This window comes from Mesocricetus auratus, unplaced genomic scaffold, assembly GCF_017639785.1.
Source record: "Mesocricetus auratus isolate SY011 unplaced genomic scaffold, BCM_Maur_2.0 Super-Scaffold_100021, whole genome shotgun sequence".
Taxonomy (NCBI): Eukaryota; Metazoa; Chordata; class Mammalia; order Rodentia; family Cricetidae; genus Mesocricetus; species Mesocricetus auratus.
In genome coordinates, this window is record NW_024429202.1 from 26,168,182 (window position 1) to 26,312,360 (window position 144,179).

Genomic DNA, 144,179 nt, shown 5'->3' on the forward strand with positions numbered 1-144,179 from the left:
TAGTCTCTTTTTCTGTTGCTGTGATTTAAAAACATACATGGATAAAAGCAACTTTAGGGAGATAAGGTTCATTTTTGGCTCACAGTTAAAGGCTATACAGTCCATTGTGTGGCAGCACCAAAGGCAGAAAGAAGCCTGAAGTAGCTGGCACGTTGAATCAACCGTCTGGGGCGGAGAGCAGAAACGCTTTGCTGTTGCTCCATTCTCTTTCTCTAGCTTTATAGTCAGAATTCCAGTCAGGGACTAGTGCCACCCACAGTGGGGGGTGTTTCCCAACTCATTAATGTCATCAAGATAATCCCTCACAGATGTGCCCAGAGGCCCATCTCTCAGGCAACTTAGGTTCCGTCAAGCTGACATTTGACATGTCACACTGTCCTTTCCTTAAGTCTTTCTCTCCCTTGATGCTCATCTATATTAAAACCTTTTCTTAGTAAACTCCAATTTTACTTCATAAAAATGGGAGGCTGGAGAGATGGCTCAGTGGTTACAAGAGTCACTGGCTGATCTTCTAGAGGACCAGGGTTTGATTCCCAGAACCCACAGGTGGCTCACAGCTGTCTACGACTTCATTTCCAGGGGACCTCACACCTTCACATCCATGCACAGAAATAAAGTTAAATATATTATTTTTTAAAAAGGTTTAAAACTCCCAACCAAGCCTGAGAGCCAAACTTAACAGTAGCTTGACATTTATGTCTCAAAAATTATTTTTATCATGGATAAGTATTCTCTAATTTGCAAATCTGAAAATTTTCATTTAAAAATTACTATCTATAAAGTATAATTCTCATACAGAAAATATATGGATGAGAGTAGAGCTTGAGCTGCTATTATCGCATAAAGGTGGAATGCTTAGCTAGCATGAAGGAGGCCCTGTGTTTCTAGAAAGTACAGTTTGAACATTCGCAAATACATGAAAGCACACACATTACTAGCAGCAAGGCTAACGGAGGTTACCTCCCCAGCACCTTGTGTCAGTCACAATTCCTTGCCCATCACATGACTACTACCCTAACTTCCACCATCTCAATCTTTCTGTTTTGGTTCTTTATAGTGAAAAAGTGCAAGATGCTCTAGATTTAATTACAAGGGCCAGGGGATGGGGAGGGTTCAGGTCTGGGCAAGTGGCAGTGAGGGAAGCTAGCTACCTGCTATGGGTTCAAGTCAGGGCTCTTCTGCTTTCCTGAATGAAAGCTGAAACCGTGATTCAAAACCCTAGGGCCCATCTGTTTAGGACGGGCTTGAAGCAAAAAAAAATGGATCGAACAAACTGTCTTAGCCATGGCCAGTGCAGGTTTTCCTTATCAAAATTTCACTTAAAATACTCTTTACTTGCTGGGCGTTGGTGGTGCAGGCCTTTAATCCCAGCACTCGGGAGGCAGAGGCAGGCGGATCTCTGTGAGTTAGAGGCCAGCCTGGTCTATAGAGCAAGTTCCAGGACAGCCTCCAAAACAATACAGAGAAAGTCTGTCTCGAAAAACAAACAAACAAAAAATACTCTTGACTCATAGCTTCCCGACTTTCATCTGGCTCTGCTGTGAGGCTCATCCCAGGACCAGGTTAGTTTTTACATCTGTAATGCACAAACTGCACAAACGCTTCTAGTTCACAGACTTTTTAGTGTCAAGAGTTGTGAGTTAACAGCAGAAGTGAACTGGACACTGGGCATGATGACACAGTCTTGTAATTCCAGCACTTAAGAGGTTGGTGAGTTGAAATTCAGCTGCATTGCATATACCTGGCCAGCCTCAGATATATATAGCCAGACAGTCTCAGAAACAAACACCAAAACAAACAAACAAAAAAACCTACGAACAAAACAAAAAAGGAGAAAAATGGATTTAACATGCAACATGTGCCTTTGTGTCTAACATTTTATGTTCAACTGTAAGTTTCTGTCGTTTTCAAGAGGGTCCTCTGCATGGCTGTGTAGTGTTCCCATTACACAATGAAAACATATCTTAATCTATTGGTGGTCTTTCGGATTATTCCCATTTGAAGACTGTTAAGACTGAAGCAGCCATGGGTGTCCTGACACCTATCTGCCTATACAACGTAAGTATGGCTCCTATCAGTTGTGTGACCAAGGGACTGCTACACAACTGTGGCACATTGTTCTTGTTTTCCAAAGGAGTTGCTCCAGCCTCACAGTCAAATTCGGTTATTTCACACTCTTGAGAACACTTGGTATTTTATATCGCCATTTTCTGTTTTATTTTTAGGTATCTAGAAGCAATGGAAACAAGTTTATTTTGAGACGGGGAGGGGGTCTCTTATAGTTCGAGCTGGCCTTGAATTCCCCATCTTCTCGCTGCCATCTTCCTAGAGTCCTAGGATCACAGATAAGCACTGTCACTCCGCGTTTGAAGCAGGTTCGGATTGCTTTTTGCAGGACGTTTCCATTTTCCGGTTGGTCCCAGACTGTTAAGGATCTCAGGCTTCTATCTTGTCCAGTCATCCCATGCAAGCTGCATGAGGTCGTCTCCACTCAGCATTGAAAACACTACCACTTCGATGCTCTCAGGTGCGTCGCGGTGAGTGGCAGAATTTCTGCGGCCCCCGGAAGGGAAACGGGGAGTTCCTTCTGCAGGTTTGCACATCCTGCTCACCTGGGTCTCCTTGGGTACCAAAGGCCTGAGGCTCTGCGAACCCAGCCCGCTCCTTCAGGGCTAGCGCCGGGCGGGGCGGCACGGAGCATGCGCAGTCGAGGTGGCGCATGCTCCTCAGCGCGGCGGGCGGGAGCCTGGCGCGCCCTTCATCCCAGCCGGAGTCGGCGACGAGTGTCTCCGTGGATCCGGATACTAATAAAGTTCGCTAGAAAAATCACAAATCATTCTTAAAGAGCCGAGCGGGTGCGAGGCGGCCGCGGGGAGGAGCCGGGCTCGGTGCTGTGGGCTGTGGGTTCCGGGCTCGGTGCTGCGGGTTCCAGGTTCCGGGCTGCGCGCTCGGTGCCGAGGGTTCCGGGCTGCAGGCAGGAGGTGAGTGCGGCCTGCGCGGCCTCGGCTCGGGGCTGCGGGCTCCCGGGTGGCGGTGCCGGGAAGTCACTGTGGGCGGGGACCGCGCCTGCGGCGGGCTGCGCTCTCCTCCTCGTGGGGACTGCCCGCGCGTGGACCGGCTGGACCGCTCTGGTCCACCGATCGATGCCGGCCGCTACCCGCAGATTGGTCGCAGTGGTCTCCCTGGAGCAGGAACCCCAGTGTGTGAGAACTTCACTCCGGCGGGCGAGGCAAGGTCCCCACGGGGCTGCGCGACAAGAACAATCCCTGTGCTCTTTCAAGCGTACAAGCTGTTGCACAACGTAAAAACCAAACCCAGCAACCCTTTGCTTAGTAAGTTGATCCATCCTTCGCTAACGCGAAGGACTGTATTGGTTGCCAAGGGATTTCAAATTAAGTTGAGAGGGAAGGATATTTATAATTACTGTCAGTTTTTAATTATACTCAGAAGTGTGCCTTTCTAATGATGTGTGTGTGTGTGAGAGAGAGAGAGAGGAGAGGAGAGGAGAGGAGAGGAGAGGAGAGAGAGAGAGAGAGAGAGAGAGAGAGAGAGAGAGAGAGAGAGAGAGAGAGAGAGAGAGAGAGAGAGAGATTTGATTTGGGACAGGGACTCACTATGTTGCCTTGGCTGACCTAGAACTTGCTTGTAGACAGGCTGGCCTCAACCCCAGAGATCCACTTGCCTTTTTCTCCTGCATGCTGGGATGCAGTGTTTAACCCTAATTTCTGAGAACTTCAACAGTTTCCCGGAGCTACGGTCTGTTTTCACGTCTTCATTATTTTTTAACTTCCATATGGTAAAAATAACCTTTTGGAGAGTTTTAGTGTCGTGTAGCCACCAGTACAATCAGGATATAAAAATCAGTTCTACTAACTGTTAAAACCCCGTGTTGTCTTTATATCATACTTCTTATTCCTGATCCCTTGGAATTACTGGTGTTTTTAGAATGCCATTTAAGTGTAACAGTTTGGGCTGTTGATAACTCTTTTTCGAGGACTATATATAATGCCTTTGAGATTCAAGATGCATTCATGTTGGTTATGTTGGCGTGCATCTATCTATCTAATCTAATCTGTCTATTCTGTTCTCCTCTTGCTCTAGTAGCCAAGGATAACTATGAGACTGTGGTTTTTCTGCCTCCACCTCCCAAGTGCCAGTTTTACAGATATGCACCACTGTGCCAGCTGTGTGTGGTGTTAGGCATGGAATCCTGGGCTTTGTGGAGCTAGGTAAACACTATGGCAATTGAGGGAGTTATCTGTCCCACATTGTTTCCTGGATGGATAATTTCCTCCTTTTTTTTATTGGTATGTAGTGTTTAATTAGGTGGATGTGCCAAATATATCCAGTTATATTTTCCACCCATTGAAGGACATTTGGGTAGTTTTCAGTTTTAGGTGATTACGTATAGCGTTGTGATGGGGCTGGAGAGCTGACCCATTGGTTCAGAGCACTGGCTGCTCTTGCAGAGGACCTGGGTCAGATTCCCACATCCACATGGTGGCTCACAACTGTCTATAACCGCAGTTTTAAGGAATCTGATAATGCCTTCACACAAACATGCAGGCGAAACACTAGTACATTGATACACATAAAATAAAAGCAAATAAATCTCTCATCCAAGTGCTAACCAGATCTAACCTGCCTAGCTTCTGAGATGAGATGTGTTCAGGGTGACATGGCCGTAGATTGTTTGATTGATGATTGATTGACTGATTGATTGATTTTGTGTGTGTGTGTGTATGTGTGTGTGTGTGTGTGTGTGTGTGTGTGTGAGAGAGAGAGAGAGAGAGAGAGAGAGAGAGAGAGAGAGAGAGAGAGAGAGAGAGAGAAAGTGTGTGTTCCACAGCTTTCTGTGTGAACTTAAGTTTTTATTTCTGTATGGTATTGCGTTATGTGAGATTTGGGGATTATATAGGAAATCAGTTCTTCAGTTGTATCTTTAGCTATGAAAACCATTCCAGAGTGGCTGGGTAGTTCAGTTGTTCCTCTTTGCTCTTTATCCACACACACACTGGTGTCATTGGGTAGGTATCATGTGCCTTTAACTAATAGCCACGGTTATTGAATGTCTGTGTACTCATGTGCCACGAACACTTTTGTGTGTGCACTATCAACGTCTTTTGCTGGTTTTTAACTTGGTTGCATTTTCTAACACTCTAGATACCAATTATGTCAGATCTGTATTTTGAAAATGTTTTCTCCTAATCAGTGTCTTGTCTATTCATTACTTTCCTTATTCATTATCTTTTGAATCAACAAATGTTTACATTGAGAAAAGGTCCTCAAAATACACGTATATGGAGTAGTCTTGAATGTCACCCTCTTGTCTCTGCCTCACAAATGCAGGAATCTCAGGCATGCGCCACCCTTCTGGGCTGTTCTTTGTTGCTATTTACTTGGCTTTGTTTTGTTAGTTTGAGACATTCTCATTGGCCCCTACTGGCCTGGAACTCACTCTGGCCAAGGATGAACTTAAGTTCTGATCCTGCTGCCTCACCTTCCAAATACTGGGATCACAGGTGTGTGCTGCCACGCCTGGTTAATGTTTTTACGTTTTGAAATTACATTATTGTGATTGTGCATGTGGATGAAGTGTGCGTGAGGGCAGGTGTGCACGTGGCTGTGCACTCATGGAGGTCGGAAGTCAGCATTCAGGGGTCGGGTTCTCTCCGGCCACCGTGGAATCTGGGTATCAGTCTTGTGCATCAGGCTGAGCCATCATCTTGTACAGAGGTTCTCAATCTTCCTAATGCTGCGACCCTTTAATACAGTTCCTGGTTGTGGTGACCCTCAGCCATAAAACTATCATGTTGCTTCTTCAGAACTGTAATTTTACTACCGTTGTGAATCGTAACGTAAATACTTTTGGAGACAGAGGTTTGCCAGAGGGGTTGAGAGCTACAGGTTGGGATCCACTTTGAATCCTAGCTTGTCAGTTTTCCCCTCATGTTGTGCCCTCTGGTTTCCTGTCTAAGAACTCTTTGACCTGGTCAGGAATATCCTCTCCTATGGACTTGCTCTGCTGCTGTACGTTTGCATTTGTGATACATTTGAAGTTTATTGTGTAAGGCGAAGCTTTCCATTGTGTGGATCTGCTGTGAGGCTTCTCTCCTGCCACGTGCACGGGGGTGTGGATCTCCTCTCGCCAGTGTCCTGGTACCTTGATCTCAGATTAAACTGCTATAAAAGCGGACAATGCAATTTTCTTCAACTTGATTTTATTTTATGACGATTCTAGGGGTTAAACCTAGGGCCTTGGGCATGCCGGGCAAGTGCCCTGCCCCCGATCTACAAACCCAGGTTTCTTTTTACTTTTCATTGTGAGATAGTGTCTTGACAAGCTACTGGGGTGGTCTCAGGCAGGGTGGAGCTTGCTCTCCTGCCCTGGCCTCCTGAGAGTTAGCTCTGCGGCTGCCCCACGGGGCTAAGAGCTTCGGCTATTGAGATGTCCACTCTTACCTATTGGATCATTTTTTCTACCCTGCCGTAGCTACATCCACAAATAACCACATTGTACTTTTCTATTATTACACTTGTATACTTGTAATAGATTATATTAGATATTACTTCTCTATCTGGAGACAGGGTCTAGCCATATAGCCTAGGCTGACCTCGTACGCAGGGTCCTCCTGCCTCAGCTCCAACAAGTGCAGGGATCATAGGCCACATCCAGTTACTTACTTCTCTCTAGGCTTCTGTGATCCTTGGATCCCTCAGAAATGTATTTTTCATTTCAAAATATCAAGGTTTTCTTATCTATTCTGTCACTGGTTTCTGGTGTGAGCCCATTATGTTCAGAGAATACACTGTAAGACTTTCAGTATTTTAGATTTGTTTACCCTTTTTTAAATGATATATTTTTATTTTTGAGATTATAATCACATCATTTGCCATTTGCCCCTTCCCTTTCCTCCCTCCAGACCTTCCTGTGGATCCTGTCTCGCTTTCTTTTAAATCTATGACTTCTTTTTATATAATTATTGTTAACGTGTGTCTAAATACAACCTACTGAGGCCATATAATTGTCACTTGTCTTTGTTTACAGTGCTGACCTTTTGATATTGAACAGCCAGTTGGTGAGCTCTTCTCTTGGTAAAACTGTTTCTCCGGCTTGTCTTAGTTGCCAGTAGTTCTTTGTGTAGGGTTGAGGTCTTGTGAGCTTTCCTCAGTGTATGTTAGCATGTCTATTGACGTTGACCTTGCGTGTTGACCTTGCGTGTTGACCTTGCCTGGCTCATCCATACGCAGCCATGTTGGTGAGATTCTATAAATGTATCATCTGACCTTCTGAGGAGACACAATCTCACAGCAGTTGTCTGTGACGGCTCAGAATATGATCTATCTTGGTAAAACATATACTTAGTGCATTCTAATCATTTTTCTAAAAAAAAAAGTTGATGATTGCCTGCATGTATATTTATACACTGTATGTGCACACCTGGTAACCATGGAGGCCAGAAGAGGGCATCAGATCCTCTGGGACTGGAATTACAGATAGTTATGAGCTGTTGTATGAGTGCTGGAAATTGAACTCTGGAAGATCAGTCATTGCTCTTAACTGCTTAGCCATCTCCCCCCCCCCCCCCCCTTAGTGTATTCTTGGCAGGAAGTGTATTCTTTTCTATCTGCTCTTTAGTATCTATAGATGTAGGAGCTTTTGAATGTTTGCTCTGGGTATTACTTTATATGTGTGTGAGTGTGTGTGTATATACACATATATGTATATGTCAAAGCCTATTGGAGTTAGCATTTTGTCAGTTCCTGTATAAGATCCTCTTTCTACATTCCTTTCTCTTATCATAAATGTCTTAATTATTTTCTTCACATACAGTGTAAAGAAAGAAACAAGACATCTTTTGCATTTCACAGTATTTTTATATCTACCATGTTCATCCTTTTGATATTCCAAGATTCTGTCTCGGGAATTTCTTTTTGTTCTTCCTCGCAGACTGCAGATGGTCTCGGTTTTTCCTGATTAGAAACTATCCTGACTCCTCTTTCACTCCTGAAGGGTTTCATTGGGTTGCGGTTCTGTGTTGACAGATCATGTCTTTCAGTGCCCACAACATGATGTGCTCTCCCTTTTGGCCTTTAGGGCTGATGTTGTCATTTGATCTATCGGTAGTCGGGTTTGGTGGTACACGCCTGTAGCTCAAGCTCATGACACACTTCTTCCTGGAAGGCCACAGTTCCTAATCCCCTGTCAGAGGCAGGAGGGTCCGATGCTGGGGGTTGAACCCAGGGTCTGTGCATAAAAACATGTCCCCTACCACTGAGCTTAAAGCCCCCGCCCTCCCTTGCTAAAGAGAAGAGTCTTAAGACTGCAATGCCCGTTTGACACCTGAGAAAGGACGATTTCCAGGAAGGAGAGCCCAGTGCAAAGAGGACCACAGTGAGCACACCTGACCTCACTCTAGTTGCCTTGCAAGCCAGTGTTCCTCTTCGAGAAGTATGGCCTTGAAAGACATGGGCAGTGGTGGATCCCAAAGGAGGCAGCGCAAGCATCTCCCTGAGGGAGGGCTACGTGTGCTCTTTTGTGCTTCTTGGTTTTCCTTATGTGTGTGGTTTTTTTTCCCCTGTGTTTTTGAGACTGATTTCACTGTAGACCAGGCCGACTTTAAACTTGTGGTTGATCTTCTTTCCTCTGCCTCCTGAGCGCTGGGATTGAGGATGTGCACCACCATGCCCAGCTCATGCTTCTCTTCAAAAGTAGGTGCAAAGGCTACTGCTCTGAGGTTTCTGATTATGTATGACTAGATCTTTACAAGTACTTCTAGAAGATTCCTAGGACCATGCAAATTTATGGGGCAGGTTTGAAGACTTAGGAATATTCAGTTTGTGTAATGAGGGTTATCAGCTACAGGAGTCCAAATATAATAACCAAGTAGGCATGTCATTTTAAGAACTATAGAAAATTGGCTTCCTATTCTTTCTTAGCGTAAATATACATATTCTATTACTTTGTCTTATAAACTATAGCTGATCTCAAACCAAAGAATCCGTAGCATTAGATAACATGTATGGCACTCATTATAACGTGAGCACTGAAACAGTTAATCAAGAGCCCAGTGTGACACATGACTATTCATCATTACACAAAATGTCTCTGGGGTACTTTTTTAAAAAGTTACCTCTATGGTTGAAAAGCGTCGTTCTCAGGTTTTGTTTCTAATAATGCATTTGTTGTTACACTGTGTGGGGTTGTATTACATAAAATGAGTATTTGCATGTGTAACTCACATATTGCTAAAGTTTTCATACGTATCGTTGGTCAACAACTCTGTTAGATGGATATTGTTGCCAGGAAACTGAGTCACGGAGAGGCTAAGCAATAAATTCTGTACTTCAAATTCAGTGCTAAGTCTTTGTCTCTGTGAAAGAGACAATTGAGCAGATAAGAGATCAGTGTTTACCTTTCTAAGGTTAACAAGGAAAATGGTGGATCGGGAGCCTCAGCCTTTGGACAGATTGCTATAATGTAATGTGATTGTTTCTTGATAAAAATAATTTTATTTTAAGTTATAGGTTTGCTGAGACGATCTGATCACCTGGAAATAGAGCCGGTCCAGAAACGGTTTCTCCCTCAAAATGATGGAGGAAGATATGGAAGTAGCCATCAAGATGGTGGTCGTAGGGAATGGCGCAGTTGGAAAATCAAGTATGATTCAGCGATATTGCAAAGGCATTTTTACAAAAGACTACAAGAAAACTATTGGTGTTGACTTTTTGGAGCGACAGATTCAGTATGTACTTGGCGTTTTAGCCTTTGGTTCTGATTTGTAAAGTGTCTAAGACTCTACTGGAATGAGAAACTGCCTTGTTGTCCAAGCCAGGGAGCTTGTGTCGGTGGCTCCCGTAGCAGCTAGTGCGGCTGGGTTTTGCTGTTGGCTGTTTGTTTTGCTCAGTCTTTTAAACAAGGCCTTATGTTGTCCACATTGGCCTTGCACTTGCCATGTAGCCAAGGATGAGCCTAAACTCCCAGTCTCTTCCTTCTACCTCCAGGCACGTGTTTTACACAGCCTTCAGCTACTACACCTGCACGTGTTTGTATTTTTGAGACAGCTACTACACCTGCACGTGTTTGTATTTTTGAGACAGGTTCTCACTGTTGTAGCTCACACTGGCCTCAAATTGCTCTCCTCCTTCGTAGTCTCTGAGTGCTAAAATTATAGGTATGTGCCATCATGCCAGACCTGGGGGAGTTCTCAGGTAGGGTTTTTGTTTTGCTCTTTTGTTTTGCTCTGTTTTGTCATATACTTTAATCTTTGACTGTTTTTTTTTCCTGCAATTTTTCCCCTTTCCTCTAATATTTTTCATTTTCCTCCTTACTCCTTCCCTTCTCGCTTCTGTATGTTTTATATTTATTAATGACACCTTGGGGACTTGACAAACACAAACTGACCCTTGACTGACTTCTGCCTGATCTGTTATTTAGAAGGAATATCTCAGCTGTCGTATAATTTTCATTCCTTTTGTTTACATTGTCTCTGTCTTTTAATTTTATTTCTTTGAGTATGGGTAGGTGAGTGTGGCCTTGAACTTGCTGTATAGCAGAGTCTGGCCTTGAATCCTGATGTTCCGCCTCTACCTTCTAAATGTCCAGAATTACATTTGCTCACCACCAAACCTAGTGGTTCCTTAAAAAAAACAAAAAAAAACTGAAAAACACTGCATAGAAGTTAGAGAGATAATAACACGCCTTTGTCCTCAAAAAAGAAAAGAAGACAGGTTTAGAAGTATTAAATTTGCCCACAGAAAGGAACTCCTATTTCAGTAAATCCAGATTAACTCTAAAATACTTGGGAGAGATGCTTTTTGTCAGTACTGTTGAATGCCTTCAAGCTTCCTATGGATTGTACCTGACTCACTGCCCAGACACTAACTTGCAGCAGAGATAATGGTCGTCGTGGATTCCGGTCTGATATGCCTTTGTGGTACATCCACGTTTGCCTCCTTAAAACATACTTCAAGAAGGCTCATTTTGTCTTGACGATATTTATATTTTATACATGTACCTGAAACTAATTAATATTTTGGATATTAGTTGATTTTTTTCATTATTCATAGGCTTTTTAAAAAGATTTATTTCATGAGCCGGGCGGTGGTGGCGCACGCCTTTAATCCCAGCACTCAGGAGGCAGAGGCAGGCGGATCTCTGTGAGTTCGAGGCCAGGCTGGACCGACAACCTCCAAAACAATACAGAGAAACCCTGTCTCGTAAAACCAAAAAAAAAAAAAAAAAAAAAAAGATTTATTTCATTTTTAAGTGTGTGGTGGGGGTGGGCATGTATACATGAGTGCAGAGGCCAGAGACACCAGATCCCCTAGAACATGAGTTACAGGCAGTTGTGAGTCGCCTGCTATCAGTCTGGGGACTACACATGTAGGTGCCCTGTAAGAGCAGCATGTGTCTGCTTCTAACCACTGAGCCATCTTTCCTGCTGTACTCTTAGGCTCTTTGTTTGCAAATTCACCAACTTGCTAAAAATTACTTGAAACCACAGTCAGTGCTTTTGTGGTCACTTACTGGATAGACAGAGGGCTACAGAAACATTCGAAGTGTCCAACATGTACTTTCCCAGCTGTGGTCAAATAAGAAGTTACTTCTTGTTTTAGCCCTTATACGATAAACCTGTCCTGTTTTGTGTAGTGCACATTTTTCACGCTCTCCTTTTGTGCGGGTGATTCGGCTGTCTACATGGCCCCCAGCTGTAGCTCTGTCTGGTGCTTCTGAGTACGAGAAGGCTGTGTGTGCCTTGTGGAGAAGAGTACTGCGTTAGATCAGGGTTGTTCATACAGCAGTTACAGTGCTCACTCTCTGCTGCTGGACATGAGCTCAGTGAATTACTGTGTAATAAGGTGTCTTTAGGTAGAAACACATAAAGCATGATTAGGTCAATTAATGATACAAACTGGTAGTTCGTTTTCTTTCATTTTGAGACAGTGTCTTATAACACAAAATCAAGATTGTCCTGCCTCAGAATCCAATGCTGGATTACAGGTGTGCATCATCATGCTGAGGAACCTGACCTTGTTGTATTGTCCCCAAGAATAGGGTGGTTCTGCTTTTGCTAATTTAATATTCACAGAAACATTTGAAAGCAGAGGGTATAAGTCGGTGGTAAAGCGCGTTACTAGCATTGACTAGCATGCAAAGGGTCCTGGGTTTGCTCTGCAGCATGACAAAGTGATGCAGACCATAGCTACTGAGGTAAGATTCAACTACATGACAAAGTAGAGGTCCACCAAGCGGGCTGCTTCCTCCCCATCCTTACCCATCGATAGGGCACCAAACCCCATTTAGAATGGGGTAGTAAGAGGAGAAAATGATCTGACCCACAGGATTCCCCTTTCCCAGGTCTGCTTGTCTTAGAGCCACTAAGACTGTCATTGCAGCAAACACTGGCAGACAGAGTGTAGGGTCTTAGCTGTACCTTTACTATTGGGAACAGCCCTGTCATTTAAAATTAGTTTGCTCTGACTTTCAGAGTAAAGTCAACAATAGAGCTTTCAGACTTTCGGTTTGAAAAATAAAAATGTACATTGATATTTTTCACTTTGTATGGAATAAATTCATCTCTTGTTTCAGAGTTAACGATGAAGATGTCAGGCTAATGTTATGGGACACCGCAGGTCAAGAGGAATTTGATGCAATAACGAAAGCATACTATCGAGGTAAAATATGAAACTTTTGGCTAGGTGAAGAACATTGCTTTTTTGGTGTCTTACTTAGGGTTTATGTTGCTGTGATAAAACACCATGACCAAAGTAACTTTGGGAGGAAAGGGTTTATTTCATCTTACAATACTTAGGTCCCATTCCATCACAGAGGGAAGTCAGGGCAGGAACTCAGGGCAGGAACTGAGGCAGAAACCATGGAGGAATGCTGATTACTGACCAGCTTCCTTCTGCCATCCGGGACCACCTGCCCACAGTGGGCTGGGCCCTCCCACATCAGCCATTAATATAGAAGTGCCCACAGACCTGCTTGCAGACCAGTCTTTTTTTTCTTTTCTTTCTTTCTTTCTTTTTTTTTTTTTCAAGACAGGATTCCTCTGTATTATTTTGGAGGCTGTCCTGGAACTCGCTCTGTTGACCATGCTGGCCTCGAACTCACAGAGATCCGCCACCAACGCCCAGTGAGACCAGTCTTATGGAGGCATTTCCTCTTCCCAGGCATGTCTAGGTTTGTGTCAAGTTGACAATATCAACCAGCACACTTTGTTTGCTGTTTAAGAGCTTCTCTTTAAGAATAAAATATGGGGGGCTGGAGAGATGGCTCAGCGGTTAGAGCACTAACTGATCTTCCAGAGGTCCTGAGTTCAATTCCTGGCAACTACATGGTGGCTCACAACCACCATGAATGAGATCTGGTGCCTTCTGCTGGCATGCAGGCAGAAGATAGTATACATAATAAATAAATAATTAATTTTTTGTTTTTTTTCGAGCCCTGTTACAGTGCTTACCCCACATACACTGAGTCCCAAGTTCAATCCCCAGAACCAGAAAATAACAACAAATAACAGAGTGTTCACTGGATGTGGTGGCACACAGCTGTCATCTCAGCACTAGGGAGGTAGAACCTGGGGCAGAGCATGACAAGTTTGAGTCCAGCCTGGTCTGTGTTCTAGGCCATCCAAGGATATATTAGGGAGATCTGTCTCCAAAAAAATAAAAATAAAAATAAAGTTAATTTTAGATGATTTTCTAAAGCTCTGGTTCAGTATCCTTCTAAAGATCTTGTGGCCAGGCAGTGATAGTACATGCCTTTAGTTCCAGCACTCAGGAGGCAGAGGCAGGCGGATCTCTGTGAGTTCAAGACTAGCCTGGTCTACAAGAGCTAGTTCCAGGATAGTCTCCAAAGCCACAGAGAAACCCTGTCTCGGGAAGCCCAAATAAATAAATAAATAAATACATACATACATACATAAATAAATAGATAAATAAAAGATCTTGTGAAAAAGCTTTGTGCTGTAGACAGGCTGTCCCACCTTAAAGCCATGTGACACCTATGGGCCGTAGAGACAGAATCAGCCAGAAACTGGCCCATCATTTTCTTTCATGACTCCGTCCAGATAACGTTGGTGTCTGGCTTATTTTCTTCTCCATAATTGTGTAAGACTTGGGTTTTCAGTTTTATTTTTATGTTTTGGTGCTTCTGAGCTTTTTCGAAACTTGGGCTAGGCACATACTCTTAAGATTCTCCTGCCTCACCTCCTGTGTACTAAGATTACAGCACTATACCACCTAGCCTGTTTTCTTTAGTAATTTTTTGGTAACCACGAATACCATTTCTCTTTATTATGTTTATAAAATATGTTCTTTGCCAGAACTAAAAATAGACCATCGTGTTGCTGCTTGCATTCTAAACATGATGTTTAAATTACTTTCTATTGTCTCCCTTGGATAAAAAGGCTTTAAATAGCTTTGGTTTCTGTGAATTTATCATTTTAACTTAAAATGGCCTTAAGTTTATAAATAGAGTCCTGTTAAAAGCTCATCATAATAATGTAAGTCTTTATCCAATTGTGTTGAAATGGCAGAGAGGGTGGGAAATGGATGGTTCTTCTGTTGTTTTAGCTTCCTTTTGTAAATTACAGAAGGCAGCATTTGTCCCAGTACAGACTGAATTCAGAAAAAACAGTAGCAACTATACTTACATCTGAGGGGGACTTCATTCAGCATCCTTCTGTGCTTTCTTCAGGGTTCCATAAGATCACTGAAAAGAGAAAATCAATTTCAAATTGGCTTAAGCCACAGACAAGGTGTGTTAATTTGATTAAGTCTGGAAGTAGCATAGTCTTTAGCTGTTAGGTTTTAAAATTGGAGCTGGGTATGCTTTATGCCTTTAATCCAGCATAACACCCAGGAGACAGAGGCAGAATGATATCGATGAGTTTGAGGCCAGCTTTATCTACATAGTGATTTCCAGGCCAGCCAGGACAACATGGAGACTACAGAGACTTTAAGTGCTGGTAGCGAACTTAAGTCCTCTGGAAAAGCCCCTAGCACTCTTAACTGCTGAGCCCCTGCTCCACCCTCCACGTGCGGCCTGTAAATAGGTTACAACAGCGTGAGTCACAGTGGGAAGCCACTTGGGATTCCATCAAAACTCTTGAGAAAGTCTACTCTAGGTAGTAGCAGACAATGCTTTTGGCCCACACAGAAGGGGGCATGCAATGAAGTAGATTTTAATCACCCCTCCTTGTTTTCCTCCTTCTGTGACTTATAAGGGAGGAAAATGTACATCTCTGCCCTGAAAGGTTCTTGGTTTTACACAGCATACCAATGCATGCTTTATGTGACATGGGAACTTTCATGAGGAAATGAAAACCCAAAGAAACAGTTAAACATTAGATTTCCTGAAGAAAGACCCCGAGAAAAGATGATAGGGAAGCAGGCAAGGCAATTCATTTGCATTTGTCTCTGCGCCCTGCCACCTTTTCAGACAGTGGTCCCTTCCCACTTGAGCGCCTCGTGTCCCACATTTAGGAAGAAGACAGGAGACCCTGGGTTTCATGACCCTCTCCAGGAGAAATTCTCCACGGTGCAGTGCTATACTTTGGTGTAGTATGTTCTGAGCTCCACCATTACTATCTCTCCTAAATCTAAAATGCTTGTGCAGGCTTGGTTGTGCCTCCGAGGGGAGCACAGCTCCTTCCCAGATGCAGTCCTTCTGTAGGTAGCTCTTGGCCATTACCCCGCCCACTGCCCCCCTACGTGGGTCTTGTTCTTTATCCCACCCACTTCCCTATTCCATGTAGGTCTGTCCATTTTGCTCTCAGCCTCTGTCTTCCCTCGCTTGAATTCAAGTACCAGCCGTCCAGAGGGTTGTCCCCTTCTAGCTGAGAAAACAGCAAGCTTTCTTGTTACAACTTGTGGACATCCATACTGGGTCAGCAATGAAGATGGAGTCAGTACAGAAACAGCCCTCACCTTGGAGTAAGCAGGTGGTTTATTCTGCAGCCAAAACCAGTGACTGTGGCCCAGGAACACAGGTTTGGGCTGCTCCTGTTGGGTTCTAATGTGGCATCAGTTTCATGAAGTAACAAGAGTAAGGAAAAGTACAAGTCACACGTTCCCGCTACATGGATGAGGAGATCCTCAGGCGGGTTCAGCAGTGGGGGAGATCTCTGAGACAGGCTTCAGATACTGCCGGCAGCATTCTTAGCTTTGCGGCTAATAGGAGCTAGGAATCTGTCCAAGCATTCCCAAGGATTTACCTCATAGCCACAAGGGTGTTAGGTCATATACAGCGATGGGCAATTAGTGGCATAAAAGGGCTGACGCTAGCCAAGATTACGTGGCTCTGACCTGCGGCATTCCGCCCTCTCCTCATCATTGAAGTCGTAGTCAGTCTGCCTCCGTGGTCACAGCTTCTTTTCTGGAACCTTGTCCACGGCCCCCGCTTTGTACACATGGCAAGTGTCAGATATCAAGTGTTTAATGTCTCCCACCACTAGGATGCTCATTCCTAGCTTCTGATCTAGATGAGGCTGAGTAGGCAAAAAGAAAAAGAAAAAAAAATCTTAAAAAGGAATGGCTAGGCATGGTGGCATAGCCTTTAGTCACATCACTCTGAAGGCAGAAGCAGGGATCCCTGTGAGTTCAAGTCAGGGTGGTCTACATAGTGAGTTCCAGGACAGCCAGGGCTATGTAGAGAGAACCTGTCTCAAAAAAAAAAGGAAAAAGAAAGGAAGGTATGTCAGATGAAGTCATTAAGGAAGAAATTCCTGGATCATATCAAATCTATTAGCCTTATTATCTGAGCTGCATTTTTGTCCTCTGTAACTGACATAATAATACATGTGGTATGTAATAGAAATGCTATATACTATATTATATGATTATATAATAGGAATTCTATATACTATATCACATGTGATATGTAATAGGAATCATCAGTTGAGCTTCATGAACTGAAGGTAGCAGCCTTAATTAGACTAATTTTATGTTCTTCTGTCTACACTCATTGATACTTCAAGGAACATTTTATTTGATGTTTGGAACACTTGAAATCGCTCATTATCTTTTAATTCCAGTCAGTCTTGTATCCAGTTTGACTCTGTAGCTAACCCCATGTGGAGTGGCTAGCTGTAATTTTAGAAGGGATTGGTGTTCAATATCTACGACATGGTAACTCTATTTGTGGATAATAACCTTCTGGTGCCAGGGTTTCTTCTCGCAGTGAGTGGTGCCATCTGCTGAGTCTAAAGGAGGAGTTCAGAGTAGGGTGGTCATTGTGAACCGGATGGGCTCTTTCCCTTTCCTGTGTGGTTGTGTATAGTGAAGCCCTTTTTGCAGCTCTACCAGCCTGAGCATTACTTCTTTGTTGTCTTAGAATGTCCTGAGATTTTAATAATGGGTAATTATTTGGGCAGATGGTTGGGATCTAGGAAGTGAGATTTGTTGACTATTTTCAATAGGCTGGTCAGAGGAAGTCAGAAATAGTTTATAGGATGTCATGCACCACTCCAAATCCATTGCTACAATCTGTATAAACATTAGCTGTTTTGTTTTCTGGTAAATGGCATGCTCCAGTTAAGATAATGAGTTTATTGGTTAGAGCAGTTTCAGTCTTAGGCAATGATACTCTTAGTTTGTATCAAGAATGGAAGTTACTAAGTACCCTGACAGAAATTGTTCCTTTTCGTCTTCTAAATAAAGTAGCTCTGCACTTCCAGCAGACGTTTTCAGCGGCATCTTAGGAGAATGATGTGTACCAGCCCTGCCTCTCCTTCCAGCTCATCTGACATGAGGAGCAGGCAGAGGATGCAGTGCCACAGGGGACATCTGCAGACAGAGCACAGTGCGCCCTAAGAACCTAAACAACTCAGGGCCAGAGAGGTGGCCCAGCAGTTAGCATCCACATCACACTCAAAACCATTAGTAACTCCAGCCACAGGCAACCTGACACCCACTTCTGCCTCCAAGAACACCGGCATCTGTGTAGTGCACATGCATACATGCGTACATTCATACACACGTGCAAAGTGTGCATACATATACATAAAAACAAGTCTTTAAAATTTTAGGCAACTCCTGGATGTAATGTGACTTTAGCAGAAGTTCCATGTGATGGGGCACATGCGTATTGTGAGCTCGGGAAAGGGACCTACCTCCTCGACTGTTTTTAAAGCGCAGCTGTGGCAGAGGATGGCCCTCAGGCAGGGCAGTGTGTTGCAGCAACCAGGTCCAATTGCTGACTAACATACCTGGGGGCTGTGACTTCTCCCATTATTTGAGTCAGCTTGCCCACTGCATCCCCTTGTTTCTCATGAATGAAAGGGGGAAAGAGAGTTGATAGTTTGGGTGCCCTAATGCAGGACTTGGTAGGCCTCAGTTGCTGCATTTTTCTTCAGGTCTAGCTGTGTGGGATCTGGTTGTTCCTGTTTAAATTTACACAGGGTTAAACAATAAGTAGTTAGTTCTAGGAATCCTCTTAATTGAGTTTTGTTTTGTTTTGCTTTTGTTTTAGAGGAAAGAAAACTCTTACAATAGCAGAAGTACAGTTCAAGAATCATGAGAAATCCTGAAGTCACTATGTAACCCAGGTGCTCATCTTCTTGTTGGCAAAAGTGCATTTTGTATCTTGATACTTTATGGCCCTTCCTAGCTAGTCCCTGCAATAAGATCATATCTTTGAAAATTACCATGTGAAGGAGAGTTCGATCAGGTCATTCACTTACTGTGTCGGAGTAGACTCATGAGAACATTATAAATCATATCTAAGAATCTGAGAAAACTACGTGTATCCCTGTGGTATCACAATGCACTTATATGGCTGATTCTCCCACATGATGGCAAACAAATACTGACTGTTTGACTCATCAGGGATTCTACAGAAGGCACTGCAAAGATCTGGCATTGACAAGCAGGCTGCTTTAGAGGAGGGTTAGATAGCAAGATGTGTGGATCAGGTACCACCGACTGGTGAGGGATGGTCTGACTCATTTATGGCTGGGAGCTCCAGCACAAACCTCCATTCTCTTCCCTTTGGCTGCCTTGTTGGTACTGGGGTGTTGCAAGGGGTTAAAAGCCCTTTTCTCAGAATTGCTCTGTGGGGGTTGATTCCTGTTGGGGCTTCTTTCCCGAGGGCATCATTTATGTTAGGGTTGCCTTTACTGTCACCCAGTCAGGGCCACTGAGCTTCTTTGTCCTGTGTCTGTTGAGGATTTTGCCTGTGATTCCCAGGGCACCTGTGAAGGAAGGCTGTCCGTTTCCTCGTGTAGGGATCTTCTGACTCCTTCATAGGTGATGTGGCGGACAAGAGGATTCCTGTGTCCCCAAGTTAAAAATCGTCTTTCCCTTTTGAGAGGAGGAGCTATGAATATTTTGTGGTTTTAAAAAGTCCTGTCCTAACAATGGAGAGGGACACAGATCACCAGTAGAAGAGTTGATACCCTGCAGTTTCCCAGCTGGAAATATACAGGGTTTGTCTTAGAGGCAGCTGTGGGGAGCTCAGAAACCTCCACCATCTTAGTCTGACTTTTACTGAGGGAGAAAGTTTTTAAACATGTGGGATTTAAAGCAGACAGTAGCTCTGGTACCAGCAGGGCCTTTGCTTCCTCTAGGTTAATAATTATTGTTGTTTCTCCCACAGTATTACTAACAGAAAAAGGAAAAATTCCAGATTCCCGCAGAGCAACTGTATTCTAGCTTAGTGCTTTCTTTCAAGGTCTCTCAGGTCTGTTGTCCGTTTTGGGAGAGCAGAAAATTCAAGTTCTTACAGTTTAGAAATGTTCGGGTCTTTTACAGTAGTTACGAGTAGCCTGTCTCAAGGTAGGAGGAGTTAATAGGTCTCTTTATCAGGAAGCTCAACAGTTTTAATTGAAAGCTTAGAATTTGAGCAGTGAGTTGACCTTCTAAGGCGACAAGGGCGGCCCAGGCTATATTATTCCCCTTGACCAAAATGGTCAAATCTTCCTGCCTTTCCATAAGTGCAGAATTTAACAAGGCATCACTTTGTTCTGTCAGTCCTCAGGGGAATATTATTAATGAAAATCTCACTGCTAGACACAAGGTACCTATCTCCCTAAGGTCAGGGATGCCCCAGAGGTACTAAAAACAACACAGGCTGTTGTCATTTCTCATGGTCTCCCACCACCTCCAAATGGTAAGACTGTTGCTGAGGACTCCACTCCCTTTGGATAAAGGACATAAAGGAATCAACCTCTACTGACCAGGAAACTCTCCTAGATAGCTAGCTTTTGTAGGGCTGGAAGTCACTATGCAGGCCCTTGGGGGAGAAAAGACGTCAGAGGTCTCCTTTAGCATTGAACCTTGTATGCTGCAATATAACAGACATCCCTGGCAACATGTGCCCACGGTACAATAGTGGCCTGCCAGTTATGGGGGTGACCAGCTCCTTTCTGCTTGAGTATGGTACTGCTTCACAGGAGCGGTTGCATGCCTGGTACTATAAACCTAGTCAAAAGTCCACGACTGAGGAGATTTGGTAAGTGGTATGCCTTATAATTATTTGTGCCTATTTCTGCAGGTTTATGTCGCTGTCAGTCACAGACTGAATCTGCTTATGGTTTCGGTGGGTACTGGTTAATATAGACATTCACAAATGGACAAGTGCTGAGGTAACTGAGTGCTCAGCTGTGGATTAATCATCTGCTTCACCCTCCCCCCAGCCAAAGTGCAGGAGACAGCGCGGGAAAGGGTGGGAGTGTGTGGCAGCCGACACAAGGGGAGAGGGCTGTGTAACCTGGCTTCTGGGCATGGCACGGCTGTTGTACTCAGCACACAGCAGCCTTGCTTAGCTGCTCAAGACCTGTCGTCCATCAAGTCAGTTAGAATTCCAGCATTTTGAGTGAAGGACTCTGAGGGTGGGAGTCAGTCACTACCCTTCAGGGGAGGTCTCCAGGGGAGGTCTCCATGTCCCTATGAGATTAAGCTAGATTCGTGTCTGGTCTGAGACTCACTGTCAGGTGAAGCCCTGTGCTTGGAGATCTGCTTGTGCTCGTTCCAGAGACTGACGTTGGTTTTAGGACTTACTTCTGTGGTCTCGGCGTTAGAGTTGGTGGTCCCGCTTTTATTGGTGTTTGTGGCAGTTTTGTGTTGTGCCTCCTTTCCTTTTTCACACGGGATGACTCCAGCTTTCTTCCATGGCTCCAGAGACAGTTTTTTATTATGTTGTCTTTGAAAAGTTCAACAGTTTCTCCTTGAGCCCCACCTCCACCCGGTGACTAATTTGGGGTGTGATCCTAGAACGAAGTAAAATACTTGAGGGGGAGGGTTAGGAAAGGGGGAGTCTTGGAAACCTGAGGCTGCTGTACTGAACATAGAGGCTAGTTATCACTGTAGAAGACTTGGGGCCAGTCCCTTTAAAGAACCTTGTAGAGCTGCCTCAGGAAGCTGGATATTTACCAGGTCCTCCTCGGGATGCCCTAAGAAAGCCAAGGCACCACGAAAGAAGAAACCACAAGTAAAAGCATAAACCCCTTGAGGTACAAGAAGAGGAACCTGCTTGAGGCGGTGGGAAACCTGTGACTGGCACAGAGCAGGCCTCTGCAGCTGCCCCATGGGGAGGGGACACAGTAGGGGGTTGTGCCAGGGTCCTTGTCTATGTGGGCCAGTGTCCACCAGTGACTTAATTACTCCCAGGCCACTGCAATTGCACCAACATTACATCTTCCTGTCTTCTGATGCCCACCTATCACCTCCCTGATAGCTGGAGGGAGGCTGTGCTTTCTCTGACCCTTCATTTCTCAAATAACATTAAGCTCTTTCCCACTCTTCCTGGTTTATCTGGCACAGTTAGGGGAAGTAGGAGTGGAGGTACTGCTCCACCCTGTCCCTGGCAGCAGCCTGTGACATTGTCTTCATCTTTTGGGGACCTCAGGCAAAAAACGAGATCCCCAATCACATGGTAGAGTACTTCAGGATGAGGCCGTATGAAGTAGAGTTCGAGTCAGTTGTCTCTGGGGAAGAAGAGACAGCAGCATGGATGCTGGCACCTTGAAGAGTCTTGCTTCATTACCATTACAAAAGTGGAATCCCTTCCTTCTTGGGAGGCTTAGCTGTTATCTTCAAAGGGTTTTAGAGGAACCTGAGATCACAGGATAGCTCCTGTGGGTCACAGAGATGCAAGAAATGGGGTTAGTCTTTTCTGAGACTCCAGAAGATTCTCTTGAGCCTGTTCTGTCACTTTTGTAAGCAAGGGCACAGTAAAACTACCGAAGTGGACCACTGTAGGTAGAAAGAAAAGTTTACTGGGGAAACAAACTACTGATCTACCTTCAAGAATAGAAGACATTGGGGCTGGAGAGATGGCTCAGAGGTTAAGAGCACTGACTGCTCTTCCAGAGGCCCTGAGTTCAATTCCCAGCAACCACATGGTGGCTCACAGCCATCTGTAATGAAATCTGGTGTTCTCTTCTGGCATGCAGACAGACATGGAGGCAGGATGTTGTATTGATAATAAATAAATAAATCTTTATATTAAAAAAAAAGAATAGAAGACAGCAATTGGACGGGAAGCACAGAGATTTTACACAGTCAGCAGGGTGGGGGTTCTGAGCAGTTACAGGTTAGGATTAACTGGGAACTAGATGCCCTGCCCGAGGTGGTTGACTGATGGGATGGATAAGGAAAGATTCCGAGGAATGCTGAATTTAGGCCAATAGCAGTCCTTTGTTGACCCTGTCAAGAGTCCTTCTTTTTAGGACATTGTCACCAGCAGGAGGCAGGGGGCACTTTGGACCTAACATCACCAGGGTGTGAGAATTAACATGGAGTCACTGCTTTTTCCAGGGGGTTGCAGTTTATTTACTTATTTTTTGTTTTTAGATAGGGTCTCATTATGTAGACTGGGCTGACCTAGAACTGGCTATGTTCCTGCTTCTGCCTCCTAGTGCTGGGCCTAAAGGTGTGTGCTACAATGCCTGGCTCTGTTTTCAGTCTTAGGTATCATTAGCTTAATGTGACAGCTGATAGCTAAAATTTTGTCAGAAGAACAGCCAGGCCATTATGGTGTGAGTGTGTGGGTTCAGGACACTGGTTATTGTATTCTTTAGATTACTGTGCTGACTAGTTTTATGCCAACTTGACACAGCTAAAGTCGTTGGAGAGGGGAGAATTGAAATCCATGAGATCTGGCTGTAGGCAGCTTGCAGGACATTTTCTTAATTAGTGATTGATGCTGGAGGAGCCATCCACTGTGGATGGTGCCATCTCTGGGCTGGTGGTCCTGGATTCTGTAAGAAAGCTCCAGTATGCAGCACCCTCCATGACCTCTGCATCAGCCCTGCCTGAGTTCCCGCCCTCACTGCTTTTAATGATGAACAGTTGTATGGAACTGTGAGGGAAATGGACCCTTCCTCCCTCAAGTTTATTTTGGTCATGGTGTTTCATCACGGCAGTAGTAACCCTAAGACAATCACTGATATTCTGACTAAAATAATACTATTTAAAAGTAAGTAAGCAGATTGAGTAAATTGTTTGCTTTCTTGGAGTTTCCTGAGACCTGTGCTGTAAGGAGATGACAAATCTTACCATAAAGCTTTTAGCAAAAGCTTGTCATTCCCGCTTGCCTCTCTGCCCTTCCCACCTCTCGGTTGGACCAGGCTGTGCTTCGTGATGTTTAACATGTTCAGTTGAGGTTACTTTGACACTTTGGCCATTCATTCTTCATAACAGCCTGTGCTTCCTAATCAGAAAGTCCACTGAAGTGACTGTTCGAGCGTGTGCAGAGGGGGTCTCCCAGAAGTTGGTCTGAGTAGGTGGAAAATGTCCGTGTCCTGCACACAGTTGCTTTGCCACTCTGGTAACGGTTTCCTTCTGTGCTCCTACAGGGGCCCAGGCTTGTGTGCTTGTGTTTTCTACCACAGACAGGGAATCTTTTGAGGCAATTTCCAGCTGGAGAGAAAAAGTAGTCGCGGAAGTTGGAGATATACCAACTGTGCTTGTACAAAACAAGATTGACCTGCTGGACGACACGTGTATCAAAAAGTAAGATGGCCTACACGTATCTGTTCTTCATTGTTAATATTTTGCTAACCTTAAACACTTGCCTTATTTTAAGTTTTCTTTCTGAGAGTGTGTGTCTCACTCTGTGGCCTAGGCTGGCATAAGCTCCTTTCCCATCCAGGTGGACCTCAGGCTCATCCAGCCTTGGCCTTGTGCATGCTGGGGCTGTGCTCATGTCCAGGTCCACTGGAAGGGGGCTCACTCACTGGGGGCGGCGCTCTTCATGCTCTTCCAGCACGACAGCCATTTCCCCGGAGAGGAACTCTAATGACTTTGATGACCTCTCAGAAATGTCTTATTGGACACAGGGAAGCCTTGGTTACAGGGTGGGGAGAGCCACACGGGGAATGTACAACAGGAGGCTGGGGGCCACAGGGAGCCATTTTGGATCAGGGCAACCACAATCCCAGTAAATCGACAAACAAAAGAGTCCCCATGAAACTAAAACTAAAATGTACTCTTACTGTCATAGCTTTTAATGTGCTCACTTTAATGTTTGGTAATTAGAGTAAAATAAGCAGCTTGCAGTGTAACCAATTCAAGTGGTGTTAAAGAGAAATAATCTTTATAGTGGTATCATATAGACTGTCCTGTAGTCCTTGTAACTGAGGGTGACTTTGAACTTTTGACCCTTCTTCTGTCTCCCTCTGAAGTGCTGGAATTCACAGGCCTATGACATTATGCAAGCACTCTACCAACTAAGCCAAGCCCCCAGCCCCAAACTGAGATAGATACTCTAAAGAAAAGGGCCGTATAATTGTTTTGTGACTTTATAGTACTGGCAGATGTGTAAAGAGAATCTTTTTCTTTTGCTAGCCGCTTTGGTTTATCCCCCGCCAGTCGCCTGGGCTCTGCCGCGCCAGCCTGGTTCTAGATCCGCATGAGTCCCAAATAAACACAGAGGAGGCTATATTAATTATGAAGCTGTTGGCCTTGTTTGTCTCTTACTGGCTAGCTCTGCCTTAAGTAATTACCCCATAATTGTTAATCTAAGTATGTTTCTTACCGGAGAATAGTTCCCGGCATCCTACCCCCATGGCATCACATGTTGACTCTCTTGTGTTTCCCCTTCCCAGAATCCTCCTCGACTCCTAGTCCCTCCTATCTAGGTTTTCTATTGGCCAGACAATACTTTATTGACAAATGCACAGGCAAATAACAGGACTTCCCCAACACAGATGATTGGTGTTTGTCCCACAAGAACAGTGAAGGTGAAAACCCTGTGGTTTGTTAAAGGGGAGACCTGTCAGGCTTCTTCAGAAAGGGCCCTGCACCCCTCCTCCACCCTCCCCCTCCTCCCGCCCTCCCCCTCCTCCCTGTCATGCTCCAGTGTTACTCATCAGGTACGAATCAAAAGTATGTTTGTTTGTTTGTTTGTTTTTTGTTCAGTGAGGAAGCTGAGGCTCTGGCCAAGAGGCTGAAGTTAAGATTCTACAGGACGTCTGTGAAGGAAGATCTGAATGTGAATGAAGGTGACCGCCTCTTTAAAGAAACTTGTGGGGTTTTTAAGTGCTATTGCTGTCATGCTTAGAAATTGGATTTCAAAACAGGTTGAGAACAAGTTTCTTCTTGTCACATTATAGTAATTTTGAAAGTATTCTGCTCCAAGGGCCCTTAATTATTCACTAATATTGATGATTACTTGTTGCTTACTCTTCCGGAAACTCCTAAGATTTTCAGTGGGTTACTTCTTTGCCTGTTTTTGGGTTTTTTTTTTTTTTAGCTCTTAAACTCTAAGCCATAGGGCCAGCAAGATGGTGATCAGGGGAAGGTGCTCACTGGCAACTCTGACAGTGAGTTCAACCCCTGGAGCCCACAGAGTGGGAGGAGAGGAGGAGCCGTTCTGCAAGTTGTCCTCAGTCTCCACATTCTTGTGCCACACACAGAGAGAAAAACAACTGACAGAAACATTCTAACAAAACTAAGTGTGAATGAATACATCTATGTAGTTCTCGTGCATAAATTTTAGAAGTTACTGAACCGCTTTATTATTCCACCATTGTAGAGACTCCATCAGACAGCAAAATTTCTTCAGTACTTTCAAGTTTAATAAAATAAGGTTAGCTGGGCATTGGTGGCACACACCTTTAATCCCAGCACTCAGGAGGCAGAGGCAGGCAGATCTCTGAGTTCGAGGTCAGCCTGGTCTACAAAGTGAGTTCTAGGATAGCCTAGTATACAGAGAAATCCTGTCTCAAAAAACCAAACAAAAGAAAATAAGCTAGAAGAAATGTTTTTAGATTTTCTCTCATTCTAGAATTTTCATTTTTAGATTGCAACTGGATTGTCACTTGGGTCTTTATTCCGTATAGTTTTCTTCAGAAAAGAAAGTGAAAGGGAAGTTGTTTAAGCAGGGCATGGTGGGTGGATGTAATTTTAAGTTTATGTAGTTAAGTCCAAATATTGCAATACGAAAGTTGATTTACTTGCATAGTCATACTGTGTATGTGTTTATTCTAGTTTTTAAATATTTGGCTGAGAAACATCTACAAAAACTCAAACAACAAATAACCGAAGATCCAGAGCAGACGCATTCAAGTAGTAACAAAATCGGTAAGTGCTTGGGAAATTTCAGCCCATGTGTTTACCTGGCACTTACTCCATTTATTGTGTTGTGTTTACCTTTTTTATGTGTAATATGCTCATTTCTTTAAGAAATCTGGGTTAAAACTGTCAGAATGAGATTGCTGAGCTCGGTGAGTATCCGCTCTCTTGTTAAGAGTTGTTCCTGCTGAGTTTCGGGGTCATCCGGCAGACAGGGGAGTGCTTCTGAGAAGACCCGTGTGTGTGTGTGTGTGTGTGTGTGTGTGCGAGCAGGCTCCCCGCCATCATCTCTCCCGAGTGTTCTCCTTTCCTGCCCTTCCCTCTCATCTCACTACTTCCTACTGATCTTTCTCTTGTGTGGGAGACACCGGTGAAGCGTAGCAGTCCCTGAAGACTATGTTACCTTCTCTTACAGTAGCTGACCGTGGATTTGGGCTTGCACAAAGATGAGAGCCGTGCTTGGTACATTGTCATATAGTATGCTTGCATATTGTATATCACCTATTAGACTGCACCTTCTTGTGGGTGGGAACTGGTCTTGGATTCTGTTTCCTTGATGGCTTCTATGCCCAGAGTTTCATGTATCTAGATGCTCGGCAGTTCATAGGTTAGAGGTTCCATTCTGTGCATAGCTTCCTCTATCATTCCCTTGTCACTTTACCTGTTGGCCAATTTGATTATGGTAGTTTAGCCTCAGGATGCAAAGAGGAAGTGGAGATGGGTAGTGGCAGTGCAGCAGAGTTTAATGAAGCCGAACTGTTCCAGTATAATAAAAAATAAAAACAACCGAGGTACTCAATTATATGTCTGATTTCACTAGTAAATAAGGTGTATATGACAGGTGACTTGGAGGTGTATAAGTCATTCTGTTTTTCCCCAATTATACAGGTGTCTTTAACACATCCGTTGGAAGTCACTTGGGTCAGAATTCAAGTACCCTTAACGGTGGAGACGTCATCAATCTTAGACCTAACAAACAAAGGACCAAGAAAACCAGAAATCCTTTTAGCAGCTGTAGTATACCCTAAGTTGTTTCAGGGAGGGGAGCAGGATTGCATTTGCAGTTCCCTGAGGAGCACCCAGCATCACTGTGTGTTCGAGTCTTAGCGGACCTTGCACCTCGCCCTGAAAGCTGACATTGTAATGTTGCCCTGCAGCGCTTCTCAGATGTAGATGGAGACCTCTGCTGGAAAATTACTGCCTTGGGCATTCATTCTACTTCTTCACATTAGACGAAGCTTCTCCTGTTTTTGAAGGGACACCACGGGACATGTCAAAAACGGGTTTTGCTGAATTTTAAATGCTGAAAACAAAAATGAAATGACTAAATATATTGGGTCCAGTTTTACTCTTAGAGACTAAGGAGAGATAGCAAGTGTTCTTTTTCTGGAACTGATCCTCTAGCTTTTCTGGAATGTTCATTCTGAATACTGAAGGAAAAATTCAGACTTTGTCAGCCTGCACTACTGTGTGTTGTCAGTGGTCCTCGTGCAATATCTGTAAAGTGTAGATTGTGGGCTTGTGCATGCAGACACCTGGCCCCAGAAAACAAAGGTCTGTGCGCTAGTCAAGGGTTTGTAGATTCTAAGTAGGTCACCCATACAACCATTACACATTGTCTGTCTTTATGGTCTCACATGAGAATGTCGAGACATATTTTACAAAATGAACTTGGACTTAAATGTACTGTGTGCCAAAACAGCCCCCTAATTTTTACAGTGCTTTGGTAGTAGGATTTGTATTCGTGGCATCTTTTAAAGGCAGTGTCCTCTCCAACAGTGTAGGTGAAGGTAATGTAAACATCCGAATGCCAGACTTCTCCCTAGTGAGAGTCCTGCATTCTTCTCCGTGGCCACTGTAAGATGGCAAGCTCTTGCTGTCACAAGCTTAGCCACATCCCCCGGTCCACAGGAGCCAACAGTCACTCAGAAGATCCTGGGAAGTGTGTGCACACTTGCTTCCGGGCTGATGACTGAGACCCCAACTCTGAACTTTGAAGATGAAGGGAGCCATTTTTTCAGAATGTACAAAAGATAGTCTCTGGTCCTGACCCAGATTATGAATTTTCTGGAGCCTTGCAACTCTGAAGTATCCTTCTGTTTACACACCTTGTATAGCATTTTAAGACTATTGCTTGAACTTTTGTGGCCTTTGGTTTACACAGACCCTTATCAGGAGCTGTCAGCCCCGAGATGTCTGTAAAGAAATGACCCAGTGTGTAAATGATGCTTGTAAACTTGTAGTTTGGGACACTAGCCTGCCAAAGAGAGATAATTTCATGAGGTCTTTTAAAAAAACTGAATATTCGTCATTGCTGGTTTTATTTTTAAAGCTTGAATCACTCCTTTCCACATTCCTGGTTTTCACAGGATTTCAAATATATAAAAATGATTTTTCTTGAAAAATGTGCTATGACGTCATTTTCTATTATTTTTATCAAAATATGTTCAATATATACATAAATGATTGATGTATTTCTCTTGTTCTTTTTTGTTTTTAAGTTCACCCCCATTGTACTGCCCTCACCCTGCCCAGATTGATGTTGAGAGCATAGCAGAAGTCACGGAGTGCCCTTGTTACGTAGTCCACACTGAATGCTCGCCCTTCACAGCAATGAAAGGGTCTGGCCTCATCCATCCCCAAGTAGTAAAGATGCTTGTTCTGTGTTATCTGCTGTTAGCACTCCCATTGCTGGCGGTGGGCTAAGAGGTGGGGGCCTTGGTTCCTAACCAGGGTCCCTGGGTGCCTGTGTGCCTCATGGTTTCTCTCATACAGTCGCCTTAGCTTCTGCACAAAGTGTGTTTGGTGGCAAGTGGTCTTGTTATTTTTAATTGGCAGGGTTAAATTGGAAGAATTCATTATAGACCATTGTAGCTTAATCATAGTCACTAAATGTGTGGGGAAAAGGTGTGTGGTACTTCTCTGTAAAATAATGACCCAGTCTAATTATGGCTGCTGATTCCTTAATGTTTGTAACAGAATTTTATGTATTTTGTTTTATCTTTTTTAATGGAAGTCTTTGTTACACATTTGAAGTTTTACTTTGCATTGCTATATTTTATACTTTGAGAAGTCTAACATCAGCCACAAGTAATTGATTTATCAATGTATTTAATTCTGAAACCTTTAGAGGTCACCTTGCTTTCTTTTGTGACTGTAACTTTGGTGAAGCCCCTTGGTGATGATAAAGAGAACTCTGTCCATTTGTGCTCTAGTTTTCTGGCATCATCTCCCGTGGTTAGGGTCAAGCACACAGCTGTGGAATAATTGCCATATCAAAGAGTTCCTCAGGTTTCCTCTTCCAGTCTCTGCCTATGTACATAAAACGGCCCTGTGAGGCAGTACAAATAAACACAGGTTTAACTGTTCCTTTCTATCCACTCAAAGTGACAGCACACATCTTTTTCAAATTAGAGCTAACACTACCACAGAGAAGCTGTATGACCGACGCTTCCCTGCAGAGTGAAGTTAAGCAGTTGCTTCTGACCTGGGAAAGCAGCGCTGAGAAGAACTTGGGAGTGTGGGCCCGCCCTGTGCTTGCCACCAGGAACTGGGGTCTAGTCAGAACATTAGGATGAGGAGTTGGCCTTAGAATCCATCATCCTTTGGAGAGATTCTGGTACCTGCTGTGAGGTACTCTGGGAACACCTCATTGGAGCATCACTCACAGACCGACCGCAGGGGGCTCACAGGGTGAGCGCATCCTCCGCTGCAACCATTCAGTGACTAGGTGGCTTTAATCACCATAACTTGTTACTCTGAAGGGTTTCATAGATGCAACTTAAAAAGCTATCATACAAAGGAAATTATCTGCATACAGGTACATAAACCACAGTGGGGTCTGAAATACCCAGGCACCAAGCTCCCAGATAATGGAATGATTTGGCCACCAGAGTCTTTGTTACTACTCCTGATGTCTCTTGAAATATCTATAGTAGGATGTTGATAAATGGTATTTTAAAAACAAAATCTTTGGATCAAAGGAAAAACTTTACCCCTCCTATATTTTTGTTACTAATAAATAATGCTTTTGTAAATCTGAATGGGAAACTACTTGTATGTATTCATACTGAGTGGTACTTATGCCTTTGGGGTTAATTTAAAAATGTACTACTACTTGATTACAATTTCAACAAAGATGAATTCCAATAACCAAAATAATAAAGCATTTTAAAGCTAGAATTTTGTGTGGTGTGTATGTGTGATGGCGACCGCCAGTGTGGGGCGGAATGTACAAAGGGCCCAGGTGTGATGATATCGCTAGGCCGTCTTTGGCTGTCCGGCGAGGTATGAGACCGCTTATAATAAACAAGTGAATGAACAAACAGGCAGGCGTGGCTTCTTTAACTATCAAAATAACGTAAAAATAGTTCACACTTTGTCACTAGTGCTCATAGTCTGGGTTCCATTTTTTGTTTGTTTTGTTTTCTTTTCTTTTTACGAGACAGGGTTTCTCTGTATTGTTTTGGAGGCTGTCGGTCCAGCCCGGCCTCGAACTCACAGAGATCTGCCTGCCTCTGCCTCCCGAGTGCCGGGATTAGAGGCTTGTGCCACCACTGCCCGGCTTGGGTACCAATTTTTAATGTAACTTAATAGCATCGTGCTCTAAATGTTTTTTCTCTAGAAGTTTACTTTCTTCTGTAATCTAATTACAGCTAGTCGTGTGTGTGTTTGTGTCTGTGTGTGTGTGGTGTGAGAGAGGAGGAAGGGTTTGAGATGGGGTTTCTCTGTGTAGCCATGACTGTCCTGGAACTCGCTCTGTAGACCAGGCTGACCTCAAACTCAGAGATCCACCTGTCTGTCTCCCCAGTGCTGGGATTAAAAACTGTGTGCCACCACCTTCTGGCTACTACTAGGTTTTTTTTGTTTGTTTGTGTGTGTGTAGTTGTTGTTTTGTTTTGTTTTGAGACAGGTTTACTCTGGATAGCTTTGGAGCCATCCTCGAACTCACTCTGTAAACCAGGCTGGCCTCAAACTCACAGAGATCCACCTGCTTTTGCCTCCCAGTGCTGGGATTAAAGGCGCGCACCACCACTGCCCAGATACTACTAGTCTTTTAAAGAAAGTTACTTTCGTTTTTTGAGGCGTTTGGCCCCAAACACCATTACTTCGGGTGTAAAATAACTGTAGTTTAGCTCATTGTGTGGGACAACCCCCTCAGCCACTCTCTTTTACACTTCCTCACCCATCACCTTTACCCTGATTTTTATAGACAGGAGTGCAGAATCTGAACCATAAATGATGCAGCCGCCCCGCCCTCTGCTGGTCAAAAGGTGGGATTGCCAGCTCACCGTTCTTTTGTAGAACTGTCCCGGGTGTGTCCATTTCACCTAATTTCCTTGTATGGGTAAACATACACAAATAGAGAACGGCTAAGTTTAAACTCATCCATGTCCCTGTTGCTGCCTCCTCCAAATTTGCAGCCGTTTTTACTTTCTTTTGTGTCCTTGGATAACTTGTATTGTCCAGCTTTCAAGACAGCATCATCAAGTAGATGAACTTCAGATACAGTAGCTTGTCGGGACTGGCCATTTGAAAATGGCAAATATTTGGTATTCAGATTTTTCTGAGCTTTTTAGTTACTCTGTTGCTTCCAGTGACTGGCAAATTCTTTCCTATTTTCCAATTTCAAAGTGGACCTCGGGCTGGAGAGATAGGTGGTTCATTGCAGAGGACCCAGGTTCGATCCCCCCCACTCACATAGCGGCACACAACTGTCTTCAAAGTCAGTTCTAGGGGGATCCAGTGCTCTCCAAAGACACAGGCCTACATTGAGGTAAAGCACCCAGACACATAATGAGAATAATAAGTAAAATGGAGTGGGATCACTTTTGTCTTTCTTTTTTAAAGACAGGACTCACTATGTGTAGCCTTGGCTGACCTGGAACTCACCCTATAGACCAGACTAGGCTGACCTTGAACTTGGAAGACATCTGCCTGTCTGCATCTCAAGGGCTGAGATGAAAAGTCTTCACCACCATACCCATGACTCGATCACCTCTTTAGGGCGATGTCTGAGCACTCTGGTGAGGTACTGGACTGAGCTCCATCCTATACTTCATGTCCCTGTACACAATACTGCGTGTGCGTCGGGAGGGGTGTTTATATTTTATTAGCTACTCTAGTGTAGACCCTGGAGCCGCCCTATCCTCTCCCCTCCCTCTACCACGGGGTAGGCCTTCCCGGGGCCCCTGCCTTTGCTGCCTGAGCCTGCTGATCTCCTGGCTGCAGCTGAGCCAAGGTTTCCCTCTGTCACTCCGCCACTCAAGGTCCTGAAGCTGGCATCTGTAGCACTTAGTTTCCGCTGTGATACAGTCTAGCCTTCTCTCCCACTGTGGCCTGAGCCTCCCCCAGCTCCTGTTTGACAAGCACGGGGCACAGAAGCTTAAAGACCATGCTGGATCCACCGAGCAAGGCCGGTTCCCTTATGTTCTGATGGCTGTGCCTCAGACCTCAGCCTCCCTGCCCCGGGTTTGCTCAAGTGCCCCCTCCACAGTGCAGTTTCTCCACTTCTCCCTGCAGCTGCTTTTGGATCAGCTCTGCCACGACAGCTGACAGCCTCCTGGGGCTGGGTGGCTGGGGTTCAAGCTCTGGAAGGCACCGAGCTCCCCATTTTGACCCTGCAGGAAGGACAGCACTTCTATACAGCGCTTTGAGCACCACAGCCTCTCCTTGTCCAGAAGAGCCACTCCCTAGGAAGACCCCAGATCCTCCAACCCAAACCCCCTCACTTATCATCGTTAAAAACTAGTGTCCCCGGAGCATGCAGCTGGGGAGCCATGTTTCACACTTGTCATCAAGACTATTCATCTTCCCATGCTCTCAGAGCCTCAGGAACACTTTTCAAGGAAGGGTCCATAAATCACTCACATGTCAGTGGTGCACTTAGTAACTTTTTTTTTTCCGAGACAGGGTTTCTTTGTGACTTTGGAGCCTGTCCTAGAACTCACTCTGTAGACCAGGCTGGCCTCAAAGTCACATAGATCCCCTGTCTCTGCCTCCCGAGTACTAGGATTAAAGGTGTGCGCCACCACCCTGCTGTACTCAGTAATTTTTAACTGGACAGAATTTTCACTCTGCCCTTAGTTGAGGAATGTGAGTAGGTTGCTGCAAGCTCCTCTGTAGGTCCTGCTAGCTGCCACACTACAGCCTGCCCTTAGAGGGAAGGAAAGGCAGACAACGGCTTTAAAGGGCTAGTGGAGAGATGAGTCCTGGGAAGCAGAACTACCAGATAGCAGAGAGGCTGTCCTAAAATGTGTGTCACATGCACTTGAGACAGAGCAAAGAGTGTATTTAGCAGGCCCACTCCCCGGAGCTTCCAAGAGCCGGAGACACAGATTAGCAACCCCAAGAGGCAGGGAGGGGTGGAGCACAGTCAATTCTATGAGAAGCAACCAGTGACCATCCCAAAAATTCCACTGGGAACAATCAGAGCAAGGGCTATGGTTAAGAACACTTGCTGCTCTTGGAGAGGCCAGAGTTCAGTACTTTGCAATTATCTCCGGCAACTCAACTTCCTGTAACTCCAGGACATATCAACCCTCTTCTGTCTCTGTGGACACGAGTGCATGCACAGATACACGCAAAACCTATAGAGAATGAGAAGGAAATAACGCAAAGAGTCCAAAGGTCAAGGAGATAGCCAGAGTTAGTGACAGAAGTTCTGGATGAGTGTAGAGTGAGTGACCTGGGGGAGGTGGGCGTGTTTTCCCAGGGGAGAAAGGAAAAGGGCTGACATTTGAGAGCCTAAGGGAAATTTGTGTACTTCTTAAGTTTAAGAAGCTGAGCCGGGCGTTGGTGGCGCACGCCTTTAGTCCTAGCACTTGGGAGGCAGAGGCAGGCAGATCTCTGTGAGTTTGAGGCCAGCCTGGTCTACAGAGAGTTCCAGGACAGCCAGGGCTACCCACAGAAACCGTGTCTCAAACAAACAAAAAAGAAGCTGGTAAAGAACCAGGTGACAGAAACTATCGTGACAGCGAGCCTGGTGGCAGACATAAGTCTGCAGGCAGATGCTTTGCCTCGGCTGGGGCCTCTTTCCACAGAGACTGGCTTAGCATTTCAGCATAGAAGGCATAGAAGGTTCAGCTCAGTAATGTCTGTGCAGAGAGATTACAATCCATATAGATCTTTGTTTTGCATTTGGAACATGTCTCCGTCCTAATAAAAACTGTTGGAGGTGATTTACTTCTGAGTAGCTATGCTGAGGGGTCTGTGCGTCACCAGCACTGTTTACTTTAGTTAGAACGTGCTCCATTGCTGCTTTCTTAGTCACAGAAAGATGACCGGCTGGTCAGCCTCTTGGGCAAACAAGGTGCTGATTAAGAAAGGGGCTTTGTATCTAATGGGAGAGAAGCAAAGCCCGGCGCTAGAGTTCAGTGAAATGGATTCTTTTAATTACTGAAGGCAGTACAAACTGATAAAACTTATAAAAATTTAGAAGTATGTTTTTAGGCCATGAAAATGTACATATATCTTGGCCCAATGAACCCATTAATGGAATTGTATACAAAGAAGACCAAGTACAGAAAAAAAGCTTTAAGGACATAACTATGCTGTAGTTATAGCAACAAGTTGAAACCACCCACATGTCCACAGAGAAGTGACTACTGGGTCATTATCCCAGGCTCCCACTGCATACACGGTGACTTCAGGGCAGCCCATGCACACCCATGCTGAAGAGAGGCTGCTGCGGCCCGGTGGATACAGACTTCACCATGGGAAAATGAAGGTGGTTTCCTCACGTTTCATGTCATGCTTCCACACACATAAAAACACATGTCATGAGATGCATAAAACAGATGGCCCAAAAACTGAGAACATGCAGGGTGAGGTTCTGATGTGTTTCCTTTTATCCTTCTAGGCCCACCGTTCTGGGTACCCCGTGTGGTATGAGTACCCTGTTCCAGGTGCTGGGTGCTCCATTCACACTGGTGTGAACACACTGCTCCAGAGACTGGGTGCTCTGTTCACTGTGGTAGAGTTCACTGTCCCAGGGGCTGGGTGCTGCTCACACTGGGGTGACTGCACTGATCCAGGGGCTGGGTGCTGTTGACACTGGGGTGACTGCACTGCTCCAGGGGCTGGGTGCTGCTCACAGTGGGGTGACTACACTGCTGCGGGGGCTGGGTGCTGCTCACACTGGGGTGACTACACTGCTGCGGGGGCTGGGTGCTGCTCACACTGGGGTGACTACACTGCTTCAGGGGCTGGGTGCTGCTCACACTGGGGTGACTACATGACACTGGGGTGACTGCACTGCTGTGGGGGCTGGGTGCTGTTGACACTGGGGTGACTGCACTGCTGCGGGGGCTGGGTGCTGCTCACACTGGGGTGACTACACTGCTCCAGGGCTGGGTGCTGTTGACACTGGGGTGACTGCACTGCTGCGGGGGCTGGGTGCTGCTCACACTGGGGTGACTGCACTGCTCCAGGGGCTGGGTGCTGCTCACACTGGGGTGACTGCACTGCTCCAGGGGCTGGGTGCTGCTCACACTGGGGTGACTACACTGCTTCAGGGCTGGGTGCTGTTGACACTGGGGTGACTGCACTGCTCCAGGGGCTGGGTGCTGCTCACACTGGGGTGACTACACTGATCCAGGGGCTGGGTGCACCTACTGAAGTCAAGGAAAGAGCAGTGCTGCATTTGCCCTCTATTTATTTTCCCACACACGACGTGTGCATCTTCAGAGGTTAAACATACAGTACTGGAGTCAGGTTCAAGACAGAATGCTGTCCAAAACTTCTAAGGAGGCGACTGAAATACTTCTAGTTTTAAGTGCTGTGTATCTGTTGACACTGGGACACATCCTCACCTGAAACAGTTATCAGTATGAGGTATAAGTGGTTATTCCCAACATAAAGAAATTGTTATTTAAAATAGTGGTTTTTCTTTTCTTTTTTTGTTTTAAACAGTGTTTGTAAGGGCCCGTGGGTTTGAAGACTAATTAAATTTGCCGTCTGTGTTCTGCAGAGCTTTGGGACCGGTTCCTTTAGAGTGCTCTAGTAGTTTGATGGCCTTGTCAGAGTTGTCAATGTTCCTCAGCAGTGTCTCCAGCCGTCTCTTGATTTTCTTCTGATCTTCAAGAGCACAACCGATCACTATCGATTGAAATTTCTGGTCCACTGGCCCAGGCGGCACCTCAGACGAACACGCACTGTAGAGAGACATTAGGTGGTTCTTGGCAGTTCCCACGTCATCCAGGAACTTACTGACCACCTCGTCTATAATCTTTGTGGCGTGCTTCAAGGATTCCTCCTGCTGGGGATTTCGGATCGTTTCCACTGAGACCTCAACGGTAAGGGTTCGGCCCATCAGGCGGTTTGCAGTCAGGTTTAATTCTTCTCTTTCTCCTAAACACGAAACATCAGTCAGTAGGAGACAAAAACTTACCACATCAGCAAAGTGTAAACTCTGCTGTGAATTTTTAAAGGTAAAAGCCAAAACTACTGCAGCATGTGGGATTAACTGAAGACATGTTGGATGACAGAGCTAGGTCACAGAATGCCTTTCCCTGGAAGTCTACACAGTAAAGACCAGCTATCATTCCCAAGTCCACACGTTTGGCAGAGGCACCATAGCTGTGGTGGAAATAAAATAAATCCAAAGCAAGCAGATTTAGCCAGGAGGATGGCTAGGGCTCGAGGTGGGGCAGAGTGGGGACTCAGTGGTGCATATAGGATGCACACGTCTGTCGGAACACACGGCACACTTTCGGCCAAGATGTGGCAGTGACAATCAGTGGGCTCCCAAGCCAGCCCTGGCCTTCTCCCTTACAGACATAGCTCAAGCTGGCCCTGGTGCAAGTCTTGGCTAGTGACAGGAAACTGTGGTGGCCACGGGCTCTGGTAACATTTCAAGGTTTACCCAAAGCCGTCAACAACTCCTTCCTTTTCCAGTTCCCGAATTCCCCAATCCACTGATCCTTTGTCACAATGGCGGAGGACTAGGCAAGACCCATGGTGGATGGGCAGCACTTTGGGTCTGGAGTTCAAGGGCTGATTCCTCAGCTCTCCAGCCCACTCAGTGACCCATTCCTCCCTAGGCTGCCATGCTCCTCAGATGAGCACAGCAGTGCATTTTATACCAGCTCCTCCACCCATCACACCCCAGACCATCTCTCCAAGTCTCCAACTCCACTTTGTTCCCCTGCTTTTACTCTGTAGACCAGGCTGGCCTCGAACTCGCAGAGATCCGCCTGCCTCCGCCTCCCGAGTGCTGGGATTAAAGGCGTGTGCCACCAACGCCCGGCTACCTCTGCTTTTACTTCCCTGCAGCCCAGGACCTTGTGAAGTGCTGTGGCCCTGAGGCAGCTGCATGCCATACTTCTTGCCCGCCCATAGGCTAGTGTGGGGGTGGGGAGCTCCCAGAAACAATGGCCACCACCAGCACACTGAGGGCTGCAGCTGTTCTCCAGCTGCTGCTAATGCTGAACCCGCCCAAAGGCAGGCAAGCGCTGACTCACAACCATCATGGACTCCCTGCGGGGAACAGCTCTCACCGTCACTAATCTGCCTCATGTCCTGGCTGTTCTGGATGCTGTGGATCATCTCCAGGAGGATTTCTTTCTCTTGTTCAACAGCAGTCGCTGCGTCTCTCAAAGCTTCGACCCTGTGTGAATTGGCAAAACAAAGCAGTTGTTACGGCGACAGTGTCTTTCCCAGTAATGTCCCTCAGCTGCCATCTAAGTCAGCTCAAGTTTACAGGACAGTAAGAAAGCTTGGCAAAAACGCATTACTGCAAAAATGCATCCCTGGGCATAGTGGTGCATGCCTTTAATCCCAGCACCCGGGAGGCAGAAGCAGGTGGATCTCTGAGTTTGGGGCCAGCCACGTCCACAGAGGAAGTTCCAGAACAGCCAGAGCTACACAAAGAAACTCTGTCTCAGGGAAAAGGGCAGGAGGGGAGAGCATTACTTAATTTTTTTTTCTAAAGGGTGTTTTTGTCTTGTTTTCTGAGACAGGGTTCCAAAGGTGGGCCTAAACTTGCAGCAATCCTACTGACTCCGGTGGGGCAGCAAGAACGAGCACTCCCTCTGGCTCCTCTGCTTGCTTGAGTTTCTGTTTCCTTGCCCAGGGCAACCTCAGAGGCCACGTTCTTTGAAAGTCTGTGTTTGTATATTTGCATTTTAAACTTGTATCTGCTTCTTTTTCACCTTCCTCTCCAGAACCTTCTGGTTCCTGCATATCCATAGTGCTGCTCTGTGTGCCTGTGTTCTCTTCACTCTGACCGTGAATGGTCACCCATGTTCACTTCGGTGACTTGGATGGGATCTACATGCTCAAGACATTAACTCCTTATTGACCGCCGACATGGAAACCGTTTTCCTGTGAGCTTTGTTCAGGGTGGCCCTCACAGAACAGATGATACCTCCCCATCCTTCAAGATAAATGTATGCTAACTCTGGTACCCAGGGTGCTCTGTGCTGTTTCAGACTCAAGCAGTGGGATCCCCTGCATGTTTGTTGTCGGTCTATGTGCCTGAGTATTTTAGCTGCACGCATGTAAGTGTATTATATATGTGCCTGGTACCAGCAGAGGACAGGAGAGCTTCGAGGCCCCTGGAACTGCTGGAGTTACAAATGGTTATGGTGGGTGCTGGGAACCAACCCTGAGCCCTCTACCCAGGGCTCTTAGCCACTGAGCCATCTCTCCAGCCACTCATTTTATTATATTTTTTTTTTGAGACAGGATTTTACAATGTAATCCAACTGGCTTTCCTGTTCCTGACTGATGGGTAATGGTCTTCTGTATATATGGTTTTGTTTTGTTTTGTTTTTTTTTTTTGGTTTTTCGAGGCAGGGTTTCTCTGTATTGTTTTGGAGGCTTTCCTGGAACTCGCTTTGTAGACCAGGATGGCCTCGAACTCACAGAGATCTGCCTGCCTCTGCTTTCCGAGTGCTGGGATTAAAGGCCTGCACCACCACCACCCGGCTTCTGTATGTATGTTTGTCTTATTGATTGATGTTGGCAAATAGGGAAGCAAGATAGGTGGGACTAGGAGAGGTGGAGAATTCTGGGAAACGGAGGCACAGTCAGTCACTGTGTAGGATGCCAGAGGAGTAAGAGGCCTGGGCCCTTTCTCTGGTAAGAGAAGACCACGTGGAAATACTCAGACTGGCAGTTATGGCTTAATAATTAAGTCAGTGCGAGCCAACAAGAAACCATAGCAAACAGCCAACAGCTTCATAATTAATATAGCATCCCGCGTGTTCATCTGGGACTGATGCAGCTCTGGGACCAGGCTGGCGGAAAGAATGCTCGTTACATCTGACTCCTGAGTGATAGGAGATCATTTTGATATGATTAATTTCTTGTGGCTTTGCCTTGTGGTTTATCCTCTTGAAGTTTTAAGTGCGTCTCTCACATCCTGGTCATATTTTCCCACATTCTATGTATACTTTTACGTCCCTGGTATTTGTTTCTTTAGTTCACTAGAATACACTCTGGTGTTAGGCAATAACCCAACGGCCATTTTCCTTCTTTCCTTACACTAAGTCCCATGTTACCTGCAGGAAATGTACCTTTGAGACCTCTCCCCGTTGGTATGCTGGCTGCCCTCACCCACACTCTTTACAGCATCAGGGGCTTCATACCGTGCAATAACGGGTACAACAGCCTCCTCCAAAATATTCTATAAAGGTAATGGTAATGTAGATATTTGTATACCTTTATTCCTCTGTATACGTTTGAGTTCTTTAAAAAATGGGGGGATTTGGCATCCTTTTGACAGTGTGGCTTAATTTACATCTCTTTGTTTACTTCAATTTTATGTATTCTTTTTTAAATTATTTAATTTTATGTACATTGGTCTGAGGGTGTCAGATTCCCTGGAAATTGAGTTACAGACAATTGTCAGCAGCCATGTGGGTGCTGGGAATTGAACCTGGGTCCTCTGGAAGAGCAACCAGTGCTCTTAATTGCTGAGACATTTCTCTAGCCCCTTATATATTCTTTATTAGCTTTGAAATATTCTTCATAGTAGGATTATGGATTTCTGAGTATCCTAGAAACCTTGTGGACATTGCTGCAGATCATTTTAATTATATTTCTAGTTAATTATATTCTTCATAGTAGGCTTACGGATTTCTGAGTGTCCAGAAACCTTGTGGATATTGCTGCAGATCATTTTAATTATATTTCTAGTCAATTATTACTGGCTTGTGACATGCTGTCTTTCTAAGCTCAGCTTACAAATGGAAACTTTGATTGTATTAAATTTTAATGGTCAGCTGGGAGGTGGTGGCACACACCTTTAATCCCAGCACTCGGGAGACAGAGGCAAGCAGATTTCTGTGAGTTTGAAGCCTGTCTGGTCTACACAGTGAGTTCCAGAGCTACACAGAGAAACCCTGTCTCAAAAAAAAAATAAATAATGGTCAACCTGTCACTTTTATCATTTCTTCTGAGTTAATGATCATACTGTCTGGGGGAAAAAGAATTTCTGTCTCTTTTACATCCAGTTGTTTTTTCTTTATAGGTCTGATTAATGTCTTTTGGTACTGTATTAGACAGTGGAGTGATGGGGTTTTTGCTTTTTCCCAAATTTAAAGGGAAGGCCTCTGTAAAATTTTGGTGTAAAACCCTGATCATACATACCACAGAACTCTTCAACCACCAACCACACACACACACACACACACACACACACACACACACACACACACACCACACACTCACACACACACACACACACCACACACACACTCACACACACACCACACACACACCACACACTCACACACACACACACACCACACACACACACTCACACACACACCACACACACACACACCACACACACACACCACACTCACACACACACACACCACACACACACACCTCACACACACACACACCACACACACACACCACACACACACCACACACACACACCACACACACACACCACACACACACACCACACACACACTCACACCACACACACACACTCACACACACACACCACACACACACATACACACACCACACACACACACACCACACACACTCACACACACACACCACACACACACACACACCACACACTCACACACACACACCACACACACACCACATACACACACACACTCACACACCACACACACTCACACTCACGCATGCACGTACGCGCATACACGCACACTTAATGAAGAAGCAAACCCTGCTATTCAAAACTAGGTTGATGAATCATGAAAAGCAAGAGAAAAACATCTCACATATCTACGTTTTCTAGGTCTCTTTCTCACAGGTTACAGGGACGACAGTTTCAGCTTTTGTAGAGAAACAGTGATGGATGACCCCAGATCATGAGGCCACAGGCAGGCGTCCCAACCCAGATCACTAGTGGAAGTGGTCAGAGAGGGAACAATCTCACCAGCCTTTTATTAGCACACATCAACCCGTGACCTCCCATTCTCATCCCCTCCACATGTCACCCACCTGTCAAACCCCAAAATAGCACTTCGAGGTGTTTTGCTTATAGCACGTCTCTAAAGAGCCAGCAAGAGCAGCCAAGAATTATATGCCCAAATCCGGCTGAAAACAAGCAAGACGAAGCATTGGTAGGAAAACAGGCTTTTCTAGTACCACTGTATTAGAGTAGAGCCCTCCGCTAGAGAAATGAGAGCCCAGTGGGTGTGAAAGAGGCCCAGCTGGCAAGATGCGGAATGTTTATAATTAGAAACTCTAAATATGACTTCAGTGTTTAGAGAAATGAGGCGCAGACTCAGAACGACGGGGTTACATTTTAGCACTTGCGCTTGTATTAAACATGACTGAGCGATGGGTGCTGTTCTAAAAGGGGTTCTTTTACAGTTATCAGGTACAGCCCTTGGTTTGTGGGGTTAATGAAACAGGGTAAAAAGGAAACATCCTAGGGGAAGAACACCTCTGGGTATAAAGAAGCTATTGGAGCCAGGGGTGTAGCTTTGAGGCCCAGGATGTGCTGAGATTTATTTGTAAAGCCTTGAGAGAGAGAGAGAGAGAGAGAGAGAGAGAGAGAGAGAGAGAGAGAGAGAGAGAGAGAGAGAGAGAGAGAGAGAGAGAGAGAGAGAGACTAAATGATATTGACTGATGGGGGAGGAAGACGGACAGACAGATGGACTCTTTCTTCCCCTGAAGGTTCTTTATGCATAGTAGAAATTGCCAGAGCGATACACATGTCTACATATATTTATTCATTTATCGTGGGCCTTTCATTTTCTGTTCTTTCTTCCTACAACACTCTTCCTGATATTTAGGGTCTTTTTAATAATTTTCCTTCCCTTGGGCAGGGACTGTTCACAGCTTCCCTCTTCCTTTCCCTTAAGGAGATGGATACTTCCCTTGGCACTTGTCTTAGGGTGTCTATTGCTGTGTTAGATCAGCATGAGCAAGAGCACTTGGGGAGGAAAGGGTTTATTTTTCTGACTCTTGCACATCACAGTGCATCACTGAATGCAGTCCCTGTGCTCGAACAGGGCGGAACCTGGAGGCAGAAGCTGATACAGAGGCTACAAAAAAAAAAAATGTTGCCTACTGGCTGGCTCCCTCAGGGCTTGCTCAGTCACTCTTACAGAACTCAGAATCCCCAGCCCAGACTGGCACCACCCACAATGGGATGGCTTCTTCTACACCAATCACTAATTTAAAAAAGGAAACAAGCAGGGCGGTGGTGTTGCATGTATTTAATCCCAGCACTCAGGAGGCAGACGCAGGAGGATCTCTGTGAGTTTGAGGCCAGCCTGGTCTACAAGAGCTAGTTCCAAGACAGCCTCCAAAGCCACAGAGAAATCCTGTCTCAAAAAAACCAAAAGAAAAAGAAAAAGAAATCCCAAACCAGTGGTTCTCAACCCTTTTTGGGGGAAGTGTCAAACAACCCTGTCACAGGAGTTGCCCAGGACCATCGGAAAACACATATTACCTTATGATTCAGAACAGTGGCAAAGTTACACTTATGAAGTAGCAACGATAATAAGTTTCTGGTTGGGGGTCACCACAACACGAGGAACTGTATTAAAGGGTCACACAGCATTAGGAACGTTAAGAACCATTGCCCCAAAAAGGCTTTCTTGACTATGGCTTGATCTTATTTTCTCAGCTGAGAGTTCTCTGCCCGGATGACTCTAGCTTTGTGTCAAGTTGACGTTAAAGGGAGGCAGGACAGCACTGGTCATGTGTCTAGCCCCCACCCTCTTCCTTCTGAGACAGGACCTCATGTAGCACTGGCTGGCTCGGGAGTCCATTTGACCTTGTGACCTTCCGGCTTCTACCTCCTGAGTGCTGGTGCTACAGACAGACGACGCCTGGTTTAACTGTACCGGGGACGGAACCCAGGGTTTCCTGTGCACTAGGCCAGAATTCCTCAGTACTCAGCTTGCTGAAATTATGTCTGCGCTGTTTTACTGCTGTACTTAAATTCAATTCACAGAAGTCTGTCTATGCAGCTTTCCCATTAGTCTGAGATTAGTGATTGAACCTTAAATACTGCCTACCTCCCTTCCTATTGGTTTCCTAAGTGGCTAAGACAGACAGACAGATATAAACAGCCAGCCTTGATAAACTCATGCGATGATTCTTCTCTTGTCATCAAGGGGCATTTCTGTGGGGACTGGGATCCAGGGAGCAGCTACATGTCCAAATTGGGAAGGGAAGTGTCTCACATCCCCGCTGACTGGGCGCCACCTCTGGAAAGCTGCGTTCTGAGCGGGCTCTGGCAAAGACATTGTGGGGAGAATTTCCAAGCACACAAAACCGCAGCATCCTCACTTGGGCCCCCAGGCATCTCACGAGCCCGCAGTAAGGGTAAACTGGTAGAAGGAAGGCAGGTGCAGACAGGTGTCACCAGACAGCAGCTCACAAAAGTGACAACTCCGGGAGCCACCACCCATGCTGTGTCCTCACTCAGGACCCAGTGACAAGGAGACATGGCTGTGACCGAACAAAGCAAACCAGACTGACAGCACCGGCTGAAAACTTTAGCATGAATCAAACGCTATGTATGACGTCAGCCGCAGGAGAGTCACAGTGGTTATTCTAGACCTACTGTCACGTCCACAAGCTCATTGGCTAACAAAAAAAAGTGTGCCTCTATGAACAGGGAAATGGCAAATGTTCGCATCAGTGGATTTATGTGAAAGGAACTTTTTTCCAAAACAAATTCTTAAACTCACAGACGAGGCTCCAAGTGAGACCATGGCGTATGCTGCAGTCCCTGATACTGTCAGGAAAGCAAGGTTCTCTCCGTCACCAAAACGTAACACTTCATTCACTGTTGTCAGTACGATGGCCTAAGACAAGACACCTAGTCCTTCAGTTTCTTCTTTTTTTCTTTTCCCTCACTCCAGACAGGTCTCGTGTATCCCACGATGGCCCAGAACTCACTGTGTAGCCCAGGATGACCTTGAACTTCTGATCCTCTTGTCTCTAGGACAGGGTCTATGGGCACACACCACCAAGCTGGCTCTCTGAAGCCAGGTATTAAGCGTAGGGCTCTGAACATGCTAGACAAGCATCCTTAGTTGTAAGCTCCCTCGAGGCCCACTGCTCTCACAGCTGAAAGAGATAATAACAGCCTCCTCCTCCAGGGTTATAGAAGTTTCAAATTACAAGGTATATGAAAAGTGTTCTTTTAAATTACAGACTATTGCTCCAATTAAATATGGTGTCGACTTGCTTTGTGAGTCCTGGGACACTGGGACATCCTAACAGGAACCTTAAGCAGTAAGAAACCAAAGCAGGGGACAGTGCATTTCCCTGGCTCTGGCGGCAACCGTCATTTCCTGCCTGGGTGGATTGGAAAGTACTCACTATGGGATCAGTTTTGGGAAGTGTACGGACAGCAGATCTCCCAGTCCTACCTATCATTCATTCATTCCTCCTCTGCCAACCCCCGAGACCCAGCTGCTTTATCGCCCACAGCTTCTAGAAGCTACTCAATTATTGGCATGTGCTGGGTGCTCAATATGTAATCAATTAAATGCTAAATTGATCTTCTTCTCTTTTAGTAAAAGCGAATTCTTATGCCAACTGGACAGTTTGAAAAATGGTACATTCAACACTAGAACACATGGTGTTTGATCTGAGCAGACTGTCTTCTTCCCCTGTTCAAATGTGAAGTCCACAGCTCTTGACTGCAACTGGAGGCATTGCTTGTATCTGAGCTTCAATTTCTCATCTGTAGAATACAGATAATGGTAACTCCCACAGAGGCACGAGGCCTAGCATGCAGATAGATGCTAACATGTATTATTTATAAACTAGGATAAACATTAAAAAGTAATAAGTAAACTATCTAGCCACAACAGAATCACATAGAACTGGCCTCGAATATCCAGAAAGGACGGGGTTACCTCTTTAGAGGAGCTGTAGTAGAAAATATTTTTTTAAATGTCAGATAGTGTAGTTAATATTATGAACTAATAGAAACAAATGGCAATCCGCTAACAGCTCATAAAACAGGGCTGAACATTTTAAAGCGTGTTAGACATCCCAGAGGTCAGTTCATCCTCCAGGACTTAAAGCCTTTGATGTGGTTTCAGTTTCATGAGGAAAAGGTGCCTTCCACTGTCAATACAATCCACACAACTGAATGGAAAATGCATACTAGCTACAAGCCAGCGTTTTACAGTACCAAATCCACTGCTTCACTAACATCTGCACACTAAGGAAGCTAGTGGAGGGAATCACACAAGCCTATCTTTTCTCTATCATCCATACTTAAAAGTCTAATTTTTGCTTTGTTTTGCTTTTCGAGACAGGGTTTCTCAGTAGCTGTGGAGCCAGTCCTGGAACTCTCTGTAAACCAGGCTGGCCTGGAACTCACAGAGATCCACCTGCTTCTACCTCTCCAGTGCTGGGATTAAAGGCGTGGGCCACCGCCACCCAGCTAAAGGTCTAATTTTGAATAGTGCAGTGCCCAGTGGCACTGTCAAGGTGGCTTCTAAAAAGGAACCCCACGCCTTAAACACACATGAATCAAACTCTGCCCCTCAGCACAATAGTTAAAGTAGTAATCTAATCGCATATGTGCAATAAGCAGAATTCCTTTTACATGAACCAAACATTAGACTGCAACACCACTCAAACCCAAGGCTTTCAGGAACCCCATCCCCCTCCCCACCCAGCACTTGGGAGGCATGAATTCAGGTTTCAGGACAGTGACTCAGCGTAAAGAGGAGTAACAATTTCCTGAACCTTTTCAAGGAGACAAAAATCTGAGCAGATGTCCAAGTTCAGTATCTGCTTTGGAGAGAGAATGCTTCCCTCTCCTCAGAAGGGTTTGAAAGCTGAGGCCCCTTTGTCTTACTCCGGGTTCAGGACTGTCTGGTTCAGGCTTCTCTTGTGGCTACTCGGGAAATCGTGAAAAAATTCTCACTTTCTACTTGTTCTTTTCTCCTAAGAGTAAGAATAACAAATGCCTCAGTTGTAACAAAGCTGCTTGCGGTAGTTTTCTGTGCAAACACCCGTCCGCGTGTTTGTTTGGTGGACGAATGGAAGGAGATAAAGGCACACAAGACTCCTAAGATTGTGGCTCATATTCTCTTGCTTATGCAGAACCTGGGGAAAACTAGGGAACAAAATGTTCGCAGTTCCAGAAGACCCAGGGTGCCTTGATAAGATTTTCATGGAACAAAACCCTCACACAATCAAGATTTGCACAACTTTGGAGACGACTTTACCACCAGATAGGTAAGGTCTCAAATTGCTATAGGCAACAAAGTATTTACAGCATTTGCTAGTAATCAACATTTAGAAATTTTACTACAACGCTGATCCCATGATAGACTCTTAGGTGGAGTGTGACTCTTGCCTTTTCAGGCCTGTGGCTGGCACCTTCAAGGTGTCACCAGTATCTTCTAAATGCACAACAGATACAGACCGACTGCGGAGGACACTGCACGTGGTCAAGAAGAGGAAGGAACGCATCCAACTTTGGCACCCACAACGGCCACTCCTGGGTCTAATTCTCGCCGGTCGCGGGAGGGACAGTCTGGAATTTTCCTTAACGTTTGTGTTACTATGAAGTGGTTTGGGGCAAAGAAACTTACTACAATGAGAAGGTGGCAGGGAGAGTCCCACACTAAGCTGCTGCCTCCCTCCAAAGAGCATTACTGGAAACGTGAAAGTTAAAGACGGCGGGGACCACACGGGAGGTTCTGGAAGTTGGGCAGGCCGTGCTAGCTCTCCCGGGGAGCGGAGCCCACCCGAGGCGCCCCCGCCTGCACGCTCGCCCGCACGCCCGCCCGCCCTCACCTGAGCTCCAGCTGGTCCAGGCTCTCCAGCAGGCGGCTGGAGCGGTCTGCCATAGACGAGGAGCGACAGAAGCGACCCTCGTGGGCCTTGGCGCTGATCTTCGCCTGGGCCATGAGCTCCGGGGGTCCGGGGCGTCTGCGGGCAGCAGTGGCGCGGGCCGCACGTCGCCGTCACCGCGGGCGCCGCTGACGCGGACGGCACCGCCCCCGAGGCCGAGCGGCCAAACAAGGGCAGGCGCGGGCGCAGCCGCCAGCACGCGGGTGGGGGGACCCTGTCCCGGTGCTCGTCGCCAGCCTCCCACCCGGCTGCCGGCTCGCTGATGGCTTCTGCCGTTTGTCCCAGCACCCACAATTCACAGCAAAGACAAAACCGTGCAGCCTGTGACGTGGGAGAGAAGATCCCCTTGTGTAGCAAAAGACAATTGAGTGCGCCTTAGGGCAGTCTCTACTTGCCCGACCTGCCCGGTTACAAGGCAGGCTCCTAAGAGGACAGGGAGAGCCTGGGCAACACTGTGCTCCAAATAAGGAGAAGCCAAGCGTATTTATACTGTCTCCCTTTCTAAAGAAAGGTTATTACTTTCACACCCAACTTACTGAGATCCTCGGTGAATAATATTCAATAGGCTCCCGTGTCAGAAGCCGCAAAGGTCACTACTAAGAGACAGCATAGGGCTGAAATGCAAAGCCTAGTCTGGTTAAAGTTGTGTTTTGCCCTCTCAGTGCACAGAAAATGGAAAACCTGAAGTTGATTTGCAACCTTTAATCAGAACTCAAAGCCATTTGATTACTGAACAGGGTTAAGACCCTTAGGTACGGCTGGCTTCCGGGTCCTCCATGCCCCCTCCCCAATTCATTTTAAATACTAAGGAACAGCAGGTTATCTGGCTTCATTAAACATTGTCATTTCATGACACAAATGTGAAATCTGTACGTTTTGTGAATGTCTTGAAAAATCTAAGCTTGAGCATGTCTCAAGTCTAATGCTAGCTCATCTGGACAAAGGATTGTGTCTCTAGGGCCTGAGTGAGCTCAAAAAGGCCAGGCTGGGTAGCTTTGGCAAGAGCCCAAAGTCTCAAAAAAACATAAAAGGGGTTGCAGACATGGCTTAATGGTGCAGCAGCATCTGCCTTTGTTCTAGGCTAGCAACTAAACAAGGCAGATGTGATGGATTTCGTCTCTCATGCTCTCTGGCATCTAGTCCTCAGTTGGTGGCTGTTTGGGGACGATTGATTGTGTGTGGTCTTGCTGGAGGAAGTATGTCACTGTGGGTAGGTTGCAGAAAACTAGCCATCCCCAGTGTCTCTCTGCCTCCTGCTTGGGTTCGAGATGAGTGCTCAGAACCTGTCTTTGCTGCCATCATGGACTCTCTCTAACTAAGCCCAATTAAATAATGTTTTGTTTTGTTTTTCGAGGCAGGGTTTCTCTGTAGCTTTGAAGCCTGTCCTGGAACTTGCTCTGTAGACCAGGAACTCACAGAGATCCACCTGCCTCTGCTTCCTGAGTACTGGGATCAAAGGCATGTGCCACCACCGCCCGGCTTAAAGGATTTCTTTTATAAATTGCCTTAGTCGTGTTTTATCACAGCAAATGGAATATAGCAGACATCTTCAAAGTTACCATTTTACTTTGTCGGGCACACAAAGAGGCATTTTTAGACTACGTGCTCCTGTCTGAAGATGTGTGAACTCTGTAGAGAGCAAGCTTCTGAATGGCCAGGCTTCCCATATGACTATGTGTAGACTCTCAGAATGAAATTCCCAGTGTTTGTGGAGAGCTCTGCTTTGGTAATGGCTCCCATGTTCTTCCTTCCTGCCCAGTACAGATTGCAAACCTTTGTCGTTTACATCCTGGCTGTGTTTATTTTGGTTTCCAACCAGCAGGGTGTTTTGTTACAGGTTTGGTAATTTTCAGGTTTCTAGACTAGAATGACTCTGGACTTTCACGCTCATATCCTAGACCCATTAGTAAGTCCCAATTGTACCTTCAGAATATATCTTGACTCTTCCAATCCGACCATCACCTGGCCAGTCTTTCCTGGGTGACTGTGGAACCCCATCCTCTCCCTCAGCATCTATCTTGCCTCTCTTGGGAATTCGTAATACAGTATTTAAGCACAGTAGACTGTACCAAACTCCCAGGAACCTCCTGTGGCTCACCAGAGTAAACAAGAGAAGCATTTCTCAAGTGTGTGTCATTTTTACAAAATCCTCAATCAAACTACAAGTCAGGAGCCACCTTGTATGTTTTTTTTTTTTTTTTGCATGGTTCAATTCCCTCGCCTTCTTTGAATCTTCCCTTAAGTTCACTTACCAGTGCAATTTTTCCTGACCACAGTTACAAATATCAAGCCTGAGCTAGGCGGAATGGGTGCTCATCTGTAATCCCAGGCTGAGGCAGGAGGACCTGGATTGGAGGCTAACCTAGGCTACACAGCAAGATGCTGGTTCAAAACAAGAAGTAAATCTAGGGCTGGAGAGAGCTAAGTGGTAGAGAGTGTTTGCCTAGCATGTATGCTGCTCCAAGTTTGATGATTCCCAGTACTACAACCCAGCCTGAATCCTGCACCATTCTCCTCCTCCCTTCTGTATTTACATTATCCCCAATAGGTGCAGTTTTATCTATCTGCTCATTTGTTACCCATACTATTCATATAGCCCACTCTCCATGTCACATCTCATGTACGTCAAGCAGTTGCTGTCATTAGTCCACAATATTTTGTGAACAAAGGGATTAACAATAAAATGAAAAAAATTGTTATCAGTATTAGATATACTTGAGATAATAATCTACAACTTTATTATTAATGATTCCTGTCTAAATTCAAATTATGAAGCAGTTTTATAATGTTTTAAAATCATTTAGTGAGTAATGATATTAAAGCATTAAAGAACATTGTTACCTCTTCCTAAGAGGTTTGGCTATTGTCTATTACAGCCCAGGAATGCTGTATGAGCTGCTGGGAGTGAATCCCTGATCTTGGGCATGCTAGACAACCACTGAGCCACACTTAACACAAAAGCTCCCTAATAGACTCTCAGTATACACTGTGCTTGGATGAGGAATTTCTGGCAAAGAAATGGAAATGTTTCTTCTTGTTCCAGATCTGCTTAGCTACTTTCAAGGTTGTTTTTCTTACTGTTTAGCAAGCTTCTGCAAATGTGTTTGGGATCAACATGAGGACTACCTCTTATAGCCTTGCTGGGCACTTTAACATAAAATGTCAAAGCAGCTGCATAGTGACACCTTCTTGAAAACAAAAACAAAAGAAAAATAAAGCACAGTCTGGTTGATTTTGCAATATAAATACCAAATTCTCAAGCTACAATATCTAAGCAGGGCTAAGGCTGCATTTGTTTAAGTCTGAGAAGCTGTTTTACTCTGCCTGTCTAACACACCTGATTGGTCTAATAAAGAGCTGAATGGCCAATAGAAAGGCAGGAGCAAGGATAGGCGGGGATGGCAGGCAGAGAGGATGAAAGACCCTGGCCCAGTTTAAACAGGCAGCTGAGGCTTATGGAGAATTCCGTTCCCCCACAGCTACATAGTCATTGCCTATCAGAAGGGAGCTCAGTCCCAAGGACACAGGCTGTCGGGTATCTGCAGGTGGCCGGATGGCCAGCTCAGCAGGATTGAGCAAACACAGAGACCAATTGTTCCTCAGATAGGGCCAAGGCCAAGACTTGAGTTCCAAGAAAAACCTCAATTGCCCGCGCTCTGAGCCCTAGACTCATTTAAATTGCCCAATCAGGGTCCTGTTACTAGGCTTCTCGCTTCTGTACTGCGCTTTTTGCTATAAAAGAACCCCTGAGTCCCCAGCTCGGCGCGCTCAGTTCCCCGAGACTGAGACGCCCGGGTACCCGTGTGTTACCAATAAAGCCTCTTGCTGTTGCATCCAAGCTCGTGGTCTCGTTGTTCCTTGGGTTCGGGTCTCCCTTCCGTGAAAGTATCCCTATTGGGGTCTTTCAAGGATAAATAGCTAAGAATAACAAGCCTCCATGTGTGATTTATTTTGGGGCTGGGTGGCAGACAAAGAACAAAAAAGAGTGACACACCCCCAGGATCCTGACACTCACAAAGTAGAAGTGATAGGTGAAGGTCGTTCTAGGTGTTCACTAGCTCCTCCAGGGCAGCTTCAAGGAAAATGGTTAAACATTCTGAAAAACAAACAAAAACCAAAAGCAAGAAGAATGTAGGCAGAGAGGAGGAGAACTGCTTTTATAGTAGCACCTGGTTTTGAAGCTCTGCCCTATGAACCCAGGAAAGGATCAAGACACGTACTCAGCTCAAAGGGGACATTAAAAAAAAAAGATTTCTAGCATGGATTGAAAACACAGAAATTCTATTTCATATTAAACTAGCCAGTATTCAAGCCACATCTTTCTGTCTTAACCAAAAAGAAAAATGTCTTACTTAGAAATTTGTGCTTTAGTCTTTTGAGGCCAGATCTCACCACAGGGTGGTCCTACTGCCTCAGACTTCTGAGTGTTGGAATCACTGATGTGACCAGCTAGAGAAATTTGTTTGTTTTGTTGTTTTTCAAGACAGCGTCTCACTATGTAGCTCTGGTGGTCCTGGAACTCACTGTGTAGACTAGGTTGGCCTCAAAAGTACTGGGACTAAAGGCATGTGCTGCTATGCCCAGAAAAAGAAGTATTTTTACTATTGACAAATTATGATTCAAAAAAATTTGTGTGTGATATTTCTGCCCAAATAACATGAAGCATATATATCAAGATAATATGAGATTCTTATTCTTCCACTGATAAAAGGTTTTTACTCACAATAGAGCTTCAACACCTAAAAACTAAATATGTCATACCAGATGATGTAACTCAATGAATAACTAAAGACACTTAATATGAAACTGAATTTTTTAAGATCGAAGGATTATTCCTCAGTATACTAGACCTTCAAGCATATATACAAAAAAAATCAGAAAACCTTATTTTATTTTGATTTTTTGAGACAGGGATTCTCTGTGTAGTTTTGTAGACCAGGCTGGCTTTGAACTCACAGAGATCCACCCCACCTGCCTCTGCCTCTGGAGTGCTGTGATTAAAGGCATGGGTCACCAACACCCAGCCAGAAAACTTTTAAAAATAGATTTGCATGATTATATAAAAGACTAATATTAAAAAAGTATAATTCTATGTATATACTTTGATATTTGAAGTTATACAAAAGGCTAAAATGGATAGAAAAGGTTTCATTTTAATTGTTTTAAAGATGGTTTTATTGTAGCAATGTGTAGCTCTAACTAGAGCAAGCATACACCTGCATGACAGCACATAGAACCTTGCTGGCTTTAATCTGTTTCCATAATCAATTTCCATTACCCATTTCTAGTAATCATAAGCAATGATCTCAAAGTATATTATACATCGGGGTCACACAACACATAGAATTTCTGGAAAGAACTGAGTCATGGCACCTTTTATTTATATTCATTTTCATTCCTAAAAAAATAAACTAGAGACATTTTTACAGTACAAATAAACTAAAGATATAATGCTACAGGGAAACCATACAACAGTCAAGAGCTTTACACCCATTTCTCCTTTGAAACAATCATTTAACCTAAATGCATGAATTCTAAGTTAGCTGGAAAAATGTGACACCCATTATTAGAATATGATTCGTGTTTGCATTGGTATGTTTTCAGTTCCTTTCGTTCAGTTTTACCCAATAGAACAAAATACAAAGTAAATACAAGATTCCGAACATAGGAAAGAATAAAACATGTTTTTAGATACATTTATCCTAGTAGATTTCTGGTCTCCTTTAGAAAACAAAGAATTCATTTTCCTGAGTCTCTTCAAGGCCACTTGATGTTGTGTGGTAATAACTTTAGTTACATTTCCTCAAGACTTCTTCTAATAGCTTCTTCTAACTCCACATCTGCATTAAAAAACAGAATTTTAAAACAGAGCAGGCAACTCAACATGTGCTTCTGCTGGTGAGTTTTATTAACACATTTCTTTCCAAGAAGCAGGGTGTGGGTGGATGAATATACAATGCAATGGAGTTCCTTGACAAAATCTGAGTATCTTGAAATAAGAGAATCTGGATATGACCCCAAGTCACCTTTATACATGCACTTAGTGTGCCAAGGGGCATGTAAGTTGTTTCTGTTCAGAGATGTAGAAACTCAGCAGACTTTAGTAGCACAGTGATCATGTCTTTATTTCCTGAAAGGTTCAGGATGACACATTTAAGAAATGGAACAGTGGATTGTTTGGGGTGCTTAGGAGGCACTTGCCAAGCCTGATGTAACTTTAAGGAAACAGAATCCAAATGTGGCCGCACAAGCCTTTAACTCCAGCACTCGAGAGACAGAGGCAGGTGGAGCTCTGTGAGACCAGCAACACTGGCTACAGTGAGACCCATTCACCTGGGAGGAAGAGCTGGTAAAAACAGGCAGATCACTGAGTTTAGGGCTCGCCTGGTTTTAAGATCCTCTCTCAAAAACACAAGAAAGGAGGAGGTGAAACAAGGGGAAAAAGGAAGGAGGGAGGGCGACAGAAACAACAAGGTAATACTATTAAATGGCTGTTAAATTTACTTTCTAGCCGGGCAGTGGTGGCCCATGCACGCCTTGCATACCATATGCCAGGAACAAGAATATAGTATGGATAGGACAAGATTCAGTGGCTAATATTCCTGTAACATAAGCATGAGGCTGTGAGTTTGGATCCCCAAAACACAAATAAAGTTTAAGCATGATGCTGCGAGCTTTGTAGCCCCAGCACTGGAACAGCAGAGACAGAATGACAGTGCAGCCAAAATAGCAAGCTCAGTTCAACTTCAGTGACATACCCTGTCTCAAAAACAAAACAAAAAAAACCAACCAACCAAACAAGAAAATCCAACCAAACAAAAAGGAGAAAACACCACCACTACCGCCACCAACAAAACAGAAGTGGAGTGTTAACCCCTGGCTTCCATACATGCACACATGAGTACACACACGCAATACACACAGCGAATACACCAGTGAACAGGCAAGTATCACTAGCTCCAGGTCTTTCTCTATGCTCCCACTGAGAATGAGACTGAAATCCAGAAGGATGGGATTAGGAGTCAACGCATCAGTTTTTAATAACTTCTCACCAACATCTTTCCCCATCTGGACTTCCATGCACAGGTACAGGTGGCACCTGTAAGACTTTTCCTGAAAGGGGAGCTCTGGTTTGTTGTCTGCTATTTAGAATACTAAAAGCAAGCCTTCACCATGCATTGAGTTATAGCTATACTCCAGGGGTAGTAAGATACCCTAAGATGAACCCAAAGAAGTGAGTTAAACACAAGAAAAGCTATGGCACTTAGCAAAATACAGATACTAAACTTTGATATAAGCTTACAGTAATTAAGAGTTGATATTACTGATACAGAGTAAAAGAAGAGCTGAGCCGCCTCAGACATAGAACTATACATATATGGGTACCTGATTACAACACAGGCTAAACTAGGAAAATATGCTCTTTTCAGTAAATGGAGGTCAATCAACTAATAGGCTATACAGGAAAATGGAGATGTATCCCTATCTTAAGGAATATACAAAAACAATTTACTGATATACTATATATAGCTTATTGTATCAGCAAAAAAAGGGATGTATATTAATGATGTGAGGATAATTCCTAAGATTATGGAAAAGGTCTTAATGTATGGTGCACATACATATTCATACATACAATAGATCAAAAAAAGTAAAACAACAAACAAAACAAGATAGACCACATGGCACCATTGAATGTCAAAAAAGGTGAATCAAAGTCAGAGTGGGAGAAAATATCTGCCACACACCAAAACTAGTGCCCAGAAAAAAATCTTTAGCCCTAAGTATCAAATTGATCCAATAGAAAAAGATGTTTGAAAGGGCATCAGGTATCTAGTTAGCAAATATTACTCATGAGAGGTAGGGATGGTGTGTCTAGGAAGCACACTACAAAATAATCATACACACTATTAGTGATCAAAAAAGTAAATTAACCCAAAAAGGTGGGGGGAAAATCCTCATAAAAAATGCCAGTACACAAGTATTTTACTAAGATTAAAAGGACTGAGTGACCCAGGTGTGATGGTTCACACCAGACACCCCACTCAGGAGACTGAGGCAGGATTGCCACAGGCTCAAAATTGGCCTGGATTACATAATAAATTCCAAGCTTGCCTAGACTACAGTGTGAGACTCTGTCTCAAAAAAAAAAATCACTTCCATGATCAATAGTGAGGCTGTCTTATTATACATAATTAGTAACAACTGACACAACCACATTGGAAAACGTTCTAGTAATATGTCAAGTTCAACCTTAGCAATTCCCGTCCTAGGTATATATTCTCAGAAATAAGAGATATACACTGAGAATTATGTATGGCATGAGAAAAAACACAGCTGAATCACTTCCATCAAAATATACAAAGAAATATGTCTACTCAACAAGCAATCATTTAATGCTCAACACCATGCTAAGTTCTGATGGAGGAAAGAAATAAACATGATCTTAACTTATCAGGGAGCTCAGCAGAGGTGAGAGTGTGGACAGAATTACTTCAAGGGTACTTGGTGTTAGTATCCATGCATCTGTACTGGCCTGTCCTTGGGGTTCTGACAGGATTCACCCTAGGCTGCAGCCACTAAGAGCACCACCTGTGCATATTCATTGTTCCCTTTTAGAAGGGCCTTGCCCACCTCCCATCCTCCTTTCTCTCACCCCTTCTCTCTGTCTATTCCTCTCCCCCCCCCTCTCTTTCTCTCACTCTCTGCCCTTTTCCTCTGTATTGCTGCGCCTGTCCTGGAGGCTGGTCACCCCCTCCCCTTTCCTCTTTTTATTATCCCTTTTCCTAATAAAAACCCTCTCAGCTTGAACCCTGTTGCATGGCAGCTTTCTCCCACGCCCAGCTTTTCTTAAATTACAACACTTAGTACAGTACAGTCACAGCCTTCTCAGATAGTAGCTACAGCCATAGCTTTAAAGAAATTCAGCTGTGCATAGTGTAAACCTGTAATCTTAGTTATAGAGAGGCTGAGGCAGGAGGATTATGAGTTCAAGGTTGCCTAAACAGTATACAAACATCTCAGCAAAATAAAACAAAACCAGACAACTAACTAGAAATGACATCTGAGCTACTCATTGTGTAGAGGAGAATGGAGGGAGGTTATATCCCTTCCTTTGCAGAGATAGATAAACTGTGGACCGAACGCTGTCATCATAGGAGGCACCACCACACTTCCACAGCCCTTGTGTGTTCTAGGAATGGACTTCATGCTGCCACTTCAAATGTAGTAAACAGTTTAAGGCATCTTCTTTTGGATTCTCTCATTTGTTAGGTTTTTGAAAGAGGGTCTCATGTAACCCACATGATCTTCCAAATCACTAGATAGCCAAGGATGGTCTCAAATGTCTGGTTCTCCTGTCTGTTTACCTGACGAGAGATTGTGAGCACGTACCACAGACCTGGTCTTCTGCGGCACAGTGGACAAGAACTTTACCAACTGACCTATGTTCACAGCATGTTATTTGGAATTTTTAACAGTAATTCTTTCCCCAAACTAAGAACCATAAAAACATTCAATCTATAAAATACATTGCCAAAGTAACAAAATGGGGGAGGTTCTAAAACATACTTACTTGCACACAATGCAGAACTACCAGGTTAGCCTGAAGCCCACAAAACTGAAGAATCTCAATATGTAGGTAGTTAACATTTACAATTTTGACTGGTATTTTCCTGGAATTAGTCTTGGGTTTTTGCAAAAAGGTTGCAAAAAATCTGAATTCCTCTCAATGATGTTTATCTTTCAGTGGTCCTGGCAAGCATCTTGGCAGTACTTTCTGTTTAAACTCAACTGAAGTCTTTTCCCTGACTAACTCATCATTATGTAAATGCTAAAGACAGACTTAGGCCTTAAAGATCATGTTGGGAAAACTTGTTGGGCAAGCCATTTGCTTCTAATCAGGTTGTAGATTTTCTGCCAACTTTGTTAGCCTGTGACTTGGCTAAAAGAGAAAAAAGACCACAGTTCCAGTTTATTAAAAAAAAAAAAATCAATTCCACCGCCAAACTCAAATTCCCAAACTCCTCCAGTATACAGCTATAGTAGACTCTTGAGACCAATGAAACCCTTGGGAAATAAACCAACTGGGCTGTTTCACCTGTGTTTTAGCCACATTTCCTTGCCTGCCTTCCAGCCTCAGGGCTCCCTGATACTATTAATTAATGTGATGTAAGTGAACACTGTTTTCCTTTCATTAACAGCTATCACAATACTTTCAACTTCATCAGCGCAAGCTGAAGTGTTTTCTAAGATCTACTTACTAGTCTTTCTTAATTATTATTTGTTTGTTTGATTTTTTTTTGTTTTGTTTTTCGAGACAGGGTTTCTCTGTGGCTTTGATGGCTGTCATGGAACTCGCTCTATAGACCAGTCTGGCCTCGAACTCACAGAGATCCACCTGCCTCTGCCTCCTGAGTGCTGGGATTAAAGGTGTGCCACCAACACCCGGCTCTCTCCTGATTATTTTAAAAAAAAAGTCGCCGGGTGGTGGTGGTGCACACCTTTAATCCCAGCACTCGGGAGGCAGAGGCAGGTGGATCTCTGTGAGTTTGAGGCCAGGCTGGACCGACAGCCTCCAAAACAATACAGAGAAACCCTGTCTTGTAAAACCAAAAAAAAAAAGTCTATGGTTAGACAAGGAATGACATAATGTCAAGTCACACACACAGCTGCCTAGCCTATGGAAGGAAAGAGCTTTTCACTGAAGGAAGAAAAGTATGCTTCTATGCTGGTTTGAATGAAACTGGCCCTCATAGTACCATAGGGAGTAGCACTATTAGGAAGTGTAGCCGTTGGAGAAGTATATCACTGGTGGGTGGGCTTTGAGGTCTCAGATGTTCAAGTCAGGCCCAGTGTTTTACTCTCTTCCCCGTAGCCTGCCAGCCTGGACATAGAACTTTCAGCTACCTCTCTAGTACCATGTCCCTCCATGCTCTCTGCCATGAGGACAATGGGTTAAAACCTCTGAACTGTAAGCCAGCCCCAATTCAATGCTTAACTTTACAGGAATTGCCATTGTCATGGTGTCTCTTCACAGCACTCAAAGCCCCAACTAAGACAGTTCTCAACACTTCATTCGCAAACTAGGCATTGGACTGGAATTGGCCAAATGGCCATGCTCTGGTCTAGGTTTACTTTCCAGTCACCTTATGTAAGGAGAAAATCTTTTAAAAGAGGGACTATGGAGACAGTGAAGGCATAAGAAATTACAGACAAGGACGAGACAACACACACACAAGTGTGGGAGGGATGAGCGCTTACCCTCTGTGGATCTGAGCTCCTCTACTGGAGTGCCTTTTACACCAGTGCCGTCATCACTGTCACATTCTGCAAGAGATAAATGCAAATACATTTCTGAAAAACTGTCCTACATTTCATAGTCTCAAATAGTGTCTCTCTTTTCCTTTATGTTGTCATTAGACTAAAAAATAAAAAATAAAAATCAGAATTTCACTCTGTAGTCAAGGCTGGCTTCAAATTTACAACAATTCTCCTGCCCGAGGTGTGCACCACTCTGCTTGCCAAACAATAGTACTTTTTTTTTTTTTAAAACAATTATGTTTGTTTTCTTCGAGACAGGGTTTCTCTGTGTTGTTTTGGAGGCTGCCAAGGAACTCGCTCGGTAGACCAGGCTGGTCTCAAACTCACAGAGATCCACCTGCCTCTGCCTCCCGAGTAACAATAGTATTTTCAAAGGATTTTCTCATACCAAGGTTATTCATTACTACCCCCACTGCTAGCCCTGCAGGGATTGTTGTTATTGCTTACCAAGTAATATTAAAAACTGATGAAGTCTCCTATATTTTCAAATCATAGGTACTCTTTATAAAATAATAAAATCTTTATTATCTTTATAAAAATAATAAATAATAAAAAATCTTAAATGACAATGGCACCACATGGCACAAACTCATCTAATGTCATACAGGCTTTCATAATGAGCCTCAAGTTTCTATAAACGGCCATGATTAACCAGCTATTAGAAAAATCACTTCTGGGCCGGGCGGTGATGGCGCACGCCTTTAATCCCAGCACTCGGGAGGCAGAGGCAGGCGGATCTCTGTGAGTTCGAGGCTGGGCTGGACCGATAGCCTCCAAAACAATACAGAGAAACCCTGCCTCGTAAAAACCAAAAAAAAGAAAAATCACTTCTGATATGATCAGTGTCCTCATTATTTATTTGACTAATCACTTCTAATCAAAATTTAAATGGACATATATTAATGTATTAATATACAATTATCTGTAAGAAGACCTGCCCATAAATAACATGAATATATGACAGGGATTGAATCACAGTCAAAATAACTAAATACAAGTAGTACTTGCTTCTGCAAAAATAGAGAAAAACACTAAAAAATGTTCACAGGTGTTTATGACTAAAACTTAATTTTTTGTATTTTATTACATGCTTTTATTGCAGAAATTTTTCTATTTAAGTAAAATGCTTCAAATATTTCAAAAAGAAAAAAATCTAAATGCACAGTGGCCATAGGCAGGTAATTTAAACTTTCTAAATCCCTGCTACCTGCCCCTAAAGTGGAGATATGTAAGCCAATACAAAAAAAAAAAAGGGACTGAAAAACATCAGTTATTTAAATGTATCTAAACTTGTTAAATGTTTAAACAAGCTGATTATATAAAAAAGCTAGCATACTGGTTATAACAGTATAATCTCAATAAAAGCCAGCTTACTGAAGACTTAGGTGACAAGTATGTTCCTCTCTGAAACATGAAAGCCTCAACAAGAGATTTCTGAATAAAATGTAAAAGGATTAATAATCAGCTTATGTGGTACCTCTGATTAGGACTACTAGGAAAAACTGACTGAAATATTCTTCTAAGTTTTTTTTTACTGTTGGAGCAAGGGTCTCAATAGGCCAGTGTTGAATTTAAAATCTCTGGGTTATAAAGTTACACGTGTGTACTGCCACTCCAGGATTCCTGGCACCTTTTAAGAAGGTATGCAATAGAAAACAGAACTGATGAAAGACCACCAAAGGGTCACTCAGGACAAGCTGCTATAGATTTTTCATGTCTCAATAAGGATTTTTTGTTTGTTTGTTTGTTTTTACAAGACAGGGTTTCTCTGTATTGTTTTGGAGGCTATCGGTCCAGCCCGGCCTCGAACTCACAGAGATCCGCCTGCCTCTGCCTCCCGAGTGCTGGGATTAAAGGTGTGTGTAACTGATTTTCAGAGCCCTGGAAGAAAAAGCTACTGGTTAAAACTACCTGCCTCCCCACCCTGCACACAGAAAATGACTTAGGGCCAAGTGACTGGACATTGATACATGGAACCAGCAACTCCAAATAGCTCTATTTGTTTTGTTTGTTTGTTTTAAGTTTTTTGGGTTTCTTTCTCTCTCTCTTTTGCCCCGAGACAGCATTTCTCTGTGTAACAGTCCTGGCTGTCCTTGAAACTCACTTTATAGAACAGGCTGGCCTTGAACTCACACAGATCTGCCTGCCTCTGTTTCTCAAGTGCAGGGATTAACCACCGCCTGGTTATTTCTTTCTTTCTTTCTTTCTTTCTTTCTTTCTTTTTTTTTTTTACTATTTTACAATTTTTTTTACTAAGCTAAATATTCCCTGAAAACTTTCCAATTAACTGGAAAGCTAAGAACAGCTAAATTTTCCAAGTAGAAGATGCCATGCATCTCTGAGCCTCATGCCACTATTCAAATGGCCGTTTCTGATTATACAGGACTCTCCCTTCTAACAAATACTGCATTCGACCTTGGCAATGTTAAATTTCTGAGAACAAGACTCAAACAGCTGTCGTGAGAGAACTGCCTGCTGTGTTATCTACAGAATAAGCTGTCGCATGGCTGGAGCTGGAGTTAACTGCCAAGAGTGTCTGCTGGCATGCACAAGGTTAGTTTCAAGTCCCAGCAACACTAACAGAAAGCAAAAGCGCTTCTGCTGTATCCTAAAAATGAGTGTTCTGCTTGCTGGTTAGGGTCTCGTATGGAGACAAACCCAAAGCTTTTATGTAATACTATCCATTCACTTTTCAGAGAAAGCTTTCAACAGATTCTCAAAAACCTCTAGTGAATCCCCCATCCCAAAATACAGTCTTAAGAAAACTGCCAAGAAATCTAAAGACAGGAACACCCTGCCGCAGCAGCTAGCAATTGCCCAGGGTAGGACTTCATGCCTACTTCCCCTTTCCAAGTCGGGGGCTTGGGCTAGCTTGAGTTTATTCCAAGTCCCACGTATATGTCACACAGCCGTGAGCTCCCATGTGCAGCTGCCCTGCTGTGTTTGGAAGACAGTTTCCTTCCAGGCACCCACCACCTCTGGTTCGGACACTCTTCCCACCCCCTGATCTGCAATGATCCTTGTCACTTTTATTACTTTGGAAACACAGTGGCTAGGAATAGTTCTTTTTTTCTGGCAGGCCTAAAAAACATAGTCTGATTCTCTGAACATCTAAAGTGCTTTCTATACAGTGTTAGGCATATTCATACAACTCACCAATGCTTATAACCTGACAGATATAAAAATAAGGTTCAGAAAAAGTGGAGTAACCTGTCTGAGATCACTCAGCTAAGAAGCTACAAAGTTAGCCACCAATCAAACCCATGCCCTTCCTTATTCAGGGCACAATCTTTACATTTCACAAAGTTCCTCCCAAAGTAGTAAGTAAAAAGAAATTCTGAGTATAGAAATATGGGAAAGGACCATGGAAGCATGAGAACATTTGTGAGGCACACACTACAGTCGCCGGGAAACTGCTTCTTACCTCCAACCCAGGAACCCCCCCACAGACCTTCTCAAACACAGTACCCACTGCAAACCACAGCAACACAGGCAGTTCTACAGCAGGTCTCACATCCTAAATTCCCTAAGAAACAGTCCCCACACCATAGCACCAGACAAGAAAGATGAGGTTGCTGCAGTGTGGAAAGGCACAGATGGAGTCTACTAAGGATAGGAGTAATGACAGACAGGAACAGGGGTTTTGTTTGTTTGTTTATACTTGTTCTTTTTAAAGAAGTCCTAGATAGAAAAATTAAGTGGATGAAAATAAAAATTAGAGAATAGAAAGATAATATTCAGAACTAAGGTATGGTCTAAATATGGAAGGACTCATTTTTCTTTTTAATCTTGCATCAATCCTGTGACTTTTTGTGACTACATTAGCCAAAGTTAATTCTCTCTAATGACTCAGCTCCTCTACGGGCTGGATTGCAGTCATAAGCCACCACACCAGCTTCGTTACTGTTTCAAAAGGTATGGCAGAATGCTAAGCATGGTGCACATGCCTTTAGTTCCTGCATTTCTGAGGTGAAGGCAAGAGGATCTGGAGCTCACATCAATCTGGGTCACGGATACATTTCAACCCCTTCTCCCCCACACAAAAAAAGAGTTAAATAAAATCATAATTTGTAGGGTCAACTGATCCACTGTGATTGCAGATTACAGTAACATTCTTCATTATGAGTTTTAAATAAAAATATAGTTTCAAATATATTAAAAGGAAATAGCTAGAAAAAGAGTTGGAAAATGCTAAACTATACAAGAACACTCCTGAGAAGTGGCCAGTTTTCACTGAGGCAATTCACCTAAATCTTCAAATCCTTTTTCATTTTGTTTAATTTGAGATACGTCTCACTAGGGCCCTCCCCCACCCCCTTGTTATTTTCAGAAACAGGGTCTCACTTTGCAGCCCAAGCTGTCCTGGAACTCAACAGCTATCCTCCTGCTTCAGCCTCTCAATTGCTAGAATCACCATAGCTGTCTATTAAAACATTAAAATATCATTCTTGTATTCTCTTCATAATTACATCATAAATTAGGAAAAACAAAAGAACAAAGGAATTCCTATAACTACTTTCTTTTTAAAATACTGGGTGGTGAACTGAACGTCAGTATTCTTAACCACAAACTCCCAAAGGTGAACAGGGAAGCACCAATCACAGCAGCAAGTGGGAGCTACCCACTGTACCCAAGGACTTACAGGCTCATCAGCACTTCATTGTGCCACGGTCAACCTCCCAAGTAGTCTAACTTTTCTTCTACGTATTGCTTTAGTTTTTTTTTTTTGTTGTTGTTGTCTTATTTAACACCTCATTTTCTGACAAAATTGGATGCATTCAGATGGCAGACTATACATTCTAAAATCTGAAGAAAATTTGTAATCTCAGAAACAGCAAAGATATGAATTCTAAGCTTTCCTATGTTTTAAGACATGAATATATATTTTATACAAGTGGATTTTGATTTTTATCTAGTAGAATAAAAAGGGCTGTGTAAAATTTCTGTGAATTATCTTTACTCTACTAAAGAATGACAATAATGCCAGAATTAGGAGTTTAAGGCTAGCCTCTGCTACATCAGCATGTACCAGACAGAAGTTTGAGGCTAGCCTGAGCTATGAGATCCTGCTCAAAACAAACAAGCAAACAGGAAAGTAAGTACACAAGAAGGGATAAAGAAGACATGTATGAAAGCACAAAGGTTTAGGAAGCAGACAGCAGTTCACTAGCAGACAGCAGTTTATTGGTTTCTCTCAGCAGTGAAATCTCCTCCTCTTGGGTGGTTTGCACTGTGATGGCAGCTGCATACCTTTGGTAGTATCAGATATGCTATTTAACAAGGCACACATCATGTCTCCTTCTAAGTGGTGAGGGTTTAGTATATGAGCCGGCCTCTGAGTCTTCTTAAATTGATTCTCTAGCTCCAGAAAGCCTTGGTCTCCCGAGAGGATGGTGAAGGGAATTTGCTTGGGCAGTTGTTCATCTAGTCGGCCAGCCTAAGGTGGAACAAACGGCACGGATTCTTAGAAATCTGCAAGTTTCAAATCAAGTAAAATCTATTTCACAATGAGCACACACCTAAGAAAGTATGTTAGAATCATTTCCTAGCCAGCCTTCATAAATGATATGATATATATTTAATCAAATATAAGATGTCAATAATACAAGATAACCTGTGTGTGTACTATTAAGGAAAAACAAACAGTCAAACTACGAAGGGTTAACTGTATGACAGAGGGACCTAAAAGGCCACCGATCCAAGAAGGTGGCAAAGAAACCCTCACAGGGAAGATGTACTACAGGTGAGCTGTGTGGTTCAATCAAAGGAAGAAGGAATTGCTTGAGGTTAAAAGAGCAAATGACGTATCTGCAAAAGCATCCACTCACATTACATGAGTGGCACATAACATTCGAGCAGAGGACTTACTATAAAGTGAGTCCTGGCTCAGGAGTCTCGATGGTAAACTGACAAGAGGCAGACGTAAATGCAAAGTGCATTTGGACTACAGTGATTGGTTGGTACAGTGCTTCTCAGTTTCAGATATTAGATATGAAAGTATATTAGTGCACAAGAACAGTGTCATCTCAACTATTTATTCCATAAATAACTCTACAGATGAAGATCTCCTAGAGGACTGACATAAGCAGTAATCAAGTATGTGGTGGGCCCTTGCTAGGCCATACAGCAGCAAGCAGACCTGATGCAGAAAGTTTCATAAAACCCACACTGAATAATGAACTATGCTGCCATTCCAGTTCCAGTGGGGAGAAATCCCAAAGGGATCCTGCATTTAATAAAATACCCACTTACATGCATACATATGGCAAAATCAGCAGCATCTTTTCTTTTACTACAGCGAGGATGAAGAAAGAAGCATCCAATCCTGTTCAAGTAATTATAGACCTTACAGCTGAGTGGGGGCTTCCAATTGGTATTTCCTCCTATTTTTAGAAAAAAATATAAATGATAGTCAAGCAGGGAAAGAGACGTCTGACAACCTTTTCAAGGTAAAATATAGCCTATAAATACTTTTTCCTTAAAATTACTAAATGACAATGTGAGGAAAATGGCCCAAAGATGTAACTCAGTTATTAAAGTGTGTCCTGGGATGCACAAAGCCTTTGGTCTGACCTCCTGCACCACACAAACCAGGCCTGGTGGTACATACTCAAGTAGGGTAGAGGCATGACAACCTGGAGTTCGAGGAAAGCCTCAGCTACAAAGCTTGTTTGAGCCCAGTCTGAAGCTACATGAGATGCTATCAGTCCCACCAGAGGCATCACCATCGTGTTGCTTTACAGACTTGGGAATGGAGACCGACTCCTTTAATCTACTTACATATATACAAGTTCATGGGGAAGGGAATGGAGAGATGTCTCAGTGGTTAAGAGCACTGGCTGTTCTTCGAGAGGTCTGGTCTTTGATTCCCAGCACCCACAGGTATCTCACAACTGTCTATAACTCCAGTTTCAGGATGAGCACTAGCAGGTAATACACAGGCATACATACAGACAAAATGCCCATACACATAAAAAATAACTTTTCTTAAGTTCACATGGATAGTGAACAGAGTAAAAAAAATGTTAACAGAATGGTATCATTCTACATAAATTCAAAATTTGGTCTTACAGGTATGCCAAAATCAGTTGATAAAAAACCATGCATGTAAAGCTTTCTGTTTATAACCCCAGGTTAGTGGTACTCTCATTGCTCTCAATCTTCCTCAGAGAGGCTTCTCTTGTGTGGGCTCAAGTTAAATCAGAGACTCATGACTAGTTAGTTAAAGTCCTGAGATAATCGATGGTTGAATGATCAGTTACATCTTTGTAACCCCCGCCAATGCCCAGAAAACACAATGGAAAAGGAAGCAGGAAGAATGTAAGAGCCAGTGGCTGGAGGGGTGCTCTGAACCACTGCCTTCTGGACATGCCATGGACCTCAACTGAGAACTCACAGCAGCTGTGAGGTCCTACCCCACAGGGGTGGGGGAGCAACATTCCATAAGAACTGGTGAGGAGCTCCCAGTTGCTGTAGACAGAGTTATTGGCTTGAGTGGCATAGTCACTGTTAAAGCTGCCCATGCTCGACTAAAGAATCTCATGAAAGCAAAAACGCAGACTTGAGAAGAGAAGGAGCACATTTTACCAAGCAGGGTAGTAGAAGTGACAAGGAGGTGAAAATGAAATCTATATAAACGAAATTAACAACAATTTTTAAAAATTAAAAAAGTGAGGTAACCAGCAGAGCTAGACTTAATAAAACACTAGACTGGCTAATTTATCCAGATCAGTACGTTTCTATCTTTAATCCGTATCTTAGTATGCCATTTCCCCTGAAAAACGAACTGTATCACACACTCACTACACTAAATCCGAGAATTTCTTCATAAACAGCAACAGTGAACTGGAAGGCAACGGTGGCGTGTTGGAAACAACAGACCACAGTTCAAAAGATAACTCTGCTTTCTAGCGCTACTGTAACAAAACGCAAGCTTCGCAGACTGCTTCCTTGAATTTTGGCTTTTTGTTTTAAAGATTTATTTCTTATGTGCATTGAAGTTTTGCCTTCATGCATATTTGCGAGAGGGTGTCAGATTCTCTGAAATCAGGGTTACAGACAGTTGTGAGCTACCATGTGGGTGCTGGGAATTAAACACAGGTCCTCTGGAAAAGCAGTCAGTGCTCTTAACAGCCGAGTCATCTCTCCAGTTTTAGAATTTTGTTTTTAAGCTAGTGTTATGATTTTATACAATACTCTCAGCCTGCTTTCTCGTACTTTAAAGGTCTGACACATTACAGGTGTTGAATGAATCCTTCTTTAATATGTATCAAAAGATACATAAATTCTGGGTTAACAGAGCTAATGCTTTCCATAGAAATATGTTAACAAAAACAAAAATCTAGGGCCAGCATCCAGATAGCTATGTGGGTAAAGATGCTTGCCACCAAGACTGATGACCTAAGATTGATCCCTGGAACTCACATACTGTATGAAGGGAACAGATTACCACAATCTGTCCTCTGACCTCTATACAATTATAAAGGAAAATAAATGTGAACAAGTAATCTAGCAGAGTAATGCACAGTAATAATACTCAAAACTATGTTTCATGTTCTATTCAGGAAGGCTCAAAGGGCCCTTTATAAAGGAATCACTTTCTCAGAAGAGGTGCCTCTAACACTTTCCTTCTTAACCATACCTTGAAAGCCCCAAATAAACGTCCCTTGATTAAGGTGCCCAGGTAGATGACCAAAAAAGTTCGACCAGTTATCAAAATCTACAAAGACGATATGAGTCATGGTTCGCAGGTAGTCCACATCTGGAAGCTCAACTTCCTCCTCTAAGAACACACAAAAAGAAAATATAACATGAATTCAGTAAGAATGCTCCATAAATATTCTATTCCTCAAGTCTAGAAGACATTAGAGGTCCAATGTGCACAAATTGTTCCTATTATTCATCTCTTCTGAAACCTTTGCATGGAGTCCAAATCTGTATACACTCAAACGAGGTAAAACTTAAAAGACATTTCACACCTGATCATATATCCTTCCTAAACTCTCCCTTTGACTGTAAGGCCTTTGTGTTTTTGTTTTGTTTTGAGACAGGATCTCATTTAGTTCAGAATGGACTCAAACTCACTCTGCTATTAAGGCCTTCACTTCCCAAGTGCTAAAAGACTACAGGTATGCACTACCACAACTGGCTAGGGCTTTTTTTTAAAGAAGTCATTTGTGATATAAATTAATTTTTTTTGTTGAAGATAGTTATTTTTAACAAATTAATGTACTAAGTCAATTAGAATTCCAAATTTTAAGAATAAAATTTCCCTATCCATAAATATTCAATTTACAAGAAAAGATTCATTAACTTATATCAAAACAGAAACACACAAAAACAATCTAGTAGAATAATACACTACATAGTAATATTAAATTATATCCTAATGTTCCATCTAGAAAGGATCAGAGGAACTTTTAAAATGAATGAAGTAGAAGCACAAATTGGGTGGCACACATCTTCAACCCAGCACTCTTGAGGCAAGAAGGAAGATCAAGGTTTGAAGGCAGCCTGGGTGACACAATAAAACCCTACAAACATGATTTTCAAGGTTATTTACCAAGAATGCTCTTGGCACAAGAATTTGCTTTTCTCAATCTAGACTGACTTATTAGTAGCTCTCTGCCTTGATGATTAAACATTCATGAGAGCACAAGGCAACTTCAAAGCCTGATCGCACAGGAATGAGAAACAGGTACTGGTTGCATCTTGGTTCTCTTTTGGCTTCTTTCATCTCCTGTTCTCCACTTCTTAGCCTACCTCCCTTTCAGGCTTTCCATCTTGACAAGGTATTCATGCAAACCTTGAATAGTTTTAAATGAGTACTTTCTAATAGGCCTAACAGAGGCCTCTCTTCAGTGTATCACTTCCAAATCATGCTCTAGTTCTAGCTCTTAGAAATCTTAGACTTAGATGCTACAGTCATCTTCTGTCCAACACAGACAAACACACATTTCCCCCAACACAATGAGAAGGCCAAAGGAAAAAGCACAAGAAAAGATAAATGGTGCGGCCACTGTTTCACTTTTTGGGAACTCCACACATGCTCCCAGCCAACTCTGAGCCAAGGCCCCGAGTGGCCATGTATCCCCAGGGAGGCTGAAGCAAGGTGCTCTACCCTAGACAATGAATGTCTTAGAGTCCAGCAGGTGCCGTAGCATGGGCAAGAACTAAGGGGCTCCTTTGTTTCTCAGCTGAAACCAGGAGTTTCTAGGGACACAGGCCCATTGCACTGGCCTTTCCTTACTACAGAGGTCTTAAGCCATGTGGACAGATTGTGACAAACGTTAAAAACTATTTATTACTCGAAATACTATTGAAATGCTACTTTACAAATAAACAATTTAAAGAACAAAATATGAACCATAGAAATTGTACTTTATCAGCCAAAATTTATTTGATCTTTTTACTCTACCTTTTACAATTCACCAGGTTAATATTCAAAAGCCTACAGATTTACTGTATCTAGCCAAAACAAAATTAAACTCTTAAATAGCATAAAGAACTATTCTGTTTACTTAATCCAGCCATATGGAGGGAAAGTTCAAAGGAAGTATACAGGAAGGAGTTCACCTCTCAATTTCACACCCTCAATTCTAGTTCTACTTCTAATCACCAATTATTTATTACAAAGCTATGTTGCAAAGTAATCTTAAATTACATTTATGATTGCTCATATTTAAAGAATGGGCCAAGCTGGGCATGATAGCTTGTGACTATAATCCCAGCACATAAGGGGCAGAAGAATGGGCACAATCTCTAGACCATCCTAGGCTAGAAAGTAAGCTCCAGGCTAACCTAGTCTAGTGTGTGAAATCTTGTCTTAAAAAAAAAAAAACCAACAAACAAAAATCTCTAAAGTAAATAAATTTAAAAAACAAATAAGAACAAGCCCAAAGAGATATAAAAGCAATTCACCTAGGGCTAGTGATGTAGCTTATGATACAGAACTTGCTTAGCATGTAAAAGGCTAAGCACAGCACAGCACGCACAGCACAGCACACACACACACACACACACACACAGATGTGTGCACACACAACACACACAAAGATACTGATGCACGCACACAGAGAAAAACCATTTACTTTTTAATGAACCTTCATATTTTCAGAAAAATAGGATTTTAAGGTTCAGAATGACTTTAAGAATCTTTAAGAAGGAGTAGCAACACCTATTATTTCTCAATACTCTCATAAAGAGATCTCTATTATTACATCCACACATAACCCTGAGAGTGCACACTGGTTGGTCATGAGCCGACACCCTGGTCTCAGCATTCCCTCAGCTTTTGCTGGTGAGTAAGTACACACACTAAGTTCCAGTGAGAGGGAGAAGCTTGACCCATGCTATAAAGCCATACCTATGTTCTGGCAGCCGGTGTCCTGCTCAGCTCCTTTCTCCACGTCTGAGTGTTTCTGATAGTTTGTCTGCTTCGGTTTTTTCTCAGCAGGTGACACACTGGCAGCAAACTTGCCCATGCTTCCTCTGTCTGAGCTGCCATTAGTCCCACTGGGCTTCTGGCAGGCGCCATGTTTTCTGTGGAAGTGCTGCTGAGCGCTCTCGGCGTTCTGAAACGCTTTGGTGCAGACGCCACACTTGATCACATACTGCTGTTCCTCGTCACTTTTTTCTCTTCCATGCACTTGGTGGACGTGAGCAGCGATGTCAGCTGAATTCTGTGCTGTCGCTGAACACAAACTGCAGCGAAACCACAGCTTACCTTTATCTAGCATGATTTGAAGACATCTGTCATAATCTTCCTTTCTGTTGACTTTGCAGATGTAACTCTCGTGACAACCACAGCTTAACAAATCACTGGTCTCTATTATTTTAAAATCATCCTCAGTTTTAATTGAAGTTGTAGTTTTTTCTGATACAAACACATAATCTATGCTATGGTGATCCTTATAATGACTCAGAAATGCTTCTTCCTTATCAAAAATAAGATCACAAAGCCCACAGAAGTACTTAACCTTGATCTCATTGTCATGCTCATCCTGGCAATGTCGGTACAAAGTTTCTATTTTATGAAAAGTCTTTCTGCAATGGGCACAGCTGTACCTATGAAACTGGTGACTTGTCAAGGACATGCAATGCTGTTTTACACATTCCTGGGAATCAAACATATCTTCACAAATCCGGCACTGCCACCTGCCCCTTGGAGGACTACTTGTCAGGCAATGATCAACAGTAATGGGTGAAGGTGATTTGTCAGCATCCAAATGACTCACCACAGACGACGATGGCAAGACTTCATCTTCTACCTCATCCATCTCATAAAAATATCTATGGCCATTATGAAACTCAGTAATGTGTGCCATGATGGCATCTTTCTTTATTAGCTCCTTTTTGCATGTCCGACACCAAAATAGAAAGTTATTTAAATGTGCTCCTCCATGAAACCGGCTCATGTGTAAACGCATGACCCCTGAATCTTCACACACCTTTCCACAGACCACACATTTGTAACACATTGTGTTTGCTGAGAAGACATGCCTTTCTACTGCATCTTCACTAGGAAAGCGCCGATTGCATTCACAACACCAGGCTGTAACTGCTGAATTCTGTCTCTGCACACAGGCTGCTCCTCCATGGCATTCGCCTCCTAAATTCAGCTTCTTTTTTGGAATGACACAATCCTCTGCACTGGACTCTTTAATAGGCATAATTCGTTTAAGCGATGAAAATTTTGGTTGATTGAATAAATGCAAATCACAAGGAGACTTACTGCCTTCACTGATATGGCAGTAAAGTAAGACCGATTCTTCCATTGAGTTAACAACTGTGATTTTGTGTCCTGAATTTTTGTGACTTTGGATGCTGGTTTCATCTACCAAGACCTGGTTGCAATCTGAACAATAACCTCTTACTATGAATTCTTCTGCAACCTGAGTAATACTTTTCTCAGCTATAGCTACAGGTCCAGCATTTCGACAACGAACCCTAATTTGGATTAAAAAAAAAGTATTAAGTTTTCTTTGCTTTATATAATAAGAATTTTAAAATAACAATGTAAATAAGTGGTAAAAGGTATTTTTCAACAAAGCACTTAAGTGATACTTCATTATCTTAAAATACTTCTTTATCACCTCTATTTTATCTCTCTAATCCATATACAAGGGGTTAAAAGTGGAATCAGAAGACTAAAATTATTAAGGCAAAGCCGGGCGTTGGTTGTGCACGCCTGTAATCCCAGCACTCGGGAGGCAGAGGCAGGCGGATCTCTGTGAGTTTGAGGCCAGCCTGGTCTACAAAGCAAGTACCAGGGTCTACAAAGCAAGTTCCAGGATAGCTTCCAAAACAATACAGAGAAACCCTGTCTCAAAAATCCAAAAAAAAAAAAAAAAAAATTAAGGCAAACTTTAGAAAATTTCAATCAGTATCAATACACTGATAAAGAACCCTGAAGCAAATTAGATTTTAAAAGGTCATTCAAATAGATGAATGAACACTGTATAATTCTAGTCAATATTCCACTCTTTTGTTGCTGTTTTCTGCCTTTATTGTGGGCTTTTTAATTGATTAATTTATTTAACTGTATTTATTTACTTAATATGTGTGGCTGTTTTGTCTACACATCTGTTTACTTCTTGTGTGTCTGGTGTTGGTGGAAGCATCTGATCCCCTGGAAATGAAGTTACAGACAGTTGTGAGCTTCCATGTGGGTGCTGGGAATTGAACCTGCGCCTTCTGGAAGAACAGTCATGATACGCTCTTATTCACTGAGACATCTCTCCAGACTGTTTTGTTTTATGTGTGTATGTTTGCCCCTGCCCCCCTCCCCATTTTTGTTTTTTGTTTTGTTTTGATTTGGTTTGATTTTTGGAGACAGAGTTTCTCTGTGTAACCGCTCTGGCTGTCCTGGAACTCTTTGTAGACCAGGGTGACCTGGAACTCACAGGGATACCACCTGCCTTTGCCTTCTGAGTGCTAGGATTAAAAGGCATGTGCTAACACCACCCAGTTTATTCCCCTTTTGGACAGTTTCACCATGTAACCAAGGTTGGCCTTGAACTTGTGATTCTTCTTCTTCAGCCTTCTAAGTGCTAGGGTTATAGGTAAGCACCACAACTACCAGCTCTACTTATTCAGAATTGATTAACTTATGTCAAGCATATGCTCTATCCATGTTTGCTTTTCTGCTAAGAACAAGACTCATTAGTGAGAATGCCAACTCACATGAAGAACCCCTCTGTCTTTTGGCTACCATTCTGCATCTCCATGCTTCCCAACTATACTTCTCCCACACCTCCAACTTCTCTCATTATGCTAGATTTGGTTACTTTCCAGGAAAACTACTTGTTTTAAAGGAGAGTCACACAGAAAAGAAAATACTTGCTGAACCCTTCCACTATTGAAAAACTCACCATGACTTATTTATGGCTTAAGTTTAGACCTGTACAAACCTGAAATGGGCAGTGAGCTCCATGTGGGAACGCAGAGTCTGGCGGCAGGCCACACACTTAACTTGAAATGGAACATCTTTGCACAGAGAGACCAAAAGTTTCTTTGCAAAAGATGGAAATGATATTGGATGTGCTGTTACCTTATCATCTGAAAGACAAAATAAACCATAAGTTGCAAAGCAATTTGAACAGAGAGTAACCCCATCTTTCTCTTCTTTCCCTTTCTGGACATCAGCTAAGTAAAAGATAGTTAAACAGTTAGTAATAATATAAGGGAGACCATTTTTTAGTCTGAAATACAAAGAGTGCCTTCTACTGAGATTAAAGAAGTCTTAAATTCAGAGGAAGATCCAATTTCCCAGACCTCCCAGATAATAAAAACACTATCCTGTATAGATGGTTTCTTCTCATCCCTCAAAACAGGTAAAACATAGCAGGGTGGCAGTGGTACCTTCTTTGATCCCGGCACTCAGGAGGCAGAGGCAGGCAGATCATAGTGAGTTTGAGGCAGTCTGGCCTTCATAGTGAGTTCCAGGTCACCCAGGGATACAAAATAAGACCCTATCTTTTAAAAAAAAAAAAAAAAAAAAAAAAGGAGGGGGCTAAAACATTCACAGTTACAAATAAACATTTTTTAAAAATAAGAGTTTAAGTAAAAGCATTTCCTTTTTATGGTTCTAAACTGATAAGCACAGTTAAAAAATGTTTTGAAAAGTATGATAATTTGCAAAGGCATAACTCCTTTAAAGAAATGTAGCAGTCACACACTAACATACCGCCTAGCTTAAAGCTCTGACGGAAATGACTCCGGAAATGACTCTTTGCAGACATATGCTTCAAACACTCGTCCTTGGTAGTGAACAGAAGAAAGCAGTGTGGACATGCAAAACACTGAATGACCTGAGGAGGAAGGCTACTGCTATGTCCATCGGCTGCAGCTACCTGAAAGAAAAGGGAAAGCCATGACACAACTCAGATCAGTGTAAACCCACACAATAAAAAATTTCCAATTTTAAAATTAGTATTTGGAAAATTTCATACCAATGCTACAACTAAAATCAATACTCAATACATTTTTTTTAAATTAACTTTAAAACTTCCAATTTTATTTATTTGGAAATTTTCATACCAATTTTTAACTTTTCTTCCCTAAGTATAAATTATGTAACTTTTACCATTAACAAGATACCATACATAAAATTTAACCCTTTTCTCAAAATATTATGAACATCTTTCTTTTATACTAAATTTATTTTGATACGCTTATCATTTCTGATAAATTCATGTATAATATATTAATACACAAACATGACCATAGTACACACTTCTGAATGCTTTTTTCTCTCTACCCCAAACTTAACTGATTACTATAAATATTTTTCAATAGCCTTTTCTGTTTAATGACTTATAATCATACTAAGAAATTTATGAAGGAGAATGCTTATATCAAATGCTATCACCTCACAAACTTTAATTAGCTCTTTCATTCCATAATAAACAGCAATTTCTAAAAATCTACTGACATCAACTGAATCCATACTTCTTACTGGCTGTCAACTGGCTGACAGTGAAGATCTATTCTGAATTAGTCAAACACTCATTGTGAGTTTCTCTAGTTTGAGGTCTACCTCAACCACCACACACTATAAACAGTAATGTTGCAAACAATGTTACAAATATACCCCTACCTGTCTTCATTATTCCGAGCAATGCTATATAGCAAGAATGTGTGCATATTTGAAAACTGAAAGATATTGCATGATTACTTTTCAAAAGGCTCTATCAATGTATGTATAACCTAGCACTGAATGAACCTAGCAGTAATAGAGACTAGGGATCTTTTTTATTTCTTTTCAATCAAGTAGGCTTACATCCATTACTATTTTAATTTGCATTCCCTACATTTCTTGGGAAATTTGGGTATGTTCTTTCATGAATTTCTCACTTGTGTCCTTTAGAATTGTTTTCAGTTTTGTTTTCTAAGACAGGGTTTCTCTGTGTCACAGCTCTGGTTGTCGGGGACCTCACTCTGTAGACCAGGCTGGCCTTGAACTCACAGAGATCCCGTTTCTGCTTCCCAAGCTCAACTGATAGGAATCAAGGTGTGCACCACCAGTGCCCAGTCTTTTCTCCATCTTTAGCAGTGCTATGCTACTGGAAATTACTTCTTTTACTCATTCTTCATTATGCAAATACTTCCCCAAACATCTATTAATGCTTGCTTACGGCCACTTGAAAAGTTTTCAATAGTCAGATAGGTAGAGCTTTTGTTATCTGAGACAGAGTCCTACTATACCACTTATGTCAAACTCTCAGAGACTCAAGAGATTTTCTTGCTTTAGTCTCCTGAGGCTGATGTAGAACACACAGGTATGCACAACCATTCCTGGTTAGAATTTTTTGTGGCATCTAAACACTTGGTTTAGTCTCCTCTATCCCAAAGTAAACTTAAAATTGCACACTATAAGAAAAGGTATGTGTGTGCTTGCTGTAAATTTCCCTTCCTATTAACTATCCTTACAGTAATAATCTTAAAATATGCACCATGTCTTCTGGGAACTTAACAACTGAATAGTGCTTATGAGACACAAGAGGAGAGGCAGGAAATTCACATTTATACTGAGAACATGTCAAGACCACAATAGGATTCTGAACATGTTTCTCTGAGTCTCCCTTATAGCAACACCATGAGGCATTATTTTCCTTTTTAGTTATCACCAACACTCCCACCATCTCATAAACAAGTTATGCTCCTAAAAGAGACCAATCAGAGATTTAAAGCTAGGTTTGCACCTCTGGCTCTTTTCATTATTCCCTCATATCCCTCGATTGTGTTTTAATTTGACTAATGCCACAGAGGAGAAAAATCTAGGGAGGACATTCTGAATAAAGGCATTTACTATCAATCTCCAAGTTTCTCCTAATTTAAGAATCTTAAGAAACCATTTTTAGTTCAATTCCAGGTTACAAACAGATCCAAGGTAAAAACTGTTTAAAGGATTTGCTCAACAGAATCCAAGAATTCTACATAAAATTTTACTATATTATATCTACTACTAAAGAATGTCATATCTGTTGAGCGGTGGTGACACATGCCTTAATTCCAGCACTCAGGAGACAGAGGCAGGAGGATCTCTGGGAGTTTGAGGCCAGTCTCGTCTACAGAGGGAGCTAGCTCTAAGACATCCAGGGCTACATAGAGAATTCCTGTCTCAAAACCTCCATGCCCCATAAAAGAGTATTTGCAGAAACCATCCCTGGAAGAAGGAATAGGAAATAGAATGTCCAGTAAGTCAAGCTAGAAAAATTTCTTCTTATGTTTTTGGTACATTAAAATAACATACCACACAAGGGACAGAGATATGGCTCAAAAGGTAAAAGTGCTTTGCCACAGAAACTTGGAGACATGAGTCTGATCCTGTAAACCATGTAAAGTTGAGAGAACCAATAGAATTTGAGAGCTGGAGAGACAGTTCAGTGGGTAAGAGTGTAATGCGAATGCAGAGGACCCAAGTTCATTACCAGCACCCACACTGAGCAGTTCATACCTGTAACTCCAGCTCAGAGGATTCAACACTTTCTTCTGGCCTCCAAGGTGTACACACACACACACACACACACACACACACACACACACACACACACACACACACACACACACACACACACACACACACTCACTTTTAAAAGATTTTCTTTTTAAAGAATCAGATGAAATTCCCAAAATCACAGAGCATGCATAATAAGGTAATTTCATATACCACAGAGCAAGGTAATTTCACGTACCATAGAAGGAAGAGTTTATTGATAATCTTGTCATTTTATTTTCAATATTTAAACTTCTTATCTTTATGTGCATCATTAGTGACTGCAAAATTAAGAACATAAAAAAAACTACACCAACTCCATGTTTACCTAGAAAAAGAATATCTACTCATAGTACATGCTCTTACCTTAGCAAGAAGATGATCCCTATACTGCTGTTGAGTAGCAAAATGTTCATAACATACAACACAAGCAAAGGAATTGGCGAGAGGTCCATGTAATGTAATTGTTGGATCACATGGGGAGTGATCAAACCTACACAACCAAGAGAAGTATATCAGAAAGATCTACTTCCAGGAGAGAAGCAGTTTGCTTTGCTATGAAGCTGACCCACATGAACACAAAAGACATAAAACCCTTTCTGTGCTTCTGCTGGAGACATCTGGGAAGGAAAACTGGCTGGATGCCCCAAACTCTGAATGCCCCATCTCTCAGCTATCTGAAAAGGAGACTGACTGCAGAAAACCTCTGCTTTCTCCTGATCTACTAGACAGAAGCTCAGCTAATCAGTAAATGTAATTCTGTAAATGTAAATTCAGTAAATGTAAATCAGTAATTGTAAATTCTACCCTGGGTAGAATTACTTTGGAATGTTATACCAGATTATATAAAATAGACAAAATACCTGTAAATGCTCTGTCTCCTGAAATTTACTTTTCTAGGCTGGATTTCTCTACAACTATTTCAACTGAACTGCAATGCTAGAGAACAATCTAAAATTTTACTCAGCTTTCTAAAAAACCTAAATATAAATTACATATCACATATCAAAATAGCACAAAACAACTTTCAAATATTAAGCTAAATTATATTAGTAAAGATATATCAAAGTTCATTTAACAAAATCATTTTAAGTACTCTAGATCGGATCTCCAACACTACAGAAAACAAAATAACGTCCCCCGCACACCCCCAGAAGAGTAACCTTCAACATCTGAATTTGGAGGATACTACTTACCTTTTCAAATGTCCTAACAGAAGGTGCCCATTGTCAAATTCCTTATTACAGTGCATTATAGGACACAAAATTGGCTTCTCAGACCTCCTCATTCTGCTTCCACTTTGGAATGATTTTTTTCTCCCAGAATTAATTGCACTGTTTTTGAGTCCTATAACATCATAACAAATTCTTTGGTTACTATTTTCAGATAGCTGTGCACTGGGCTGGGGTCATCAGAATATAATGACAAAATAATAGAAATTAGAGCATAGTACCAAGTAGTTAATCCTACTTATAACTAGGTGTTCACAATCTTTCTTTTCTTTTCTTCGTTTTTGTTTTGTTTTGTGTTTTGTTTTGTTTTCAAGGCAGGGTTTCCCTGTAGCTTTGGAATCTGTCCTGGAACTAGCACTATAGACCAGGCTACCAGGCTGGCCTCGAACTCACAGAGATTCACTTGTCTCTGCCTCCCAAGTGCCAAGTGTACCACCACTGCCCAGCCTCACAATCTTTCTTAGAAAATAGCTTTAAAGTAAACAGGTATTGGGATACACAAACATGCCTGTGTGCAAACACAACCAAGCTCCCTCATGTATGGAAGCCAAAAAAGCTCTTTCCCTTGAATTCTTATTTTCCATTTAATCTAAACTGTTCAACTTCTAGAAAATTCCCTGTGATGGAAGTGACATGGAAAGTAAAGTTCTGCTACTAGCTCTTGAAAATTCCAGAATACTTACCCAGAGAAAAACTGTTCCTCGGTGGTCCTTCCAGGAAACTCAAAGAAATCAACAAAAAAAGGCTAGCCAAGCTTTAAAACAATCTCACGGGACAGCACGGGCCACACTGACGAACCACCATTTTCTCACTTTGAATTCCAACTGTCACACACCTCTCCAGAGACACATGTAATACTTTATACCATGCTTAATAAATATCTAAAGAGCTCAAGGATGACCTGTCTTATTCACATTCAAAATAAACCTGTACCAAAGAAGTTAACAGCAAAGTAGGCCATTGTAAAACAGGCCACAGTTATGGAGCGACATTAGTATCAAGCTAAATGTGTGTGTGTACATGTACATGTTCATACATGTGCACACCACATGTGGAGGCCATAAGAAAGGCATGGGTGTCCCTTTGGTATCTTTCAGAAGCAAGGCGTCCTCGGTTGCCTGAACTTACTAAGTAGGCTAGACTAGCTGGCCCATGAGCCCCCAGGATCTCCTGTCCCTATCTCTCGGCACCATGCCTGGCATTTTTGATGTAGGTTCCAGGAATCATACTGAGGTTCTCTTGCTCCATCCCTAAAACTAAATTTCAGTATTATCTATGTTTGCTAGCACTGGAATCAAACACACACACTTTCTACCTTAAGGCTCCCAAGAAGTTCAGGAACTGAAATGTGGTTTGTAATGGATACCTGACATTTTTAGCCACTGGTCCACACACTGTCTTGCTGCTTCTGTTTCTGAATGCCCTTGAATAAATTCCAATTCTTGTAAACCATGAGCGTGCTGAAAATCAAGTTTTTCCTAAAGATAAAAAGAAAAAAAATTATTTGACTTTTGGTAACTACTGCTTCTTAGGTGAAAGATTTTGATATATCAGTGAAAATATTGAATACTCTATCCCAAGAACTCCTATCTAGAAAAGTATACCAAAGATTACACATATGTCAAAATAAAGTCACGTGTACTGCTCTAAGATGTTGAGCCCACAGCTATTTGCACAAAGTTTGCTATATATTACATCTCCAACAATAGGGAGGTAGATAAATCACAGCACAAAAACTTGATGCAAGTCAATAAACAATGACCAAACATTTTCCATGTTACAAGAGCATATTTTTGTGTGTCATCAAATGATATTAAGGACAAAATGAAGGAGTCATTCATTTCAAATTATATAAACTATACCTGAAAAAGATTTTTAAAAGGCTAAAAACAAGCTAAATATTATTAAGGCAATAGTGTAATATAACTATAAAGAATTGTTTCCATCTTTAAAATTTTAGACATTTTCGAATTTTTATAGTTTTCTATACAAAAGAGCTTAGTAAATACTTGTTCAATGAGTAATATTAATATCAGACACTCAGTAGTATTGCAACATGGCAGAACAAAGCATCTGTTACCATCTACACTGAAAGTTGGCGTACATTTTCAAAAAGAGCTCAATACCAAAGTAGGATTAGCCCACTGTGTAGTCTCCACTACTACCTCTCACCCCTGCTGCTGTAATATCAGAGCACCCACAGACAGTCTAAAGCTTTATTTACAAAAATCCACAAACAAGTACATTATGACTCCTGAAAATACATGTATGTATTTAACTCTTCCCTATCCACATTTCATATGTATATAGATGTGATCAACTTCTTATCAAAATCTTCTGAAAAAGCTGCACCTGTACCAACACGTACTAACTTTCTTCTTCTTAATCCCTTAACAATATAATGAAACAACTATTATATTGTACTAGGTATAATAATTAACCAGAGTCAGTAATTCAGGATTTTTCACCATCTACAGAATAGTGAATGACCTATTTAGCCATATAATAAGACTTTCCATAAGAAAGGGTGTACAGGATAGTTTTATGTCTGTATGCAAGCCTGTAGGGCATTTTCTTAATGGTGACTGATGAGAGGGGGTCCAGCCCATTGTGGGTGGTGACATTCTTGGTCCCAGGTTCTATAAGAAAGCAGGCTGAGCAAGCTAGTAAGTAGCAACCTGCCATGACCTCTGCATCATCTCCTGTCTCCAGACACCCGAGTAAACCAAATAAAACTTTTCCTCTCCAACTTGCTTTGGTCATGGTGTTTCATCACAGCAAAAGAAACCCTAAGACAAGGGTAAGGGAAGAGAAAAAAATTGACCAAGACTTCAATATGAAGACAATTAATAAATATTGTTCCAAAGGACAGCTATAAAGAAATCTCAAGAATGTTAACATGTACATATTTAAATTTTCTAAGTAAGCATAGAAATACTGGCTTTTATACAAAAATTTAAAAGTATCTTTCCCACAGAACTTCTAAAGTCCTAATGTAATAAAGTGATTTTTCTAAACACAAAGCATATATCTCAACTTCACAAGCCACCAGTTTCTTACTATATAATCATTGCAATAAAATCTTCCTTAGTAATAACATTATCAGGGACTAGAGGGATGACTCGGTGAGTAATGTGCCACAAAAGCATGAGGACCTGAGTTCACACCTAGGACCCACAGGAAAACCAGGCATAAGGGCATGTGCTTATCCCCACAGAACTGGAAGAGTCAGCAGGCAAATCACTGGAGCACACTGCCCAGCCAGCCTCGCCTAATCCATGAGATCCAGGCCAATGACAGACTTGTCTCCAAACACAAGTAGATAGCTCCTTAACACCCAAGGCTGACCTCTGTTTCCACAGGCATGCACATGCACACATATAAAGCACCACAATTCACAAACACCAAAACAGTTAGAAGACATTCTCAATGCTAATATTTCCAAAGTAGAATTCTTCAAAAATTCTATTATTTTTCTCTCTTGGAAATATCTTTACCTCTTCATTATAAATAATTCTATAAATTAACAAATCCCAATTAAATTAGACACATACCCTGAATGCTCTATTCTTTTCTTCTTTTTGTTGTTTTTCCACTTCAACATGACGGGCAAGGCGAGCCAATGTTAAAGCAACTTTGTCCTTCTGATGGTCTATATAGTCTTTATGTTTAAAATTCCCCTATAGTACAAACAAAATAAAACAATTTTCATTCCACTTAATATAAAATTAGCTCTTAGACAATAAACATCTACTTACCAGTTATTATATTCAAAAACCATTTACTTCTGTTATAGTTATAAAAATCTTGTGTGTGTGTGTGTGTGTTTGTACTGGAGGGAGAGAGAGGAGGAGGGAAGGGAAGTGCGCTGGTCTTTGTCTCCTGAGTATATATTGTATTTTATTGTGATATTTTGTAATTGATATGCTAACAGAAAAGAAAAACAGAATCAAATAAAATACTCATTTAAGGGGCTGGAGATAGTGACCAGTGGTTAAGAGCACTGGCTGCTTTCTAGAGGACCTAGGTTTGATTCACCGTAACCACATGGTGGCTCACAACTGACAGTAACTCCAGTTCCAGGGGATCTGATGCCCTCTTCTGACCTCCAAGGGCATCAAGAATGCTAGTGGTGTACAGACATATAGGCAGGCAAAACATCTATATACATAAAATAAAAATAAAACACATACATACACATAAACAAGCAACTCAAAACTACAAATGGGAAAAAGGGAGAAAACATAAATAGGCAATAAACAAAAAGGAAGCCAAAAGAAAAGCAACAAATAAACAATAAGAATAAATATGATATTAACCCAACTATGTTAATCTCTCTACATGGCAATAGTCTAAATACACCAATTAAAAGATACACCGTTCAAACCTTAAAAAAATTTTTTGAGGGCCAATGGGATTTCTCAGTGGGTAATGCTCTTGGTACCAAGCCTGAGCAACCAAATTTACCCAGAGCCCACATGGCAGAAATAGAGAACCAGCTCACACAAGTCCTCTAACCTCCACATGTGCCAGAGCATGACACACTCACACATACACGCAAAATAAATATGTAAATAAAAATTGAAAGCAAGATTCAATTATATGTTGTTTACAAGATCTTCCTTTAAAGATAGAGACACACAGAAATTAAAAACAAAGGGCTAGGGATTTAGCTCAGTGGTAGAGTGCTTACCTAGCATGTACAAGGCCCTCAGTTCAATTCCCAGAGGCAGAAGAAGGTGGGGAGGGAGGGGGGAGGAGAGGGGGAAGGGAGGGAGGGAGGGAGGAGGAGAGGAGGGAGAGAGAGAAGAAATTTGCTAACACAGAGGTCAGAGGTTGACTTCAGTTGTCTCCTCAATTGCTTCCCACCTTTTTGCTTGTTTTCGTAACAATTTCATACAGGTACAGAACATACTCGGTCAGTCACCTCCAACTGGTTTATTCACCCCATCCTATTCTTCCTCCCTTCACACCCCTTCTGACCCCTTTCCCCTCCCGATTACTCCCCCTCCTACTTCCTTGTTTGTTTGTGACTCACCGATTCTTATTTTCTTCTTACAAATAAACAAAAGGAACTGACTACCAGTCTTTAGAGTGAAGTGAGAGACACTGCTGGAAACGGAGGGAAAGTGTAGTAATGAAGGAAGCACACACCAGCTTTGACACCTTTGCCAATTTTGAAGTCAGCAACATAAAATTGGAAAATATTTTAAGTATTTTCTCTTTAACTGAGGGAAGATAAATAATATGAGGCAGGCTTATTAGTTACAATGGTACTATTAGTAGTATTTGTCACAAATCTTCTGTCTGAGGGTCAGAAGAGCTAGCTAAAGCTAAAGGCATAGCTCAGGTAAAGCACTTGTCCAACCAGATCACAAAACAGAATATGGCAAGCTGCTAATTAGAGCCAGACATGAATGATGTTACCACTCTCTCAAGAATGACACATTCCACTGCTAGAGGTACAAAGTGAGGAATGGCCACTAGACCTCGCTGGTTTATAGTGGTCAAGGGTTACAGGAGAACACACTGGCCCTGAAAAACAGTGGTTAGAAAGTTTGCTCAGAGATCACAGGAAACACCCACTCTACACAGCAACATAGCAGGTAATCTAAGGAATCAAAGAACCTACATACCAATTAGATTATCAGACTCCAGAGAAAGAAAAACTTCCACCACCTTGTTAGTAACTGTGGCCGTTTAATCTTCACTGTCAACTTGAATGAGTTAGAATCACCATAGAAACTCGCCCCTGAGAATGTCTACAAGGGTGTTCCTACTGAAGATGCAATGGCAGTTTCCTGTTCCTGCCATAATGGACTATGCACTCAAACTGTGAGCCAGATAATCATTTCCTTCCTGAAGGGGATCTGTCAACTACATTACAACAATGAGAAAGTAGTTAACAAGAGTCCAACTACTTTCAAGTGAACAAATTTCAGGACAGATGGAATTTTTTACATGTTTCCTTAAAGGGGTTCACAATTCTCAGGACTCACGAACGCCAAAATGCTGTTGTGATTTAATATGAAGTCACAGAATAAAATTCTAGAATTTCCCATACACTCAGGCTGGATTTACAATTGGCTTTTGCTTGAATTATCATTTATATTCTTAGATCCTTTCTAAAAGATCAGGTTTTCAGGTGTGTAACTTACCAAGGTTACATTAAACTAACTGAATCCACAGAAGAATGATAGATTTTAAGTTTTGTTTGGAGTATTAGTAGCTATAGCATCTCCAGGACTGCACATCTTGCAGTACTCACCAAGGTCACATTGGACTAACCTCTGTATATGATACACAGTATAACACAAAATCCTACTAATCAATAAAGTGATGCTAAATCTACATCTTAATATCTTTCTTTTCTATCACACATACACATGTGTGAAAATAATACCATATAGCAAATCTAGAAAATCATAAATCAAAATGTCTATAGCCGTCATGTCTGTCTCTTCCTTTCATACCTATTTTCTAATTTCCCTACAATGAGGACATGCAATGAAATTGTTAACAAACCTATTGATGGCCAAGCGTAGATGAAGACAGACTGTGTTAGGGCTTTTAATCTTTTGTTACTTGGAAATACCTAGAGAAAAAAATTATTGGATTACAATTTCCCCAAGACCAACAGAAGCATATTAATTGAGTCTAGGTGTAGTGGTGAACATGCCTGTAGTCTGAGCTGCTTGAGAAGTGATGAGAAGTTTAAGACCATTCATGGATACCAGCCAGACAGTACAGTAGGTGCCTCATAAACTAAGAATTAAGATAAGTGACTACTGGCAGGTTTAGTGACTACTGTTGGGAAGGTATTTTCACAGCTTTGAGACCAAGTACCACTACCATTTTAAAGCAAAAGACTATTTGGTTAAACCAGTTAGTATTTTTTGTGTTTACTTATATATGTGCTTTTCTAATATGTGTTTCCCCCTATGTTTCCCAACTCTTAGGCTCCAGTGACAACCTCTTTAAGCTTCCCAAGTGGAGGGATGGCAACCCTGAAACCATGCCCAGCTCACATGAGCTTTTTGAAAACATCCAAAGCACATGCACTAACTTTGTATTTTAAGCATTAAAGGTACACATAACCAAAGTAAAAGCTAAATTTTAAAAATAATTCCTTATCTAAGTTAGAGCCCACTTTCCTCTGTCTGCAACAGAAGGCTTGCCCAATTATAAAAGCTTGTTCAATTATAAAGGTAGATCACTTCACAAATGTGTTTAAAAGGAAGCTGATTACATCCCCAAGGAAATTCTTATTAGCAGTTAAGTTTCTACCAGACTATCACCAATGAATGCCTACATAAATACTAACAGGTGAACTTTCCTTTAAAATTCATTTACAAATGCCTGCTTCTCAGAACACTGTATTCTCAATTCTGAAAATATATTGTTTAGCAAGCTAAATGCCACAAGCTTGCCAACTCTCCCTTAGTAATTAAGTGCTGTCCTACACTGAGTGCTGAGAACAGTACATCTAAAACCTGTTTTGTTTTTCCTTTTAGATACAAGGTCTTGCAACATAGCCCAGACTACCCTCAAAGTCATGGCAATCCACCATGCCTGGCCTCTTGAAGGCTAGGATTATAACATGAATATGTTTTATTAAGAACTTTGTCAGGTATGGTAGAGATGTGCTGGTAATCTTTCTCAGTAGTGGGAAGGTGGGAGCCCAGTTGAGGCCAGCATGGTTATATCTAAAACATTACCTAGAGTTTTTTTTCCAGCATCCCACCTCCTGTATTTTGGAGACAGTCTCATTTTGTGTGGTCCAGGCTAGTCTCAAATTTATACCAGACAATCCTCCTGCCTCAGCTTCCCAAATAATAGGATTACAGGTATGAGTTACCTTGATTGGCTATTTTGGGGTGTGGGGAGTACACCATCATACCCAGCCCAGAAATTCTCTCAATTCACTTCTCATACCACTTTCACCAAAAGATGAGCCCATTTGTTGTCACTAGCTAAATCAGTTGTTCAGAAATATTTGCCAACATTAATGCAATGAAACTATAAGGTTAAAGAAGTCTGCTTTGACAAGTCCTAGAAACAATGTTGGAAACCATGGGACTTTATGAAAGTAGCTTTTTAAATAATAAAAAAATACTTAAATTCTTAAATCATTGCTTATCTCTAAAAAGATGATCTTAATAGCAGTATTAAATTTTGTACATCCTACAGAATTTAACTAAAACATGAATGAACTACAGCCATGTTCCAGTTGAGGTAATTCTGTAATTATTTAATTCTGTAAAATAGAATAACTACCCACTTCTCGGGGTAATAGAACATGAGAAATGCACCCTATAAAAGCATCGCCTCAAGAAGTGCTCTCAACAACCATTTTCCGATCTGACTCATCAGAGGCACTTTCTGGCTTTGGACAAAGCCACTATAAGTGAAATAAAAATGTGTTGGCTATAGGAGATTGAATAGTAGAAGGGGTGCACAGAAAATGACCCATTTTCTGTACTTAGTTTCATCACCTTCTGTATAGGGGGCCCTGAGTTCAAAAAGCTGAAAGGAGAGACTAACTGCAAAACCATTATACATAAACCATCTGACTACCACATCTGGTTGGGAAGAATTCCTGAAACAAACACATTACCAAATTTAAAGCCTTTGTCACCATCATTCTAAAGCTCCAAGGTTGGTTTGCAATTTGTAATCCCAAAGTTCTGGGTACCAGAAGCCCCTTCTGCCCAATTTAGGATTCAAGCATCATCCCCAAAAAACATTTTGAAGGCAGCAAGTTTTCTCAATAATTTTATATCCAAATACAGATAAAACAGGAGATAAACACAATGCAAGTACAATATATATTCATTCATCACCCCCAGCAATAATTTTGAAACCAAGAAACCCTTTTTACAAAGCCATTTCCTTCCCATTCCAGTTTATTGTTCACAAATACAAAGTGCACAGAATATCTGCTTTATATAAACAAAGTCAAAAACAAACATGCAGATATACCCCATTCTGTACTTTATACCATCAAGAAAGCTGGTACCACCAAACCCATTAAGATTCTACCTGTCATATCTTTTGAGTAAACTGTTAATATCTTTCTATATTTTTTTCTAACGATAGACCCTCTTAGCACAGGAAACACAATGTGCATGCTCACAGGAGTTTATACAACTTTGGGATTTAAGAGGATTTCTAACTATCTTTGACTACGTGAAATTGTGGTAAAGGAGAGTTACTTTTAAACCCTGAGTGCCACTGTGATGCCTCTGACAGAGGAAAAGGAGGAAAGGGAGGAAGGAAAGCCAGGGAGAAGAGAGGGGAAAGGAAAAGTAAGCAGGACTAGGCACAGTGACCCATGCCAGTAATTCCCACAGTCAGGGTGCTGAAGCAGACCACTGCAGATCTGATGTTAGCCTGGGCTAGAATGTGGAAAGAGGACTTGGGATGGAACTATAAGGTGCTTGCCTACCATTGAACAAGCCCTGGGCTTGAGCCTCAGCACAGCACAAACCAACCATGGTTGCTCATGTCTGTTACCCTAGCACTCAAGAAGTGGAGGCAGGAGGATCAAAATTCTAGGTCATTCTCAGCTATACAGTGAGTTCAAAGTCAGTCCGGACTACACGAGATCCTGTATCAGAAAAATAAAATGAAAAGAGAAAAGAGAAGAAAAAAACAGGTTGATAAAAGTGTTTGGGGGCTGCTAGAATTACCACAAGCACAAAACACCAGTAGGTGCCAACTACAACATTCTTACAAATGTTTATTGTCTCCAACTCTACCCGGAAACAGTTCGTAAGTCAACACATTTAGCTGCTCTGAAGAAGGTACTGGCTCAGGACCCTATGCAGCTTCAGCCAGGAAGGATACCACATTCTGTGTCTTCAGTGCTCTCCACAAGCCTAAGTTCCCACTCACTGTTTAAGCTTCACAGGAAAGAAATGCAATACTGAGGTCTTTCTTGGGCTTAAATCATTTTAGATGGCCAGGCAGTGGTGGTGGACGCCTTTAATCTCAGCACTCAGGAGTTCGAGGTCAGCCTGATCTACAGAACAAGTTCCAGGATAGGCTCCAAAGCTACACAGAGAAACACTCTTGAAAAACAAAAAATGTAGATGTGCATAGCAGACACAGTATAAAATAGTTTCTGGAATACTTCCATAACCTTCAGGAAATGGCCACACAAGCAATACACTTTGAGTCACAGGAACTAACACAACTTCATGCATAACTTACCCTTTCTGCAGTTTAATTTCCTTCATTTCTGTTCCCCTAAAGGTTGCTCTTACAATTCTGAAGCCAGACATACTTCATGGCATTCTCAACTTCTTCCCCCTAAATGAATGGTTGCTTCTCCGACAGACCAACTACACCAACATCCTCCAAAGCTCAGCTAAGCCAGTTGGTGGAATGGCTTTTCTGACCTCTAGTGGCCCTGTTTCACTCCAACGTTTCACAGGCACTCCTGTGAATAAAGTAGTTACTACAGTGTATTGGCATTCAAAAGAGCACCTGACTCTTGGATTTTGAGGCGCAGTCCCATGGAGTGAGAATGCACTCCATTACCAGCCTTCAGTATACCCGTACCTTTCTAGAGCCTTGCCTGCAGACAATAGATACTGAGGTGTGACTGAAGGGCTGCCCATGTACCAGTGGATGACCCCATACTCTTGTACACATATGGGCAGCACTAAATGAAGGCAGTGGGATTTTTAAAAAGAGTCATTAAGTTGGGAGAGAGATTTGTTTAGGGAGGCCCAGGAAAGTAGGAGGGAGTGGGGGGGGGGGTTGAATAGGATCAAGATGGTATTCATATATGAAATTTTAAAAAGTATTCATTCATTTATACCCAAATATTATCCCATTCACAGGAAATCTAAGAATGCGGAACACCAAAATTAGTTATAAAATTAAATCTGTATCAGGCTTTAGTGTTTTTCAAAATATTTCCAGTTATTTATTATTTGGAGTCAGGGTCTATGGAGCCCTGGTTGTCCTGGAACTCACTATGTAGACTACCCTGTCTCTCCCTCCCAGTGCTGGCATGTAAAGGCATGTGCCACCATACTCAGGACCTAAAGTAGGGAAACTGAGGCTGAGATAATAAGTGACTTGCTAACATTGAAGTCAAAGCCTTTAGTGTTTTAAAAATCAAATTCTCTGCACCATTTCACCTTTGTTTCATTAAACAAAAATGGTACAAAAAAGCAAGCAATAAGAATTATGACTAAAACAATCAGTGTTGCAAGTGAATGGATTATGAGTTAAGTGTGGGAACAGAGGCTGTGAGCACTGTAAGAATAACCTTAGACCAGAACCTCAATGGAGAAGTGAAGATTGTTGCTCATCTGAAAAGTGAAATAACTAGAAATTAGTACCAAGTACTAACAAGAGTGCATGTATACAGATTTGTCTGTAAAAGACATGGCAGCAGGTGACCTCAGGGAGTTCTGCATCAAAGTGAAGCCACACCACTTGAACAAGTTACTTAATGACACTTCTGCACAAAGAGATGAAGGGAGTACATACAGGATACACATTCTGTCCTTGCCTTTCTTCCCAAACAGGAAGCTGAGAATTAAATCTTGTAATCAAGATCAAGGTGGTCTAACCATTCACAATACACAGAGCAATTACAGGTCATTAAAGAAATATAAATACACACACAATTCTGTGCTAAGAATCTGAATGAGGCTATTTACATATTAAATATACCTTACTTAATACAGAATGGACTGTATTCCAAACAGTTAAACAGCCACAAAGAAATAAGGTTTTGTTATTGTTGATTTATTTTTTCTTGATATAGGGTTTCACTATGTTGCCTTGGTTGGCCTGGGACTGGCCATATAAACCAGGCTGGCTTAGAACTGATATAGGGTTCTGCCTGCCTCTGCCTCCATAACACAGGTAAGGTATGGGCCACCATATCTAGCTAACAATGAAATGTTTTTCCAAACAATGCTTAGGATCTTTCCAGTTGATGCAGGAGGACTGCAAGTCCTAAGTCACCTTGGGCTATACAATGAAACCCTATATAAAAACACCCCCCACCACACACACACACACACATACACACACATACACACACACACACCAAATAACAACACACTCTGTGTCTTAAAGACTGGGGGTAATTTCATTCCATCATTATTCAGGTCAGTGTTGCCTAACTCACTGAAAGATAAAAAGGCTCCACAAGCACAGTAAGTTACACACACACTGCATTATAAAACAAAGAAGTGAATCAGCCATCACAGACACAAGGGGGAGTTCTAACTGTGTCCCTTCAAAGTGAATGCTGTGATGTCACAGATAAGGAAAGAAAACAAAAGGCATAGCATATAGTTCATGGGGAAGAAGCACATGAAAAGTTAGCCTTGTACCAGAACTAACAGAACCTCTAATACTTGAGTCATTTACTGTCAAAGTTGAATTTTTAAAAATGATCACAAAATATAGATTTATTTTCACTTATACCAAAGAGAAGAGTCAAGAAATACTAAACACAGTTTAGTACTCAAAAACAAAATCTAAGGTCTTCAAAGTTCTATGAGAAACCTGAGAACTCTGACCTCAAAAAAATCCAACCATCCACAACAGTTCCCTCAATAAAACTAGTAAAGCCCTTTAAAAAAAAAAGCTGGTTAACTTTAAACATATCAGAAATATACTATAAATTAATTTTATGATAATAAACATTAATAATATATACAGAATGCATCTGTGAAGAATGCACAATGGCTCACTCCTGTACTCCCAGGACTTGGGAAAGTGAGGTGAAATTATCTTGAAGTCAGAGCCAACCCAAACTACAGAGACACTGTATCAAAAGACAAAACCAACAGCAGCAACAAAAATACACATACACATATATAAATACATCTGAACTAAGAAAATGCCATTAAACAAGAGACATTAAAAAAAATGAAAGTTCAATAGTCAAGAAGCACTTCTAAGACTGGGTTACCAGACTATGTTTTTCTTTTTGAGACAGGGTCTCATGCAGTCCATGAGGGCCATGAACTCAATGTATAGCTAAGATGATCTTGAACTTCTGATCCTCCTGGCCCTACACCCTAAATGCTGGGTTTGAAGACATACCATTACTGGTTTATGCAGTACTGGGGTTTGAGCCCAGGGCATCCTGCACATTAGACAAATACTGTTCCTACTGAACTATATTCTCATCCCTGTATTTTTTAAGGATTTTAGAAAAAAAAAACTAAATACAGTCTTATCACAAATGCTTATAACTATTAAGCATACAAATTAAATGGCATTTAAATATACAAATTAACATCAACATCTTGGCTAGTAGGACGAAGAGTTCACACTTTGTAATTCCAGCACTTAAGAACATGAAGTAGAATTGGGGGGTGGCTGGGGAGGAAAAAGAGAGAGGGAAGGGAAGTGTTGGGGGAATTATGGGGGGGAACTTGAGCAAGCAAGCAAGGAAGAGGTGGGGAAATGGCTCCCTTGACAAAGTGCTTGCCACATAAGAATGAGGACACAAGTACCCATGTGAAATGCTGAGCACAGTGGCAATGCACCTATAATCCAGTATGAGAAGGGGGTAGGGTGGAGAATCCTGGATGTCATGGGCTAGTCAATCTAGCCAGCCCTGTGAACTCATGGTTAAATAAAAGATCCTGTCTCAAAGAAAGAAAATAGAAAAACACAAAAACTAAATAAGGAAGTCACCTGCCATCAACCTCTGGCCTCCAAGTGCTATATACACACATATTCACCACACACACACACACACACACACACACACACACACACACACACACACACACACTTCTGGCAAGTATACAATGGTAGAATTAAAAATACCAACATCAAAGAGATTAAGGGAAAATCAGATTTCCTTTTGGAAAAAGATTTTGGGAAAAGGAGAGGGTACCAAAAATCCTCACCAAGATGACATGACTAAAAGCCCAGCATGGTGCCATACCCCTGAAGTCCATGCCCTCAGGAGGTGAAGGCTGGAGAATCTTGTTTGGGGCAGCTTGAGCAGCTACCTGAAAGCCCCCTCTCAAGACACAACTGAACCGTGACCACCTCCACATCCTACAGAAAGTGAACACAAACTCCAGTAGTAAAACCTCAAGCATTACAAAAGTGCATTATAATAAAGTCAAATAAATAATGACACAGGAGTACAAAAATGGGACTCCACTAAGAAGAGAAAAAGAATTTAATAAAACACCATTCTCATCAATCATCCAAGAGGAGAAACTCCATAGATTTTAATGGTATATAAAACTTGTTAAATATGAAAAAAAGATTTGCATTCAATACAGCAATAATCAACATTCACTTACTGATAAGTTCCTTCTTTAAATTTAAGTGAAAAGAACTGACTAGTTTGTATGTCCACTAAAAACCATACAGAATCAATCTGACCAACCGAATGACATGCATACATAAGATGTATCCACAGTGACAATCAGTCATTGGTCTAACCACCAACAATAAGTACATAAGGATAAGTTTCAAAAACAGGGTAACTAGACAGTGCAAAACTGGGGCAAAGTATGCCTCACACTGAAGAAAACAAGTTATTTTGTTATTGCAATCTTCTACTTCTAAAAAGATCTAACCCATAATTTCAAGCCTTCAGCAGAATCCCAATTAACTACCTTCAAGAATGATGACTGTGTTGCTAACCTTTCTGTTCATCTTTATCAGTATCCAATTCTTCAGTGATAGGGAATTCTGGACTTCATCTTTTCAACCTCCTTCTTACAATACCTGAGAGGTATAGATCCTGGATGTATCAGGCCCTTAAGGATATTATCAATCAGGTCACTTAGGTATAATGTAGTAAAGTAGCCTGAAAGAATATATGCTGCCCTCAAAGTGGCATTTTGAAGGCTAAGTAAATAAATGCAATTATACTGATAAAGAAGCTGCCAGATTAAAAAGGAAAACAACAAAAATAGTTGTACTGACAAGAAAGCTGCCGCAGACTACTATATATATATAAATATGTAGTGCCATCAACTTTACTGTTTAAAATGTCCTTGCTTCTTCTATTCCGGTAAACACATCCATTAAGCAAATATAAGTTGTTTTACTATGGCTATGAACAAGGTTAGATGTAAGACAAAAGACTCAATCAGAAATTCTAGAACATGCAAAGAAAAGGGCTACTTTTATGTCTAGAGACAGAACCAATCACTAAAACTTAAAAAAGAACTTCTGTGACATTAACTAAATAAAGAGGGAGATTTATTCTATACCCTTCTGAAATTGGTAACAGTATTATAAAGAAAACAAATTAGCATTCAGAAGTACATTTAAATAGTGCAATTGTACAGATAATAAAGATAATTAAGTAAATCACTGTACAGAACTCACATAAATACCACATGAAAGGTTAGATCTTAAAACATAAGAGTAAAATTGAAAAAGGCACTTTATATAACAATAAATGGAAATAGTATTTCTCTATACATAGTAACTACAAAAAAAATCATATTGTCTTTAAATGCATCTTATGTCTAGTCAAGAAACGACATTTTGAAGGAAAGGGTCACTAAACACATCCCTTTTGAGAAAACCAAATCATTAAACTTTTAAGTATTCTAAGGTGTCTAGAAAAGCTAGTGATACTCTCACTCAGAAGTCAACCTAATAGGAAATTCTGTTGCAGGCTCTGCACATGGCAGACACAATCTAAAGGCTATATTCTACTGGACTGTCTACTGGGGTTGTCTCACTAGACCAAGTACCAACTTTTACTTTTAAAACGCCACCATCATCATTCAAGTATGCCAGAGTTAAAAAAAAAAAAAAAAGATAAAACAGGTGAAGGTTACTGGAATAGTTCTTTCTGAGTCAAGTAGCTATAGCTAAGTGTTCCCACCTTACCATACTCTGTCCACAAATAACTTGACTGCCAAACACTCCTATTAGGTTGTCTGTTTGGTCACCAATTTGGTGACTTCCTGGTAATTTTCACTTTCAGGAAAATTGAATTCTTTGGAGTTCCTTGGACATATCAATTAATGGTCAAGCAATGTTACTTTTACTTCATTAATGAATACCATAAACATCTAGGATGAGAGTAGGGCTATCCTAAAGATACTTAAGAGAATATAATAATGCAAAAATTATTAAAGTGCTAAATTTCATGTGCTTTTTTGCTGCTGTCTACTATAATTTAAACAGGGATGTGTACAAATAAATTAAGGGGGAGTACCAAAACAGTTTCAAAGAACACATCTCCAAGAATTATTCACTTTTGCTTCATTTTTGAACAGGAGTATCTCATAAATCGTATGTGATATGTAGCATCTAATTCGGGGCAAGATGGAAAAGAAGGAACAATCTGAAGTAGCCTGAAACTAATCAGAAACACTGCACAAAGCCACGTGCACCCTTTCCCCTGTGAAGTCTGGGTAGCTACTGCTTTCTCAGAAGAAACTATACTACTACCAGTATGGGCTACCTCTTTATAGCATTCATTATAACCTACAAAAGTCTGTTTTTCTGCAGTTCATTTGAGTTATACTTTAGAGAGCCCTGGTATGAACCCAAGGAAGTCAAAGTAAAATTTTGTTAACAATAGAAAAATAAGGTAAGTATTAACCCTACATACAATTTGGTTAAATATGCTAAATGATCTTGATAACTATTTCAAGTTTAGTCTACAAAGAAAACAAATAGGACCAATATAGTACCCTAAAATTATCTGACAAAGTAACTTCTTCCAAGTTGGGAAATCTGTGCCTTCAATCTACATGGCACAAATGAGAAGCAGCAGTCAGACCTGGTGGCACATGCCTTTATTTCCAGCACTCCGGAGGCAGAGGCAAGCAAAGTTCCAGGTCAGCTAGGTCTATGCAGTAAGACCCTGTCTCGAAAACAAGAGAAAGAAATGCAGATTAAGCAGAATGCTGACTATGGGTATGAGAGAAGGAATGAGTTGTCTAATGAATTACAAAAAGGTAAGCATCACAGAAAATGTCAACCACTATGATGCAAGAATCATGGTAAGAAGCAGAAGCTACATAAACCCTTAAGACAGTGCTATATTCCACTAATAGTATACCTAAAACATTTTGATCAAGCAGATTAAAAATGAAGAAAAAGCAGATGTTTGAACAACCAAAGTTACGTAATTACATTTGTGAAAAAATTATTTTTTGGCTGCCAAGTTACATTAGGCGAAGTGTTCAGACCTCCTCAAACTTGACACGTTTTCTACTTTAAAAGTCATGCAGTAAAGACAAGGACATAGGTGCTGATATATTATACAGCCATTGCCTTGAGATTAAAGAGATGACACTGTGGAACACGAACACAACTGAGGTATCTGCTGCCAGCTCCAGAAAGGTACAGAGTTAGTATTGGGAGCAAAATGTAAATCATCTCTCACAGGAGTTAGTCCAGTTGGATTACACGACAAATTAACCTAGTTAACCAAGACCATGTCACCAAAGTCTTGATTCCAGCCTTTCAAGAATTCAATAAATTATCATCTAGATATCCAAAAACAGCTGTTTATCTTGAAAACACCCAGTCACACTTTACATCTCAAGGATTTCTCAACGAAGTCTAGACTAATTACATCCCTCTTTACTTCAAGAGAGACCAGATTGTCAGGCATGTTTGGAATTCTTGCTCTTAAGAGTTCAGATTTGCATGCCTGGATGATAGGATAATATTCTGTATTTCCAGGGCCATGATGATACCTTTGTCTATTGTACTGAGGATGTAATGCACTATCAAGCTCAAAAGAGTCAAGTGCTTAGAAGGCCATCTTACTGAAAGGCCTACATTAGAGAGACTTTTATGCCTGAGTCTCATGGGTGGTTGACATGAGAGCTTGGTTAAGTCAAAGACTACTAGGACTGATGGCAACAAAAGCTATCTCACATGCAGTGTTATGATTAGTGATGGTGTGGTAGCCATCATAGTCAGGATGAAGATAGTTTAACTTTTCTACAGTGATGTTACAGATAGGAAAATAGTTTTTCCACTTTGAGTCCAAAAGTAGACCTGTGACATTTAATCATCCCAGTTATAAGTAAACTGGATTTGGCAACAATTTTAATGAATTCCAGCAGACATACAGCTTCATGGCTAATTCTCAAGTCTCACAGAGCTTGATAAAGGTATGAACTAGGATGAGCTGATCATCTTAACTGTAACAGATCTACCACTTTTTGATGACCCATCGAGCTGAAGCCTGAAGTTCCAGAAGCATTGATGACCTAAAAATGAAGGATTTATACTTCAGTTTTAGTAAACACTGATCTAGTAGCAAATTGTTTCCAGATCCAAAGCTAGTCCTCAGTTACCAACAAGATTTTCCTGAGGCAAGAATCTACATATTTTCTTTTAACTCCAGAAGATTCAGATTCCTGAGTACCCTTCTCTGGACTTATTTTGGAACAAAAATAATGGGTAAACCTCTGTCCAATACTCCTTAGAGCAAAGTCTCCATTTGGCCAATAAAGCTTAAGTCTTTTTATTATATACTTCATTCCAAAAGTCTAGAACTCAAACATCAGCTGTGATTATTCCAGACATGCACTCATTTTTTTTTGAGATGACCCCCAACCTGGGGAAGAACAGGCATAACAGGATTGTGGAAGGCTAATCTGCTAAACATCCACAGTATCAATTTTTATACCCATGTCGCTCTGGAGACTCTCCCTTTTTTCTGTATCTATAAGGGTGATTCCGGGGTTTGTACCAATCCCCTTTGGAGTACCCTCTGTTGTGATAATGTGCTTTCTGATCATGACTATAAAAGTATCGATGCTGAGTATAGTATTTATTGTGATCTTTATATTCATTTTCTTTAATACTATTGTCTTCTGCAACAATAGCATTCACATCTTGTCCAAAAAGCGATGTACCATCAAAGGGTAAGTGTAAGATCTTCTCCTGGGTTTTCTTAGTCAGAGATGTGAGTCGAAGCCAGGCCTGTCTTCTATAGTCTACTGCCATGGCCATAACTCTGACCACAGAGTCCATTATGTCCCTGGTGGTACAAAGCTGCCAAAGTCCTGCATCCATGCCATCAGATATTATACACCTTGCTTTTCCACGATCAAACTCCGGATCATGAACCAGATCTTCCATGTCTTCCCAAAGTTTACGCTGATACTGAGTCATATAGGCCATATAGCTGGCAGCTCGGGCTGCAATGGAAGCAGCATGGTAGAACCTACAACCCATGACCTCCATTTCTTTTGAGGTAGAGTCTAACGGAGATGTCGTGTTCCCTCTTTTGCTATGCTCTAACACATCTATAATGGGTCCCTCAGCTGGTGGATTTGGCTGAAAAGGAGATGTGTCCTTGGCCACAGGATATACCCTGTGTCCCATGAAGGAAGAAGGATGACAATCAGCAGGGTCTTTAAAAACTTCAGTGGTGGCAATTCTCAAAAGTGGATGCAATGGAGGAACCAAACGCTTTTTAGAGGTCATCCAATCAGGCTTCCCCTCACATGTTTCAGCTTCAGACTGTAAAGTCACCCTCTTTATAACACCTCTTTGTTCCATTCTCTTCAAAAGACCCGTGAAACTAGATTGCATGGGGTCAGTTGGCTGCCCTTTGTCATCAGCTGATGGAGATTTGCAATCACCCTCTTCTTCAACTGTGGATAAACTGTCCTCCTTAGAGGTGGAGATATCCCAAGGAACTGATGAGTTCTCACTTGGCCTAGAATGATGAAATCTAAAACAACTCCTGGACTGCAGATCACGTATGACTCGGGACATCTCAGCCACTTGCGTCTGGAGATATAGGATGGCATCCTGTCCATTCTGTGAAGTTGAAGACATCGTGATAGGTAAATCTTGTTTGACCTCAGAAAAAGCCAAAGACTCTTGGGGGACCAGAAGTGATGATGAAGGCATTGTCTGGTAATTTTGTGATTTAGGTGTCTCTGTTTCAGAGATATTAATATCTGAATTATTTTGATCATTTTTCTGGTTCTCCAATTGGTTCTCAACAGAAGAAGGTTGAGAAACTATTCTTTGTGGACTGTTGGCACAACTCCCAGAGGAGGAGCTGCTGTCTCCAATGGGAAGAGGAACACTGCAGCTAGAGCACATTTCTGGGCGATGATTCTCAGAGGGTGGCACCTTAGATTCAGGCATTCTCTGGGTTATCCACATGAACAAGAAAACCAAGGAAGAAAAAAAATATGCTTTTAATATGTTAACTTTCAAGTGCAGAGATGCATGTCCAGTAAGTAGAATTCAAATTTTATATTACTATAAATAAGCATGACAGAAACAATCCACTATAGGTCGGCAAAAGATAACAGAAGCCAAATGCACAGGATTTATTACCCTCAACCCCATACAAACTACAAGCATTAATGCTGAACATAAAAAAAAAACAGGATTATAAATAAAATCATTTTGGAGTTGGAAAGATGGTTCAGTATGTAAAGTGCTTGTCACACAAACACTGAGGACCTGAGTTTAGATCCCCAGTACCCACATAAAAGTGAGGCACACAATTGGACATCTGTAATTCTAGCTTTGGGGAGATGGATACAGGCAAATTCCAAACTCACTGGCCATACAACCTGCTCAGTCAGTGAGCTCCTGGTTCAACGAGAGCTCGTCAAAAGTAAAGTGAAATAGGAAGGTAGAAAAGAAAGCAACTGAAGAAGAGCCCCATGTTTACCTCTGGCCTTCACATGCATAAACACATGTACACTCGCACCCGCACACATCCATGCAAACATGCACACACACCACACAAGCAACAAAATTCCAGTCCATAGTACTATTCTACTCTGCTGCTTGATCCCAGGTTAAGATAAGATGCTGTGGTAAGGCCTCTTATAATAAAAACTAATAAAAGAAAAAAAAAGTCTGTTCAATATATAAAAGGCAGAGCTAGTACAAGATAATGATGGCAAAGAAAATTTGAACAAAGTCTTACTGAAACGGAAAAAGAAACAAACATTTAAAATTCCCTCAAATGGAGTCATTTTAAATCTCCTTAAGAACTGTTATTAACTCCCCATGAATAGCCTTTCAGATGTATATTTCTGCTTTACAGTTTGTAGTTTCAAGGAACTTACGTATTTGTTACTTCTTTCATCCTCACAACAACCCTGTGAGGTAGGATTTACTCTCATTTGAATTGAAAAACAAAATAAAGTAACACAATACTAAGGCTAAAACCAAGTGAGAGAAATCTCAAACTGACCAATTCTGATCACAGATCCAAGTCTCAAGTCCCTATATCATATAACAAGAAGGTCCTGGCCACCATAAGCAAGCAAGAGCCAGGAATTCTTTAATCCATCAAGAAAAACTCATTAACTGAAATTTGGGCTAAGTCAGTAACAAATGGAAGTCAACATTGCCATGATGTGTTCAAGCAATTAAACTGCCAGAGTAAGACACTGGTTTAAAAGGTCAACCCTAAAAGTAGCAAGTCACATGTACCAGTCCTAAGAATGGGAAAGAGAAGGGTAAAAGGAAGGAAGACTGGATCATTTATCAGCTCTAAGTCTCACATTCCATTTCCTAAAGGATCTGCACACATCCTTTCTCCAAGATAAGTTTTCTGTGGCTACATAGCTCAAAAAGTAAAGAATTCAGTTATGTAAGTGTCAGAAAGGAGGGAGGTGGGGGTAAGCAAAAAGCTTGTGGTTTTTAATTATATTTTCCTTTATCAGTTACTACTCTCCAGTGTTAAGTTTCCTGTAAATTTAAGGAAGAGCTGATAGAAGCAAAAGACTCCTTTAACTACCGATGCTGGCCCATCCTAAGAAATGAACATTTTTCTAGAGCACTGATGCTCTTAAAGACGGCCATTATTGCTTTCCTCACTCGTCAGAAAACAAAACAAAACAAAACAAAAACACTCTTAACTGACACAAGTGAAAAGGTTTGAATCAAATGTAATGTACTTACATCACTATGAGAGGTACTAGGCTCTTCATCATCACTGCTGACCAGATCAATATACTCAAGAACAGGTCTTAACGGTCCTTCCTATAAAAGGAATTGAGGAAATTCATATCATGAACATCATTTAAACCAAACCAGCATTTTACACAATGTTATTTGGTGGGATTGGATCTGACAAGGAAGGCATACAAGTAGCAGGAAAACACACACACACACACACACACACACACACACGCACGCACACACACACACACACACAACAAACAAAAGTAAAGTATTCAGAGTACATTTTTTTATTTAAAGTGACTGAGCCAGGCATGATGGTACATGTCTACAGTGCTAAGCAGTTTAAAAGCTGAGGCAGGAGAACTACGAATTTAAGAACAGTTAGGCTATTGCACAGCAAGTTCCAGACCACCCAGACCTATAAAGTGAGACAGTATCTTTAAAAAGAAAATTAAAAACACCTAAAATTTGCAGCCTAAACCCCTGGCGACACAGGTACTTTGGCCCAGCACATTTCAGAACTAGAATGAGTATCAATAGTTTATTAAGATACCCAGGTTTATATACCAGAGTACATAGCACAAAACATGGAGATCTTTGACCAATGACTTAACTTCATTTCCCCAAACTTAAGACAGTAAAACATTAAACCCAGATTCTTCTCCAATCTTCTTCCTACTCTTATCAGACTTAAAGCCCAAATATCAGTTCTATATGCAAAAGGAATTAATAAATAACATTACTAGGAATAACATTAATATAGGAATACTACAGAAGAATATAAAAACTGGGAAAGCAAGATAACTAATAATTACTGACAAATAAAATACAACTAATATTGGTGATGGTAAAAAGACTGAAATATACCTAAGATAATCTGGGTACAATGGGAAAAAAAATAGATGAGAAAATTCAGATCTTATCCCAAAGAACCAAAACCAAACAAACAAAAACCAAAATCATGGAATCAAAGATCAAGTGACTGGAAATATACTAATGCCAGCATTGCAGATATGCACAAACAAAGGTGCTTGGCCAACTGGACATGCAGACCTGTAATATAGGTGTATAAAATCTAATACACTGGAATAACAAGGGGAAGGGGAAAAGGAGTAAAACACAATCGATATTAAAGAGTTCCTAGAATGAAGAAAGCTGCTTGTTGTAAATAGAAGATAAGATTGTCTAGTTCAAGATTCTTTTCTTCTCGATCGTCATCTGTTTTTCTCTTAGGTTTTAATAAACCACAAATTACTATCCAGTGAGCAAAACTTTATGATCATGAAATGTAATAAAGGAACTGGGATTTTTTGCTCAAGCTATTAAGATGAAAGTCCAAGAAGCAGAAAAAAAGAGGAAAATAGCACAAATCATATGTCATTAGAGCTGTGTCATCTACTTTAAGACTAAAGCCTACCCTTGGTATTGACACTGACCAAACATTCCGTTATATATGTTCTACTTTGAAGATGAAAATGTATCTGCTTTTACCATTCATATTATCACCATTGCTTGGATTCTTCAAGCAATGTTTATTTAGGAACTTGTTAAAATGTATTATTATATTCCACTTTCTGGTTTATTTGTTTCTGATAGAGGGTTTATGTAGCCTGGGCTGGCCTGGAACTTTTTTACATAGTCCATTCTGGCCTCAAATCACAGTCCTCCTCAGCCTCCCAAGTACAGGGATCACAGGCATTATGGTTGTGTGCCATCAGGCCTGGCTTTTAAGAACTTAATACTGTACAAAGAAATAGCCAATCAAGAAAGTCTCCAGATATCCAGAAATACAGAGGCATAGGCAGAATTTCCATAAACTGAGTAATGAAAAAGGGAAGTTAGTCTGGTACACACCTATAACCCCTGCATGAAGAGGCAGGATAGTTAGGATAGAGGCAAGTACAGGTCAGCTGAACATTAAAGAAAACAAAAATAAGCTGGGCATGTACAGCACAGGCTTGTAATACAGAACAATGGCTACAAGTTCAAGGCCAGAACTAAAGAATAGCTTGCAAGGGACTGGTGGTGGAAAGCTTAACACGCACAGGGCCCTGGAGTTCAACTCTTGGTACTAGGGGAAATGAAAACACTTAAGTCAGGTGTAATAATATCCATCTAAAATCCCAGCATTCAGGAGGCAGAGGCAAGAGGGTTATTAAGTCTCCAAAACAAGCCTAAGCAAAATGCTGGCTCAAACATAAAAAAAAATTAATAATTCTTAAAACTGTATCTGAAAATATATTGGATGGCCAAAAATAAGAACAGATAGATAAAGCAAGACTACCACAAGTTTGCTACTAAATCATTTCACTGATATGCAACTGTTGCTGAACTAGAAAAGGTAATTTCATATACTTTGTGGTAATTAAGACAAAAAATGAAAAATAACCAGGACAAATGAAAATATAAGAGGGGGGAAGTTTACTCATGCAACAAATAATTACTGACTTACAAGCAATAGAATGCAACAGGGAAAAGAATGTGATGATTAATTTTGACTCTTTCTTGACAGAACTGCCAAGACCCACCCCTACTCTGAGCAGCAGCATCCTGTGGCTGGTAAAAGGGTGCAGAATTTCTGCTCCCTGCCTGTGGACACATACCAACAGCTTCTCTATTTCTCTTTCTTTTTTTTTTTTTGGTTTTTCGAGACAGGGTTTCTCTGTATTGTTTTGGAGGCTATCCTGGAACTCGCTCTGTAGACCAGGCTGGTCTTGAACTCACAGAGATCCACTTGCCTCTGCCTCCCAAGTGCTGGAACTAAAGGCGTGTGCCACCACCGCCTGGCTTCTGCTTTCTTCTCTATTATGTGGACTGTGGGCCAAAATATACCCTACACTGTATAAGCTGCATGTCAAGTATTTGATCACAGCAATGAGAAAAGTAATTAATACAGAAGACATTAGAAAATGAAAGGAAAAGTAATTAAAAGCATGTCAAAGAAAAAATCTTATATATAAGTAGAGTACACTTTTAACTAATTTTCACTACAGATACAGAATAATTAGCAGTAATCCTCCTGCCTCAGCCTCCTGAGTGTTGTGATTATGGTGTGTACCATCACACTCTGGCTTATCTTGAGATAGGATCTCACTCCCTACAGTGCCCAGGCTGACCAGGAATTCCGTGTGTTGTTTATATCAATAGCTACCCTCAATCTTCCCTGTGCTTAGATTTCAGGCACTCACGGAGACCAATTTCTTTCTTATCTTTACTTAAAACTGTTTGCCATACTGAATTTGAGGAATCAAAACATTCATTGCTCCAGTTATTCTACTCCTAATCAATAAAATTTATTGAGCCCCATGCCAGGCTCTGTGCTAAGCTTTCCAAATTATACCATCCAATTTCCCTAACTACTTTACAGAGATTCTAATTACTGAAATCATCCTATTATAGAGATAATAAAACTGAGTGACACATACACAATTGGTGTGCGGTCACTATTAATTCAGAGATACTTTAAGGTACAAATCAAATTTTTAAAAACTGCTGCTTATTACCTAAGTTTCCAAGTCAACATCTTCCTTCATTTAGTAAAAAACAAAACAAAAGGCCAGGCATTGGTGGCACATGCCTTTAATCCCAGCACTTGGGAGGCAGAGGCAGGTAGATCTCTATTGAATTTGAAGTCAGTCTGGTCTACAAAGTGAGCTCCAGGACAGGTTCCAAAGCGATACAGAAAAAACCTGTCTCAAAAAACCAACAAAACAAAACAAAACAAAACACTACTGCCTATATTATATTTTATGTTGCCCAATCAAATAAGTTACTAATCCCCCAAGAAGTGATGTTCATAATACAAATACGAAAAAAGATTATTTCCTACAATATTTATGATTGCCTATGCCTGCATTAAGTACAAAAGCATGTGGTCCTTCGATTATAAGGTATTTTATCTCAAGTCACACTACCAATTAGTAGCAGTCTTTATCTCCTCTTGTACCAATACAAAATAAGGATTCAACTCGAAATGCCATTACAATTTAGCAGCAGAGGCTCATGAAGAGTATATCAGAACACAGGAGAATATTCTAAGTTTTAAAATATATTTCAATAAACTATTTGCATTTCCTTAATTAAATAACAACTGTCAAAATGAAAACCACCAATTTTTCTATTTAGAAAGAGATGTTAATACATTAACTATCATCCACAACTGTTTTACTTCAAAGAAAGAGAAGTTAGGGTCACATCTTATTTCTGCAGTCCTGCCTATTTAAAACTTTCAGATGGTTTCCAACTGCCTACTTTTTGTTTCATATACAACCCCTCACTCAAGATGTGTATATGGCCCACCTTTCTCTCTCCCACCTTAAAAACTAAATATAAAAGCACCTTTCTCCAAAATTACACATAATTATGTTCTTTCATTTTTATGCCTTTTCTTTTTCTATTCATAATGCCATTTTAAATATTCAAATATCGCCGGGCGTTGGTGGAACACGCCTTTAATCCCAGCACTCAGGAGGCAGAGGCTGGCGGATCTCTGTGAGTTCGAGGCCAGCCTGGTCTACAGAGTGAGTTCCAGGACAGCCTCCAAAACAATAGAGAAACCCTGTCTCGAAAAACCAAATAAGTAAATAAATAAATATTCAAATTTCTGGGGACATAGCACTTAACCAGCAAGCAGAAGGTCCTAAAGTCAATCCCTACTACCACCCACCCACATATACCCTCCCATCCACACCCATCCACCCATAAAATCAATAAAATTAACCAACCACTACCTATAGCAAACTAATAAACCATAATTTCTTATGCCTTTTCTGTATGTGTGTGTTGTCTGTGTACGTGTATGGCATGTGTGCATATATGAATACAGACACATGCCACTATTGGCATGAGCACATCAGAGGACACCTTCCAAAGTTCTCACCTTCCACTCTGCTGGGACAGGGTCCCTCTTGTTTCAGCTGTTGTACAGGTTCCTCAACTCTAGATGGCTGTAAATTTGGGATTACAGATGTTTGATTGCCATCACATTCATTTATTTATTTAATTTATTATTTGTAATGGGGGTTCCAAGGATAGAATTCAAGTCAAGTGCTTTTACTCATTAAGCCATTTCCCTGGACTCCTTGTGTCTTGTCTTTTTTTTTTTTTTTTAATAAAAGAATTTTCTATTAGGGCCATTTTCTTCTATCTCATTTCTGCACTAAAACACTGACATTCAAGGATAGGACATATTTCACTCAAATATACAGATCTAACATCAAGAACATACAACTTTGCATTCTAAGCTTTCATACTGCTTTGCTTAATGATTTATAGGTAGTCTAAGAAACCTAGTTTCTAGTTGATGCTTCTGGTCAACTAGAAAGATGGCTCAGTGGTTAAGTTCATACTGCTCTTCCAGGGGACCCAAGTTCAGTTTCCAATCATGTGGCGACTCAATAACACCTGTAACTCCAGCTCCAGGAGGTCTCTGCAACTACACCCAAGGCAGACATTACATACACACAGTTTTAAATATATCATTTTTAAATAATGTTTCCTGCATGTATCCTTCCTTTCTGCTGTAGAAAGATGTATTAATGTTCAATCTCGGTGCTCAGGTTTATAAAATTATGTTTTTAGATTCTGAATCTCTTCAAAACTGTCATGTTATGAAGATTATGATAGGTTCCCAGCAGTTTGTATGCCTTTATTCCTAAAGTAGCACTGTGAACAATCCTGTTAGCAGTTACTTCAGTCAAATTTTTCTGGAAGTAAAAAAATTATAAAGGATGTCCCATTTCAAAAGAAAACATGAATTACAAATTGAATAAAGGACCAGATTTCTAAACAGAAAATGCAATTAATTGACAGGCAGAAACAAAAAGTTCTTATCAGTGTTATTCTCTTTCTTGATTTAGACCCTGTCCTAACAAAAATCAACTCGGGGAGGAAAGGGTTTAGTTCATCTTATACTTCCAGGTCACAGCCCAGTTCTGAGGGAAGTCAGGCAGGAACTTCAAAGCAGGAACTGAGAAAGTATGTCTCACCACCCCCCATGCACAGCTAGCTTTTATATCCAGCAAATAACCACCTGCCTAGACATATACTACTCAGAGTAGGTTGGGCCTCCCTTCAAACATCAAGAGAATGCCCCATAGTCAGGCCCACAGGCCAGTCCAATCTAGGCAATTCCCCAACTCAGGCTCCTTCTTCCCATGTGACTAGTTATATCAAGTTGACAATAAAAACTTACCAGTGCAAACACCACTTATAAAATTGTATTGCGTTGGAAGGACTGGAGAGATGGCTCAGCACTTAAGAGCACTTGTTGCTCTTGCAGAAAACCCAGACTGCATTCCCAGCACCCATGCGGTGGTTCACATCTGGGTCCCAGCAACCACACGGTGGCTTATAACCATCCACAACTTTAGTTCTCAGGAGATCTCTTCTGATCTCTGTGGGCACCAGGCATGCAAGTGCTGCTATACATATATACAGGCAAAACAGTCATACACATAAAATACATTTTTAAAAGATGTTAGATTTATTACCTTTGCAAATATCATTCAAGGGCACCTATGAAAGATGTACTTCCCTGAATATTTCAAGAAAAGTTAAACAAAAGGATTCATTTTTGCATCTCCAGGTCTACATTACTACTTTCAGCACACTTTTATGACTTAGTCTACATTCATGAGACACAGAGAGTCTCCTGTCCAATGGTAGCTCACTCCTGCGCAACTTTGTCATACATTAATTTTGTTATAAATTACAAGCTAGCTGGGTGGTGGTGGCACATGCCTTTAGTCCCAGCACGATCTCTGTGAGTTCAAGGTTAGCCACCTCTACAGAGCCAGTGCCAGGATAGGCTCCAAAACTACACAGAGAAACTCTGTCTCAAAAAACATAAATAAATAAGCTGATAATCAAAACCAAATAAATCAACAAGTTATATTACAATGTAGTTTGTACTGAAACACTCAGACAGAAACCTGGTTTTCATCTTTACTAGATAAGACCTACCAAAAAATAGAATTGTGTTACAAAGAGCACAAGATTCTGTTTCTGGAGACTTTCATCTTTCACCATGCAGCACACAGCAAGTCTAGAACTTCCTAAGTAAGTGGCTCAGACCATACTCCAATTCAGGCTCCTTCCACGATGACCTCCCCAGTGCAAGATTCTAAATGTATCTTAAAATGAAACTATCACTAATCATTATTTAAATGATAGCACTTATATGCTCAGGCAAAGATCTATACATTATACAAACTTTATTCTTGATGCAAAGACAGAAGTACCTTTGCACATTTAAAATAAAACTTAAGTACTACTTTTGAAATTCCTATCAACAACCGGGTGTTGGTGGTGCACGCCTTTAGTTCCAGAACTCGGAAGGCAGAGGCAGGTGGATCTCTGTGAGTTCGAGGACAGCCTGGTCTACAGAGCGAGTTCCAGGACAGCCTCTAAAACAATACAGAGAAACCCTGTCTCGAAAAACCAAAAGAAAAAAATCCTATCAACAAACACTTGAATTAACTAGTTACAAGCTATAATGATATTTTATTTCACAAGATATAAAACATTTACTTCCCCTCCCCGCCCCCCCTAACAGTGTTTCTCTGTGTAGCCCTGGCTATCCCAGAACTCACTTTGTAGACCAGGTGTCCTCAAACTCAAGATCCATCTGCCTCTGCCTCCCTGAGGGCTGGGAATAAAGGCATGCGCCATCATGCCCCACTACAATTCACTTTTGCAACCTTACTCTTTACATATTCTATCAATTTCTCAAAAGGCCATATTTTATATTGAAGAGTTACTCCTTTTACTCTTGCATGAAACATCAAGGTAAATATTCTGCTCACAATTACACTGTAATTCAAGTACAATCTGAAATACCTGTCATAAAAATCTTTCTCATAGCACATTCATGCTGGAGGGGTAGCATATTCATTACCAACATTCTCCTTTCTCCAAAATACTTCAGTCTACTAGGAAAAAAGGAACAAAACACAATGTATCCACAAACCTCAGTCCAGATCCTCAAATTGAAAATGAAAAGGACAGAGTGCAATGTATGATGGAAAAACTGCCAAGAAAATAATCTTATGAGGACTTCTCTCAAAACAACCCCACTAAAACATCATACACAATGGATTGCCACAATGGCTCAATGTTGGGTAGGATGTTCTTTATGGATCACTGCTTTGTAGTTAGCCAGAGCTTCCATATACATATCAGGTGAACAATAAAGAACTATACAGCTTTTATAACAGGCTGTAGCTAACTACACCATTTCAGGAGAGCTGTAAAGGCTGCAAGAGCAGGAATAGTCGCTGGCTAGCTACTATTTTAGGAAGAGCCAACATACGAACTTAACCACTATAGGTGAAAACTACCCAAAGCCATAGTCTTCCCCTTAATCATCACTTTATGAAGTGTTGAGAGATCCAAATGTCCCAAGTTGTGTTCCAAAATGACAATACCTAGGCTCTGCCCTGAATTCCTGATTCAACAGATCTGGAGTGGGCCCAGGAATCTGCCTGCTCACATTTAATGCTGGAAAACTACTGTTCCCAAAGGAATAAACTTAGAAAAACAGAGCATTGCTGCAGGTGATGCAGGACTCTTCATTGTGACCTGCAATTGTACTGTGCTGTAACAAGATGACCTCAGAAGTTAGGGGCATCCTCAAGCTATCTTAGAAAATACATCACACTGAGATGCTGGGCTCAATATTTCTTTTTTTTTTTTTCGAGACAGGGTTTCTCTGTGTAGCTTTGTAGACCAGGCTGACCTCGAACTCACATAGATTTGCCTGCCTCTGCCTCCAGAGTGCTGGGATTAAAGGAGTGTACCACCACCACTGCCTGGCTGATGCTGGGCTCTTTATAGGCCTTTCCTATCTCCTTGACATTAACTAGCCCTGTGTATCTACATTTGGAATTCACTCAAGTCTCATTTCAAAACAAAAAACCAAAAAGCAGTCTTTTTTTTTTTTTCAAGACAGGGTTTCTTTGTGGCTTTGGAGACTGTCTTGGAACTCCCTTGGTAGTCCAGGCTGGTCTCGAACTCACAGAGATCCGCCTGCCTCTGCCTCCCGAGTGCTGGGATTAAAGGTGTGCACCACCAACGCCCGGCCCAAAAAAGCAGTCTTAAGAGACCAGACTTCCGTCCCAAGTACAAAACGGTCAGATTTAAGTGAAGATCTGGGAGGGGCCACTGCGTGCATAACAATTCTTTAGGCCATCCACTTTGTGAAGCCGACTGTAATTGTTCCGGTATCCCTTCAGGGAAGTATCCAGGCATCTTGTCAGGTAAATGTCCTACTCACCATTGTGTGGCAGCTATTCGACATCCATGACTATCTGTTGAGTGATGGATTTAGTCACACAATGGCTTACCATACTCTTTCAGTCCAGAAAACCGCGACTGTCAGCCTCTACTTACACTAACAAACTGAATGTCATCTTCATTTTCATCCGTTGTTGACTCAGATGCCTCAGGCCCAGCTGGTGGGGCAGATTCTATTATCTATAAACAAAAGCCAAAACACGCTTATCTATTCAGTCACACACTAGTAGGAAGAAAAAAAAATTTTCCCCCCAAAAAGAAACGAGTTAAGACAAAAGCCCCAGAGGGAGCTGCGCGATCACGCACAAACCCGGCTCACAGAACTGCATGGAGGCGGGTTTTGCTAAGGCGTCTTGGGAGCTGCAGAGAGCTAGCCCTCCCAAGCGGGCTGCCACAATTCCCCTCCCCGCCTTCTCCAGGTGCAGGGAGGGATGCAGGCTCTAAAGCTCCAGGAACCGGGACGCAGGCTTGTAAAGCAAGGACAGCCTGCCTCTAACCGTCTCTCACCCTCGGGGCTGCGGCTGCCACAGCTAGGGCGGCCGGGGGCTGGGGGCGGCCGGACCGCCATTGTTGAGGGCTCCACGCAGACGGGCAGCAGGCCTGGAGGCCCCGGCAATCGCCGCAGGCCGCGGCCCGGCTGAAGCCCTCGGCCTGTAAGACAAACCATTCGGGGTCGGGCTCGGCCGAGCCAAGGCCCGGGCCGCCACCACTCACCTCCGGCCCTGGGTCTCCCATTTCTCCCACGGCCCGTCAGCACCACGCTCCAGTCGCTGCTGCTGCTGTTCCCGACGCCGCCGCCACGACTTCCCTCTCGCCCTGCGCCGCCCGACCCGCCCTGCGTGAGCGCCCACGCAGATGACGCCTCAGGCCGCGGGGACGACGCCGAACCGCTAGACCCCAAGCGCGGTCTCGCTGCCGCTAGCTTCCAGCGCCGCTTTGTACGTTCCCCGCCTTCCTCCCGCCCCGCAAAGGATCCTGGGAGTTGTAGTTCCCGCCGGCCTCGAGGCCGCCGACCGCGTGGCAGGGAAAGCGGGCGAGGACCAGGAGCATGGCGCTCACCTGCAGCTCCGGAAGATGGAGGAGCGGGTGGCGAGGGTCCTGGCAGAGTTTTGAGTCCACGCAAAATCTCGTTCTGCTGCCGCCTTTTACTTGAGAGACACTGGCAGGGAAAGAGCTCCTCTGCAACAAGCGGGGCGGGTGAAAAAAATGGAGGGCTTTTTCCTTTTTATATCTTGGCAACGGTGGCGTTTGTGGGAGGTCGTTAATTCTTGCAGCAGTCTCCCAAAGTGACTTCCTTGTTCACAGGTCTCCAGACGGCCCATGATTCCTATAAACTAAAGGGGGCATTACTGATTAGATCCCATAGTGCTGCCAGTGGTCTTTCATGTTTCTCTCTAGCTCTCTTCAGGTTCGTTAATTACTTGGAGAGCGGGACACAGAAATATGGGCAAAAGAGGACCAGTGGAAAACAGACCTGAGAGTGTTCAATTAACCTGTTCATACCTTTATTGATCACACTGCCATAAAAGCAAAGCTCAGTGGTCTTTGCTTTAGGAGGATGGTGACCGGAAATAATGTGTTGCCTTTTTTCTCTTTCTTTTCCCTTTTTTTTTTTTTTTTTTTTTTTTTTTTGGTGTGGAGTAGGTAGGTTTAGATGAAGTTCAAGTCCAAGATGTGATGCACTCTTAAGGTAGTCACCTTTCTAACATCTCCCAGCACCAGCAAATATTGAATCTCGCTGAAGGACCAAACAGAGGAGCACAGCTGGAGTCCAGGGTTCAGGAGGAAAGGAAAGGTGCCAAAGACTGACTCCCTTCGTCTAGAAGTGAATAGTGGCATTTTAATGTACCTTTTCAACATATCCCCAGGCTTTATAAAATAAAACTGAACTTGTACAAGTTGAGTTGTGCATCAGTCAAAACAACTATGGTATTTAATTTTTCTCAAATAATGACTTAGAACAAAATGACTTTTAAATAAATATATATATATATAAACAGGGGCTGAAGAGATGGCTCAGAGGTTAAGAGCACTCACTGGCTGCTCTTCCAGAGATCCTGAGTTCAATTCCTATCCACCACATGATGGTTACCAACCATCCGTAAAGAGATCTGGTGCCCTCTTCTGGCCTGCAGGCAGAACACTATATACATGATAGATAGATTAGATAGACAGACAGATAGATAGATAGATAGATAGATAGATAGATAGATAGATTAAATATACATATATGTATATATATATAGTAGTAAGATTTTCAAAAAGGGGGCTGGAGAGATGGCTCAGAGGTTAAGAGCACTGTCTGCTCTTCCAGAGGTCCTGAGTTCAATTCCCAGCAACCACATGGTGGCTCACAACCATCTATAATGAGGTCTGATGCTCACTTGTGACCTGCAGATGTACATGCAGATAAGTATCATATACATAAAATTAAAAAAAAGATTTTCAAAAAGAATTTAAGAAAGAAAATTGTGAATTGTGGTACCTAGTGTTGTCCATCTATATTCAAAAATGCCATCTAACTGCATATGACTATGGAAATTAGCAATAGCATTACCACAAAGTGCTCTGTAACTTCTGTTGCCTTCCACCTAATAAGTTTGAGACTTAGACAGACCAACTGAGAACCAAAGATCCATTGTATGCATTTTTTCAAAAGCTATGTTTATGTAAATATTTCTGTATAGTCCAGACTTTAAGAAGATAAGTTCAATGGAACATTTACTTGGTTCTTGTAGGAATTGGTGGGTCAAACTCATGGAAAATGTTAAGTACTTTGTGACTAGAGCAGAAAAATGCTATTCATTATTCATTAACTACACTATTCATTAATTATAGTTGCAATGACTTACCCTAAGGTTACATCATGGGTTTGTTCAGAATAGAAAACATCGGAATATATATATATAAATATATATATAAAACATAAATATATATATAAAATATAAATATATAAAACAGTGATTGAGGCTTGACTCTCTTGCATCGTTTTTGAAGAAAGGGGTTCATCCTGGATAGGTGAACACTAATTTATAGGGGATTTGGCAGCTATTGGAGTATGCCTCTTTTTAAGTGACTTAAGTTGGTCGTGTGAAGGACTGTCTTGCAGGTCTTTAGAAACACCAGATCTTCCAAATGAACTAAGTCAGGATGAGATTAAATTATGATGCCCTCTGCAAAAGTAATACTGTAGACTAACTAAGCTCCATTGAAAATGTTTTCCTACAATTTCTGTCTACTTATTTTAAAAAATGCAAGAGAAACATTAAATAAGTAGAACCATGCCAAACTTCAAAGCAAACCATGTCCATAAAAGAAAACCTACATAAATATTAATGTGATTGTTTTTCTAGCTGCCCTGTTTAATAAGAACATACTTGGAAGCTACTTAACAAAAGGTTAAATCAAAGCCAGTTTTTACTTATCATGGTGTACCAAAGAAGAAAAGCAAATCATAATGGACAAAACTTGGGACTGTGTTTTGGGAAATTAGAAGGTCTTGGGTCAGCCAGGTGTTGGTGATTCACGCATATAATCCCAGCATTCAGGAGGCAGAGGCAGACAGATCTCTGTGAGTTAGGCCAGCCTGGTCTACAGAATGAGTTCCAGGACAACCTCCAAAGCAATACAGAGAAACCCTGTCTTGAAAAACCAAAAGAAGAAGAAGAGGAGGAGGAGGAGAGGAAGAAGAAGAAGAAGAAGAAGAAGAAGAAGAAGAAGAAGAAGAAGAAGAAGAAGAAGAAGAAGAAGAAGGTGGTCTTGGGTTAGGAGGTTCTATAGTCAGTCTTGTCTGAGAGTGGAAAAAATAGTTTAGTTACTGGGTCTCCATTCTTTAATAGGAAGAAAGGAAGGAAGGAAGGAAAGAAGGAAGGAAAATTCAGTTAATAGTTAAGCAGAAGTTTATTTACCAAAATAAAGCACACACTCCAAAGGAAAATGAAGTGGGCCATCCCAAAGGAAAGCTAATAGCCTAATAGATTCTGTATTGTAGAATTTAAAGACATTTTCATGAATATTTATGAAATGGTGACATAATGATAGGATAAAGAAAGCATTTTCCCTTCCAAGTCATGGTGTACTGAGTCTGGCTGCTACATTATTTCTTCCCCAGATCCTCTAGACAAGCCCACAATAGGCTAAGAATAAAAATCACAGTGTATGTGGTGTTGAAGTGGCGTCAGGGTCTTTTGAGGGTTCAGGGCTTCATTCCTTAGATATGTGTGGGCAGTTGGGAAGGAAAATGTGTTGGCCTTCTAGCTTCTGATACAGTGGGAATAGTCAAACTCTGGCTTCAGAGAAGTTTAACTTCATTTAAAGGGTGGTTCTGACTATCAGGAGACAGAGCTCCTGAAACACAGTTACAGATCCTCAGATTACCTTATATCTAACTCCTTGCCTAGCAAGATTTTTTTCACAAGGAATATAGTCCCCATAATGGAAAAAATATATAATCTTATAAGGGTAAAAGTACCCAGAAATCTTTATCTTTCATAACTTTTTCAGATTGAAAAAGAATGCACTCTCACTGACATGGCAGCTTACAACTGCCTATAGCTCTACCTCCAGGGTATTCAACACCCTCACACAGACATAAACTCAGATAAAATAACAATGCACATAAAATAAACAAACCATTAAAAAAAAAGAATGCAGACCCTCCTTATGGGTCCAGTGTCCTTGTTCTGTGTGTTAGAGTAACCAAGGCTGGTTAAGGATGGCAGCCCATTGGTTGAAATATCAGATTTGTTTATTGACTTCGGAATCTCACTGTGGTCCAGGCAGACCAACAAACTTTCCTTCATACTACTGAAAACGCATTATAAATTTTAGAATAGGTGGCAATGTTCCCTGAGGGAGATTCTTTTGGTTTCTCAAAACTTAAATATGATAACCACTGATAATCTCTTAATTGATGTTATATTACATAATAGAAATCAAGGAAAGAAAACACAAATCTGTACAAACACATTCTTAACAAAATAAGACAGAAACACTCAAGTCGATTATAATCTTCATGTCTGTGATTGGTCACATGATCTGCACCTGGTCACATGACCTTAGCTGGTATTTATAACTCTACTACCCATTTTGTATTCCTCCAACCTCAGCAAACCGTTCAGCAGGTTTTGGTTCTTTTCCTGGAGGAATGCTTGGATGAAGTTGTTATAGATTCCCATGGACTTTAATCACAGGACACAGAAGCACTAAGAGATGGCCTAAGGGATGGATCTCTTGTGCTCCAGACATAATCCTGTTTAACACCTTTGTGGAGAAGCAATACAATTTCCCCTCCTACCAGTGGATCAATCACCCCTCCTACCAGTGTTATTCCTTTCTTAGCCTGTTGGTTTAAGGGCATCAGAAATGCAAAGTGGTGGCCAGGGGGGCTGGGCTTCCAGTTCACTGGAATGTTTGTTCTTTCCTGGCAGGAGTACTCCCCACTCTGAAACTAAAACTTGTAGGCCAGCAAAATTTAAGGCTGTAGGATAGAAAGCAAAAAAATCTTCCTAGTGGATCACTATGGATGATAGTGAGTGAAATTATTCCCTTTTCCACCCCCCTGATTCCTGGACCCATGGGCCCTAGCTATGGAGAAACTACACCATATATTGGACACTGCTTCAAGAACATACTGTCTTCTGGAGAACCCAGACCCAGCCATCCAGGCTGCTGCCATATAATTGGCATTAGATTTTTCTATCAGGCCAGCTGCTTCAGGATGGTGGGGAACATGGGAAGACCAGTGGATTTCATAATTGTGACCCATCTTCACATTTCTCTGGCCGTGGAGTGAGTTCCTTAGAAGCAATACTGTGTGGAATAACATGAAGGTGGATGGGCATTCTGTAAGTCCACAGATGGAGGTTTTGGCAGAAGCATTACGTGCAGGAAAGGCAAATCCCTAACCAGAATAAGCATTTACTCTAGTAAGGACAAAATGTTGTCCTTTCCATGGAAGAAGTGGTCCAATGTAGTCAACTTGCCACCATGTGGATGACTGACTATCCTGGGGAATGGTGTTAGTGTTTATGTCTTTAGTGGGGAATGGAGACCATTAATATTGAGAGCAATCATTGAACAATATGCATTAATTACAGCATGGAGGCTTGGATGAAAATGGCCCCCATAAGCTCCTAGGAAGTGGCCCTAGTGGGAGGTGGGGCCTTGTTGGAGTAGGCATGATCTTGCTGGAGGAAGTGTGCCACTAGGGATGGGCTTCGATGTTTCAAATGCGTAAGTCAGAACCAGTGTCATTCTCTCTTCCTGCTGCCTGAGGATCAGGATGTAGAACCTTAAGCTACTTCTCCAGCGCCATGTCTGCTGGTGTGCCACACTTCCCATGATGATGATAATGGTCTAAACCTCTGAAACTGTAAGCCAGCACCGATGAAATGCTCTCCGTATAGCAGTTGCCATGATCATGGTGTCTCTTCACAGCGGTAGAAAAGTAACTAAGACAAACAGCAATTTTCTTAGGATTTATATTGTTGTGGAGAGACATTACGATCAAGATAGTTTATAAAAGGAAGCGTTTAATTGGGAGCTTGCTTACAGTTTCAGAGGATGAGTCCATGACCATCATAGCAGGGAGTGAGCATGGCAGCAGGTAGGCAGGCATGGCCCTGAAGTAATAGCTGAGATCTTACACATTGAGAGAACAATCAAGAGGCAGAGAGGAAACTGGTATGGCATGGATGTTTGAAATCGTAAAACACACCCCCAGCAACACATATCCTCCAGCAAGATCTATCTGAGGGTGGGCTCACAGGTTGCCATTTTGTCCCTTGGTAGTGTGGTAGGTGAGGAGACTCATGGGGAGGCAAACAAACAGGTTTTTGGGGGGTCCCTACTGGAGATCAGACTCAACAGGATACCTCAAGGTCCCTAGGAAGCAGTGTTGTAGATGTCAAACCTTGTTATTTTTAACAGAGGATTATATTCTAGTTTTATATCACTGTACTGAACTTTGACTTTAGGAATTTTAATAAATATATACATACATATGTATTATGTATATATATGTATATATTTTTAACTTCATTCTTTACAAACTTTTTATGACTTACTTGTGCTTTCTGCAATGTGCTTAAGCATCCTTCATCGTTCTTTTTCTGGTTTGAAAAATCTAATCATTTTACCCTAGGATAAAACTTTATTTTGCCATACATAATTTGTATCTTAAATAGTCTTTCATTGTACCATTCTTTACCAAATATATATCCTCATACTTAAGCTTTTCTTCATATTTTTTCTTCTACTTGCTATTTTCCCTTTGTTTTATTTCCTTCATCAATATCATGACAAAGCAACATAACAAATTTATCAAATCATTTAAAATAAAACTGAGTCCAAATTACACATGTAACCCACTATAACAAATTAAGATTACCTGACCATACATTATTAATTACAAGGCTGTGTCTATTGTTAGTCCCAGTCAGAGTTTATTGTTGCTTGGATTTCTTCAAAGTCTTTCTTACACATTGTTCTCTCGGCTTCTCATGACTTTGGGAGTTACAGAATGTGATATTCTTGCAAGAGTTGAACAAGATTACCATATCTTCCAATAGCCTTGAATAGTAAAGCCATACCAGCACAGGCAAAAGCAGAAGAAAGATTCTACACAGAGAGCCAAAAATCTGTACATGCTAACCCTGTAGTCACAGTTTCAGATACAAAAGACATCTGCTCAAAAGAAGAGCTGGGAGATATTGTAAAGTATTTGTTTTTGAGTAGGAGTGTCAAGGAGAAGCAAAGAGATTGTTCCCAGTACTGCAGACTGGACAAGAGATTTGTTGTTCTGGCCAGAGCTGACAGATTGGATCCAGAGCATTTGTATTTTGAACAGGCCAGAAAAAGGGGACTTGTAGCCAAAAGGTACTGAGGTCCCCATGAGATCAAGTTTCATTTTATTTCATTCCCCAAATAATTTTTTAATTTTAACTTTATTTTTAACTGCACCTTTTCCCTGTCTTCCCTCAATCCCCCCCATGTATACCTGTATACTCCCCTTCCTTGATCTCTCTTGAGATTAAGGTCTCTTTCTCTGATACACACACACACACACACACACACAGAGAGAGAGAGAGAGAGAGAGAGAGAGAGAGAGAGAGAGAGAGAGAGAGAGAGAAAGAGACAGAGACAGAGAGAAGACAGACAGACAGACGGACGGACAGACAGACGGACAGACAGACAGACAGACACAGACACCAGCAGGGATGAGCACTTGGAATTGGATAATGAGTTCAGGAGCTCACACCTCAAGGAAACTATTTGTCCTACTCTCAGCATTCCTTATTCGAATGTCGCTCTTTTTCTATGGATGGGACTCCAAGATCACTTTTTCTATACATTTTTGACCAGTTGTGGCTTTTTTTTCTGCTAATGGTCTTCATCTTTGATTAGGAGTGTGAGCTACACTTATTTACAGGTTTAACAATAAATATTTAGAATACACTTATGAATTACGCTGGGTTAGTGAATTGGCAATAATAGATTCTCTTCTAATATCTATGACCTCACTTGTGCCAAGTAGTTGACTAGGTTTTCAGTACTAGGCATTATTTCTCTACTCTTGAATTGACCTTAAGTCTGTTTAGCCAGCTGTTGGTTACTAACAAGATAAGAATGCCACTATTATTGGGTTAAGTGGGTCTTGTGCCACATGGACATTTTGTAGTTCAAAGGTTTTCAACTGTAAAGGAATATTGGTTGCTTCTCTCCCTGGAAAGCTTGCAAGGCAGCTTCTGGTACTATGACGTTACTCCTCACAGAGGCGGCTTTCAAGTCAAATCTATCTAGGGTCCTTTGGGTCTTTAGGTTAGGGAAGTTTTCTTTTATGATTTTGTTGAATATGTTTTCTGTACCTTTGAGTTGTATTTCTTTGCCTTCTTCTATACCTATTATTCTCAGGTTTGGCTTCTTCATGGTGTCCCATATTTCCTGGATATTTTGTGTTAAGGATTTGTTGGTTTTGAGATTTTCTTTGGTTGACGACTCTATATCCTCTAATGAGTCTTCAACACCTGAGATTCTCTCTTCTATCTCTTGTATTCTATTGGTGATACTTGCATCTGTAGTTCCTGATCGTTTACCCAGCTTTTCTATTTCCAGCATCCCTTCATTCTGTGTTTTCTTTATCATTTCTATTTCAGCTTTCAATCCTTCAACTGTTTGAGTTGTTTCCTTCATTTTGTGGTTGTTTTTTCTTGGTGCTCTTTAGATTCTTTGAGAGATTTGTTTATTTCTTGAATTTTCCCCCATTTCATGGATTTTTTGTTTGTTTTTTCTTCTATTTCTTTTTTTTTATTTTCCAGTTTAAATTTAGATAAGAAACGAGGTTGCTTCACAAGTCAGTTCCAGGTCCCTCTCCCATTCCCTCCCCTCCTCCCGTGCCCTCCCCCTAATCCCCCCCCCCGTTATCCCCTCATTCCCCCAGGGAGGGTGAGGCCCTCCATGGGGGTGTCCATATTCTGTCATTTCATATAGGGCAGGGCCTAGACCCTTCCCCAAGAGTTCAGGGTGAGAGTGCACCTCACATTGTTCTATGGGAGTCCAAAGTCCGTGTGTATACTTGGGATGGGTACTGATCTGCTGCCCAAGGCTCAATAGATTCCCTAGGCCTCCTCACTGACACCCAAATTCAGGGGGTATTGATCACTCCCATGCTGGATTCCCAGGCTGATGCCTGGGTTTCAAGAGTTAACCTTTGTCTAGTCAGCTGTTTCTGGGGGTTAAACCAGCCCAGTCTTAATCCCTTTGATTAAGTCCTCCCTCTCTGTTACTGGCTTTCTTGAGTTCAGCTCAGTACTTAACCAAGGGAGTCTGCCTCTTCTTCGATCAGCCACTAAATGAAGTTTCTGTTTCCCAGACTCTCTGGCCATAGGATTGTAGGCTGACACTCCCCAGATCTATGTCTAAAATCCATATATGAGAGAGTACATGCCATGTTTCTCTTTTTGTGACTGGGTTACTTCACTCAGGATGGTTTCTTCTAGTGTCATCCATTTGCCTGCGAATCTCATGATTCCATTATTTTTTTCTGCTGAATAGTACTCCATTGTGTAGATGTACCACATTTTCTCTATCCACTCTTCGGGTGAGGGACATCTAGGTTGCTTCCAAGTTCTGGCTATTACAAATAAAGCTGCTATGAACATAGTGGAACAGACCTCTTTGTTGTATGAATGGGCATCTTTTGGATATATGCCTTAGAGTGGAGTTGCTGGGTCTTGTGGTAGGTTTATTCCCATTTTTCTGAAGAATCTCCATACTGATTTCCAAAGTGGCTGAACCAGTTGGCACTCCCACCAGCAATGGAGGAGTGTTCCCCTTTCACCATATCCTCTCCAGCATAAATTGTCATTGGTGTTTTTGATTTTAGCCATTCTGACAGGAGTAAGATGGTATCTCAGAGTTGTTTTGATTTGCATTTCCCTGATGGCTAAGGATGTTGAGCACTTTCTCAAGTGCCTCTCAGCCATTTTAGACTCCTCTATTGAAAACTCTCTATTTAGTTCTGCAGCCCACTTTTTAATTGGGTCCTTTGCTGGTTTGGAGACTTGCTTCTTGAGTTCTTTGTAAATTTTGGAGATCAACCCTCTGTCAGATGTGGGATTAGTGAATATTTTTTCCCATTCTGTGGGCTGCCTTTTTGTCTTGCTGACTGTCCTTTGCCTTACAGAAGCTTCTCAGTTTCAGTAGGTCCCATTTATTAATTGTTGATCTCACTGTCTGTGCTACTGGTGTTATGTTCAGGAAGCTGTCTCCTGTACCAATTCGTTCAAGGGTACTACCCACTTTCTCTTCTAAGAGGTTCAGTGTGGCTGGATTTATGTTGAGGTCTTTGATCCATTTGGACTTAAGTTTTGTGCATGGCGATAAACATGGATCGATCCGCATTCTTCTACATGCCAGTCTCCAATTATGCCAGCACCATTTGTTGAAGATGCTTTCTTTATTCCATTGTATATTTTTAGCTTCTTTGTCAAAGATCAGATGTTCGTACGTGTGTGGGTTAATACCCGGATTTTCAATTTGATTCCATTGGTCTACCTGTCTATTTTTGTGCCAATACCAAGCTGTTTTCAGGACTATAGCTCTATAATAGAGCTTGAGGTCAGGGATGGTGATGCCTCCGGACGTTGCCTTGTTGAACAGGGTTGTTTTGGCTATCCTGGGTCTTTTGTTTTTCCATACAAAATTGATTATTGTTCTTTCAAGGTCTGTGAAGAATTGTGCTGGGATTTTAATGGGGATTGCATTGAATCTGTAGATTGCTTTTGGCAGGATTGCCATTTTTACTACATTGATCCTACCTATCCAAGAGCATGGGAGATCTTTCCATTTTCTGAGGGCTTCTTTAATTTCTTTCTTTAAAGATTCAAAGTTCTTACGATACAGGTCTTTCACTTGTTTGGTTAGCATTACCCCAAGGTATTTTATGTTGTTTGTGGCAATTGTAAAGGGTGATGTTTCTCTGATTTCTCTTTCAGCCCTTTTATCATCTGTATATAGTAGGGCTACTGATTTTCTTGAGTTGATCTTGTAGCCTGCCACTTTGCTGAAGGTGTTAATCAGCTGTAAGAGTTCCCTGGTAGAGTTCTTTGGGTCATTGATGTAAACTATCATATCGTCTGCAAACAGTGAAAGTTTGACCTCTTCCTTCCCAATTTGTATCCCCTTGATCCCCCTTTGTTGTCATATGGCAATAGCTAGAACTTCAAGTACCATGTTGAAAAGGTATGGAGAGAGTGGACAGCCTTGTTTTGTTCCTGATTTTAGAGGAATTGCGTTGAGTTTCTGTCCATTTAGTTTGATGTTGGCTGTTGGTTTACTGTATATAGCTTTTATTATGTTTAAGTATGTCCCTGTTATCCCAGATCTCTCCAAGACCTTTATCATGAAGGGGTGTTGGATTTTGTCAAAGGCTTTTTCAGCATCTAGTGAGATGATCATGTGATTTTTGTTTTTCAGCTTGTTTATATGGTGGATTACGTTGATGGATTTTCGTATGTTGAACCATCCCTGCATCCCTGGGATGAAACCTACTTGATCGTGGTGAATGATTGTTTTGATGTGTTCTTGGATCCGATTTGCCAGTATTTTATTGAGTATTTTTGCATCAATGTTCATGAGGGATATTGGTCTGAAGTTCTCTTTCTTGGTTGTATCTTTGTGTGGCTTGGGGATCAAGGTTATTGAAGCCTCATAGAAAGAGTTTGGCAAAGACCCTTCTGCTTCTATTGTGTGGAACACTTTGAGAAGAATTGGTATAAGCTGTTCTTTGAATTTCTGGTAGAATTCTGCACTGAGGCCATCTGGACCTGGACTTTTTTTGGTTGGGAGACTTTTGATGACAGCTTCTATTTCCATAGGGGTTATAGGTCTATTTAAATTGCTTATCTGTTCTTGATTTAGTTTTGGCAAATGATAGCTGTCCAGGAAGTCATCCATTTCCTTTAAATTTTCGAATTTTGTGGAGTACAGGTTTTCAAAGTATGACCTAATGATTCTCTGGATTTCCTCAGAGTCTGTTGTTATGTCCCCCTTTTCATTTCTGATTTTGTTAATTTGCGTGTTCACTCTCTGCTGTTTGGTAAGTTTGGACAAAGGTTTGTCTATCTTGTTGATTTTCTCAAAGAACCAACTCTTCGTTGCATTGATTCTTTGTATTGTTTTCCTGGTTTCTACTTTGTTGATTTCAGCCCTCAATTTGATTATTTCCTGGCGTCTACTCCTCCTGGGGGAGTTTGCTTCTTTGTGTTCTAGAGCTTTTAGCTGTGATGTTAATTCTCTGGTATAACTGTTTTCCTGTTTCTTCATGTGAGCACTTAGTGCTATGAACTTCCCCGTAGCACTGCTTTCAAAGTGTCCCATAGGTTTGGGTATGTTGTGTCTTCATTCTCATTGAATTCGAGGAAGTCTTTAATTTCTTTTTTATTTCCTCTTTGACCCAGGGATGGTGCAGTTGAGCATTATTCAATTTCCATGAGTTTGTAGGTTTTCTGCAATTTGTGTTGTTGTTGAATTCTAATTTTAAGGCATGGTGGTCTGATAAGATGCATGGAGTTATTCCAATTTTTTTGTAGCTGCTGAGGTTTGATATGTTGCCAAGTATGTGGTCGATTTTTGAGAAGGTTCCATGTGGTGGTGAGAAGAAGGTATATTCTTTTTATGTGGATGAAATGTTCTATAGATATCTGTTAATCCCAGTTGGGTCATTACTTCTATTAGACCCTTTGCTTCTTTGTTGAGTTTCTGTCTGGTATTCCTGTCTAGTGGTGAGAGTGGTGTGTTGAAATCTCCCACTATAACTGTGTGGGGCTTTAGATGAGATTTAAGTTCTAATAATGTTTCTTTAACGAATGTGGATGCCTTTGTATTGGGGGCATAGATGTTCAGGATAGACACTTCATCTTGGTGGGTTTCACCTGTGATGAGTATGTAATGACCTCCTTCATCTCTTTTGATTGATTTTATTTTAAAGTCTAGTTTGTTAGATATTAGGATTGCTACCCCTGCTTGTTTCTTGGGTCCATTTGATTGAAAAATTTTTTCCCAACCTTTAACTCTCAGGTAATGTCTGTCTTTGAGGGTGAGGTGTGTTTCTTGTATGCAGCAGAAGGAAGGGTTCTGTCTTCGAATCCATTCTGCTAGTCTGTGTCTTTTTATGGGTGAGTTAAGGCCGTTAATATTGAGGGATATTAATGACCATTGATTGCTCATCCTTCTTCGATTTGCGATGGTTGTTGTTGGTGGAATTATGTGTGGAATTTCACCCCTTTGTTCTTTTGGCTGTTGGTAGAGAGGGATTCTCTAATGCTTATGTTTTTCTGGTTGTAGTTAGCTTCCTTGGGTTGTAGTTTTCCTTCCAAAATTTTCTGTAGGGCTGGGTTAGTGGACACATATTGCTTGAATCTAGTTTTGTCATGGAATATCTTGTTTTCTCCGTCTATAGTGATTGAGAGCTTTGCCGGGTATAGTAGTCTGGGCTGGCATCCATGGTCTCTTAGTGTAGGTAGAATATCTATCCAGGACCTTCTGGCTTTCAGAGTTTCCATGGAGAAATCAGGTGTAATTCTGATAGGTCTGCCTTTATATGTTACTTGACCTTTTTCCTTAGCTGCTCTTAATATTCTTTCTTTATTCTGTATGTTTGGGGTCTTGATTATTATGTGGCGAGGGGATTTTTTTTTGTGGTCCACTCTATTTGGTGTTCTGTAGGCTTCTTGTACCTTCATTGGCATGTCTTTCTTAAGGTTGGGAAAGTTTTCTTCTATGATTTTGTTGAATATGCCTTCTGCCCCTTTGAGGTGGATTTCTTCTCCTTCTTCTATACCTATTATTCTTAGGTTTGGTCTTTTCATGGTGTCCCATATTTCCTGGATGTTTTGTGTTAAGGATTTGTTGGATTTAAGGTTTTCTTTGGTTGATAAATCCATTTCTCCTAGTGTATCTTCAACACTTGAGATTCTCTCTTCCATCTCTTCTATTCTGTTGGTAATGCTTGTATTGGTAGTGCCTGACTGTTTGTCCAGCTTTTCTATTTTCTGCCTTTCTTCAGATTGTGTTTTTTTTAATGTCTCTATTTCAGTTTTCAACCCTTGCAGTGTTTGCATTGCTTCTTGCAATTTTCTGTTTATCTGTTCGTCCGTTTGTTGCCTTTTATGAATTTTTTGGTTTGTTCTTTCTTCCATTTCTTGCATTTTTTGGTTTGCTTTTTGTTCCATTTCTCGCATTTTGTGCTTTGTTTCTTCTTCCATTTCCTGCCTTTTTTGTTTTGTTTCTTCTTCCATTTTTTTCATTTTTTTGCTTTGTTTTTTCTACCATTTCTTGCATTTTTTGTTTTGTTTCTTCTTCCATTTCCTGCCTTTTTTGGTATGTTTCTTCTTCCAATTCTTGCATTTTTTGCTTTGTTTTTTCTACCATTTCTTGCATTTTTTGCTTTGTTTCTTCTTCCATTTCCTGCCTTTTTTGGTTTGTTTTTTCTTCCAATTCTTGCATTTTTTGGTTCGTTTTTTCTTCCATTTCTTGCATTTTTTGGTTTGTTTTTTCTTCCATTTTTTGAGGGATTTTCCAATATCCTCTTTTAGGGCCTCTATCATTTTCATGAAAGTGCTTTTAAGGTCATTCTCTTCTGCTTCATTCGCATTGGAATGTTGGGGTCTTGCTGGTGTGGAGTCTATAGAATCTGGCGGTGTCATATTTGTTTTTCTGTTGCTGACTGTGTTTTTGTATTGTCTCTTTCCCATCTCTTCTTCTAGTGGGTGCAGAAAGAGCCCCTTACTGGTCTGGGTACCAGAGTTCCCTTTTGGTGGGTGCTAGCAAGTCCAATAATCTGGTGGTTCTTCTATTCCTTGTCCAAATGCTGGTCCCGTGGGTGGAGAAGAACAGGAATCTGGGGCGCTTAGCCTCCTACCTGGTCCCCTGGACCCTATGCTGGGTCCTGTTGTACCTGATCCGGAACAGCTACTCCCCTGGTCTCCCTGGCTCCTTTGGTTTCCTGGTCTTGATGGTGGGAGAGAAGATCTGGAGTCTGGGGTGCTTGGCTCCCGCCGGGATTGGGAGCTCTATGCAGTTCCCAGGGGATCTGCAGGCACTGGAACACAGGCCAAGAAGCCGGCCTGTTTACCTGATGCTGCCTGAGGAACAGCTGCTTCCCTGGACTCCCAGCCTCCTCTCCTTTCCTGGTCTCGTTGGTGGGAGAGAAGATCTGGAGTCTGGGGTGCTTGGCTCCCGCCGGGATTGGGAGCTCTGTGCAGTTCCCAGGCGATCTGCAGGCACTGGAACACAGGCCGGGAAGCCGGCCTGTTTACCTGATGCTGCCGGAGGGATAGCTCTCTTCTATTTCTTTAAGGGATTTCCTCGTTTCTTCTTTGAGGGTCTCCATCATCTTCATGAAATAATTTTTAAGGTCTGTCTCCTCTTCTTCATCTATGTAGTGCTTTTCGGGTCTTGCTGCTGTTGGATCCCTAGATTCTGGTGGGGTCATGTTGTTGTTTCTATTGCTGAGTGAGCTCTTATTCTGTTTTCTTCCCATCTCTTCTTCCAGTGGGTGCTGGTGGGGTCTTTCTGTCTCCACTGGTCTCCTTCCTTCCTGCAGCTGAAGCTGGGGATGCTGACACGGAGTTTGGGGCCTGGAAGGGCTGATGTCTTTCCTGAGGCTGGACTCGCTGGGGTTGGGGTCTTGGAATTGCTGACGTCTTTGCTGTATGGGCGGGTCTCCTGAAGCTGTACTCGCTGGGGTTGGGGTCTTGGAAGGGCTGATGTCTTTCCTTCCTTTGGGTCTTGTATCTATAGAATGGTCATTTTAACAATGTTAATTCTATCAATCAATGAGCATAGGATGCATTTTCATTTTCTAATATCTTTTTCTCTTCAGAGACTTAAAAAAACAACAAGCTCATATGTGAAGGTACTTGTATGTACATGGTTACCATGGCACTATTTACAACAATCAAGCTATGGACTTAGCCTAGGTATTCATCAATAGATGAGTGTAGGAAGGTTGGCATATTTTAAAGGGGAAGCATTGTTCAACCATGAAGAACAGGGAAAGCTTGCCATTTGCAAGGATGACATTATAGTCCATGGTGAATAAAAACAAGTGTGACATGTTTTCACTCTTATGTGACAGCCAGACAAAAATTACAATGAACTGAACTTAGTAGAGGGACTATTATAGAGGAACCAAAGGACATGGAGAAGTGGGAAAAGAGGGTGAGGTAAGACAGTAGTCAGAAAGGAGGCTATGCTGCAGGTACAATTTATGCAAGTGTCATAGGGTTTCTATTGCTGCAACAAAACACCCTGACCAAAAAGCAAGTTGGGGAGGAAATGATTTATTCAGCTTACACCTCTACATTGCTGTTCACCACCAAAAGAAAGTTAGGACAGGAACTCAACCAGGGCAGGGACCTGGAGGCAGAAGATGATGCAAAGACCATGAACCTGGAGGCAGGAGCTGACGAAGAAGCCATGGATGAGTGCTACTGTCATGGCTTGGCCAGTCTGCTTTTTTATAGAACCCAGGTTACAAGGCCAGGGGTGGCACCACCCACAATGGGCTGCCCCTGCATTGATCACTCGTTGACAAAACACCTTACAGCTGGATCTCATAGAGGCAGCTCCTCAACTGGGGCTCCTTCTTCTCTGATGGCTCTAGTTTGTGTGAAGGTGACTCAAACCCAGCCAGTACAGCAAGTAGAGACACTACAGTACAACATGTCAATATGCACAATTAACAAGTATTTACATTTCTAAAAGTGATGGGACCTGGAAGAATGGAGCCATTAAATGCGGCTGACTCTAAGTCTCATGCAATAGCCAACTTTATTCAGAGCACCAGACAGCTTATACTCTGTGGATTAAGAAGAGTCACATGAGGAAAGTTCTCATGAGTTCAAGCTGTATACAATCACAAGGACAAGCTGATGTGGTAAAGAACATGTTTTTCCATACAGGCCCATCAACAAATAACAGTGGCCAGTTATAATGAATCATCTGAAGTAAACTCACTCTTATCTGCTACACCTGGGAGGAACACACAAAGACACATCCCAAGAACAACTCTGTGTTTTGCAGAAACTGAGGTCACAGTTCCTCTGTAATAGTCCCTCTACTAAGTTCAGTTCGTTGTAATTTTTGTTTTTTTGGAATTTTTTCCCAAGTACTCAAAATTCTCACATGGTTTCATTTTTTGATTGTATTCTGATAAATATGCATAATTGTAATTTTTAGAAAGTAAAACAAAATCTGAACCAAAAATTTTGTATCTGGGTCTAGAGCGACAGATCAGTAGGTAAGAGCACTTGTTGCTCTTATAGAGGACCTGAATTTGGTTTCCAGTGTCCACTTGGTGGTTCATAACCATCCATAACTCATTTCAGGAGATTTGACATTCTCTTGTGATCTCCATATAGACACCAGGCATGCACATAGTATACTTACATACATGCAAACAAACACTCAAACACATAATTAAATAAATCTACTTTTTTAATTAAAAAAGAATTATATATCTAAACCCTAAACTTGGCAAAGTGGCACATCCTGCAATCTCAGCATTTGGAGTTGAAAACTGGGAAGATAAGTTCAAAGTCATCCTCAGATTCAATGTGAATCTGAACCAGTTTGGCCACTTGAGAATCCATTGAAAGTAAACAAGCAACTATGATAACAAAAATCATACATATGACAAAACTATTATGGAAATATTAAGCTACACAAAGTAGGGATGTCCTGTGGTATTTTATTGAGGGAGAAGTCACTTACATGAGAAACCAAAAAAGCCGAGAACCAAAGGTCCACACGCTGCTCTCCGGGACACAACCGGAACCCAAAAAGAGAGTGTATCCTTCCTCCCGGATCTTTTATCCCCCCCTCCCCTCTGTACGTTCTACGTACCTGTGACCACGCTCAAGCAGGCATGGTCAGCGCTATGAGTACGTAAGATCTCTTCCTACACAAAACTCCTTTGAGGATTCCCAGAGAAATTAAAATTTTCTCCTGTCGACAAAAAAAAAAAAACAATATTTTGCTAGTAAACCTGGCATGCTTTAAATTAAAGGTACAAAGGGAGTATCAGGTCAGACTATAAACAAAACCACAGCACTCATAAAAGTTTTGTTTCCTTGTTAATTTTTATGTGTATTGATGTGTACTATGGTGCGTACTTGAGGTCTAAAGACAACCCATGGAAGTTCTCTTCTTCCACCATGTGGATTCTGGAGATTGAACGACCCCCTAAAACATATCCTTAACTCACAGCTATGTAATTCTCACCTTTTAAAGACTTATTTTATTTTATGCGTCAGCTACATGTTTGCAAGTACTGTTGGAGGCCAGAGAGGGTACCAGACGCCCTGGAGCTAATATTACAGGAGATTGTGAACAAGACCTGCCTAGTTACAATACCAGTTCACATGTCAATGTAGTCAGGAGAAATTTCACAAGGTCTCACCATTAGATGAAGAGCTACAGGCCATCAACGGCTGCTGAGAAACAGAGAATCTACCTTCTCCATGAACAAGCTTGCGCTGTCACATAGGTTATGCAAACTCAACACTGTCAGCCCTGTACACATGAACATACGAACATTAAATGGACTCAATAAGGTGTGTATGAGTGCAATTGTGTGTGTGCGAGTATGTGTATGTGTGTGTGTGTGTGTGTGTGTGTGTGTGTATGTGTTAACAGTAAGAATTAAAGAAGGGACCATGAATTTGGATCATGGTAGTAGTTGGAGGTAGGGAAAGGGAAAATGATGTGGAACCTGAGTATGAAGTTCTCAATAAAATAATTTTTAAAAGATTTATTTATTATGTATACAGTATTCTGTCTGCATATATGCCCGTAGGTCAGAAGAGGGCACCAGATCTCATTACAGATGGTTGTGAGCCACCATGTGGTTGCTGGGAATTGAACTCAGGACCTCTGGAAGAGCAGCCAGTGTTCTTTAACCTCTGAGTCATCTCTCCAGCCCCTAAAATAAATAAATTTAAAATTAATAAATAGACAAACCTTTAACTAAAGTGGCCAAGAAGTGGACTTAAGCAGGCAGATCTCTGTGAGTTCGAGGCCGGGCTGGACCAACAGCCTCCAAAACAATACAGGGAAACCCTGTCTCATAAAAACCAAAAAAAAAAAAGAAGTGGACTTAAAATGCCAGATCAGAAAGTATCAGGGCTCATTTATATCATCTTTACAAAAGTAATTTTTATAGGATACATAATGAATTCTCGTACACGAAAAATTAAATTAGATAAAACAGAAAAATTCATAGAAAGCTGAGAACCACCATTAATAATGGCAGAAAAAGTAAGAGTTCTGGGGAAGATGGAGGCCTACAATTTCCTTCAGTGTGACTGTGACGGAGGAGAGTCATCTAACAAAGGAGAGACCAGGTTCTGAGAAAGATCTCAGAGATCAAAGACAGCACAAAGAAACTGGCAAGTATCTTCAATTCCAACCCCTACTCCCTTGAGGCAGGGGACTAGCAACAGCAGTGGTTTGATAAGCCAGGCGGCCTTGGTGAGAACAGACTGGAATTCCTAGCCATATTAGGAATCCGTGGCTGTCAAAAGACGTAAATCCAGTGTGTGGGTTTGTTCTCAAGAAATCCTCTTGTAACTCCTCAGATCACAGAGTGCTACAGCCAGGCAGAATTTTGAGATAAGGCCTATTGTTTGAGATTGAATTATCCTGGGGACCTGAAAACAGTGAACAATCCTGTTAGGGCAACTGAGGACTCTTTGCCGTGGTGTCTGGGAAGAGGGCAGCTACCACGAGGGAACGAAGCAAGGTCAGGCACAGACGTGCTTGAAGTTGAGTAGCAGAGCTCGCACTATGGAGGGGTATGTAGGTCGCTGGCCCTGTCTCTGTGGTGAGCAGCGAGCGCATGGTCATCGGATTGCTAGGAATCTGAAGCCCCCTCCCAACTCTCTTGTTTCTGGAGAGACTTAAGAACTGTAATTACTCAGAGTTTACAGCATTTCATCTCCCATAGAGTGGTGTCCGGCTGGGCAGGCTCCGGACACTCTGAGATCAGTAGGCAGAATGGCTGGTTCCCATGATTAGTCCTACCCAGTGCAGAACTTAGCATGGTTTGCTTTCCCCACACTCTGGTACACTCAGGAAACACCTCTTGTTTTGGAAATCTCCCGATCCTGGCATATCTAGATTGAAAGGGTTCTGCCTGACCCACAGGCCCCAGAGCTCTTTTGTGTCAAAAATCTTTTCCTATATGCAAGGAAGAGAAGCTTGTGTCTCTATGTGTCAGTCTGTGTGTCTGGTTGTGTGCGTCTGTCGCTGACAAAGGGCTACTAGCTCTGTCTTTATTGAACAGCACAGAAAGCATGACATTGGGTGGAGGGAAGGAATGGGGTACTTTACAGGAATCTTTACTCATTGCATAGAGTTCACAAATTCTTAGCCAAAGCAACAAAGACACAAAAAATTTAAAAACGGATACAAGTTGATGGAAGCAGAAGTAGGGATTCACAGTTAAGCACTGAGCCAAACTCCTGGAATCCAGTTGTAGAGAGGGAGGGGTAAAGAGCAAAGGGGTCAAGACCATGCTGGGCAAACCCACAGAAACAGCTGACCTGAGCAAGAGGGAGCTCATGGACCCCAGTCTGACAGCTGGGGAACCAGCATCGGACCAAACCAGGTTCCCTGAATGTGGGGTCCATTGGGAGGTCTGGCTAGTTTATGGGGCCTCTGGCAGTGGAACCAGTATTTATCCCTAGAGCATGAATGGGCGTTGGGAGCCCATTCCCTACAGAGGGACACTCTCTCAGCCTAAGATACATGGGGAGGACCTACATCCTGCCCCAAATGATATGTCAGACTTTGATGATCTCTTATGGGAGGTCTCACCCTCCCTGGGGAGTGGATGGGGGTGGGATACGAGGTTGGTGGGGAGCATGGGAGAAAGGGAGGGAGAGGGAACCAGGATTGATACCTAAAATAAGATTGTTGATGGCTGGAGAGATGGCTCAGGGGTTAAGATTGTTGTTAATTTAAATAAAAATTTATTTTAAAAAATGGATACAAGTGGGAAGGAAGAAGTAAAGGATTCATACTTGAAGAAAGCCTGATCCTATACTTAAAAGGTCCAGAAGACTCCACAAGAAATGACAGAGAAAAAAGACAGTCCCTACATCAAGTCAAGCATGGCTTTAGCTGCATAGCTTCCTGGTGAGGGAAGAAAAGACCAGCTTCCAAAGGTAAGCCAGTTGGAACTAATCAATGCTATGCTCTGGGCAAGCCACAGCCCTCACAAGTCTAACTGAACTCAATCCAGTTGCAGGTCTCCGTGAGATAATGAGTGAGATTACAGTGGAGAAGAATTCCATCATCTCACCTCAGTGACCGAGGGTCATCTTGAGAGAAATCTATGGTTACAAACTGAGCCATCCAGTGGGTAACTTCCCATCCATGTTCATATGAGTGGTCCTGGTTAAACCCAGTAAGTAGGTCATGAAGTAAAAACAAAAGGACATAAAAGTGGAATTGGTACTTGGTCTAAGGGGAAAAGGTTGGCGGGGTCAGGAGGGTGAGAGAGGGTATAGCGTGACCAGAATGCATTATATACATGCATCAAATTGTAAAAGAATAAATTAATTCTAAAACATGGGCTACTGTAGGGGATTAAGAACAAGGAATAATTTTATATGTGAGGGAGCCTCAATGTGGTCTCCACAGCCTATGGGTGATTGGAGGTCTAGGGATGGAGTTGTTGGGGTGGTCACATTTTAGACCAGACTAGCCTACTCACAGAGATCCTCCTACGTCTGCTTTCTGAGTGCTGGGATAAAATTCGTGTGCCACCACACCCAGCTAAGATTCTATTTGTGCATTTATATTTGCTGTATCATGCTGAGGTATGGACTCAGGGCATGGAATACCAGACCTGAGATTCTGTAATTCCTCTCCCCGATACTGCACAATTTGATGAAAATACACTTTGTATATATATTTTTTCAAGACAGGGATTCTCTGTGGCTTTGGAGTCCTGGAACTCGCTCTGTAGACCAGGCTGGCCTAAAACTCACAGAGAGCTGCCTGCCTGTGGCTCCCGAGTGTTGGGACTAAAGGCATGTGCCACCACCACCCGGCCTGTATATTTTTTTAAGATTTATTTATTTATTACATATACCGTGTTCTGTTTGCATATATGCCTGCAGGCCAGAGGAGGGCACCAGATCTAATTACAGATGGTTGTGAGTTACCATGTGGTTGCTGGGATTTAAACTCAAGAATAGTCAGAATTCAAATTAATTTATAAATTTAATTATCACATATTGATCTCCTAATTTTCTAATATTTATCTCACTTTTTCTTCATGTAAAATTTCCTTGGTTATATATATTTAACTTTATCTCTCTATATTTGTAGTTTTTCAATTTTATAATAGTGTAGATCAAATCTAGGGCCTTGAACATAGTAGGCAAGTATGAACTACAGTCCCAGCCCTGGGTTTGTTTTGGCTTTTTGTTTGTTGGTTTATTTTTTCAAGACAGGGTTTCTCTGTGTAGCTTTGTAGACCAGGCTGGACTCGAACTCACAGAGATCTGCCTGCCTCTGCCTCCCAAGTGCTGGGATTAAAGGCTTGTGCCACCACCGCCTAGCCCTAGCCCTAGGTTTTTAAAGTATTTTTTTAAGATAATTGCTATTTTAAGTAAAATATAATTATATTACTCCTTTCCATTTCCTTCCCCCAGTCACTCCAATGTAACTCCACTTTCTCTCAAATTCATGCCTTGTTTTTCTTTAATTTATATTGGGTTTTGTGTGTGTGTGTGTGTGTGCCTAAATATACAACATGTTTATTCTATTTAGTCTTATTTATATGCACATGATTTCAGTGCTGACAGCTTGGTATTAGATAACAAAGTATAAGGCTGTACTGGTTGGGTTTTGTCAACTTCACACAAACCTAGCCATATCTGGGAAGAGGGAATTTAGAAAAGTTGCCTCCATATAATCTATAGGGCATTTCCTTAGTTAATGACTGACATAGTTGGGCCCAGCCTTGTAGCCAGAGGCTTTTCTACATCCCACCCAGTCCTGTAGCTGCTTATAAAATAATCACCAGAGACTTAATATTAATTATAATTGTTTGGCCGATGGCTCAGGCTTATTACTAGCTAGATCTTACATATAAAGCAACCCATTTCTATTAAACTGTGTATTGTCACGTGGCCAATTGCTTACCAGTAATGCTCAGGCATCTTACTCTTCCAGTGGCTGTCTGTGGTGATATCTTGCTTGTACAAATAAAGCCTGTCTGAAAGTGAGAGAATGGAGCTTGCTATTAGCTAACCATAGAGGTCTGGAAGTCTGTACAGACAGGAAGTGAGGTAGATGGGCAAAAACAGGATATAAGCAGGGAGAAACAGGAAATCACTTTCTTGTCTGCTGAGACGCTAAGGAGGTAAGGTGTGGCTGTGGCTTGCACCTTCTTCTCTATGATCTCTCAGCTTTTCCTCTATATCTGACTCTGGTTTGTTTGTTTGTTTTTACTTAGACCAATTAAGAACTCCATTTACAGCTTTGTCTCTCTCAATCCTGCCTTCTTTCTCCCTGTATTCAGCTTGGCTTTCTGCCCTGCCATAGGCCGAAGCAGCTTTAGTCATCAACTAAGAAAAGCAGCACATAGTCGCAGCACACACAAGGACATCCTCCATCACAGCCTACTGGGGGTAGTACCACTCTAGGACTCCTGATCCTGCATGGTATAAGAATGCAAGATGTGCTATCTAGTAAGCATCTTTCCTCCATGGCTTCTGTAACAGTTCCTGACCTCCCAGGATGATGGACTGTTACCGCTCTAGAAGTGGGGGGAACCTGGGAGAATGGGGCCAATAAATGAGGCAGACTAAAGTCTCATGCAATAGCCAACTTTATTCAGAACATCAGGGAATTTATGATCTGAGGGTTAAGAAGAGTCGTCACACGTGTAAAGTTCTCATGACTGCAAGCTGTATACAATCACAAGGACAAGTCACATGTGGCAAAAACATGTGTACCCACCTATTGGGTAATGTTCTTCTGTATATGTGTTTCTCTTGTTGGTTGATGTATAAAACACTGATCAGTAGTGAGGCAGGGCTATGAGACAAGGAGAATTCTGGGGAGAGGAGGCAGAGAGAGGCCTCCAAGAGAAGCCATGTAGCTGCTGGAGGAGTAACATGCTGGAATATGGGTGAGCCACAGTCTTGTGGCAATACATAGTTTAATAGAAATGGGTCAATGATTAAGAGAGAGCTAGCCAGTAAGAAGCCTGAGCCATCGGCCAACTGTTTAATAATTAATATGTCTCTTCTCTTTGGGGCTCATCTGCTGAGAAACCTGGCAGGAGAGAAATCTCCATCTACACCCACAGAGGCATAAAGGATAGTTTAAACATTTAATTGAATAACAACAGCAAACAATTATGAATAATCTGAAGTAAACTCATGCCTATCTGCTACACCTGGGAGGCACACAAGAGCACATTCCAAGAACTATTTTGTGTTTTGAAGATCTTGTTTTTTTGCTTGGAGTGCTCTCAAATGCACTCATAATTCTCCCCACACAACTCCTTCTGCACTTCTTTATTTTTAAACACAAGACATCCAGAGTGGTTTTGGGTAGAGATGTCAATACATCCAATTGTCACTTGATGCACGAGTATCCTATACACAGGCAAATGTAAACATAGTGAATAATATTAGAACAGTGATCACATTGTGTGTAATACTCTGCCACGAAGAACAGGGATTCAAACTAAGTCCAGTACTATAGGTGACACTATTATATTGATGAGAAAAATCTAGAAAATAGCTTGAAAAGAGACTCATGTGATTAGTAATTCTGGTCTTTTGTAGAACGTAAGCCCATATTTGCCTTTAATAGGAACACTAATGTTATGATGTCCTAGGCAAATTGGAAGTGATTTAAATTCCAATGGGGAAAAATTAAGCATAGTCCCTTCTCCAGAAGAATGAATAAATTTTTATGGTTCCAAGGTCCAGTGATAAGCACAGAGTCATTAGCAAAGATGACAGGAATTGGATCCATCCAACCTACAAGTTGAAGCAAAGGAGGATGAGGAAGGTAGGACAAATAAATATGTGTTCAGAGGATAAGACAAATACATGTGTGACCACAGATGCTCAGGTCAAAGCAGATGACATCAGCAGAAAGAGACTCTCAGGTGACATAGGGCTCAGTGTGTTTCATAGAATAACTTCTCCCTTGGTACACAGGGCCTTAACTTGACCCCATGTGGACAGATTTGATTCCTTATGATATGGTTAATATCTCCTTTGGTCCTTTAGCTGGAGGTTTGCTATCTTTCTGGTGATTTCCACTGAATCTTCACCCTCTGCCATTGTTCTTGGTAGCTAGCAGCTGAGGGAGCTGAGGGGGAATCCATAATGTTTCAGTCGATTTATCTGCAATGACAGATGTGCACCCCTTCCTAATTTTCTTCGGTCCATAGGGCTTTCAAGTCTCAAATTTTTTAAATCCCGCAGACCTATTTAAGGCAGGTCAGAATATTCTGTAGAGAAATGTTTTTGAGCTATTGAATGTATGTCACCTTGAGGTAAAATTTTAAAACTTAAGCATAAATAAGGAAAGTGCAAGAATATCCTTTGGTGCTCCCCTTTTTAAATTTTTAAGTAATTGTTGTTTTAATATTCTATGTGCTCTTTCAAGTATGCCCTAGTTTTGAGATTTATAAGAAATGCCTGTAATATAATTAGCATTCCATTCTTTACAGAAATTCTTAAATATTTGATTACAATAGGCTGTTACAGATGTAGACACTTCCATTACTGCAAACGTTTCTATCAGGGAAGAGCATGCCGCAGAAGCATTTTCTGAAGACTGAGGTGCAGGCCAAACAAATTTAGAATATATATTAATGCAAACCTGCAGGTACAACAGCTGGGGCACAAGAGCAGAGAGAGCGATATCCATTTGCCATAATTTATTAGCATTTTTAACCCCAGAATTAACTTCAGCTGCGTGACGACGACAGTATAGGGAGCACAAATAAGACACTCCTACACAGTTTGTCTCAAAGTGGGATGGGGCACTGTACATGAAGTCTATTAGTATTCGTTGCATGTAGGTGTTGATGTTCCTGTTCTGAAGAAGTAAAAAAAAACAGGGCAGGTTAATGCATCAGCTTGCCTATTTCCTTCAGCAATAAAACCAGGGGGCGGGGCTAGAGTGTCCATGAGTCTTAAGCAAAGGACGTGTGCAGGTTTTAACCAGATGCTATAGTTCCTGTAGCAACGGGAGCATATCAGAATGTTAAGACAAAATGAAAGTAGATTCTATTGCTGGAAACACTCCTACAACACAGGCAGAATCTGACACGCTGTTTAGGGGCTCGTGAACTAACTGCAGTAGGTAAATCAAAACAGCGAGTTCCGTGCGCTGAACTGAGGGAAAAAGCATTATTAGTAGATTGATGAACATCTGGACCATGAATCCTTCCTATACCCCCAGGTGAACTATTGATAAAACAAGTATTTGCCCATAGAATGGGAGAAGGTTGGACTTTTTTTTTTTTGGTAATCACAAATTCCGTTTGCGTGAGAAAAATCCCATGGCTTGCCAGCTGGATAATGATTTCCTATCCTTCCGTAGTAATCTGTAAATGAAGTTTTAAGATCCAAAGAGTTCTGTAATGCTCTTTAAAACTGAATTTTAGTTAAGGGCATTATGATTCAGCAAGGATCAAATCCATATAATTGCTGACATTGGGTCCACTTCCCCTGGTTTAGTGATTGAGAAAGAAGAGTAAGGTAAGCAGTTATTATTTTATGGCCCTTATGGTGAAATTAAAGCCACTCCTAAGATTCATCCTCTTGTGCTATGACACCTGTAGGAAACAATTTGGTGAGGAAAATAATTAAGTTTAAGGGCAATGAGGAATAACATGATACACAGATGCCTCTTTTAGTCTAGATCCAAATAGTTGTGGTTCTTCCTTTGTTTCTCAAGACAATATTTGAGGATTATCTGATGCTGTCTTTCCTTCTAGAGTTTTAAATAGATTGACTAGCACTTAGGTATTCCTAAAGTAGGACATAGCCAATTAATAATCCCTAATAATTTCTGAAAGTTGTTAAGTGGCTTTAAATTGTGTAATGGGCATTTTTGTGTGTGTGTGTTTTAACATTTGTTCTAATAACTAGTTGTCCCAAATATTGCACTGTGTCTGATCTTTACACCTTTTCAGGCATAATAAATAATAAGCCTGTTTTTACGTAGCATATCCTGAGTTGTGTCATGTAGGAAGGGACCAGCCACCTGCTTCAGCAGCCATGACAGACTGCAGAAAAGATATGTAGGCCTCTGACTCAGTACATGTCTGACCTTGCTGGGCCTGCCCTAGTCACTAGGAGGTCAGATACTCTCCTTACAATAAGGAACCAACCAGAAGTTAGCTGGCGGGATGCTGGATGTGCTTTACGGCATGTGCTTTATGGTACAAGTGGCACAATAGTGACATGCAGAGCATAGCAACTGCCCTGGGAGAACCTACAGGCCATAACAGCCAGTTGGCCAATCAACACAGGCCAGGCTGGCCAAGCCCAGAAGCTCACCAATCCTGAGACTGTTGCAGACCTCTGCACACTCCCCTTGCTCTACCCAATATATTTCCCACAGCAACGAACGGATATAGGGCTTATGGTAAAAGTGGCATAGCAACCGCCCTGGGAGGGCCTATAGACCATAACAACCAGTTGACCAATCAACACAGGACAGGTCTCCGAAGCCTGGAAGGGCACCAATCCTGACACTGTTGTGTACCCTAGACACTCCCCTTATGATGCCCAATAAATTTCCCATCTCATGGTTTCTCAGGGTCCTTCTTACGCCAGCCTCCATGTTGGATGGACGAAGGACTTGAGTTAATGGAGTTAACTCATTAAACAATAAAAGATTTTTTGCTTTTGCACTGGAATGGGTCTCTTGGTGATTTTGGGGATCAGAATTTGGGCACAACACCTAACAGTGGGTCTTTATGGAACAATGATTAGGATGAATATGCATAGTATAAAAGCAATCTTTTAAATTCGAAACTACTAACAGCCTATCTTTAGGAATTGCTACATAAACGAGGCTGTAAAGCTCCCATTGGCCACATGGCGGCATTAACATTCTGTAATTCAATCAACGATTTCCATTTATCAGACTTCTTTTTAATTACAGAAACAAGAGGACACAGGTCATGGCTGCCAGAAGATCAGGTAATATGCCTGGGGACCTTCCCCATTCTCTGTTACCTCAGAACCTATTCTCAGGTCACCCCTAGTGCTGAAAGACCCCGGCCCAGCCTACACAGGCAAGCTGAGGCTCATGGAAAATTCCGTTTCCCCCACAGCTCAGCTGAATAGTCATTTCTTTATCAGAAGGGAACTCTGCCCAGGGACACAGGTGTCTATAGCCAGCCCAGCAAGACTGGGCAAGCACAGAGACCTCCTATTGTTCCTCAGATAGGGCCAAGGCCGAGACTTGAGTTCTGAGAGAAACCTTAATTGCCCTCGTTCTGAGCCCTAGCCTCATTTAAATTGCCCAATCAAGGTCCTGTAACTAGGCTTCTTGCTTCTGTACTCCGCTTTTTGCTATAAAAGGACCCCTGAGTCCCCAGCTCGGGGCTCTCAGTCCCGAGACTGAGATGCCCCGGGTACCCGTGTATTATCAATAAAGCCTCTTGCTGTTGCATCCAAGCTCGTGGTCTCGGTGTTCCTTGGGTTCGGGTCTCCCTCCCGTGAAAGTCCCCCGCTTGGGGTCTTTCAGTGCTGCAACAGAACATCAGCTGCCGTTTCCCCTCCCCCTTCCCTGCCCACAGCTGTGGATCCCTGAGACCTTTCCCTGGCTTCCCCTTTCCCCAGCCTTCAACACCAGCAAGCATATTCCACAGCCCCCTTAAAAAAAAAAAAAGCAAAAAACACAGTAGACCTAAGAATAATAGGAATAGAAGAAGAAGAATCCCAGCTCAAAGTTCCAACTTAAAAGAAAATTTTCCTAACTGTGGTAGTCTGAATGTAATTGGTCACCATAATTCTATAATCCCATAGGGAGTGGCACTATTAGGAGGTATGGATTTGTTGGAGTGGGTATGGACGTGTGTCTCTATGGGGGTAGGTGTTAAGGTTTGTTTTTTGTTTGTTTTTTATGCTCAAGCTACCACCTAGTGAGCCAATTGATTTCCTGTTGCCTGCAAGGTGTAGCATTCTCTGTTCCAGAAACACCTCTGGCCTGCATGCCACCATGCTCTCTGCCATGACGATAATTGACTGAAGCTCTAAAACTGTAAGTGAGCCCCCTCAATTAAATGTTCTCTTTATCAGAGTTTCCGTGGTCATGGTGTCTGTTCACAGCAATAGTAAACCCTAACTAAGACACTAACCTAGAGAAGGAATACAAAAAGCTTACAGAACACCAAATAAATTGGACCAGGAAAAAAAAAGTCCCTCTGCCACATAATAGTTAAAATATTAAATATACAGAACATATCCCTATGCATTGTAATTTATAGCACTTTGTTTAATCTTGTCACAGCTCATAGGGTTGAATTTCCCTCCATAACAAGCCATTTGGAGGGTCATTCTTCTATGGTTATAATAGAAGACCTGAGCTCCAGAATCCATTAATCCTGTGAATGTTTTTTCTTTTAATTTTAGATTCAATAATGGTTTGTCGTTTTCCTTCAGCAGGAAGGTTGCTTAAAGCTGCAATTTTATCTGTACTACCAAATCCTTCCCCATGAACTGCATTCTTCCATGAAGTGACTATATAAGGCAATAATAGCAACTCCAATTTTTTTCTCTTCCTTTAAATTGTCAATCAGTGGGCACTGTGATCATGACTGTAATTTCCCCTATATAATCTTTATCAATGACTCCAGTATAAAGCATGATTCCTTTCACTGTGACACAATAAAAGTCTAACTGTGGCAGGCAGCATAGGTCCGAAATATACTATGTATAACTTAAAAGGATATTGAAGAGGTGAAATGCAGCATCTTTAGGGCCAGGACTATGAATAACAGTACTTTCTTGAGTAGCAGCTTGTGAGGAAAGAATGGGTCGATTACAACCTGAAGCTGGCACAAATGTTACTGTTTCTAGACTTAAACCCTCAAATTTTGCAGGGTTTAAGGGTGTGGGGGAGTGCTCAGTCCCTCTCCCTGTTGTTCACTGGTAGGACCAGTCAAAGAAAGATACCCTGAGCAGAACCAAAGAAACACACTTTGGCCGTGCAACCAGAACCAAAGAAATGCACCCTGACCCTGAAACCAGTGCCAAAGGAACACACTTGGTCCCTGGAATCTGAGTCAGTGAAAGAAATGCACCCTGGCCCTAAAATTGGAGCCAAAAGGCTAAAAAGGACCAGAGAAAGAAACACACGTTGGCCCTGAAACCAGAGCCAAATCTGACCCTAATCCTGTGCAGAAAACTAACCAATCCTCGAGTACAGCTCTAGCCAATCTGAGCTCAGCACTGAAATCAGACCAATCCCTACCCTGGAAAAGTTTCCCCGCCCCCAAGAATACCTATATAAACCCTGTGTATGTTCAGCTTGGCTGGTCCAGCTGTTTCCTTCCAATAAACCCCTTTGATGAGCTTTGGGTGAAGATCTTCTTTTGCTGTGGCGACGAGCAAAGGCGACCCTGGGCAGAACAGAGCAGAGCAGAACAGGGCTATAACACTTGCCGGGGAAACCTTCCCTTGGCAGAGCTCTCCGGGAGCAGAGCTGAACTGTAACAACTTCTTCGGAGAAACTTCCTGCTGAGCAAAACTGCTATCCTTGGCAAACATCCCCAGCTGGAAGATCCTGTCCTGCCTGAGCAGAGCGGATACACTGGGTAAGCCTTTCCCTGAAGCTGGGCTGTAAGCTGCTTAGCTTACTACAACCTGTGGTGGTCCTTGGCTCCCAAGCTCCAGGATACCTTTCCATCTGAGCTGTGTAACACTCAGTATTCTGTGGCTCCCAAGCTCCAGGATACCTTTCCACCTGATCTGTGTAACACTCAGTATTCTGTGACTCCTGAGTGCCAGAATACCTGACCCACTCCTGTTCCATCCCGATCCGCCGGAAATGCTTACAGTTAATTTTTAACAATACCAGTTGTTGCTAGGCAATGTCTTGCCATCCTTATCATATTTAGATCATCATTCCTTAACCTAATGTTTTCCTTTCTTGCATTTAGAGCACATACAGGAACTCATTGATTCTGAGCATTCATTTGTTACAAGGGTAATTTACATTGTTTCCTTAAGTAGCCAACAGCCGGAATTGAAAGATTTTGCTGACATTTGTCTTTGAACAGCATAGGTTTCTAAAGCTGTTTTTGTTTTTGTTTTTTGTTTGTTTGTTTTTTTCCCCTCTATGTTTGTAGGTTTCCATACTTCTACAAGACTTCATTTTTCCCCCTCTCCCTGAGGTCTTATTACTCCTTGGCAATCTTTCCTGGCATTATCAAAAGTGGCTGTTTTAATAATGTTAGGGTCCTGGGGAACTCCCACATAAGACCACCATCCATGTATGCAATCAGCAAGAACATTTATTATTCTAGCATGCTGGGACCTGCCATCCAACACAAAGGCAAGATGTGGAAGACCCCAAGAGGGAAGCGTGGGCTCCTTTTAATAACAGCTAAGGGGAAGTCCTAAGGCAGTTAGGTCATTTTGATTTCAATGGCCCAAGCAAGTGGCAGTCATATTAGTGCGTTCTGATTGGCCAGGGCTAGTCAGGGGCTGGTCAGAGCTGCAGTTTTCCATCTTGGAGCAGGCTTTGTCCTTTTTTGGTTATTACTTTGAACTGTTTACGGCTTTAGCCCACCAGGCCTCCTCATCCTTGCTGTTGGGGTGTTGGAGATTGATTGTCCCTTGTCCTCTTCCTCAGGAACTGCTAGTTTCTCAGGAAACTGAAGTCTGAAATTGAGGTCTGATCTGAGGGAAGACTGAGCAGCCTGCTATGGCGCCTGTTTAGTCCTTTCAAACAATAACTCTTGAGTTTATTCCTCTTTTGCTTGTTTCTCAGTAGCATCTTTGGGTCTCCAAATGGAATCAGCATAAGGCTCAGAGGGACTCTGCATGACTTTAATATAACTAGACCTGAAGTCCACTCGGCCATCAGTTTCCATCCAAGCAGCCATAGCTATGTCCCTAACATGTGGGAGGGTGGTCGGAGATACATTATGATCTGTTGGTAATGTACCATCTACCAGTCCCAGGTCAGCTTTTCATATGTTACATTTCCAGGATCACCCCTTAGTCCTAGCTGTCAAACTTTTGAAGGGGCTTCATCTGAAAACCACATTTGCTGTTGAAGAAACCGGGAAGGGCTGAGAACCATTTTAGCAATTATATGAAAAACATGGCAGCCATTTCGCATTATTGTTGCAACCAAAAAGATACTCATCACGATATGGAGCAGTGGGTCCAAAAGAAGCACGAGCCTTTAAAAAGTATGTCATTATGTCTGTGTCTAATTCCTAACAAACACTTTGATTCTGTTGACATTGCACTAGAAATCCCAAGCATAGTTCATGGGGCTGGGGAAGAACTGGGAAAAGAATTCTTTTTCTCTGCTCTGCCCTAGCTTGTCTAGGTTGTAAGCTTAGCATTTCTATAGGCCCTCCTAAATCCTCACCAGGAAGTGGAGGGAATTCAAGATTAGATTGATAATCAAAATTTTCATCCCATGCCTTCAGAGTCATTTCCGGGCAATGGAGGACTCCAATAAGGAAATTGAAGGCACTGCCCAGCATAGATGTTGGTGACTCTGCTTTTGCTTCCTAATTTTCCTGATTTTTTTTGTAGGGTGGGGGTAGCAGGGTAGGGGGTTGGGTAGAGTGGGGGGATATCTTCATTTTTGCCTCTTTTACTAATTTTTTGTTGTTGTTTTTTTTTTCGAGACAGGGTTTTTCTGTATTGTTTTGGAGCCTGTCCTGGTAGACCAGGCTTGGTCTCGAACTCACAGAGATCCACCTGCCTCTGCCTCCCAAGTGCTGGGATTAAAGTCATGTGCCACCACTGCCCGGCCTCTTTTATTAATTTTAAGGTCTGATCATCCAGTTTATATTCACTCACAGAATTATTCATCTCTTCCTCATGATTAACATCTTCTTTGTCTTCCTTAAGTATTTTTGGTAGTAGTCTGAATTAATGGCCAAGTGTCTCAAAAATGGAACATCGATTTTTCCCACCCCACCCCCCTTATATGCGTTTTCAATACTCCTTCAGGCTGTATCCCATACTTCTTCATCTAAAGTTCCTTGTAGGGAGAACTCCTACAGAAGCACAGCTGGCTTCATTCTGTTATGCTGGCCTTGAGCTGCCCTTTGTCTCAAGCACCTTCTGTTTGAAATATGTAAATCATGTCCAAGGGTTTCCTAAAGGTGCAAAGCCTATGAAAAACTTGGTTAGGAGAATCCCAGCAAACCATGGTATTTCTTGATCAAGCATTTGCACTTGGCATTGTCACTTTGAGAGGCTTAGGTGAGATGTTTGGGGCTATAGATATGAGCTTGCTAAAGGTGTAAATTGGATAATAATAAAAAAGCCGTTTGCTAAGGGAGCGTGTCTCAGTCCTTGAGAGACTGAGTCCCCCTGCAGCAGAAAGACTAAAATTGATCATCCTTAGAGTGCCTCTGCCTTCTTTCCACAGATCCGTGTGAACCCACACCCATTCTACGACGGTTCCTTCTTCTGGAAGCTAGGGACTGTAATCATAAATAACTTTCAAGCAATCCGATAATTGTGATTTTGACATTTGTGCTCCTTCTTTCTTTAAAAAAAAAAAGATGCAAAAGCTCGACATAATGCAAAGCCTTCCCCAGTGTTTGCCCCGTTCTTCTCACTCACCTCCCTCTGTGAGGGTCCCAACTCTGTTATCTTATAGCCAACTCTATGTCCCTATTTGGGTGACATTTATCACTACAGAGGTAGTGGGACCTGAGAGAATGGTGCCAATAAATGAGTGGAGTAAAATCTCATGCAATAGTCAATTTTATTCAGAGCATCAGACAATTTATACTCCAAGGGTTAAGAAAGGTTAACTGAGTAAAATTTGTTTTGCCCTGAAAATAACACATTATGAAA

At 41.9% G+C, this 144,179-nt stretch overlaps 3 protein-coding genes and 1 pseudogene across 8 annotated transcripts; 1 reads left to right on the plus strand and 3 right to left on the minus strand.

Moving 5' to 3' along the window:
- The first annotated feature begins 2,843 nt into the window (after nt 1–2,843).
- Nucleotides 2,844–30,705, plus strand: Rab23 (RAB23, member RAS oncogene family). Of its 4 annotated transcripts, none has more exons than XM_040729301.1 (7): nt 2,844–2,981; nt 9,523–9,746; nt 12,593–12,678; nt 23,808–23,964; nt 25,372–25,454; nt 26,443–26,535; nt 27,415–30,705. In XM_040729301.1, the coding sequence occupies exons 2-7, from the start codon at nt 9,592–9,594 to the stop codon at nt 27,552–27,554; spliced, it is 714 nt and encodes a 237-aa protein (XP_040585235.1). In that variant the 5' UTR covers nt 2,844–2,981; nt 9,523–9,591; the 3' UTR covers nt 27,555–30,705. The 4 variants fall into 4 exon arrangements, with proteins under 4 accessions (XP_040585235.1, XP_040585237.1, XP_040585236.1 ...); XM_040729303.1 differs by having other exon boundaries at nt 2,872–2,981; nt 9,529–9,746; XM_040729302.1 differs by lacking the exon at nt 2,844–2,981 and adding an exon at nt 3,204–3,332.
- Nucleotides 30,706–32,688: 1,983 nt separating this feature from the next.
- Nucleotides 32,689–33,264, minus strand: LOC101828727 (annotated as a pseudogene).
- A 1,633-nt stretch (nt 33,265–34,897) lies between these two features.
- Bag2 (BAG cochaperone 2) lies at nt 34,898–47,960 on the minus strand. The gene is made up of 3 exons (XM_005075421.4): nt 47,758–47,960; nt 38,025–38,134; nt 34,898–36,876 (listed from the first exon to the last, which is right to left on the minus strand). Exons 1-3 carry the CDS (start codon nt 47,868–47,870, stop codon nt 36,467–36,469), a joined length of 633 nt encoding a protein of 210 aa, XP_005075478.1. The 5' UTR covers nt 47,871–47,960; the 3' UTR covers nt 34,898–36,466.
- On the minus strand, nt 38,026–110,403 carry Znf451 (zinc finger protein 451). 3 transcript variants are annotated; one of them, XM_040729623.1, is made up of 16 exons: nt 110,269–110,403; nt 109,651–109,734; nt 100,258–100,338; nt 81,921–82,046; nt 79,733–79,844; nt 78,331–78,481; nt 77,501–77,627; nt 74,324–74,489; nt 73,548–73,695; nt 70,502–72,084; nt 67,778–67,918; nt 65,389–65,519; nt 64,387–64,573; nt 59,077–59,142; nt 51,830–51,910; nt 38,026–38,134 (listed from the first exon to the last, which is right to left on the minus strand). In XM_040729623.1, the coding sequence occupies exons 1-15, from the start codon at nt 110,287–110,289 to the stop codon at nt 51,858–51,860; spliced, it is 3,177 nt and encodes a 1,058-aa protein (XP_040585557.1). In that variant the 5' UTR covers nt 110,290–110,403; the 3' UTR covers nt 38,026–38,134; nt 51,830–51,857. The 3 variants fall into 3 exon arrangements, with proteins under 3 accessions (XP_040585557.1, XP_005075475.1, XP_005075477.1); XM_005075418.4 differs by lacking the exons at nt 38,026–38,134; nt 51,830–51,910 and adding an exon at nt 53,175–53,654; XM_005075420.4 differs by lacking the exons at nt 38,026–38,134; nt 51,830–51,910; nt 59,077–59,142; ... (8 more) ...; nt 79,733–79,844; nt 81,921–82,046 and adding an exon at nt 87,129–98,478.
- Nucleotides 110,404–144,179: the final 33,776 nt, after the last annotated feature.

What these genes read in the sequence shown, in the direction of transcription:
- Rab23 (XM_040729301.1), top strand. Translation starts at nt 9,592, where the DNA reads ATGATGGAGGAAGATATGGAAGTAGCCATCAAGATGGTGGTCGTAGGG. An exon ending in AACGAAAGCATACTATCGAG is followed by an intron (nt 12,679 to 23,807) that starts GTAAAATATGAA and finishes GTGCTCCTACAG; the next exon opens with GGGCCCAGGCTTGTGTGCTT. An exon ending in GACGACACGTGTATCAAAAA is followed by an intron (nt 23,965 to 25,371) that starts GTAAGATGGCCT and finishes TTTTTTGTTCAG; the next exon opens with TGAGGAAGCTGAGGCTCTGG.
- Bag2 (XM_005075421.4), bottom strand. Translation starts at nt 47,870, where the DNA reads ATGGCCCAGGCGAAGATCAGCGCCAAGGCCCACGAGGGTCGCTTCTGT. An exon ending in CTGGACCAGCTGGAGCTCAG is followed by an intron (nt 38,135 to 47,757) that starts GTGAGGGCGGGC and finishes CAATTCACACAG; the next exon opens with GGTCGAAGCTTTGAGAGACG. An exon ending in CATGAGGCAGATTAGTGACG is followed by an intron (nt 36,877 to 38,024) that starts GTGAGAGCTGTT and finishes TTTCGTGTTTAG; the next exon opens with GAGAAAGAGAAGAATTAAAC.
- Znf451 (XM_040729623.1), bottom strand. Translation starts at nt 110,289, where the DNA reads ATGGGAGACCCAGGGCCGGAG. An exon ending in CCAGTGGCTAAAAATGTCAG is followed by an intron (nt 78,482 to 79,732) that starts GTATCCATTACA and finishes ATGATGTTATAG; the next exon opens with GACTCAAAAACAGTGCAATT. An exon ending in GGAGCTCAGATCCACAGAGG is followed by an intron (nt 51,911 to 59,076) that starts GTAAGCGCTCAT and finishes TTTGTTTTTCAG; the next exon opens with AATGTTTAACCATTTTCCTT.